The following is a 144,179-nucleotide window of genomic DNA, read 5'->3' as shown; positions in this document are numbered from 1 at the left end:
AAATAAAATTAACTTGACAAATAGATGCTTTTTATGATTTTAAATTTCTTCCCAGCATATACCCACTGTGCAGGGGTGATATTTTTAAATTAAAATATATGCACAAATATTTTTATTTAGGAAGACGATTAATTACCACCATCTTTAGTAAAACTCTGTGTAATAAATAAAACAAAAAAAGGAGAAAACTAATTAATTAAATTTTGCGAACTATCTTTCACTGCAAACGCAGCTTATGAATTTGTTTAATACGACTTAGTATTTGATTGAAATTAATTCGGTATTTTAAGATTAAAAAAAAACTAACAAAAGATTTAATACATGCCATACATAAGCATGAAACGAAAAACAGTGTATAAAAAAACAAAAAACAATTAATGGTAATCAATTATTGATTTAAAAAGTATCACCAATAAACACAGCAGCAAATGTGTTCAAATAGGTTTTGTACCAGAACCACCATAGCAATAACCTTTCTGGATAATTCAAAAGAAATCATAGAGCGCCGCAACGATGAATCCAATGCACCTCACTAACGATGTCAAGCACAACCAGCCAAAGCAGTTAGTGTTAATTAGGAAAGACTCAAATCAAATCCCACTTCCATCATCAACCTGCTGCTGCTACTAGTGCTGTCGCCGCTGCTACCGTAGCAAATAAAAGAAATAACCCCGAACCGTATCAATCAAAGAACGACCAAACAAACAGACGACCAGGATTCCTGCTAGACGGAGCATCGGTGTCGACCCGGTGCATCCTTACGTGACCCACGGTGGTGTACAGTTTGGTGGAAAAATATAATTGGAGCTCGACCAACCGCACACAACGCGACCGGAGGAGAGGCGCCTACGGAAGTCGCCGGACAAAACAAAGACAACATCGAGGCGGGTAAAACAATACCGAAAAAAGGAGAAAAAGAAACCATCGACTGATACCGAAAAGACAGCGGGCGGAATAATTGTTTGAAAAACTAATACGGTGGAAAATATTGTTTATCGACGTATTTACTGTTGCGTTCGTGACGAGATTGAAATTGAGAGCGACACCATCCGCCTGGGGGAGCGGCACTCGAGATGGCGCTCCACAAAAACATGCCAACACTACCACCAGCACGATCGGTACCACGAAACTGCCACCAGTAGTCGATCGGTTGCAGTTTGCAATTGCAGTGTTTGTGTTAGGATGTTTCATTTGACCAAGCGTTCTCGCGCTTCGACCGCTTCCCGCTTCATCCCTGTGTGCGTCGCGATGGTAACACCATCGATGATGGGTTATGTGACGAGAGATTGTGTCGAGGAATCAATTGATTGAATTGAACAGTGGAAATTGCGCATTTGCACTCGCGGTGACAAAAAGAAAACAAACTCTACACTCCATGAACTCGTAACGGGAGCTGACTAACCGGGGACTCGCTAGTTGCATCCGGCAAATACTCAGAGAAACGAAAAGCGCTTCGACAAAGGATTTGCAACTGGTGTGCTTGGATGGTAACAAAAAACTACCCGCAGGATACAAACCATCATTGATACTGTGTTGTTTAGCATGAAGCTATTCATGCGTGGGATTTTCTGACCTTTTTCGTTGTTGGTTCTTTTTTGCATTTTTTTTATTTCTATACAATTTGTCACGTATGCTGAAGATACGCTTGTAAATATAATTAAAATCAGTTTCAATCAGCGCCCCATTCCATTCAGAATGTAGTGTCGACGCATTTCTCTGATTAATTAGATCGAAAGCTACTTCGAGCGAAAGATTGATTTTTATTCAAAACCGATGCTCCGTGTATGTGCCGGAGGTTCTGATTGATGAATAGAATTTGCACGTAGAAATGTTAAATTAATTTGATGCGATGGTGAGCTTCGCTATATTACAACTCACAATTTATAGCTAGTGCAAAGAAAAAATTCCTTTCGTTAGCATTGAACATGCCATGGTTTCATAATTTAAATAAAATTAACATTTAAATGTAATAAGCTGTATCTATTTTTGTTGGGTATGGTTTAGTAACATAGATGTTTTTATTTATGATTTGTATTTTGTTCTCTTAATAACCTGTATATAATTTTTTTAACATGTCAAATGACGACTCACTCAACCCATAAAAAAAATATGCCAGAATAACAAATGATATCATATTGATGACAAACGCAGATGTCTCACTGATTCTCCGATTTGTCAGTGATTTGCCGGTGATTTGTCGAAAACATGTTATTTCCCAGGATTCCCGCTTATAAGCTCTCTAAAAAAAATCAAGCAAAACTCTTTCAGTCATGGAAGCGGTAAAACAGGACTCCGAACATAACAGGTAGCGTAACGTAAGCAAGGAAATATTGCAGCTGATGTGACTGACGAGCAACAACAAAAAACATGCAATCTCTGAGAAAAGAGTGCGCCATAAACGCGAAAAGAGAAAGGGACAGAGGGAAACAAACCGAATCGATTCACTCTGCAAGCGACAACACAATTGAGCTATTGTTGTGTTGCTTTCGAAGGTACGAAGACGCTGACGTTCAAGCGAATCCGTTGCCCAACATCATCTGTTGCTACGGTTCAGGCACCGTCACCGACAGTTATGGTGACGTATTGCCCAGAAACGTTTTCTGGTGGCAAGCAATGAGAATACAATGCAATTCGTCGTTTCATTCGCCAATCTTGTCATAATAGTTTTCGTAACCATTACCCGTCTCGGTGGGATTCTCTTCGCTTGCAGCCGTTTGTAAAGGGCTGGGCGTCTCCATTTCGGGCGAGATACCACCTGCGAGCCAAGTCAAGTGAGGCCAATGCTTCACTGTATCTCGCATTTTCTTTGTTACAATGCGACAACCGAACAAATGTCTACATCAATAAGAGGACTTGATTTATGCATGTTTTTTTCTCTTTTGATCCGATGTATCACTGCGATTTCAACCCGTTATTGGAAATGAAATGCAAATCAAACACTTAACTCATTTACTTTCATATGCCCGTATTGATGTAGAAAAACGGTTTCGATAGGACTGTAAGGAGATATTAAGAGATAATAGTTTCATTGACAAATTATTTTTTATTGAGAAAAAAGGGCTGCTTCGAGGAAAGCAAGGAATTTTGTTTTATATAAATGCTGGAAACTTTACAACAGCACAATTTAGTTTGCCCGAAATTGTGCGAAAGAAAAAACCCAAAACCATGTGTTTTTTTATTTGGTATAGCTAAAAAAACTGTCACTGTCTCTGCGATAAAAATAAGAGTCGCTGCAGATCGTTGCTGTTGCCATGATCGGGCATTTCGTGTAATCGAGGATCATCGGATAGATCGGGTTTGACGGCTATGCACACAAGAACATTGCAATAGTGTCGTCTACCGTGATTGATAGAAAACCAAACTAGCTAGCAGAGCGATCATTTATATTTAATTATTAATAGTAAAATTGTAGATATCACTCAAAACCAAAATGTACGTGAAGCCGTTTTAACATGATTAAAAATGACTGCACTTCAATGATTTTTATGCGCATGATCTCATATTAATGTAAAATGTTATTTAAAAATATGAAATTTAAAATTATTACAATAGCTCTTTAATCTTGCACCACAGCGAAACCTTGTTCGTAAATATAGTGTTAATGTTAATATGTTAATAAATATAGTGAACAAAGCTGAACTTTAACACATGGTGTTTTTAAAAAATCATTGCACTGTTTGTAAGGGGAATTTTAGGAATTGTAGCCAGTGCAGAGCCAGAGCGGAAATACCATCAACCTAACAACGCTGTAGATAGCTCAATCTATGTTAAATTGTACAATTTATTGTCATCTCTACCACATCAATTGACTTTCCCATTTCTATTATAATGGAGACAACTATCCATTCGTCCGCTCAAAGAAATTATGCGAGCTTGACGTAACGATTTTCCTTGGTGCTCTTTATAATTTGTAAACAGTCAGCAAAAAGCAGGACACTTTATGGATGCTACGATGAAAAGTGGAACTTGATCGTACCCTTTACGAAATGCTGCTATTTTGGTTGCGTATGCTTACTCTGTTTTTTGTATGGCTCCACTAGAAGCCCGTAACAGTATTCAACGTAACTTTTGAACCTAACAGAAACTACAACACATCCCCACTTCCTTTCCTTCTCATAAAAGCGCTTTTGCACGGTCTTCAATGGAAGGCTTCCTATCATTTGTGTACAACCACCAATGTTGTAAGACTTGCTAAACTTACGTAAATATCGCACCGTTGACTAGAAGCGAAAATAGTACATCAAAAGTGAGAATAAAAGCAAGAAAAGACGGTGTAAAACAGAATGCATCATTGTAAGGAGACTTTCCTGCGGCTACATTCCGGACGATGGCTTCTTCCCCTTTGCTTAGAAAAGTTGCCAAATTCAGCAACGAGAAGCACAAGGAGTTACACGATTTCAAACAAGCAGGTTGAAGATCTACGCTTTTGTAATGCTTCGTTTGTAAGAACGCATCCGACATCGATAGTTGCATTAACTAAAATCGTAATAAGAAACAAATATTTTTGAAATGTGCGCAACCCGTGGCGCTCATTCCCACGGATAGTAATGTGTTACCTACACACAAAAGTCTTAGTGGAGGGTTTCACGGGAATGATTTATGTTTACAAAAAATACCGACAGACGGTGAGTGAGTTTATGATATTTCATATGAGAATATTTTAAACTCAAAAATGTGGTTTGACATGTAGTTTAAATTACCTTGAAGGCCGCAACCACATTCAGCCAGATTAACACTAGAACCGCCGGACTTTTCAACCTTACTAAAACCGCCATATGGGACAATTTTATCCCATTCGTTATGTGTACATATTTCGACATGTTTATTATTTCCTAAGGGTTTGTTGTGGCAAGCTAACGAAACACCTAGATTAATTATTTCAAGCATCTATAACACATCTTTAGGTTTCTTGGCATCAGGACAAAATATTACATTGCTTCATCAGAACCTGGCTCACATGAAACGCATACGTACAAAATTCTTTTAGTACATTTTTTACATACTGGTCTGTTGCATGTGAAGTATTCGTTAGCACTTTTGCCCTCGTGACAAGACATTTCAACCTGACACTAATTTTTTTTAAATTACCATATGAGATAAAAATTGTTTTAAAGGTGCATTCGAAAGATCATTAAAAATAAATAAAAGTCAGAAAATTTCAATGAGTTGCCACGACGGCAAGCGGAATAACACACCGTTCTCGAATGCGATGGGACAAAAAGTCCCATCGGCGGTTCTAGTGTTAAGAGGCGAATATCAGCCATTAGACCCAAAGCCTCTATGAAGCAAAATTTAAACCAATATTCAGGCAGTAAAAAGTACAAAAATTATCATAGTTTTGAAAACTACACACAACCTAGCTATTGTAAATTACATGTAATAAAACTATATGAAATAATTAGACTACATAATAGCCTTGTTTCCTTGGAACGATTTTTCGTTCAATCTTTGCTTGTAATCTTTTGACAGGTGCAAAGAAAATTGTGTGTTTTGGTATTTACCTAATCGCAATGTTTTGCTGGAGATGGTACGAAGGCATTACTGTATCGACAAGTGGCAACAATACTGGAGTTAAGATGATCTTGGTCGCCATTGTCATTCCATATTACCGAACGTTATCCCATGGTTTAGAGGCGTGAACGTTGGACGTTCTTTTATCAGGGCTATGCCAAGACCGATTTCAAATCACTATGGGTTAATCGCTCATCTCCAGCGCATCGGCTTGTCCAAGACAAAAGAGTGTCCGGGTGTTAAAGGACAGCATGCCATTGACCACATATTGTGGTCATGTCAAACGTACGAACCCACTAGGTATCAACTCCTTGCATCTGACATCTCTAAAAATACACCATTTATTTCAGTTCGAGACCTATTAGCTATGTTAGATATTGATTATATTAAAATTATCCACACGTTTATTAAAAATAATATTTTTTTCCATATAATCATTACATTTCGCTATACTTACACTTAATCATAGAGCTCACAACAGACAGGGTTTATTTATCTTCCACAAAATACACTTCCCCGAAAGGGGTTAACACGGCCAGGCCGTAATAAAAAAAGAAATAAACAAACTAACAGACAGGATAAAAGTTTAATCTTACTGCAAATCGATTTCAAGAGATTTGTTCCACAAGATGTAAATAAGATTAGATGATGTACCGTACTGCTTCAAATTACGGGCACTTAAGGAATTTTTGGCATGTAATAATTCCTCACTAATTCATATTTAATTCGTCATACCCCAGCATAACCCATTTTACTGAAGCAAACATTCTACAATTGAGAATTTTTTTTAATAATTTCAAAACACTGCAAAAACTCATGAAACTGCAACGATATTTTAATTCATATTACGGACAGTCTCGTGCTCATGTTTTAAATTACGGACGTTTTGTTTCATATCCGCAACAGCCTCAAAATTTCATTTATATTCTGCATATTAACTTACACACTACACCTTTTTTGTTTTTAACTATATTTACGTCCGGATAACAAATTCTCCTGGGTCGACAGGACAACGGTCTTCCTGACAATGGGGTTTGCGTGCGATTTTTCTCTTGCATTCAACCGAAGTACTGCTGCGCGATTCGAAGATCTTTCCAGTAAGGCATTGGACACACCTATCTTCGAATATCGTTGTTTTATTATTATCACTGAATCTTTGTTCGGATGTCCGGAATTAAAATCAAGATAAACAACATTGCTCCGAATTCCAGACAGTATTAAATACGTGTTTTTATGAAATTCAGAGCACAATATGATACAACACTATTGTTTTCGCGCTGACAACTACTTCCACAATGGATTCTGATATATTTCAATGCACGTTGACGCGATTAATAGGAATTATCGAAGAAATAACTCTGGTGTGGATTTGAAGCAAAACTGCTAAGAAGGTGAACTCACCGACAGAAAATATTGATTTACTGTGGCATCATATTTTTAATATATTCTAGCACATCATGGCAATTATATAAAATTAAAAAGTGGTGTGGCCAGGGACTAGATGTGAAGCAATTCAATAAAATCATGCCGAACATCCGGAATATGAAGCTGTCCGTAATTTGAAGCATAACGGTATATGCGTGTGATATAAACTTTTTGTTACGATAAGTGTATTGTTTTGTTGGATTCGTCCAAAAAGAATGTCTAATAAAATTGTTCTATGCCAGTTTCATTTTTCGAATCATTAATCTAACCCCCAGAATCTAGCAATGACAGTATTTTAGAATTATTTTTTTTTTCATTTACAGGCAAAACCAAACACAAACAAAACACATAAAATTCATATCCCACTTTGTATGCTGATGAAGAACAACAACATCAAAGTTCAATCAAATCTCAACCATCTGCAACCATCGTGGCAAATCCACTTCCAAGCGTCCGCTACAGCTTAGTTTAATTTTTTGTTCGCTAGCTCTCACAGCTTTCCAAACACGATGTACTGTAAAAGAATTTCCGCTCAATGTGTGCCCTAGTGACGATGGTAACGTCACGTAAGGGACGAGCAATGTCCAATCACGTGCACCGAGCGCTCTTGCATTTCACCTGCATATCCTCCATCGCCGTAGCGTTCCGGATCCATAGCGGATGGTGCGATAGCAAACATACACACTATAGCTGAGTGTGGCCCTTCGTTCAAAGGCCCTTTGCCAGCGACCACTAGCCCGTCAATGGATCGACACCGAATACCGGGATTCGATTGGAAAACAGGAAATGAAGATACGCGACAGAAAGGAAAGCGTAAATTTTCACTACTCATCTTGCTGTCCTAACCAGTGGCGGATTTAGGGTGTTGGGGGCCCTAAGCGTTAAAAGCAGTGGAGGCCCCACGGTTGGTGTCGAGCGGGGGGGGGGGGGTGCATATTGCTGCATTAAGTTTTGAATCAAACACACTTTAATGGTTTGCTGGCGGGGGGGGGGGGGGGGGTGCTCAGAATCCCTGTACTGGGTCCCTATAGTTTATGAGTCCCTTCATCCATGGGGCCCCTATCTAGCACAGAAGTGCTCTCAGTGAGATTACTGTACACACTCTTCTATATGCTGGAATTACCATACACGGGGCCCCTACATTGACGGGGCCCCCCGCGGCCGCTCAGTCCGCGCACCGTTAAATCCGCCACTGGTCCTAACCCTCCCCTATTTCTCACTCATACAACCCCGGATGTATACCGGCCGTCCTGCAACTATCGCGATTGCCAATGCACCAAGGCCATGGTGACAACAATGACTATAAAGCTGGCGATCCCGGCGGAAAGGCTAAGTTAAAACGTGTTTCCCTCACAACACATGGCCAATGGCAAACCAGGACATGGGGTTTGGAGGACCAGTTCGGCAGAGCACCACACAGAGATGAGACCATCATCCGGGACCAATGAAGTGGATCCAGAATCAGACTGAGCGGTAGTGAGCAAGCGGAGTTTATCTGTGTGTGTTTCAAGTGTGTATGTATGCGATTTGTCGACCACTGCGGCTCACGTTGCACCGGCTGGACAGTTGCAATGTGGCTACCCATCCCCTGTGCACTAACCTCACCTATCCGGTTGGCAAATAGCAGCATGTGACAATTTTATTCAACGCTAACGGGAGACCAGATGAGTTGGAGCGAGGCAGAAATGGGAGGGAATTTATTGATGTGGTCAATTACGTTGTACTTTATTGACAATTATTTGAAATATTATTTCAAATCGAAAGGATCTCGTACTGCAAAGCGGTAAAAGTGCCGGTCTGGCGTCGGCAACAGTCATGGCCAGTATTCCTTCAGTTGAACGGTCTAAAAGATTTGTAGGCTAGACAACCAGCTTCCTGATATCACTAATAAGTGATCATCAGTCTTATTTTCTGCACTGAACTATCACTGAATAACAAAACTATTTTATTAATTACACAGCTTGTAAAATATTTTCATAGGCTCTTATATTGAGCATAGACTTGAAAGAATTGGCTTTGATATATCAGTGATAAATGAGATGCCTAAATTAATTGCGGGGTAAAAGTAATATAAAAGATCTTCCCTCTAACTCATAAGGAAATTTGTTAGTTTATATAAACACATGTACCTGATCCTTAAAGATACATCTGCAAGGTGAGTTAAACTAAGAATTACAATATTAGTTTTCAACTACCCAACAAGTATAATTAGGCTCACACTCCTAATTACAAATTTTAATGAGTAAATCACCCAATAAAACGGTTCTAGCCTTAAATTGGATCTCTACCGTTTTGTTATGATTCAATTTTGTGCAATAATTCCTCTATATAAGCCTGCAAAATATTCTAAAATTAAACCCAAGAAACTCCAAAACCAAAAAATAGATGTTATTAAACACGTTATTAAATATTTTTACTTTATCAAAGTCATGTTTGGCTCTTTTTGGGATTTATCAGCAGGGGATGATAGAATATTCCTGATCCAACGTTCGATTAAATATATTTCTGTTTCAAACATGCTACAATCCAATTTCTTGAGATCTCCAAAACCATCCAGAATGTGGTGAAAAGTCTAATTGCTATGTGAAGAAATTGCCAGATGCCCATTGATCAGATCAGTGCACATCGCTACCGTAATACGGCTAATACTCGTCATCTTTTTTTTTCAGAAGTCCAGCAACGAAGAAAGGAAAAAGCGGCACCATGATCGGTAATTCCTTATTGTTCCTCACATAAAAACAAATCAAAATTTATCTCATTAAAAACAGATTATGACTCGAACATCCTCTCGACGGGATCAGCACCATCTTCATCGTCGTCATCATCACCGTCGCCTAGCAGCTGTGTACTGCATCTTGTGCCAGCCTGGTGCAAGAGATAAACAGGATGCAACCCAAAACAGCGCGCACCACCGGCGCCGGAGATGGCTCAATAAAATGCTCTATAAAATAAAATAGAATTTCAAGTGCAATCAGACTTTTCCTTTGCACCATTTCCACGCGCACTGCCATACGGACGTTTGACAGCGCCCGTGGATGGTGGCAGGTTAAAGGCTTCGTCACAGGTTCGAAGATTAGCCCGGTGGAGAAAGGCGCTTGTCTCACCGATTGACGAAGGACAGCTTCCGCAAATCACAGACACCGGCCCGTGCATACGATGTCGCTCACTCCGTTTATATCAATTTTATTTCTTCTGCTAGCGAAAATAGATAAACCTGCATCAGGAATATCGGAAATTGATTTTCGATGTTCGTCACTTTAGATTGCAGTGACGAAAAACGGTCCCTTTGTCCATGGTCCCATGCTTTCAAAACCCTCGCATCGTAACACACCACCTGTCAAAGTGGTTCCGGCTTTTGGGGTGACCTTCTTTCTGTGGCCTTAGAACGGGCAGGGAATGGACAGGGGGAGTTTTCAGTTTGCACTTTACAGCGAATCTCGTTGAGCCAACGTACATCGTACAATGTAATACACCTGGACAAAATCTAAAACTTATAGTTTTCTTCTAATTGTAGATTACTCTTCTGATGTTTCAACTGTTCGTGGTGTCCCATTTTTATAAGGAAACTGTAATTGGTGTGGTACATGTCAGTCAGCTTAGTTAGGCTATTTTCAAACAACACAGCATGTAAGGAAAGTTTTGGACGAAAAGTTGTGGTTTATGCATTAACATTGATTGGCAAGTTAGCAAATAATTCACCAAGCATTCTTTTTTTCTTCTTCTTTTTCTTTTCGAACCTGTTTTAGGTAATTAATGTTTTAGTGCGTTCGGAATTCAATAGAAATAATGTTCTTATTTCAGTTTCTATACAGCGATGCCGGTTGTGGGTTCAAGCCTAGAATCGACCGTCCCGTCGTAGCAAGGACTGACTATACGGCTGCGTGGTACTGGCTAAGTCTAGAAAGGCTATATTTGTTGGCATGTTTTAATTATTTATTTGTATGAAGATGTTATTCACTTATTATATTATGTTTGTAAGGGGTCATTCAGATTTTATAAAATATTTCTATGTGTCCAATAATCAGTCGAGCTCTGATCTCTATGCTTAGTGAATTTCTGGTCTTCTATTATGTTTACTCCAAAGGAACATTTTAAATCTTATCATACTTTGAACGATGTTGTAACGCCTACTTCATTTAATCTTTCTTTTTCATTGGAATGTCTTATATGACATAATAAGACTATAATAAAACTCACTTAAGACTGAAAAAGCTCATTTACAGAACTCTGTAAAGACTACTAGTTAAAACAATTTCTTAGCCTTCAAGTTGTGAAGCGTAAATAAAATATCAGAATTACAGAATTACATTGCTATGGATTTTTTTTTTGTGGGGCAGTAATGAATTCATGATAATAAAGTCATAATACTGTTTGAGATTGATTGCTAAATGTTGACTGGATATTTTTCTGCTGAATTCGCTTGCGTATGAGCAAATATCTATGCCAAGAAAATTTCACCGTTGAAATACTTCATTATAATTTGAAATGTTTCTTGGGCTGGCAGAGTTATTAATTGTGGAGGATATTATTTGTAAATACATAAAAGGCAAACTTCTTTCTCTTATTTGGCTCAACAACCGTAGTCGGTCAAGGCCTGCCTATCACTTGTGGGCTTGGCTTTCAGTGACTGACGTAGGACTGACTATCCTGCTTTGGGGGGAAATCAATACCCCCCATAGCAGGATAGTCAGTCCTACGTATGGCAGCACGGCCTATTCCGGGCTTGAACCGATGACACATTGACAAAAGACATTGATAAAAGGCAAACACATTGACATAAAAATGCAAACGTACACATTTACAGGAATTTTAAGCAATTAAATCATCTGTAATGTTCGATACCGGTTCAATCAATTTGGTGCACAAGGCATTTTTATAATTATTTTCTTAATTGCTATATATTTTTTTTCAAAATTCCATAGCAATCAAGCTAATTATTCAAGAGAGTTAATGGTGTTTTTCAGTATGTATGACATTCAAACTTTAGATATATGAAAGACCCTGGTGAGACCTTATTCGAAAAAATATTTGACAATCCCAATCACTTTAAAAGTCACTTTAAATCACTTTATAAAAGCATTATTTTTATGGCTTTTGTTAAAGGTTTATACAATTTTAATTCATTAAAATCTTTTAAATTCATATTTTAGTGTAAATTCTGATTTTTTAACGTAGATAAGGTTCTAAATTTGTATTATTTTATAGTTTAACGCTAAACCCAGTACCTTCCATTATACTACCAGAAAATAACGACTATAAGTTCTTATAAAAAGTATTGTTTTAGGCTGAAAGCTGTACAATCCCAAAATGTTACGTTTGACAAATAAAGGCTTTTACAGTCCAATAAACAATCATCAAGATGTTTAAAACAATGCCTGATTTGAAAAACATAATTGTCTGCCACTAGTGAATACGTCAATTCACATTTTGTACACTGTCCACATGATTTAAATAATTGTCGACTATTTTCGAATTATGTTTTTCAAATCAAGCATTGTTTTAAGCATCTTGACGATTGTTTATTGGACTGTAAAACCCTGTAACTAGAAACTCAATTTTTTAGGCTTTTATCCCTTATTGACTCATTTCGTATTAACCGGATTGAAGATGGTGTTTTTGTTTGAACTTCATTGTAAATATGTTTTACATGATATAATTCAAACCTAAAAGTCAATGCAATACAGTATTGTACTGTAATGAGCGTTCCTTATGAGAATCGTTCCACGTCTGACCATGTGGGAATATGGAAGTTTTTTTTAGAAGAAACGGTTCAGGGTCAAATAATTTTATTTGACTACAAAATCAACAGATTAAACCATACATCGTAGATAAGTTAATACTGAAATATTTCCAAACACCCGAACGGTGTTTGTAATGGGAAATATGGAGAAAAAGTTTCAAAAAAATTTTATCACACTATACTAACGTTAGAGAAAAAGCCTTGAGCATAAAATGTTTAACTTGTAATCTATTGATTGATCGTTGAATTCTCCCAAAACATCGGTTTCGTGTTTACATACACGCTATCAAAGAGTCATGCATCAGTTGAATTCTGTGAAATTCACAAAACTGCCCTCAAATGAGACATTTTACGACAAATTTCACCAATACTTCGATAATATACAACAAGATATCCACCAAAGTTAGTTGGCAACTCGTTTACCAAAACCAAAATTCCAAGCATTTCACAATCCGACAAACAACAAAATCAATCTCCCAAACGCTAGTGATCAGTTGTCCGCACACTTCCATCGCCTTGGGAGTGTAATGAAGCATACATACACACATATGCACGCATACACAAACACAAACAAAGCTGCAACAAAGTTTCACTCCACGGCTTCCCATGTGCCTGTGATACATTTACTGCACGTAAACATTTTCCAATCAATCAAAATTGATTGACACGCTAAAGGAGCCGCGGGACCAACACATTTGACGAAGGACAAACAGCTTTTCTTCGCGTTCTAAAGTTGCAAACGTTAGCACAAAGAGAAGTTGCTCTGGGACAGTCGGAACCGATCGGCACTATTTCAGCAAAGGGTAAAATAGTTTATCAAAGCTACTTCTGCAGCGAGTTGGCAGGTGGACGGAGTGATGAACAGGGGTATCGAAAGGTAAAGTTAAGTACCATGTTTCGTCTTTTATCCTTCCAGTTTCGGTGACATCTTTGGTGTACTAATTCTACAAGCAACCCGAAAGGTTAGCCTCAGCCTAGCAACGATGCTATCTGCTACAGTCGCATCGACCGACTCGCTACGCTTGACTTGGTGGAAAACAATTTTCCACGCGATTGAACTGTGTCACAATAATTATGTAAAGAAATTCGGAACAACCAGATGTACGAGTGTGTTTTCTAGAATTGATAGGAAAAAAGACACGTACAAAAACATATCCAACACTACACCAGCCGAAAAAGGGTTATCAGTGGGCGCTGTGGAACGGTGAGAGAGCAATGAAAAATGCGACAAAAAATAATCACATGCAGCGAAACCATACAACCGATTCCGATTGCTGATTACCGATAACATATAATTGTTCCATCTGGCATCGAATGGATGGAAGGGACCGGGATTGTCAGTGCGGTTCACCAATCAGGGACAACAAGTATTCGTTATCTGTATGTATGTGTGTGGTTGAGTCAAAAATTGGATACTGAACCAAACGCCTTGCTTCACAGCGCAGTTGAAGGATTTCGTCTGCCATTTTTAAATATAAGGCTTGACCAACGATCAAAACCGATCAATTGCTGTACAAAATTCATTCTATGCCCCGAACTAAGCGAAACTCTTTGTGTGCGTTAGTATAATGAATCGGAAATGAAATGAAATATAACATCATTAATTAAGGCTGGGCTGGTAGCGCAGAAACCGATCCAACTGATGCTCGAATTGAGAGAAAGAAAGGAAGTGAGCTTGGTGAGGATGGAAAAATACCAACATTGGTACATTCTTGTGCCAGAACATCTTCTACTTAGACACATATTTTATTTCAAAAATGGTATTTTACATCCAATCAATTTAACAATCCGTAAGCTGTACAAATCAACTGAACGTATTACCATTTCTTGTCTTCGTAAACTTTTTGTGGTCAAACTCCACCCAAAGTAATGCTGTATTCAAAGTTTCAAATATCCTACCGATTACCATAGTTGACTATTAGCTAAATTATCAATTATTTTACTCAATCAAAATCAAATTAAATAAAATTAATATTCAGTATTGTACATTCAATTCAGTTTGTTTCAGATCACTTTCATTATATTTAAACAGCCGCGCAAGTTTATTCATGTTCATGACAGTATTTCATGGTGATGATGATGACATTTAAAACATTTTAATGATTCACATTTTAATAACAGATCAACTTAGAAATTTTTATTTTATTTTTTTCAATTTGAACATTAAAAACATTTAAGCAATACGGCCGAAGCCGTTCTTTCTGAATAAAAAAAACACATTAAAAACATTCATACAAGAATGTTGACCTGCTTCATGAAATGTGCAAACAACTATCACTACACATTTACTAGCAACTTAGTTGTTTGTCAAACTTATATAATTTTTTGAACTTTATCTTTAACATTCATTTCATCAGAGAAAACAGCGCATTGTCCAAAACAGTGTACAATTATTGCAAATATTCTATAGTTTACGTGAATGATGATTTTGCAAATATTCGATAATTTACGTTAATGATAATGAACAATGATACTAGAAAAATTAAAAATGTATTCGTATTTTTGATGTATTCATTGGTGTTATCGTAAGATCTTCCAAAAATCGACCCTTTCGAAAGCATAACATAAAATGTCCTACCGAAGGGGTACACAAATCCTAAAATCTTTTTCCATTCCCAACATACTGCGGAAACGCCATAGCGATATGATAGAAACAAACAATTATCGAATCATTCAAATGCGGCTCTTGAGGATATGATTATACACATAGCTACTCACAAGTTTGCTCCGACCTCTTGAGCCTCTTGATGTATGTACTGTTCATCGCGTCGGTCCCCACACTCGCACAAAATACTATAAACTTTTGCAAAACCACTACAACACTGTTTAGTACTTAACACTAACACCTCACCCATGCGGTTCGTATATTCGCTTCACTAATGCTTCGTTTTTAATTCATTCCGCTACGAAGCAGGAACAAAATACACTACAACGCTGGCACACAAACTCCATCCGATTGACGTGCTCAAACATTACGAAAACAGAACCGTTCAGATAGCGACGGTTGATGCAGAGTGGCAAAAAGCCCGTGCATCCACTCCTAGGTAAGCCAGGCTAAGCATAGAGCACTGGCATCGCGCGGTCGGACCACTTTATATGCCACTTTGCTAACCCAGCTGGCGTCTAATGAAGCGTTTCCATGCACCTCGCAATTATTCTGCGTGGTTCAAGTGTTTTCTCATTACAAAACCGTACCTGCACTACCACCGCCACTCATCGAGGGACCTGATTTGGGAGGTTGGCTTTTTGAGCTTTACTGCTCATTAAAATTGTGTCCGGAAAACATGCTCGCCGGCTTCTAGAGCGTTGCTTCTAGGGCCAGCAAAGCTCACCCCCTGCCAAGGCGCTACGCAGTGCCCGGGTATGTGCCTTCGGTCAGCCGTTCGGGTGGTTTCAAGGAACTCAAAAAATAGAACCCTACTGTTTTGGCTTCTTCGAGATCAATTCTACCGTCCATCGAGTCGTCCTTCGGAGGAAGAGGATTGGTGTCGTTATAAAAAAATAACATCATTTTCTCTACCTCGCTCACACAATTAGAAACGAAGAAATTGACCAAAACAAAAAGCATCAACATCAAATGTTCTACGAATTCGGACGCTTCTTATATAGGGGCAACAAAATACTCCAAGTGCGCAACAGACCCGTGAGTAACAGCCATGCGTAAGAAAAAGGAAAGAGATTCCTTGCGGAACGGAACGTTAGGATGTGTAGTAGGTAGCGTGCACATGTCCAATTATCTCTGTTTTTATTGGATGGCATCAGCTTAAATGATAAAACAAATGGATACAGGTTTCCTAATCGTGCCACTCAAAGGAACAGACAAAGGCAACGGAATATAGTAGAAACTTTTCGCCAAATTCGGGTGAATTCTGTGCTCAAAGGTAAATTTAATGACAGTAAACACGACCCATCCGTACAGTGCGTAGATGGGGACCGTGGAATGTGTTTGAATTAATTTGTTTAATTTTCCGTTCCATGTTCCACCGCACGGACCATCCCAATGGTGCGACGCATAGCAACTGTTAGCATAAGTATAACCACGGAACTGCTGATTTATAACCATAAAAATACACTTATATTATAAACTAATTTTACATTGTTAAGTCACACTTCCGATTGTGCCAATTATCAGTGGTAATATGTTGTATGAAAACAATATCAACTACATTTATTCAACTGTTGGCACTAAAATACATTGCAGTAGCATCCCACAAACGAGACTAATTAAACTACATCTTTTCCTACCCAAAGTGCTAGAGTTCAATTCGATAGTTGGCTGGACTACTGGAACCATACCAATCCTAACGTATGTGTGTACACACTAGCACACGTGCGTACACAAACAGGGCAGTCACCTTTGACAAGCTTCTGCTCACCTGGCGCATCCAACATACTCGGCAACATTATGTGGCTTCGGAAAGGAAATCTCACTTTCAGCACCGGGAGCGACCGTGGTCGATTATGAACGGACACTTTGCGGGGTAGGAAACATCATCACCAACAACTGGGAGCTGTCTTCAGTCCGGAACCGGAGACCGAAAATGCACACTGCTGCTGGTAGGTCCCCTGCCTGCCTGTTGCATCAAACAACTTTCAGAATAAATATCACTTTCCGAACTTTGGGAACTAAAAATAAACAGCAAAAGTACATAAATATGATTCCATATTTGCATATCAACTGGGTAGGGAGTATTATGGCCTCCCGTGTGTAACGTCACCCGTGCAGCTACGAATAGGGACCGGAAGCAAGAACGCCGAACTACAAAACGAACAAACGAACGAACATACGAACGATTCACCGGTACATCTATTGGAGTTTGTGGGCGTACGAAATGGCTTATCCTTTCAGACATCGTCCGTCTAGATGAGCTTTTGGACCCGAAACTCTTCAAATTACTTTCCGTGTTTAACTTCATTCTTTCGCTCTTGACGCAGGGCCTAGGAAGCATATATAGGGGTTGCTTGTTATTTTCGATACATGCCCCGCACAACAACACTACTCCACAAACAAACACATAAAGTTTCAAGCATTTATATGTACTACTCTCGAGTGGCTATGAGGCTGTATTATTACTGTAAATGTGAATTTTAATCACATTAATTACTTACTTTACTAATCACATTAGGTGATAACTGTGAAACTGAACTTTTGTGAATGTGAAACTCAAATAAAATGTTTCCGTACAAAGTGGCTTTACCTTTCGGCTGGTCAAACCGTGACAATATGAGTGTATTGTGCGGCTTAGGGCTATACAACATTATGTTGGCTGCCAATTTTGATTGCAGCTTTAACGAACATAGAGTTGATTATCTGCTGATTATACGATGGTACTGTAGCGTTGTCATCCTTATTTGGTTTTTATTCCATGTTAGCTGTACACTTTGCTCACACGTTTTTAACATAGCTGGAGTTGTTTCAGTAATTTTCTTCTTTAAGTTTGATTTATAAATAGAAAAATAATTCCAGTAAAATGCAATGTTCAGTCATTTGCGTAGATCGATACGTATCGAAATATCGCATGAACATTTCCTCCCAAAAATTTATCGAAACTAAATTATTTCTAATGTTTTTGGCTAGAAAGTAGCTTTCATTTTAAAACCTTGTGCGTTTTTGTAAAGATGTATTGATAAAAGGGCCAGTTCTTAATAACTTGGAAATTGAACTGATCTCTAAATGATTCTTTTTTTATGAACGCCAATCGAATACCTATACAAAGTTGATTATAGGTAACAACATTTTACGTCCACAACATTTTTGACGAGAATCGGTAATGATAAAGTGCATCGTTCTCCTTCCCGAGGCTTCGCGCCTACTTCTTCTTTTGGCTCAATAACCGTTGTCTATCAAGGCCAGCACCTGTACCCACATAGCAGGATAGTCCGTCAAACGTAGGGCGGCACACTCTAATTGGGGCCTCAACTCATGACGGGCATGTTGTTATGACGTACGACTTGACGACTGTATCACGAAACCAGCTTCGCGCCTTCTAGGTATAATGAAATTATAAACCATAAGCGATAAACCATAAACATGATCTCTTTCTATTCATGGGCTATTGAGCAAATGAACACTATTTAAAGTATTCTTATCAACAATCACCAAATAATAAACAACGATATTAAACATATTTAAACATACCAATAAGAGACCTGTATATTTTTGTTGAGCTCTGACGAATTGTATGTTTTTGAAACACGATCTAACGAAATATGGAAAGCTATGTTGCTTTTCATCGAGTTTTATGAGCAACTGTCCATCATGATTCACTAAAGCAAGTGGGAATGGATATTTTTGTTTTACCATTGATCACAATGACGCGCGTTTGCATTCATTTTTCACTCGCATGATGTACGGTTTCACTTTACTTTATTGTAATATTTATTCAGAACTCTCTTGTAAATATGATCAAATTACCTTTCTCTGTTTGATGATGCTACACAAAATACGAAAATCGTATAACATAAATCACACAATTGAACATTCGATTATTTGTACGATCAAATAGAAAAAAACAGCATGAAGTATTTTATCCCGAAAGCTAAAAAAACGACTCAAAACATGTAAAAATGCTTTTTAAAGTGCTTTTTTAATGTTTTTTTTTTTACAAAACTAAATATTACCTGATAACGTACAAACATCAATGAAAGATAACAATAAACAGTTTAAATTCCAGAAACCTAATATATATCCTGCATCATCTAAATCTGTTTAAGCCAGAAATCAGACATTTTCAGCTTTTCAGTGGAACAGTATTCATCATCCGGGTTGTATTCATGTGACTGTTACGGTGATTTCTATACCATACGTGATTTCAACAATTTTGTACGAACAAAGATGCAATATTGGTTTTGTTTTCTTTTCCCTGTTTGTAATAATTTATAGCACTTTTATGAAACTGAAAAACAATTATCCAACGAATGTTTGACCTTTCTTAACACAATATTTATCCACAATATTAAAAAAAAAAACAATCCTTCATCAACTTACCTGATTGTACTTGTCGGCGTTTATTTATATATTTTTCAGAACGAAATATTCTAGACTGCAAATCTGTGGCTAGTTTTGTGTGTGGTTTTGTATGAAGTGTTGACATGATTTCAGCCACCAAGTGTCAAACTCCATATAAATCAACTTCGCTGCCCATATTTTGATAATATTTCCGGTAATCTATCCTTTTCATTACCATTACGGTTGTAAAAATGTTTGCCGTTCGATATATCTTCGAGCTCGAGTTTTCTTCTCTAAGCCCTTTTAATTAAAGCAGCATTCGAACATCTCTACATCCCCTTGCCAGCCCAGACATCAAACAGTGCACAGTGTTTTCTCCAATACAAAAGCGCATAATTTGATCAGAGATAGTACTCACGCAAATTACTATAATTTAGTGTCATCAATAACGTTGTTTGTAAGTGTGGTTTACGAAACACCGCTTTAAAGTATCTCTTATCACGGTTCATCTCACAAATAAAGGGAGGAAAGAGAAACACGATTCTTAGCACCAAAAAAACACCCCTCGCCCTCGAAACGATAGTTACAGTGGGACTGTTTGGGTGCTAAAGGTGCCGTGGGCAGAAGGTGGTAGCAAGATGTGTCGTTTGTATCGTTTGTGAATTTTCACCACAAGTTTCCGGTCACCCCCGGGGAGCTACAATTTTTCGGAGCAGCAACGTGCACATTAGGAAAAGCCATTGTCGAAGATAATAGCGATGATTATGATCTGTTGATGGAAACTAGTCACACATGCTGTCTCTGGGCGCTGTTCCTGCTGCAGCAGGACGACTTCTTCAAGCAAAATATGTTGCTTTCGAAGCAATGGTTACGGGACTAAGAGAAAACTGCCCCCGCAGCACCCGTGGTGAGCGGGCTTGACAGCAAACAAGCGATGGTCTGCTGCTAGGATGGAATCCTACATAACAACCGACGACGCACTGGGTGAGGAACGTTGCTAGTTTGCCGGCTCGTTACGGTCGCCTAGTCTAGTTTCTCTATAATTTTCCTCAAACGACTCCTTTTCTTAAGCTACACCATCACGCGGCAAACGGGGACCAATTTGGTCCGAGGCCATCCCGGTGCCAAGTCGATGTAAAAGTGGCTGCAAAGGTTGTTGTTTGCCCGTTTTTCGTCGAACTGCCTGCGACAGTTCGGTTGCGTTGGCGGTGAATCAAGAGCAAAACGGAAAACACTTCGAAAACGTGCTCGCCGAAAACGAAGTAGAAAGAGTCGGTAAAAGTAGCGGTAGTGGCACTAGTGGCTCCACTGACGCTTGATGGTAACATATCGGCAAAAGGGTCACTAATAACAACCGAGCGCAACAAGTCCTGATCGTTCCGTTCCAATTCTGGAAAATTCAGCTCAATACTTTGGACCTTTACGTCATGCTAATGGGCAAACGTGTTTTAGCAAAACAGGGCAAAACGTCGTAATCAAATCTCAAGGATCTTGTCTAAATTATTATGTTAATATGTATGATATAAGGCATACCAAGTGTCTTGATAATGCCATACATGGTGTAGGTTATTTTTACAAAATTATTTGAATAACATGCCATCAAACATTCCAATCATCCAATTTCCAATCATACTTATAACAAATACCTCTGAAATGTAATTCTTAAATGACAACAACGTGTTTGATCGTTTAGCAACAGATCATTCTACAAGAGTGAGATCTTGTGCTGTTATTTGTCTCTAATTTAGAGTACAGTCTTCAAAACAACAGTGTAACCATTATGGCTATGTAGCGAATAGCGTGGCTTTAGTGAGTCTACAGATTTCATCACTGCAGATGACAATACATGATAATACATTGATGAAGATCCTAAAAGGTTTGATGGAATTAAAATAAAAAATAAGGTAATGTTGACACACAACACAAATTTAAAGTTTAATTAAACAACTCACCACGATTCCTTTTCCACCCTACGGGATATTCCTGTACATATCTGCCGTGTAATGGGAGGTGAACCCACACTACATCAATTAAACTACATTACTTTTAAGTTCTACATAGTTATTATTACAACTGTCACCAACTATCATTACCGGCTACCATCATCAAAAACATCATCAAATCAAAAGCTAATAAGAGTTAATTTTAGTTTCAAATTACGACACGCTGGGAGGATATTTTTTCAATTTAATTAGATAAATAAATATAGCCCCACAGGCGCATGTGATGCCCTACGAAAATCTCCTACCCCTCGCCACTCATTTTCAGCCCCCTGGTATGAAAAGTCCGTGGACCGAATTTTACGCACAACATTTCCCATCCAATGGCCGAACACGTCGAGGGTGCTGATTACCTACGAAAACAAACAAGCTCCGTCCGCTGCAGTGCCGTACGGAATCGATACCAGCGGGAGAGAGCATTCGCGGAAGAAACTAGACTCCAGTGAATACCCGCGGGCTAATAATCCGTACCGTACCGTATCGGTGCGTACGAGCCCAACCAAGCTCAGCCCCGTCATCGTCTGCCTCCGGTTTCGGTGTCCTCATTCGCTACGGTTGACTTCTTAAACCTTTGCAATCAGTGATGCGACGCTGAGCGATTGCTCGATCCCGGCGACTTCTTCAGTAATTGTCCACTTTATCACTCAACCAAAATAATCTCTGGAACCGGTGTGTGCGAAGTGTCCTTTCTGCAGTAGCTAAGGATTGGCTACCCGTCCCTTTCCTGGTCATTTTTATCACGATGCGTTTTATTTTTTACTCTCACCGCGGGCGAACCTAATCTGCTCCTTTTCATTTTACCTGCACACAAAGGAAAATAACTTCTCCGAAAGAAAGGAAAACAACACACAAACACACAAGAAGCAAGAATGAGCAACGACAACACGGCAATCGGACAAATTGCACCCAACACAAAACAAGCAAGCGCACGGGTGGGATCAATCTACCCAGTCCTGGTGAAGGCGAAAAACAAAATTTCCATGCAATTAGTGGTTGCCAAGGTGCGTCTTGCTCAGCTCGGGTCAACATGCTTCTAGATAGATCGCCGAGCAGGGCATCCACTTACTACTGCCCTTCCCTATCGAGCACAGCGAAAGAAAGCGCCATATCCTAATTCCGGCATCTTAGCCCATCCCTCTTGGAACCGCGCGGAAACGTCCTCTTCGAGTCCTGCCTGCAACCGAACAAGCTCGTAGCGCGCCGGATCGAAGATAGCTCACAGGAGGAAAATAACAAATAATTATACCTCCCAGCTATTAGATGCAGCCCGCGCCGTTCCAGTCCGTGCACTGGTCGCGCTAATTCCTTTCGGTCGTATTTTTAATTCACCGTCCGGTCGAATCATCCTGCCCTCGCTCCCGATTTGCTCCCGGTGCGGATTGCGCCTGCTAGCAACACGCTAGCGCATAATCAGCAGGAGATCCTCCGAGATCCGGGTTTGCGTCGTCCTGCATTAAAATAATTAACTACTTTCTCGAACGGATGTCGGTGGTCGCCTCGGGGTTGGTAACTGGATAAACGAGCGAAGCATCGTTAAAAAAAACCAACAACAAACCCAACGATGCAATAAGTGTTTGACAATTGTTTTTGAATTAGTTGTTTTTTTTTCTACATACATTCCACTCTTTGCTATACCATTTTTAAGGCGCCGGTCATTATGGAACTGTAAACAGTGACGACTACATATCAGGGCTCAGATTCTCGGATCCTATTGACGGTTGTTTGTGTGCAATGATTACGCTTACCAAGCGTATCCATTATGAAACGGAACATTATTCTCTGCTAATGATGTGTTATGGAATGCAGAAAAACACTTAGTGTTCATAATTATGTGAACATAACATTATGTGAACATTATGTGAATAAATAATCCAAATCTACGTAGGCGTGATGTACAGATAGGTGAACGCACTTTTGAAGTCGTCCCAGAATTCACCTATCTTGGGTCAAAGGTCAGCAACGACAACAGTATGGAAGTTGAGTTGCGCGCAAGGATGCTGGCTGCCAACCGGTCATTCTACAGCCTGAAAAAGCAGTTCACCTCAAAGAACCTGTCGCGACGGACGAAGCTGGGACTATATAGTACCTATATAGTACCAGTACTCACATACGCCTCTGAGACATGGACACTGTCCAAATCTGACGAAGCCCTCTTAGCCGCGTTCGAGAGGAAGATGCTCAGAAGGATACTTGGCCCCGTATGTGTGGAAGGACAATGGAGGAGCCGCTATAATGACGAGCTATACGAGATGTACGGCGACCTCACTGTCGTACAGCGTATTAAGCTCGCCAGGCTCCGGTGGGCTGGCCATGTTGTACGCATGGAAACGGACGACCCAGCCCGTAAAGTCTTTTTAGGCCGTCCACAAGGACAGAGGAGGCGTGGTAGGCCCAAATTGAGGTGGCAAGATGGCGTGGAGGCGTCCGCCATTAAGGCCGGGATAACGGACTGGCAGACGAAGGCGCGAGACCGTGAGCGGTTTCGGACACTCCTGAGGCAGGCCAAGACCGCAAAGCGGTTGTAGCGCCGGATAAGTAAGTAAGTAAGTAACATAATATGTGAAAAACAAAAAATACATCAGCAGACACATAAGTCTTTCAGTATAGCTTGCTACTTGTTCAATAATAAACACACATAAAAGAGCAATCAAAAGACCATCTGAACAAATAATACATATAAGACGTAAAACCGATCAAGTATAACATAAATAAGTCTCGAAAATTATTGTTTGAGAAACATGGATTAGAGTTAAACAGCTAAAAGATCTATTTTGTTTTTGTCATCAAAATTTGAGCCATATTCCCAACCATTGTCTATTTAGTCATCTAGTGACAAATGAGATACATAGTGCGATAATGAAATAAGATACAGTGGAGCGCCGTTTATCCGGGTACCTTTTATCCGGCTTTCCGTTTATCCGTCCTGTTGAGAAATGACAGTTCAATAGAAAGGTGACATTGCGTTATGAGGAGGATATTTAAAAAAGCAGTTGTAAGAGCACATTATCATAACAAAAAAACACTATAATTCATGGCAATTTTCAAATATTCTCATTAGAAAAACTGAAGTTAATAAAAACTGAGTTATTTTTATCAAAAAATAGGATTTTTTTAAAGAACTAATCAGAAATTTGCTGAAAAATATATCATTTGTCTCATTATCCGTGTTATTCGCTTATCCCGTCGAGGTCAAGTACCGAGAAGCCCGGATAAACGGCGCTCCACTGTATTACATTTAAGTTCGTTAAATCAATCAAAGATTATTAAAAATCGTTACATTTTATATTAATATAGTGTGTCCCCTTCTGTTTACAACAAGATAGTAGGATTTGGGATATTTAAAACATTCTGCAATGCTTCTACAGTGACTGCTAGAATCGCCAGAAAACGTACTAAAAATATGTACATTATATTTTTTAATATGGTTTGTGCATAACTACAGAAAGTTTATTTTAAATGAATAAGTTAGAAGCACTAAGCTTTATAAACAACTCTAACCAAAACCATATTTGTAACAGACAATAAATCAACGGATAGCTTTAAGTAAACCAAGTATACTCTGTATAAGGTAACTGCAAGCCACAAATGGCTTGCAAAGAAGAATGTTAGATTTTATAGAATTTATAGATTTTATAGAAGTATAGAATTAATTAACCGATTGTAAGAGTCGAACGAGGCCAATTGGCTCAAAGTCTCTGTAAAAATAAAGAAAAAAAATTAGAATCGTGAATAATGAAAAAAACAACACAAATGAAAGTTGACAAGATGTTCTACAATGCTTAAATCTATGTAATTCAATATTTCTATCAATCAAAATCATACATTTCTGAAGATTAAATTACGCTTACATTCAATGTTATGACAATACTCCATTCATATCAAATATTCATATCAAATGGTCAAACAGTCAACGCTAAGCTATATTCCTTTATATTTACGTTATTTTTTATATTGTTTATTCTTTGCGGATACCACTACCTATAAGGACACAGTTTCAGTCAATTGTCAACTAGACTTAAACATATTTTATAAAAAAAGCTTTGAAAGAAGCCAACAAAAGATATTTATTTATTTATTTTTTTATTTTTATTTTCTTATTTATTTATTAATTAATTTAAAAACATATGTGTCTCGCACTCTTGAGGCTGTGGCAAACTAAGTACTTAAATCCTATCCTACACCTAAACTCTAAATTATTCCCTTAACATCTCCCTTGATCCAGTGTCGCCAAAATTGAAAATTAATAAAATGTTCTCTTTAAATGCGTTGGTCGTTAAATTAAAATCAAAGCGATGGGACCATGTATTGCACTCAATATACTGTATGTTGACCACGGCGAATGCATTTACAAAGCTAGGTAGTGCGTGATCCTTAAAAGGTAGGAGAGCACCGAACTAAAGGAACCAAACCAAAATAATGTGTACATCGGAGCTGCCAGAAAATACTATGTTTCCGTTAATGAGGAGTTTTACAATACTAGGCAGTTTTTTTTTTTAATATGGTGTTTGTCAATTGGTGGCTAGTGCCATTTACACTCAGTGCAAAGTCGATTTGTCAGCTCACGAAGGAAAGAATTGTTTTAGTTAAAGAATAAATATTGTATCAAGAAAGGCTAACAATTGTTTGGATTGTTTTTTTTTAGTTTAATAATAGTACTTTAAAAGCAATACGGCCTTTTTGGACCGTTCCTCCTAAATAAAAAAATAAAAGCACTTTAACTCATTTCAAACAGAAAAAAGAAAGCAAAACGATTTGAAAATGTTTCTTTGATTGTACACAACTGGTGAGATCCAATATGGAGGAATATAATTGTCAAATGGATACAACCTGGATGATGAGTACTGCTCCACCTACTGGCTGAAATTTCAGCTTGTTGGCTAAAAATAGAAAACTGGAACGATTAAAAGATTTTCATTCGGAATATGATGTCATATGTAAACATTCTCCTTATTAACACATACATTCCATGAAAAAATATCTGTTCCACAACAAATAACTACACTACAGTGGTGCGACTACACTATTGGCAACTGTTTCTCGCAACCGAAAAAAACAACAGCAACATACTTTAATTTCCAACTCATATTTGAGACAGAATTAATAAAATTGCAGTTAAATTTGTTTTTCATCGTTTCGTTTAGCAAAAATGAAATCTCTTTGAAGTAATTCTTTAAATAATTATTATTATTCCTTTTATTAATCAACTAGTTTTCAACCTCACACTTACCAAGCAACCCCTCACAATTGAATAGCAACTGTACGCAACATAATTGTCACTGTTGACGGCGAAATCTCTTCACCCTGTTACACAGTCCGTTAATGGACGAACAAATATGTAAACCCAGTTGCTTCTACGCGTCATAGCTCTATTATACGTTTTCGCACCGATTAAGCTGTACGAAAAAGCTGTTCCATAAAAATGGGTTTTTACACGAGTGAGTATAAAACAACGGCATTCCCAAGTAAATGTTACAGCAACGCTTAACACACACTCACAGGAAAAAAAATCTGCATCCGGAAGGTTCCTTTGGGAGAAAGCGTCTGCGTGCCCTGGGAGCAATCAGTAGCAGCAGCAGCAACAGCAACAGCAGTAGCAACAGGCAAATATGGGCAATGCAAAAACGCTCGCACCAGACCAAGCGCAACAGTTTTCCATTATCATAATCATGTGACATGGTTAAATTAATTTTATGCCACTTGTTTTCCAAGTTTTCCAGCGGTCACACTTCATTTAACAATTGTCAAATTACATTAACATTTTCATGCAACCGTAGTTCCCCGCGCCACGCGTTTGCGCGCCACTTCATTCCGGTGTCCTCTTTTCCTCGTAGCAAACCAGCCGCTATAGCTAGGAGTCACCGGAAGTATATGAAATGGAAACGATTCACTGACCCGGGGCGGGTGAGGGAATAAGGTTGAGGTTGAGAGAAGCGCATCGAACATCGATAGTTTGGTTTGGTGGCCTGGCGCGATGCTTCGTGGTACAGATGCTGAGAGGCTTGGCAGAGAGAAGAAGGTGTGTGTGTGTGTGTGTGTGTCGCGTTGTCAGGGCGGTGAAGGGTCACCAGTGACAAACAGTCACAACCTCAACCTCCCGCCTAACGCATCCTCCCACCTCCAACAACGGCCCAAACCAGGCAAGCGATGACAATGACGATGTGGCATTGCGCGAGACGTGAGCCTGATTTGCATAAGCAAATAACGCGGGCGCGCGGCAGCAAGTGCCAATAGAGTAGTGTGGCCGCATGTTTATCCCGGTCGTAAGGGTGGCCGACCCGCACTGCAAAGATAAGCCATCCGGGGTGGCGGTGGGGCAGGAGTCCGCAAGAGGGACGGTGGTAGGGGGAGCCCTCATCAGCAGGCAAAAGTCGACGCGTTCATCATACGGCACATTGTTCAGTTCACTCATTTATTTGCCATCCATAATCATGCTGCCACCGCATCAGGGGTGGGTTCCGAGTTTTCCTCCATTTTCTTCGGATGTTTCAGTTCGGACAGCTGCTCGCCCGTCTCCCATACCCTTCCACCCACACACACACACACACACCATGATAGCAGCACGTCATAAATAACAACAGCAGCCCGAAAGCGTACGACAACACCTCGGCGTGGAATAACACTTGACAGCTTTCCTCGAGCAGAGAAAATCGAACCACCAGCAGTATTGGAAGCTGTCCAACGGTGGTGGAAGAAAGGGGAGGCGGAAAAACACGTGCGGAAAAGTGTGTGGGAGGCATGGATGCCTGGAATGGGGAGTTGTTTTTCTACTAACGCATCCAGAAGTGAGGAACGTAAAAAAAGAGCATCGTCCACACACACTCACACACACCAACGTGTCTCAATGTCCACGGGCCGTTGGCTGGATTTTGGGGTGCTGATAAATATGAAAATAATTGTCTCCACAATATCGAACGCTTCATGGTAAATGGCAGCACATTCAGTCCAATGGATTCTTGTCTCGGCCGACCAAACGGCCCTTCTGCGCGGCACCGTCCACTCGTTGATTAAGTTGGCGTGAACCTGATTGACACATCGAATTTCACTGTGACGAAAGAAAAAAAATCCCAGCTACACAAACATTATGTTGGTTCGGAAAACCACAAAGAAATGAAGCGTTTTAAGCGAAAGCTTAAAATATTTATCATCACCTAGACAGTAAAAAGATTGAAGCATGAGGTATTCTTTTCTATGATTTTTTGCTCGATTGTTTGTACTGATTGTGATGCTGAATACTGAATACTAGATGTTTTCAATATTTCATCAACAACAGAAATCAATCGGTCTGTCATGTATGAGTTTTTGCAGATTAAAATAGAATATATACCAGGAAATGTTGATTATAGACGACGATAATAACAGACGAAAAATGTTCATAACACTTCAAGTGCTACAATAATATTATAAATCATCAAGGTCTTTCGCATTGTTCATCGTCAGATTGCTCATGTATGTATTGAAATAGTAAAAAAAATAAGTATTATGTAAGTTACGGAAGTTTTAAGGAATAAAAAATAATTGCTCAATTCTACCTGTTTTTTATTTGAGTTTCCTTGAATTTAATATTATTATCATTTGACACCAGATAGCCAATGTAATTAAATTCATCGAGACAGTTAATGTCCTTGGTGGTATATTAAAGCCTAGCATCAATCAATTTCAGAGTGCAGCATGGTGTCAACTACCAAAATGGGATAAACAAAATATTTTGAGGAAGAAATCTCAGCATGAATACATGAAGCAATAATCATGTTTTTGTTTAAACTAGGAGATAAATTGTGTTTCTAGAAGATCATTTTGCTAGAAAAGTTGTTGAATGTGGAATTACTTATTTATAGTATTATACAGTCTGTTCCCGAATTACACGGTTCTCGACTTACGCGGATTCGGAGATACACGGTTTTCTAAATTTGACAGATTAAATGTCAAATCAGTACAATTTGCTTCAAGTTCGGTATAAATTTCATTTTTTAACAAATTGAAACCGCTTAAAAGCCAGAAATATTAGAATTTTCTGCACAAATCATATCAAATAAATGATAAAGTGTATAAAAGTATTAAATTAAATTAAAAAAAAACACCGAGTAATCAATAGTATTTTAGACAAAAAACGTGAAATTCGGATTCGTCGGAAATCCAGAAACCGCGTAACTCGGGAACAGACTGTACTACTGTTTAAATAAATTAAGTACATTAAATCTATTGAGCAAAATTGGCCCGTTTATTTAATAAGTGATTTAGATATTTTAATGCAATTTGGTAGATAAAAATATTAAAAAAAAAACAATATAAACCAATCTACGCATATAGACATGCCAGCCATTTTTTGTTTACTTATTTATTGCAATGTTTAATTATCAACAAGTGCAAAGTATTCGATTAGGTTGTATAAAACTGAATGTATACAATTTCCCTCACATATAATAGTACTATCAAATGGCTTTCTAAGAATGTTATGTATTCTACTTGCACTTATGAGAACTACGTGTTGATGAATCATTCATCCAAGCTATTTTACTAGATTCAACAGTGTACCTACCCCTATACAATTTCAGATAATTCCGCTCAAAGTGCGAGTTTGTTCTATTTGCTGGTAGGTTACCTTCTAATATTAAATGCTCTGCAGGGCTTACAAAACTTTATCATTCACATTGGAAACATTTCCCATTTATTAAATATGTCCACTTGTCAGTATACGAGTGTTTATTTGCATAAATGAAACATGGTTGTAAACAATTTCGCAAATGTATGTAAATTTAATGTGCACCAAGCGGTTGAAATTAAGAGGAAAATGATTACATCACACGGGTAGAAAGTGTACAAAAGTTCATATTTGTTTTGAAAATTATTTATTTCAGGTATCATATTCAAGTCAAACGGCAACATATTTGCTGAAAGAGCGGTATCAATGTGTAAATTCAGGTTTGGTTAGATACGTTATAAGAGAGCTTTGTTATACGAGTGATGTTTTAGACAATGATTATCTGATTATACGTATAAAAAACGAGTATTTAGAAATTCAAATTCATTAGACATATTTATACAAAATTGAAATAGATTTCGAACTAGTTTTAAATTAAAATTATTGTCATATTTAACGTAACGCAACAAACTAACTTACTAGTCATTCGAAAAAAATGACGATTGCAATACAAAGCTGGTTGGGTATCAGTAAAGTCAGCAACTTAGAGATTTTGTTAAACCATACCATACCATACCATCAAATGACTATTATACAAACAGTAATAAGAAATATCCAAATCAACAACCATTCATATGTACAACCAATCAATTGGGATAATTTTTTGTAAAATAATGTTAATAAAAAAGCGTATATTTTGATCCTTTTTACACGAGTGAAAAAATTGTATGTGAAAAGTAAAGTTGTGCAATATTTTCAATAGGATGAGTTTTTAAATATCATTATAAATTGTGGGCTAAATTTGAAACGAATCCAATCCAACCTAAAGAATCTTTGAATTAATTCGATTCACTTACATTTCCATTTTCGCTACACATTGATTGAATAAACTCAATTTTCTCATCAACAAAAATCTGCCTCTTGCATCAAATTTCCTTGCTACATGCATGCTACAGCGAAACTGTTTTTAACACATCTTTCCCCAAACAAAAGAAACAATCTAAATGCTATAACCCCTTTTATTTTTCCCAAACAGTTGCCTGAAACAAAACCAAAAAATAATAACTGGAATGCTGTCCCATCGGTGTGCCACCCCTTTACGCTTAACACCAAACGACGTGCGAAACCCCCTACGAAAACCAAAACCCAATTCTCAAATGGAAACCCGACACTTCTATGCAAATTTGAATACACGTAGGAAAAATCTTTCACCAAGCGTTTGGCCGCTGGTGCTCTACTGCTGCTACTGTTCGTACTCGGTGCACCACAGCACGATTTGATCTGATTGACCAACTTGACTTGTGGAACGAACGCTACCCGAGCGAGAATCGACCGAGGGTTTTGTAATCTAAAACCCGTTCCGGTTCATTAGCTGTCTTAGGAATGTGTGATGATCGGGGTTTGAATTCGAACCATCGTACAGTACACTGTCCGTAACCAATGCCCGCACCCTGAGTATAACCACGCATGGGGTGTACCCAGATTTCGGTTGAGATGGTGATTTGCGAAGGCTTGCACCGCTTCTTCGCTTTGGGTTCTGCTAGCGTCGTAATCATCGGCACCTCGATCCGCTCGCACTGACCTCAAACTGTCCAATCCACTCTAAATTTCAAATCGATTTCCCCGGAGGAATATCTCGTCATTGCCAGCTCGTCCGTCCGTGGTCGGACAGGTTGACGAACGTGGAAACTTGGTCGATGCGATATCAGTCCCCCCATTCGGGGTTTCCTTCCTACATTCCTTCCTTTGCACGTCTGAGTGTACGGCTCCGGTCAAGACGGCGGTACCCGCCGAGTGTGATGAACCGCTCGGTACTACCGATTTTCCACTCGCCAGCTCTGCGGCCTGAAGATGAAATTGATACGTTAGCACCAGGTTCCGGTGGCGACCGGTGGCGCAATTTATTGGATGTCATTTCCATCTCTTCCCATACTTCGATTGCTACTGTTGCTGCTGCTGTGTTTGTATCAAGCGCTCCGACTAGCGCACACCAGACCGATTCTCTTTCGTTTCTGCTCTCGCTTCCCTGCTTTGGTTTTGCTTGCTTAGACCGATGTACTCATCTCGTAATACGCTGTTGCTCAATTTCGTTATTTTTGTATTCATTTTACTTTACATACAAACTCCCTACAAGCATTTCCTACTGCTTTCTTACTAGCTTTTTTGTTCGTTGTTTCTTACTTAACCTTCCTGAACATCCGGCAAAAACAGCTACCAACCTTTCTCGCCACGGGAAGCAGCAGATTCGTATGGATTGGGTTTTGCAAGCTAATGCTTCGTGCTACGGGAGGAGATAAAGCGGTGGGAGGAAGAGACCATGTTTGCACTGCTCCACCGTCAACCGTTGGCAATATGTCAAAAGCATAAGCATAATTATCGATATGTTTTGCAGCCGATGACAGCCAATGAAACTGATCACTTGACATGGGTGCAGCACCGTACGCAACCGGGCTGCCCTGCCTGCCGTCAGCCGACACGGGAAGAAGGGATTTTAGGTTTTAAACTTTTGCGTAACAGTACCAGCAGCAGGCTGGAGTACGGTTCAACGCCACAGCAGTACCTGCCATGTGATAAAGACATGAATTTAACGCTATTAAAATTTCACGATACGAGGATTTGACACGTTGATGGTCTGCTAAATTTGCAACAACACGCACATGAGCAGGTAGTAAGCAGTAGAACCATTGCAGAGGGAATAAAAGAATACATAACGAAGGGATTTTATGCGATTTCGGTTACAATGCAAGTGTGACTATAATATGCACGCTAATGTGGAGTAGTATGTCAATTTATGCCTTCGTCTTGAAGACATTTTCTGTGAAGGGAATACTTTCTTTTGAATCCCATTTGCTATGCATTACGAATATCGAATGAAGTAACAATTGAAAGGGTGGAACAGTACTTCACGCAAAGCTGAATAGTTAGTCATGATTATTTGGAAGGGTTAAAGTAAAACAAACCTTTATTGTGAGACAAACATTTTTTATTTATTATGCTAGCGATAGAGAAATGGCCGTTTTTAATTATTCAATTGTTTGCCCTAGTGGATAACGTCTTAATGATAACACATATTCTGGAAATGTTTCTTCTTATGGTGGATATGTGACTCAAATCTACATTAAAATTATACCACGGAAGAAGAGCCACATTATACGTGGCGCATAGCGTTCTGGTACAATTCTGGTGTTCGCAAGCTTAAGTATGTTTACTTTTAATATTTTGACCCCGAGAAGACTCCAGCTATAAAGCTCATGGAAGTTCAGTTTAGAGGAAATTCTTAGATTTAAAGTGGTGTTAAGAAAGAAATTTACAAGCTACTCTTTGAGATGTTTTACTCACGACATACTATCAAAGGTTTTGAATCGGTTAATTAATTCACTTTCATAACGCTGTTTTATGCACAAATCCCCGTTTTGCACTCTTTGGTGACGAGCCGTTCCATTCAAAGACTAACTGTAATCCATTCCCGTTTCTGAAGAGTCTTTTCAATTGCAATGTTGCAAGTAGTTCCTTCCAGTGTTGCAAGTAGTAGGCTCAGTAATCAGTGATAGATATTAATCTGATATAGATAGCACAATTTGACCAAAGACTATTAAATATTCAAATAATGAAACAATTCTACAATCGTTCTTGCAACCCCAATTGCAATAACCATGCAACCTGTTTTCCTAAATTCAGCTTCAAACAAGAATTCCAACACTCTTTTTAAGACCGACAACATAACATGACCGACAACGGTTGTTGTGCCAAAGAAAAGAATAGAGAACTTGCAAAAATAAATCTGCGACCATGCGAGCTACGTGTCATCAGCTATGCGGAATTTTCGCCTTGGCGGACAAAAACATCCGTGTACGCAGGTTTTAAAATCTACCTTCGATTTGTATCAGTTCCTCCAATGTTGGAACAAATCGCGGTCTAGAGTGTCATATCGAAATTCAGGCGCAACTCGTTTAAGTTGCCGCATTGAGTTTTGGCGTTATTGCTTGCCACTACAAAGTCATTGGACACGATTTCTGCTTACTGATTTTTTTTACTGTTGCCCGGTTGCATCGACCTACCGGCCAAGCGAGTGCAGCGATGTTTCCCTCAGTCTTCATTTTCAGCAATGTTTCGAGCTGCAGCAATATTAGGAGCTCAGAGTCAATCGGACCTGGGCTATTTAGCGATGCTTTGATTGTTGTCTAATAGTTCCAAGATGTCGTAGATGCCGAGACAGGCTTATACGACGTCTACAAACTGCAGCACGGGATCCGTTTTAGACGCTACAGGGTGCAGTTCTTTGATCGTCCACGCTTCAGCACAAAGTTGCTTCACTTTTTTGGCCATCATGGTTAGAGTTCGGATGATAGAGGTGTCAAATTTTTGGTTAATGTTTCGTAAGGGTGGGTTAAGATCGGTTTTTTTACTTTTTTTTATTTTTCATGCAAACGTTACATGGACTTTGTATGAATTTGACGTACAATAAAGCATTCTGCAGAGAGACTCTCGAGTGTATTTTTGCCTATTATTACATATTATATACTATAATTTCTAATTCTTCTTCTTTTTCTTATTATTATTATTATTATTATTATTATTATTATTATTATTATTATTATTATTATTATTATTATTATTATTATTATTATTATTATTATTATTATTATTATTATTCATCTCGCTTTGACTCAACAACCGTAATAAGTCAAGGCCTGCCTGTACCACTTGTGGGGTTTGTTTTTAGTGACTTTTGGATTACCCTCCTTAGCAGGATAGTCAGTCCTGCGTATGGCGGCACAGCCTATTTGGGGGTTGAACCCATGATGGGCATGTTGTTAAGTCGTACGAGTTGAAGACTGTACCATGAGACCGGCTTTAATTTCAGATGCTTATGATATGATAATATGATAATTTACCTATCATATTTTACTCTTGCGCAGATCGTTCAGAAGTTGCAAGAGCGCCAGATCTCTACGCACCACGATTTAAAGCTGGGCTACAGCATCACAAATCAGACAGAACTAGCACAATGTTTCCACACAAAAATGCAAATGTTCAAGCTCAGACACTAAACACCACTTATACAATGTTGGTAATATATTCAATAACGGACACAGCAATCTGTTCACCTTGACTTTTCATACATTAATCAATTAGTAATGGATTAGAAAAGTAGTTTTAATTGGGTTAAGAGTTTAAAGCATAAACCTACATGTCATAAACTAAATTCTATATATTTTCTTTCCAATTGTACTCATGAATTGATACACTAATTCTTATAATTATTTCGTAATTTTTATTATTCTTTTAGCATATTTCTTACTTTTACATTTAAAACATCAATATATTGGCTTGTGATGAATGATTTTATGAAGTTGTCGTCAGAAGTTTGATCAATCAAAATAATTAAATAACTACGCTTGTATCAAACAATTTCCCCTAGTCAATTGAATCATATGCTTCAAACAAAGAAATACAAATAAACTCCCTACACAGGTTTAATATTATGGTACAGATCTGCTAACCCACAGCAACATATGCAAAAAGTGAACGCACTGCAAAATGAATATCTGTACTTCGTTCACCGGTAGTTCCGGTACTTTCTTTTGAGTTTTTTTTTCCTTCTTCGAACTTTTTCAAACCTCCTCTACAAACCAAACTCGTTTCCATTCACTTACTACTGCGTGTTATTTTTTTTAGATCTTTTATGCCTCAGTTACACCAGCAGCACTGGACAGTGGACAATAAAAGAATGAACAAAAAACTACTTCCATCAACCACAACCACCACGCGAAGAAACAAAGAGACCGTCATCCGAACTAATAAAACATCCCTTTCCCTGCCCTCCAGGTCAGTGTCCCGCGCACGGCAAGTAGTGTCCGGAAGCAGGACTTTACTACCCCTTTGCCGTACTGCCCACTCGGTACTGTTCTCCCTTTTCCAGTGCCGCTTGCGGCAAGCCCTTCCTCGAAGCGTAACGATTTCCTTCATAATTGAAATGCCAAGGCGGAAATCGTGTGCTGTAGGTGTGAAACTATTGTAACTTTTCCTTCCGGGAAATGAACCATACTTCGAAGCCACCTTACGTTTCGTTGTTCCGCTTCTCCCCTTTGCTGGCCATCCGATCACAGTGCCCATTCTTCGCCGCCGTGCATCCGCTGAGCATCCGGAGCCGATCGGGGCGCAAAACGGCTCCCAGGGGCCCGCCTGCCTTATGGATTGTGTAGTGTATTTGTGTATGTGTATGTGTGTATGTAAGACGATGCAGCTCGAGTTGCCGTTTGATTCTTCGCCGGGTGCCGTTAAGTTGCCACCGTATTCTGTGCTTTGGCGTGGGGAATCGTGCTGCAATCGTAATTGTCTCAAGACGCTGACGACAAAGTTAGTAATTTCCTATTTTGCTAGTTTCATAAACAATCATAATTAAAATTAATACCGGGTGCGGGCTGCAAGGCGCACAAGATGGATGGACAAAGGGAGGGACAATCATTGGCAACCAGTGAAAAAGAGAGAAATTGAGCAATCGGTAGTTGGTGATCGTGCGAAAGCACACAAAGCATCAAAGGAAGTTAACACAGAGACATTTTCCTCAATGATGGTAAGTTTCATCGTTAACTAAGGGGAAAGGAAATATCGAACAATGTATTGCAGGTAGATAATCAAAAAGAACTCCTAGACGTTTGCTAGATGTTTTGAGACTGTTTATTACTTTAAAAGAAGACTAAGTTTTACCATTTTTACGTGAAGACCTTAACTTCTATGTTTTAGAGCCTCTCAGTACTTGTCTGTAGTACAGTACTATGCTATCCTATACTATCCTATATTAATAAGTCTAACCTATTACTGAACTAAAAAACACTGAAAGCTTCATCACAAATGATAGATAAATTTATAGAGGATCTTAAACGGAGACGGAAAACTAACATGGATATGAGGACATCAAAACGGTTACATGAGGAGTTTAACGAAGACAGTGCACAACGGATCGTTTGGACCACATGCAGAACGAAGTCTTGGAAATAGTAAGGAAGGGCGAATGCAGAGCGATCGGTTGGGCACATAAATAGCAATAGAGCTGAGTAAAGTTGGCGCATCTGTTTGATTATGATTTCATTTCATTTCATTTCATTTATTAATTTCAATATGTCTGCCTCTGGGGTTGAACATATAATTGCTTAAAACCTAGTTAGCCCTATTGGTACTAAACTAACTGTAACTTAACTAAACTAAGGGGAAATAGAAAAGGATGTAACAGAATGGAAATCCATAGTGAAAGGAAAATAAACAGCGGATAAGAAGAAAATATTTAAAACAAAAAAGAAATTAAGAATAACAGAGACATAATTAGAAAGAATAACAAAGAGCCGGAACATAAAATTAGAAATTAAAATCGCAGTAATGTTCATTGAATTGACGCAAACAAATTAGCCACGGGTCGTTAATGCCAAACGCTGTATTGCGGAAAGGTATTTCAAGAGCAGTCCGATTTCTTAAACACCTGGAAGGAACATACCAACAAAGTTGGGAAAGCAAGTCTGGAGCATCTATATTCCCTCGTAACAAATTGCTAATAAATGACACACATGCTTTAGTTCGTCTAGATTCGAGGGTGTCGAGATTGAAGCATATGCAACGATCACTGTATGACGGTAATGCGGTGGTGGAATTTCCAAAGAGGCGACGATATAAGCACCTAGTGAAGCGCTTTTGCACGCCTTCGAGTTTGTTATTCCAACCTGCCCTGTTAGTACAGAAGACAACAGAAGCATACTCAACAACAGGGCGCACTAGGGAACAATACAATGCCTTAAGGCACCTCAAATCGGTGAAGCCCGACGTCATGCGAAAAATAAGGCCAAGGTTTGAATAAGCTTTACCGATGACCAATTCAAGGTGACTATCGAATGATAGCCTTTCGTCTAACATAACACCTAAATCGCGAACACATGACACCCTGTTGATAACAGTGTTATTAAGAACATAATCGTGAATAAGAGGGGAATGACGACGACAAAAAGAGATCACGCTACATTTACTAGGACAGAGCTCTAAGAAGTTTGACGCACACCATGAAGAGAGGGAGTTAAGAAGAGATTGGAGTGCGCTGCAATCATCCTCTTGCATCACTGGAACAAATACTTTAATGTCATCTGCATATAGAAGGAGGTTAGGAGATGGGAGAATAAAACTAATGTCATTTATGAATAACAGAAACAAGAGGGGACTTAGTACACTTCCTTGAGGGACACCAGAAGAATTGGAAAACGGTAAAGAAAAGGACGATCCGTAGCTTACATGAAGATTTCTATTAGAGAGGTAAGACCCAATCCAGTGAACGAAAGACGTAGATAAGCCTAATTTAGAGAGCTTCATCAACAATAGTTTATGAGATACTCTATCAAAAGCAGATTTAATATCAGTATACACTGTATCAACTTGGTAACCTGTATCTAAGTACGGGAACAATTTGGATATGAACGACATAAGGCTAGAGATAGTGGAACGTTTTGGCATAAAACCATGCTGATTAAACGTTATATACTGCTTCGATAAAAACAAAAGCTCAGAATGAACGATGATTTCCAATACCTTGCCACTAGCGGGAAGTAGGGAAATACCACGATAGTTGCTTACTTCAGATTTACTGCCTTTTTTAAAAATAGGACGGAGCCAACCTGTTTTCCATAAATCAGGGAAACATTCATGTTGAAAGGAGAGATTGAAAATGAATGTCATTATGGGAGCAATAGCGTTGGTGCACTTTTTAAGGATGATTGCAGGTATACCATCTGGGCCAGGAGAATAAGAAGGTTTTAAGGACACTATAGCTGTAGCAACATTTTCGACGGTACAATTTAGGGAACGGGAACACAAAACATCGCGAGGTGTATTAGAAAGTCCACCATCTAACAATTCCTCATCATTAATGTAATCAGAGTAGGCGTTGGAGAAGTGATCGGCGAAAAGTGCACATATCTCTTGTTCGGAACATGCTGTTGACGAACCATAAGACATGGTACAGGGCAGACGATGATTGTTACGAAGGGAATAGATATAGCTCCAGAACTGTGTTGGGTGAAAAGTAAATCGGTATTGCAAGAAAGCTATGTAGGACTTATAACGCGGATTATATAGAAGAAGGGAAATAAAAGGAGTGGGCATATTTGCGGCGGATTTCCAGGAAGTCCAGACCCAGCAACCGATACCTAGATTTATAATCGGGCAAGGATGCATAACTCCCACCAAATAATCTGCTGGCATCAAATCTGGTGAATGCCTTCTGGACCCGCTCAAAACTCTTAACTTGTGACACTCGTGATTATACAAAATCGCTGTCTTACCTCAATAACCACCATTAAAAGGGAAAAGCAGAGGAGAACACAGTGAGCTTGACGACTCGATTAGGTGAAGCAAAACCTGTCGAAGATAGACACCCGATCATGGCTGGGAGGCTGCTGAGAGCGATCGAGTGTCCTGAAGAGTTATTGTTGACGAGGCCATTCCACGACACCGTCCTCTTTTGTGAGCAGACCAACAAGTGTGAGCGAAAGAGAAAAAAACGGTTTTGAATGGAAAACTTAGTAGAATAATAGGCTACATGTTTAATAAAATAAAAATTAAGCCAGCGACGACTGAGAATAGATGGAAAGCAATTAGCAGGAAGAATCTCGGTCACTAGGTTGACTACTTTGTCCATAACCACTTCAGTTATCGCTTACGACCCTGTGACTCTTTCATTCGGATAATACTTTGCGTTGCCTACCGAAAAAGCAGATAAGCTAAAAATGTTTTTTTAATCATGATGATGATGATGGTCCCACCCATGACCATGGAAAACTATGAAGTCCCACTAAAACTAATCATCTCCTATACATTGGCCCATGTTCATAGTCCATGTTTAAGCGCGAGAGACATGAAGACTCTCATTATTATGTTTTATATTAATTCTAGCTAAAATCTTTTTTCAAAGTTATTAAGTTTAAAAAGAAAAATATAAAATAAACACCATCAATTGTAATTTTGCAACATATTTAGCTCCATCGTTCTGATAAAGCAAATCATCTTATTTGTATACCATGAAACGGGTTAACGTATTTTTTTTTTAATTTAAATTTGGTATTAGCGACATCTACAGGATACGCACGAAAACCATTTTCAGCCATCCAGTATGATACGCCTGACAGTATGTAATATTTAACGTCATTCAGCACCTGCATGCAATTTGCGGTACAATTTCCGCCACAAAGTATGCAATATGTACGACACAAGTTGACACAATCCGCCCCTTGGCTAAAGTTCTTCCCGTATGAACCGTTTCCATGCGCATGCTCGGTGGATGTTGCCGTTATGGACTTGTTATTAATTTATGTTTAAATATTTATTTTACAGGAATACATCATACAGAAGTACATTTCCAGAACCAGCTGAGGTTACATTTAATTTCCCAATTGCCATCTAGACATAACCGAACATTCAAAACATATTAGAAAACTGTCAACCCGGTAGATCCCGGCGCGCTCCCAGCGTGTTTTTTCGCCCTACCTTTCTATCTCTCTCACACCCGGTTCGCCCGATTCGCCCGCTTACTGGGGTGGAACGATTTTCCGGCAGCAGGAAAATTGTAAACAGCTAAATTTTCCTCCGTACCTGCACGCATGCGAACCCCCATCACGGGCGTGTAGTTTGTCTTCATTTCGATTCTTTCCCATTTGTTCCTTTCTCGGTGTGTCTCGCGTTTTCGTGTTTCGTGATTGCCTGCTGTACGTGTTGGGCATGGCGTGAACAATTAGAATCAATACAAGCTGGCACTTGGAAAGTGGTCAAACGCTTTTCCACCTACCGACCTCTTGGTTCGTTTATGCGAAGCAACGACATCGCTTTTGCTGTAGGCAGCGCAGCATACCGGTATTGTGTGAAGCAAAATAGTGTCGCGAGTGGTGAATGGAAAGTGAAAAAATAAACACGCGCCCAGGACAAAGCAAGCAGCAAGCGAAAGTTTGTGCGTTTTTAGTGCATTCGAAGCTGCCAACAGGATACCCCTTCGCCCCGGTTCGGATTCTTAAGACGTGCAGCATGATTGGCAAAGAGTAAGACAGCGTACAGCAGGGAGCGATCGCTGTGTCCTGTTTCCTTCCACTGGCGTTCGAAGGAATTTATCGATCCGAGTCGCGCAGGTATGTGAATGTAGCCGAAAATGTAGTATTCTTTGCTTCCCGAGCCATTCCTCTGGGCAAACTCGCATTTGTTTATGCAATGCAATAGTGTACGGGGATGTTTTCAATTAGGGAAATATTTAAAAAAAAATCAATGCATTGTTTAGGTAACGCAAGTAACAAAATCATGTTTCCCAAAATATTTCAATTTAATGTTTTTTTGTATGTTTGTTGAAAACAACTTCCTCCACACAGCTTAAAGAAACTCGTAGTATCGGTTTTACTGCTCCTTACTAAAAATACTCAAAATAAACCATAAAAACACACCATAATACACTTGCGATAGCACCATTTCCGCTCCCGGGAGCGTCTCACGGCAAACGCTGCTTTACGGCACCGGAAACCACACGTACCTCGCACGGAATCGAAAAACGCGTTTGTTCTGCTTCGGGGAGTTGTTTTTTGCACACTCTGTACACCCGAAGATTTCTTTACCACAGGCTGCTGCTGGCAGCTCATAAAACATCCTTTTTATGACAAAATTATGAAACGCGCACGCACCGGGACAACACAAAACCGCAACCAGTACCAGCTTCTTCGCACCGGCTGCAAGAAGTTTAGGTCGGTTAATTACTACATTTTCCCAGCACGTGACAACCGGGGCTTTTGTCGTGCCCGGTCGTGCTTAGTAGGCTGGCGAGCAGCATCATCCCCGCGGTGACGAGTCGATCGAAAGCGAAAGCGGCAACGGAAGCTAAGCACCGCGCTCTGGTGGCACGGATAAAGCGAGCTCATCGATGTGTGCCATCCAAGCAATCGAGACTAGTTGTTTCCTAGTGCGGCAGTAAGGCAGTGAACCGGTGAACCAGTTTTGTTTTCCCTCCCGCTGTTCCACTGTTTTTACTGGCGATTGTTTTTACTTAGGCGCACTATCAGCTCGGCTCGACCACCCGATGGGAAGGGCCAAATTAAACTCCATCTCATCTCACAAAGCTCATTACACCTTAATTGCTGTGTGCGGTTGCATCTAATCAACTACCACCGCAGCAACTGGTGGTGCATTGATAGGTCATCAATTGGTTTGATTAAAATCTTACAAGACACTCCAGTGCTCCCCTCTGTTTTCTTTCTCCCTCTTTACCACCCATGGCTTTGGATGGAATGCAAATGGAACCTCCAACAGCGTTTGTCACACTGGCCGCTGGTAAGACGTTGCTAGTTTTTCCGATGCATTTTTGTTTTCTACACAAACGCGCATTCACGCACGCACCGTCCCGCGTGGCCAGCACTTCGTGAAGCCAGCACGTGAAAGACATTACGAAGTGCGTATATTTTAATGTTCTAACGGGGGTTTTCACACAGCCGCCGTCGTCGCCGCAGCATTGGCACGTGCCTCCCCCGTTCGTGGGGGAGTGGTACGATAGATGAACGTTCCATTTTTTACACACACTCATTTTGCTTCCACCTCCGTCTGCTAAAGCTCCGTTACGTTTTTGAGCTAGTAAGATTTTGTTTCTTTCCTTCCTTTTCTCGTTGTTTCACCATCTAATCGATCGGATGTTTACTCGCGACCCTAACCATGAAAAATGGAGGATGTTTATTTTGTGTTTCGTTGGTCGTTTGCGCTGTTGGCACACGTCCGTCTGTTCGATTGCAGTTGTTCGCTGAGTTTTACACACGAGTAGTAGTAGTAATGTGACGGGCAGCAAGTACTATAGCTGTATTGAGATTTAATCAACATGGTTGTAAAGAGAGTTTGGCCGGATAATGAAACACATGCACCTTTATTGCCGTATGGAAACATTTGAACGGGTGGAGTGGGTTTTTTGTACTGAATTAAGCTTTTTTTTTCTTTCTTTTTTGGCACCACAATCGTTGCTGCCATTAGACTGCTCGAGCCAAGGGTTTAATAGCAATATTGTTTTGAACTTAAGCACTTATTGTTCAAACTACCGTGCCTTATTGTTTTGACCCAGAAAAGTATTGCCAGACTTATGAGGGGATAAATTTCCAATATGGAAACAACAAGGGAAAATGTACATCGAATTATAAGAATTCAACGAGATTTAGTTGAGAAAATATACTACAAGGTCCATTTGTAGAAGATAATAACTTATATAATGTACATTTAAGTGGATTTTTTGTAAGGGGTTTTTGACAATTTCATTAAACTTTTAGATTAATATCTTTTTAAGCATAATACTGACTTAAACATAGCCTTGTTCTGGTCTGTTTAATTTAATTCTGCATATTAACTAAGTGCTTATTCCAATCTTGTCTAGACTATCCTATTTAAGAAGCATATATTTTTTTCTGATTTATCTGTTTCTTGATCTCGGGACCAAAGGAATAATTTGGACTGAAATCGTGTTGAAATTTTTTTCTGAAAACTACATGCATTTACTTCATTTTGTCATGTAGTTCCAATAACAAAAAAAAAAAACTATTTTCTGTTGCTATTAGTCTTGTTCATCTAATGATTTTATACTCTTGTAATATTGTCCCAAAATAGTTCGATAAATGATATTTACTAGAGGCATTGCTAACTCACAAACAGACTTAGAGCATTGGATGAAAAACTTGATGAACACTGTAAAAAAATCGGTCGCTTTAGACACAAGTCAACTAAGTTTGTATTGAATAGGGTAGCTTGAACTCCCGATTGAATTGCTTTGTATGATTTCCGTAAAAAATTAACTGGATCAGTGCAGTTTTTTGCATTTTTTTAAATAATTGTAACAGCTTACCGTTTTTTTTAAATTATATTACAATAACTTTATTTCCGCGATATTTACAATAAATGTAAAATAATTTGCCATGCACATAGGTAGATAATGAGCCGTTAAGAAGAGGTCATTCGCTTCTTCGTCATTTCCTTATATAAGCATCGTCCTGTTTCACCCTCTCTTCTTACATTTATTCGAGTCCTGTACGACTATCCCGTTAACATCGTTATCGTTATTTTCAACGTTCTCTTAGCCTAGCTAATATTTCTCTCATAACTGTGGGAATATTTATAAAACTGTGGTTTTTGAAATTCGTTTATCAAGCTTTTTTCTTTTTCCATCCAACGAGCTGAAAATTCAGGCTGTCATTGGAACAGTTATTATCATGCGAGTTCTATCCATGTGACAGTTACGGTCCGCCATATTATTTTGATTTCATTTTTTCTGTTTGAAATTAATTGTAATACTTTTATTAAATTATTGTTTTATTAAGTTATTGTTCAATTATTTATTGTGTGTAGTTTTGACATGATTTCAACCGCCAAGTGTCAAACTACATATAAAACAGCTGGCTAATATCGTAAAAAAAAACCCCTTTATCAGATTCTGTGTGCCACGGGGTTTGTCTATTTATAATAAGAACAAATGCACTCACAATTCCACTGTTCAAACACAAAACATTCTTCATTGAACATACGGCAACGAATATAAACTATCCTTAAACTCCAACGGCTCAAGTCAAAATAATTCTTCATTGAACGCTCCCATTTAGGTCCATATTTTGCAACCGTTTTGTGCTGATGCAAATATTTACAGCTTCTAGAATAAACCACACCATGCTTGTCTCCTAATTGTAAGCTAACACCACTGCATCGGAATCGGCGGACGAAGATCTGCTTTAAATTGGCTTAATTCAATGCATTTCCCGTCCCGAACCACTGGAAACCGTTAGCTCCGTTGTTCCGCATTCACTATCACCCGCATCTAATCGCATTTTCCAACGGCACAGATCTGAAATGGGCACAACACACCCCCTTACGCTGTGCCCATTCATCAACTCCCGCCTGATGCTGGTGGACAAGCAAACGAATTTTGCATAGGCCTTGGTATGGTTTGTCCATTGGAATGCACTCGCGCTGGACCTGCGATGCCCGCAGTAGCACTATGCGACGAGAAAGACACCAAGCCATCGCGGCCGTTGCAGATTTAACTGCCCATAAAACATATCAAACGTACAAACAAACGATGCTCATGTCTGCCATCAAGTCTCGTACTGGCAATGCTGCCGGTAGTCCTCCACGGGAAGGCAAAGGGATCCCGCAGGAAGGAGTACCAAACCGAATGACGTGCAGTTTTATTAGGTGAGAGTTGGTCTACTTCGACTCGACTGCCAACTCCATCTAGGGTCCCAGGCCGTACGAACCCGAAAGCAGCAATAGAGACATTTCGATACTTCGGACACAGCAGGAAGTCCGAAGCACCACCGAAACTAACAGCTGTATTTTTTCCAAACTGTGATGCACTCCATTTTTCCTGAACCTGCTCGGGCCTTGGTTCAACAGCGGCTTTGCTGTGATGTCAGTATATCACGTTCCCGCTCCCGCGGTGAGGTTTTAGAACTCCACGCCCGAATGACCTACATAAAATTTCCAATGCTTTTCAAACGTGTGAAGTGATCGACCTGCCGATCGGTTGTCGTCACCAGTGCATTTAGGCAACATGAGCCGAAGAAACCTCATAAAGTCGTCTTTTTCCCCAGATGCGTATAACTACGATAGGATGTTTGTGCTGCGAAGTTATTTTAGGGAGCTAAATTTAACAAAATATCGCAGGAAATCTTCTCTTTTGCGCAACGTTATTTCAAGCAATTGACTCCGTTTCGTAATTTTTGCCGCGAAAACGATGCACTGTGTTTATCATTTCCAGAAGAGATCTTTGTAGATCTACCCATTATTCTGATAAAATTACACTTATGCACAAGATCAAACACTCACTGTTTATACTTCGTTAGCGTGTGCAACCCTTTCGGTTGTGCAAACACAATACGCTCCGAGCGGCACACAATGTGAAGTAAGTTATCCTTCTTGCTAGACCCGGAAGTACAAGCGGCACAGCACACGGCACGTAACGTCATTCCGATGCCGGGCGTACGGATGCACCTGCACCCCGAGGTTGGGATAATTCCTTCCTGTTTACTTTCCAGAACGCAACGCTAATGCTGGCAATAACTGGTATACCACAAGGAGGGTTGGCTTTACTTCTGGGACGGTTTGGTGTGCGGCACCTTACGACGCCGGTAGCACAGGACCAAACGGTAACGGTTATGATGCTTCCATAACGTACGCCCAGTTGTTATGGAATTGCACCCCCAACACAGTGCCAGTTGCGCAGAGACCCCCGCCTCCGCCTCTCGGAAAGGTGATGCTAATGGGAAGTTGTTTACGATTGTTCGACTGCCGCCGGTACGGCGGTAACTGAACAGCAGTCAAATCTGAGATGCATATGCAAATGTTACGCGAGAGAGCACTAACCGTACCGTAATATTAACACATTTGCTTTTATGAGATCGGAAAGCAAGGGCGGTTCTGGGACAATGTTCCTGGGAATAGTGGAATTGTTGATTTTTGATTGTCAAGTACGTGCCTTGCACAGCTTCCCCGGATCGGTACGCCACAACTGGCAAAATTGAAGCTCAAACTATACTGTCTGCTGGCAAATCGATTGTTTCGAAATTCAGCTTTGGTTGAGCCTGAAGGCGGAGCCCTCTTTACATTAGTGGCCCATAAATCGATCATAAATAGTGCATCTTTGCCATCCTAACGGAAGCCCGTACCCGTGTCAACGCTTGTTGAGATGAAATAATTCCGAAAAAAACCTAACATCACATATCCACTGGGTGCAGCTCAACCAGCTGTTGAGGTTCCTTGTACGGTAAGTACTCATAAATTAGCACACTACTAGAAATTAACTCCTGTTAATTTTCCACTGCAGTGCCATAAATCCTCAAACAGCAGCCCATTCAAGAAGAGGGTGAGAGCGACCCAGCCCCAAAACACCCGATGGCACTTTACCGCTGCAGAAAACTGATACGTCTCGGTATGAGGTCGGTTGGATGTACAAAAAAAAGCCTAACAATGCTTTACGTTTTCCTCTAGCATCGTTTGCTGAATTGCGCACTTCGGTGCCGGGTTCGTGTCAATGCTGGTTCTATTTCCTCCTGCTCTTGCCATGCCGTTTCAGTATGTCACCGGTTGCCAGTTGTCGATCGGTATTGGTACTGGAAATTGTGCAATTAAATTGATACCGACGAAGGGCGAAGAAGCGATCGGATATAGTTTTTCTATCTTTTCGAGAAGGATCGCGTCCTATCGCACCGGTGGTAATTTGATACATTTATGGTGATTTTATTACGTGTTTTTGCTGTTGCTTTTCGTTGGCTGTTCACATTCACATAGATCTTTTCATCTTTTATCTTTTTAGTTGTATTTCATTTAATGTTACAAAAGGTTCACATACTCCGTTTAAGAAACAATATATTTTACAAAAACAAAGGAGTGTTATTACATGTTACATGCGTTATTAAAAGAAAAATAACAACGGCTTAAAAAAGGAAAAAGATTTAATTTATCGCCAAACGCCACGGACCGTCCTTCTGACAGTTTGATCTTCGAAACGACAAATATTATCCTTTCATATTTCTTTCCCACTTTTACTCTCCACTGAAGCCATTCGTCTCAAGAGCACTTCTGTCGGTCGGTGCTACTGCTACTGAGCGTTCGTTTCATCCAAAGGCAACTAGCACACCGGTCCCAAAGATACCTTTTACTGATTCCTTTCCCGATGACAGAAGCTCTAAGCGCATCACCACTCGACCACGACCCCGCATGTATACTGGCTGAGAGGTGGTGAAGAGTAAAAAAAGCAGCATGAAATAAACGTTTTACAGTAAAGAGAAGGAAACATAAAAAAACAATCCAACCACGCTGAGGTAAACTTGTCCTGTGCAAATGGCGCTTCCTGGAGCGTCTAGAAAGCGCAGCGCAGGACACACCGCCTAAACGGACAGGTACGGCCGACCCAAGCAGAGCAAATAACGGATCCGTTCCAAAATGATACCTTCTACAGCGCACCAAAAAAAGGTGCATGTTTGAGGGTTTTTGATTCTCTCTTACCTGGGATTCACCGGAATCGATTCACAGCACAACCAACAACGGTGCGTCCCTAGCACCGGTGGTGCGGCTAATCGAGAAATTCAGCTGAAAAAAACAGGAACCCAGGATGAACGGGGATGAATTTTCGAATCGTTTCTCTGTTTCCTTTGAACGGCTATCTGTCTCTGTGCGCATGTGTGTGTGTGTGTGTATTTCTGTGTGTTCCAGCCAGGAGCACCCGAAAACGGAGAGCCATCACATCATCACAAACATTCGACAAACAACCGTTTGTATACGAACCAGATCAAAAAAGCCTTGCAGGACACCAAAGCATTCAGCAAAGAAAGAAGAAAAAAATACGGCTCCGGGGGGTGATAAGCGCACATTGTTTGTATTTGCTATCTATTTACGGTTTCTCCTAGTCAAAGGTTAACGACAGGTTGACCAGGCTGAAAGGTACCGACATCCGGTAGGTCCGAGTCCGAAAGCAACCCCCCCTACCCGGAAGTTCCGTTCCATCGCAAAAGGACTAGCAAAGTTTGCTGTATGTATGCAGGACAGCGAGGATGTCGGATCGATCATTTTGCATGAATGAACGTATGGGCAAGCAGGTTGAGGTAGGATAAATGAACCTACAGCGGTGTAAGCAGTGACCGAAATGGTTTGTATCGAATGTGAAGTATAAACCCGGACAATATTTCCAAATTTTAACATTTGATGTTTTAAAATCCCATTGATGTTTCAAAACGTACCCTGTTCAACATTGTTGAAGGTTTCTATATGTATAATTTTAATCTATTAAACCATCTAACGTAACAGAGTGCTCTAAGACTTTTACTTTAAACCATGATTCGGCTTCAATTCGATTCAGCTTGAGATTCAAGATTTGGCACTAGATTTAGTAAAAAAAATTATGTAACATAATTATTTTTATTGTTAATTGTTATTTTATGCACGGAGAACTGTTTTAGAGATATCTTAAGCTTACAGGGTTTATTACTTGATACCGTGCTTGTGATATCCTATGCGAAAGTTGTCTTAAGCATGATGACGTTCAGAATACTACTTGTCAGCTTGTCCTGTCAGTTGCTGCAGTTGCGTTCAACGTTGCTCCTCATGCGAAATGAAGTAAAAAACCCTGTAAGTCTAGATACGAATGTACCACATTGTACGATTGTATACGTTAGTACCCTCGTACCAGCTTTGTAATATCAAGTGATACAATTGTGCTATCATCTGCGACGGTTGTCATATACATGAAAATTTTGTCTTTTCATCTAAAGCGGTTGTGCTATAATCTGCAACGCTTGTCATAATAGTTGATACTTTTGTGCTATCAAATGAAAAACCCTGTACGTGGTTCGTGTCAATGGTCGCTTAAACCCATTGATTATAATATAAATTACATAATCCGAGCAATTAGCCTACATTTAATTTTATATTTAAACCTCTACATTAAGGTGTACGTAGAGTAAGGATAATAAGTTCTTTTTTCTAATTTACCGTAACAAAGATGTTTAGTGCACTTTAACCATTTTTGATACGTTTGTTCAGCATATAATTGGCTATTTTTGTTTCTTTTTCTCATTTGTCTACAATCGGCTGAACCATTGTGCCATGGATAAGGGTGTTAAATATCTTTTCATGCTTTTTTATATGATGCTAGAATATCTCCCAGTAAAGGCATGATTTATACATTTTTGCAACACTTTGTGGGTCGTTTTTCACAATCGTCTAATTTATCAGACCGTAAATAAAATTACCCTTCGATTCACACTCTTAGATTAAGCCATTGCTCACTCACTCTCACCACCGATAGAAGAACCACTAGCGCGCTGCCACACAAGCGCATTACTTGCACCGAGGCACGGTTCTGTATGGAAGCAAAGGGAGCTAAATCAGCTGCCAAGAGTCACCATTTATTAGTCCCTTCACCGGCGCACCACACACCACTACGCGTTTATTTTTTACCCTCACATCCGTAGTCTCATCTCCCGTCGAAGATCGATCGACCCGCATAAGCGGTCGTTTTTATCGCTTTTAACCGGCCCTGGCTAGGCCATGCATTCCTTATCAACCGTCTGCATCTCGACCGATCGTGGCGCAGCGTGTATACGATGCGTTCTGTGCTCGGTCGTGGAAAGTATTCGGCTGGTGGAGTGAAGCGGAGTTAAATCACTTCTTAACATTTCCATTTGCCGGGGTCAGAAATTTTAATATCCGGCAAATAGATGACGGTACCAACCGCCGATTGGTTGCACATTAATTTTCATCTTTTTTGTCATTCGGTTTTAAACACTTTCTTCTTGGTCGTTGGACATTTGTCTGCACAACACGAGAAGGTAAACCATGGGTTTTTTGTACCTACTTTGTTCAGATTGAACTTTTTTCTTGTAGGCAATGGGTAAACATTTAACGCTTCCACGTTAGCGTCCAACTAACCGTGGCAGTGCATCTTATCGATACCTTTCTAAATCTCCCAGCACGTGCATATTTATTGCGCAGCTTGATGCCTGTCAAGAATTCACCAATCTCCCACCTCTCGCCAAGATGCAGCCAAGTCACGATCCGGTCCACCGGCTAACGAATACTTACGCAATAAGTCAGCTGTCCGGGCGCAAAGGAAGCCGCCGAATCGTACGCTGACGCAACCGTGTGCCACCTAACCGGGCTAACCGGGAGAGGTGTTTATTTTGGAAATGAATATGTACGCTTGTTTGATTATTTGTTCGTCGATTTGGGGTGGTTTTTACTCCCGCTCTCTCTCTCTTCTCCTATTCAATACCTTCATTGCATCACTGCCACGCAACGTTCTCGCGTGATCTTACGTGTTTCGTTCACGAGTGTTTAAAACAAATATGTCGATATTGAATCGACAGGCATCAAACGAGTACCGGCTTATAAAATCTTCACCCCGGAGTAAAATTCTGGTCTCTGAAGAGGAGAGCGTAGAACGGGGGAGTTAGATAACTAGACTCGTTGCCCAATATTATTTCCACCTTATACGTTCATGTACGGGAAGTTTATTTCATGAACACGAACAGGGTAGAAGCAACTGAAAATCGCTACGACGATTTGGTTCGATTTCGTCACTAACCTACAATGCAGGAAGCGATCAATCGACACTTCCACATGCATGGTTTGATTTTCTTGACTTTTTCATTCTTGCTCAACTGAATCGTTGTTTGGTGGTTGTTAGATTGGATGCAGACAACGAACGGCTGACATTTTCTTCCGGAGCTTCCTGTCACTGGATATGATACTGGATATGGTACTGGAGCAGTTGAAACAAACTCACAACGATTCTGGGATTTCTATATCGGTCTCGTTCAACGAAAGTACCCCTGTTAGTTTTAGAACCACATTTTTGGAAAAATTGCTTCAGGATATACATTTTTTTCCTCTTGTGGAAGTTTTCTGGTGTGTTGCAATTAACAAGGGTGAATGCATGAGAAAGATTTGGAAAAAAATGTAACACCGCTTTTTCTCTCCATGACCTTGAGGCATCACCCTTCAGTGCAAACCTTCAGCAAAGGGGTTTCGCTTTGTTGCTAACAATCCGTTAAAAGGCTTATTTTATCGTCATTAATAAACCTTTTCGTAGGTATGATACAGTATGATAAATGCGCTCGTATTGTAAGGGGTAATATTGTTCAAAATCAGAGCTGGATTATTGTTTCTTGATTTGATTTTATTTATTTCACTTCTAAATATCTCATATTTATCCAATTAGCTTTCAATGTGCAGTCTTTGTTGATCGTAAATCATTTACAGAGCCATCTCCTCAATGATTCAAATTCTATCTCGCATTTCTCACAGCTTGATTGTGGTTTCTATCTGTGGATCTATACTCTGCTGCACGGTTCATCGTACATTCAATTAAATGTACTCTTGATGCTTGTACTGCCAACAGCAAATATGTACGAAACTTAACCACAAGCTCCATTCTCTTTGATTTAAAACTTCAAACGTATATTTGCAAACGAGTATCCAATCACTAGCACCCGGAAGGCTTTCCATCATCCCATTTCTATCGGAACCGTTAGGAAGGCGAGTTCATTCCACAAATATCCTCACTCTCGTTGCACAGCACCACCATCAACAACATCAACCACATCGTGTACTGTACGCTCTGTAGGATACTCATCGTGCCAACGAAGGGCGCATAAAGGCTGGGAATTTGGCAAAGTATTAGATACGCTTCGTCGCCCGGCAGTTCGACGGTCTATTGATGCTCGGCTGGTTTGTACTTATTGTGGGCAGCAAAATGAGCACGATTTCAGTTTGGTGTCCATGGTTGCGATTGATTGTAGAAGTTGGCTTGTAAACACATTCACAAGCCAGCGTCTAGCTAGAGCGGAGCAGTTATCTCTTCCTATTCTTCTAATTTGCAGCACAACAATGAGAAAATCTAAATATTTACGATACCTATCGGCCTGTTCTGAGATGCAGCGGCAACATCTGCCACATGCGCACGCTGCTGGAGGTTTGGTTGGCGTGTTGAGTTTGAGGACAGTGTGCATCAACCGATGTCGATCGATGTACAGCAACCAAGGGAATGGTTGTCCCGTAAATGACCTCACGCTGACTGATGCATCCATCTTTGCCACTGTGGGGGAAAATGTAGTCACAACAAGACTGGAACGAACAAATAAGGGGAGTAGATTTGCATTTTATAGTACACAGCTCCAGCCCGCCCCACTCTGATGATGGTGTGATGTTATTTACTAGCTTTGTCAGATCATTTCTACCATCATACTCATGATGTGCATGCGCGGGGAAAACAACAGCTCTCATGTTAGAGATGCTTGGAAAAAATCTCTCCTCACGCGATTCCATCACACGCCATAGTGCAGCGTATTGGTTTGATGCAGGGCCGCGGCGAATGCGTACCATAAACGCGGAGGGAGCGAACCATGGCCCACAACAACAAGCATCCAGCGTGTCCCTGCGGGAAAGCGTACATACAAAGAGTTGACGATGGAAAAATTGGCTACATTGCTGACTGTAAGCTGCTTAGCAGGCCTGATCTGCTTAACAAGGAAGCAACCGAGAGTCGACCGAGCCTCGGGTCGACTTTATTTCGGTTGCCTCAGTACGGGATGGTCATTATCGTTTTCAATGCATACACTGGTGTGGTGGTGTATCGTCGTTGCTGGCCACACTCATTCGCAACGAATAACACGTGCTTCGGTATGTGGATAGTATCCTGCTTTAAGGCTCACCACCAATGACAAACAATCAACCAGAGTCCGCTTACAAATTCTTGTTATTTTTTCAAATAAAACTCCATCAACACATCGTCAGCCATGAAGGGGCCCAGTTGGCTCGTTCTATCGCGATGCGTTGATATGTTTTTCGATTTTCATATCATCGTGTATTACGTTTTTTTTTTTGTTACACCACATACGACGATGACACTCTTGTATTCTAAGCTCATTTGCAAAGGAGCTTTGCGCCTTCAATGGCATCATTAGTCGACGAGTCGAGGTGGGTTATTTCGTGTGGTTTGGGGTCATCATTGAAAAGGTGATACGAGGGTTTTTGTTCGTAACTGATGCTCTTGGATCGATTTTTCATGTCAGACCCATTTTACTCTCATTATGGTGGGCTTATTGAGCATATATTTTTATGGCGGGATCAATGGTGTAATTAACTGACAGGCTTTTATGTAGGATATGTGTGTAAAGAAGAAATTATAACAGAATGAATGAGGTTGAAAGCTATTACTCTAAATGTCACATCGATTGTTACGTTCAGTGTACTTTACTTTCATGTAAAAGTTATTATTACGATTGATTTCAACATCACTTATAGTGGTACAGAACTCGTTCTAAATTGATAAAACAGTAAAATTTTTATTTCTATTTTTTATACCATTTAAACAACACTACATAAGCTCAAAAAAACTCCCATATATCCTTCACAGTCTTGGTTCCATTTCAGTTCTTTTTCTTTTGCACAGCCTTGCCTGCCATTTTCCCATTAGCTGCCGCTTTGCCTGTATTGATAGTATTCTTCAACTTTCGCTCGTGTGTCTTTCGTAATATGATCTGAATCAACGTCGCAAACAGTCCCACCGGTATCATGGTGATTAGCACCAGTATGGTGGCAACATCCACGACGTGCCGGGGCCAAAAGGACAGATACAGTGCACCACTGCGCAAATAATTAACGCCACTATCCTGCTTTAACACGTAGTCAACGTAGTAGAGGACTTTGTCCATGGGTTTAAGCGGTTGTTCTCGGAACTGTCGGGAAGCTTTTAAAGCTGCATAACGATATCTGTGCAAAACAAAAAACAAACAAAAGAATTGATTATGCTTATTTGCCCCCAAAAGAAGGTTGATTTTTTTCACACTTACGTAGAGTTATTAAGCATCTCGTTGATCGTATGCAGCACCTGCTCCTCCGTTATGTTTTGATAGTCGAGCTTCAGACCAAAGCCAGCCTCTATCGCACGGTTTACCAGTATCTCCTGATCTCCAGCCAGCGGTAATCCAACGATCGGTTTACCATAGTGCACCGTTTCCATCATGCTGAGCAGTCCACCGTGCGTGATGTGTAACCGCACGTTCGGATGGGCCAGTAGCTGCTGCTGCGGCATCCACGGACCAATGATCACATTGCCCGATTGATTGGGCAGGGTGGCATTTTCCCACTTCCAAATGATCAGCACCTGGCTCAGCTTGCTGAACGCGCCCACGAACGCTTCCCGCAAGCTGTCGGGGAAGTCGGCCGAGCGAATGTTCGTGCCCATGCTGAAGTAGATCACTCCATTCTTTGCCTTCTCTACCCAATTGATCACGTCCTGCGAGAAGCCCGTATCTTCCAGCTGGCGGATGTGTGCACCGCCAATCTCAATCATGTTCGGCACGAACGGACGCGCGAAGTTAATTACCGGATGGCTGTTTACCAGCACCAGGCTAACGTTGTGAATGAGATCAAGCAGCGGGGGCAGATCGCGCCGCGCAAAGTAGCGCTGGTAGACGGCTTCCTGCGACGGCAGGTACAGGTACTTGTAGTTAAACTGCTCACATATCGACACGAACGTGTTCCACACGCGCTGCACCAGATGCATTCGGTCGGAGTAGCCGAGCGACGGGATCGGATTGTAGGCCGGGTTGTGCGGGTTGCCCACCATCTCGTTCGTGTACTTGTTGGGGGCATCGGCGCTGTACACAACCGCCGGCACCCCGTAATGATAAGCCAACCTGTGAAATGTGGACGGCATGGCGCGATAAGATTGTGCGCGGGAGCGATTGTTCGCCGCCCGTATCGATGGGGCGTCTTGGGAATGAGGGAGGGAAAAGGGTCCTTTTGCCCTTCTTTTGCTTACCCGAGTAAACTTTCACACAGCACCTGATCCAGGATTAGCAGGTCGAAGGTTTCGGTCGGGTTCTTTAGCAGCTCCTGTAGCGCTGGATGGCCGAGCGTATAGTCGGCCAGTGCGGCCGTGCCATAGATGACATTGGTATTGCCATAGAAGCTCGATTTGTCACGCTTGGTAAACACGTTCGCGTGGAGTCCATAATCTGTCCAGAAGCAAACGTTTTATAGCACCGAGTTTTTGATAAGACGCCACTCCAAATGCGTTTTGCCCACTGACGTACCTTCTATGTGGCTAAACAGTCCAGTTATCCTCAGCTGTCGAATGTTCTCGTACGCATACTGCACCTCGAACGGGCTTACGATGGTTACCTGCACAGATGTACCACCAGACAAACAAACATCGTCAGTAACTATGAGTCTGTGTTTGATGCGTTCTTACTCACATTATGACCTCTGGCTGCGAGTGCCTCAAACAGCACCTGTCCAAAGAGATAGTTCGTCTTGCTGATGCTCGGAAACACGGCCAGTATCTTAGCGGCGCTGGACGTTCTGCACGTGCCGGCTAGTATGACAGCCGCCAATGCAATACAGCCCAGCAGAGACCTACTTCCGACGACCATATCTACCGTCGGTTAGCGTGGAGTGCACGAGGGTATTACTCACGAGTGCGCACACTTACCGGTGTGAACGTCTGACAGACAAACAATCGTTGTCGAAGCGTTTAGCCATACTGACGTAGTCCACTCTGTTCACCCGATAATGCGGCACGAAGAGACGCGCGCGCACGCCTTCCACTGATAGCAGCGTCTTCGATAAGGCGACCGAAAAACATCGAATTCTAACGCTCCACGTAGCTTACCAATGGTTTCCTCACTTTGGAGCAATCTGGACCGGGTTTCATTAGCCCGCATTGTCGTGTGTGTTTCCCCTCGTCTGAGACAGTACTCGCCCGGGACCTGGTTCATTCAGTACGGCAAATTAGCCATACCGGATGCTGAGGGTGCAATTTTCATCGAATTTCCTCCCACTCGTAAATGGGGGAATGAAAGCAAAAAAAACATGTGCACCTTTTGGCCGACCTTGAAAAACGGATGTTTAGTGTCCCTAGGCAAAAATCGTTCCCTCGGGCAACACCGAAAACGAAAGAACTGTTTCGGAAGCAATAGAGAGGAAAGAGAGGAGAGACAAAAATCGATATTTTTCGTACATTATGGTGAGATCGGAGTGTCGCCACCCTGGTCCTGGTGTTGATTGTAGGCAGAGTTTCCAAAACCCGAGGCCAACGTTTAAACAATCACGTTTCATCGCTCCTGCTGCCGTGCAGAGCATGCACAAGCCGCTGTCTGTTGTCATGGTAACTTGGGGTGTATCCTGCATCACTCGACATCATGTCTGTCTGGCTAGCTCTGTGTGTTCTGGCGCGCTGTTCACCGAGTCCGACGCACCAGTAAGCAAACAGTAACACGCTCTTACACATATACACGCTACCCACCCTCCTCGTTCTAAATGTAATAAAGAGGAGAAACCATTTTGCAATCGTGCCGGGACAGACAGGGTGGACGTGGCGTAGTTTTGATGCCTCTTTCGCTCTCTCGGAAAGTGGCAATTTTACTGCCCCGCTATCCTGCCGGTGAATTCTCCCGACCAAAGGAATCGCATTTTGTCGCAATCATCAGCGAACAACATGAGACGGAAAACGTGGAAACTGTGCTTTTCAACAACCCGTAACTTTGTGGGATGGAAATTTGGCGTGTAGTACCGGAGGCACGTTTAGCTCAAAACCGTACGCGAACGTTTAAACATGTTGTTTTTATTGCCCCTCGCACGTTGTTTATCGAATGGTGGAAATAATATTAAAACAGATGAAAATGAAATTCATGCTCCCATGGGGTGGGGTTGGGCCTTTCCGGCGAACTGATAGAAAATTTACATTTACATCATAGCCTTTATGATGGTCTACACTTTAGAAGGCTGTTCTATTGATCCGTTTCGTAATCTCTTACATTCTATTAGTCTTTACGTTTACTTTATGATGTTTGCAGTTGATTTTAAAGAATTTTGCATAAATAATTTGTGCTCAGTTCTATATTGCTGTTGTACTTGATTTCCTTTCGCTTAAAGACTGTTGGGCAACGTTTTCCAATGCAACAAAAATGCACAAATGCTTATTTTTCATAATTTGTAGCAGTTATATGTCTTTCAAAAGACTTATTTTATCTATAAATTTAATCTTATAATCGATCTAGAACTATGATTTCCTTTATGCTCCTTTTTCGTTTTAGTTACTTTCTAGGTACAAGCTTTCAACAATAATAAAGTATCATTATGTCACCATATACACAGATAACATCTTACTTACTTACTTACTTATCCGGCGCTACAACCGCTTTGCGGTCTTGGCCTGCCAAAGATAACATCTTACTCTTAATATAAATGGACAATTGTTTCATGCATAGTTTTGCAGCATGCGTCAAAACAAAGTTTCTCCCGTCCATAGAATAAGCTCTCCAAATTCGCTTGAGTATCGTGTTGCAACAAAACCATACCCTTGAATCCCAGGTGTAACCGCCCGGCCGAGAACAAACCATTGCCGTATAGTTCACAAACACTCGTCAGATGCCTTATTTGCACGACACAGCCTTTCCAAAATCCCTACGGTTTTTATTTAACCAACTTTAAGCCACCAGTGCCGGTGCAACGTCCGCTGCTGCAGTCCTGCCTAGCAAAACCCAATAATGCATCAGCTGTTGCATCCCGACTCTCATTTTACGGACTTTGAAAGCCATCTGCCATCCTACGCATTCGTCCATTCATACCACGCATTGTTCCTGTGCTTGCTCGTGCGTTTTACACGGTCGGCCTCTAACCTTCGGTCCGTTCTGTGCCCACCTGGTCAGTAAATTCGCTCTGTGGCCACCATAACAATTACAACTGCGGACAAACTTTGTCCATTCGTCAGAGGGTGTACTTGTGTCCCTAAAAACGTTGCATCCCAACGTTTGCCATGTACGTATTGCAGGATCCTTTAGTTCCTTCTGTCGTCCTCTCGACTTCTTCGGGGTGATAATTGCACAAACAATGTGAGGTTAGGGTCGCCGCACGTCTAGTTTGCTGATAAACGTTCTTAATAGCGTTTCACGCCTTATTAAGCGCTTCATTATTGAACCGTAATAAATATTGGTGTTTTTTTCGTCTTAGTTCAGGATTTATTTTTTTTTAATTTTGGCAAACTTATTCCTCCATGCAGTGTGATTTTAATTAGATTCTTCCGGCAATACAGGTTTGCCACAAATATTTCATCACAATGCTTGCTGTCAGTAAAAGTTTTTACCATTTCAGGCATAAGTTTGCCTTCTTGTTGAGCCCGATTGTACTCGCTCACTTGAAGCAAAGTCATTCCCGGTGGACACAATTGGCCTTTCGGGAAGCAGGAAAGCAAGTCACTACTCTGGCCAACTAAGCCCTATGTGCCCGATTAGTGTTGAACCATAACCTAAACACGGCTCGATCCAAAAACTTTCTCTATCTTACATCAACCACACACACACACACTGTTAGTCCGAGAACTTCTCTTTCGGCTTCAACGAAAATAAGCCCAACTTTCCTAAGCTGCTTTTGTTCTACACGATGTTCTCCAGCGGCAGCATATTCGCATCTTCATCGGACGTTGGCTGTCGTCGTGTGTGAAGAAATAAATCTTTTATCCATCAACCAACCCCATGCAGCTTGAAAGAAGTTTGACTGAACGTTATCCCAGGGGATCACTTCATATGTTTTTATTTTGCCTCGCTTGTCTGCCCTGAGCTGCCCGTTAATATCTCGAGTTTGAGAGTTTAACTTTGCGTTTTTAGCATAATATTGATTTTTTGTGTGTATGGTACATCACTTCATTGATTTTTGTATATTCGCAACATACGGCAATTGACAAAAATCTATCATACATTACCACGACGGAACCTCATTCAAACGCATTGTTCTGGGCTTTATATTTATATTTTGAATCAATTCTACATATTGCACAAACGTTGCATGTTGTGATGCACTAAACCAAGTTCGCACTTAAAATCAATGGTTTCTGCGGCATGTGTAGTCATAAACGGTCTTGTTCTGTATACTTTGTACAAACGTACCAGTCCGAACCAGCCCGTGCACTTTTGCGCTGATTGATTTCATTCTATTTATCCTTAGGGACATACAGTTCATTCCGAACAACACAACAGGAACATGGTCTGCCTCGGTGCTGGAGCAAACTTTAGTATCGTAGCATAGTAAATCCGAAACATAATAAATCTCCTGCCAGCAATTCAACATGACAGAAAATGGGATTTATTATGTACATACACAAACCGTACAAGGTGCTTCTTGATGGGGCACAAGACCTTACCAAAACCGTCCAGAGGCAAGAGGCGGCCCCCGTGCTGTTATTCTCATTACAAACCTTGGCCAGCGTTCCACGCGACAGCGCTGTTGCTGCCGCAGCGAGCAGTTTATGTGAAAATGTGAAAAATTATATCGGAAAACAACCGCTTCCAGCCGTACGGTGGGTTATTCTTGTACAAGAAGGAAAACAGAGGAGAAAAAAAACAGAGGTTGTAGCAAGTTGCTACAGTGAGCATCGTTTTTGGATGCTAAACTGTTGGTGTACTACCACCGAAGGGAATTTATAGAAGCACAAACGTTTATTGAGGCATTAAAGTAATGGACTTGTCATTTTTATTGTTGCACCCTTTTCACAGAACAGGTAGCTCAAATCATCCGCTAAAACAGCTGCTTTGGACATGTTTGGTTGATATGAGATTTGATCCCTTTCCAAACCAAAAACTCTTCCAGGTTCAGTAGCTCTCTATCTCTATGTCTTTGTGTAACACTCCATTAAAACAAACTGTTGCCATATGATAAAACATGCTCCTCTTCTAGTTACCACAATCGACTTATCACGCATAGAACTAAGCACATTGCAGGATCTGGCAATAACCTTCCTACAGAAATATAATGCCCAAAGTTTGTCCCTAAAATTTGTTCAAGCATCCCTCTCCTGCAAGACCCTACCAACTATCACCGCACTCTCATTATGAAAAGAAACATTAGAAATCATGTGACAAACGCAGATGCTCCCTATGAATGCAATGTCTTTTTAGTTTGTTTGTTTCCCACCATATCATGCTTAAAAGTGTTTATTATGCTCATGCACAGTCCCCGCTACAGATGCTATTAATGTTCATTTTATTGGTGGTCCTAATGTTCTTAACCATACACGTCTACCATACTGGAGCCTTCGAAGACCGAGAGCGGTTTCAAATCGTGCAGGACCCGTTTTAACCATTTTCTACGACGTACCAGGACCTCCAGCGCCCAGCAAGCACCCGTACCGGAAAAGTGGGCTATAAAATTTCCACTTTCTCAATTTTCCTTACCGTTTTTCTTGCATGTGCACCAACGGCGGCGTAACTGTGGCACTTTGCAACCCGACGGCATCAATGGCCCAGCTACCGAGAAGTGCATTGTGTGGCTGCTAGCGTGCACGCGGAGGGCAATGGTCGACCGAAAAGATTTACGATGTTTTTCAATCACCCAAAAGCCACATACCGAAATCTATACCGGCTAACGTGGTAACAAGCTCTGTTTGTCGGGGATTTGTGGATGGGTTTACGGGTTTCGACAATTTTCGATGGACGAAAAGTGCAATTTGTCACGGACTTGTTGCCGGCCCGGTTTTACCATTCTGGCAGGAGTGGGCTCTGGCTGCAAGGTTTTTGTTTTTTCTTTCTCTTTTCAAATCCGTGGAAAATCACAACTCCACACAATCTATGTCGACCGATCGTGTGATAAGCTAATTGGAAGAAGCGAAACTAGACGATACCCTGGTACTTCATCCATCAATTTGGACTATGTCCAAACAGGCTGTGCAGCATGATTGATGAAACTGCAGGGCGACACCATAAATTGCTTACACTTTTTGGCTAACGTACAACAATGTTGGATATTAATATTTAAAGCAATTTTGATAGAATTTTCATTTTATAAAATACAACAACTTCGCTTTTTCTCTCAAATCCAATGCTGACTTGGCCCCTGATCGGTTGCCGGCCTTTGTCAGTAGGCCTTTCTGTCACTTTCACTATTAATTGAAGTGGTTGCCACGAGGAAATGCACCATACGCGACTCATCTCGCATCTATCATCACGTGCAGCCGCTTCTGTGTGTGGCAACGTAGAGCGTTACTGTTTATTTACTTACCCAACTGTCACTGTATGATTTATTAATAGAGTGTGCAGCAATTTCCTGGTTCGACTGCGCTTTTCATTATCGCCCGTCTGCCATCCATGGCATTAGTGTCGATGACTAAAATACTGCTCGCATCCACCATTGTCTCAAGTGTGTTATTCCACGCAAGTGTCCGACATTGAGCTCTTATTTCCTGTAGCAAACACTTCTCCGCTGCTTATTGTTAATACTAGTTCTTAAAAACAACGCAGGAAATAATCAGAAATGAATGTATAATGCACATTCTATTCCTAATGATGCCATTTCCCTGCCAAAACATACGGGAAAAGAAGCAATATAAAGATATGACACAAGCTACATCCCATAAAGTGTAGTCATGCATATACAAAGTAATTCGTATACGAAGATATACGAAGTCATAGAAAAGTTATTTTATACCAAAACAACAGCCTTGCTTATTGAACATAACTCGAGCTAGATTGGCACGAATACTGCAGTACGCTTGAGCGTTCTCTTCCTCGGTTTTTCTGCTTTTCTAATCGCCATAATTAATTACGATTAAACATAAAGTCACTTCATTAGAGTGATAAACGGTAATGATAAGGATGAAAGTTATAATTGAATTAACTGGAATGATAGAGGATTCTACTTTCCTGTCGGTGAAAATGCGGTGTATTCAGTATTATTAGCACTGTATGTATAGTTTCACAAATTATGCAATTTGAATACAATAATTCACAAATTGCTTCTACTATATTGGAATTTATACATAGAAAATGAAGTTTCATATAGATCAAAACATACTCATAATACATCACATGAAAAATAAAATACATTTATATCACTGATTTTTTTAGCTAAACAGCGTGTCTCCCAATATTTTCTAGTAATTAAACCAATAAAAGAATCATTACGTTTAGTAAAATATCGCTTAAAACGTAAAAAGCAAGCTAGAGTTTACATTCTTCACATAGCATACATTTCTATGAAAAAAAGTTTTCCCACATTTTTAAACATATTCCTAACCTCTTAATTAAACATTAATGTATTCAGTCCAAATATGCAAAGACTCATTTAACAGCTATTTTTCATCCCGCGCTTGAATGTAGTACATTGAAATTCGGAGATAATGATCGTGGTGTTGCTTGTCCAACGAATCCCTTCTACACAGCCGAATACCTAATTACAGTAGCCAACCACCAATCCGTTCTTGTCAGTGATCGCGGCCCAACACATGCACACGAGAGGGGGGGAGGTGATAGAGTTAGACAAATGCAGGTCAATAGCATTTGCTGAGGACGTAGCTTGTCTCAGATGCATCTTGGTGGAGGCAAACAAACGATCGAATTGTTGCTTCTGGCCAGATACAAACTGTTCTTTTTCTGACAATTCCCAGCTCCATGCCTCGTGCAGCACTACTCGCAGCACCAAAAGTACGTGCGCCTCGCTCAAGGGTACATATTTAAATTGGAGAAAGAACCCACGCTCAGTGTAAATTCAAACAGTGCCCCCTATTTGTTGACAGTGCTGCTGCCGCATGTTTGAAGAAGTATCTTTGCAGTGACCCACAGATCCGACCGAAGATTACGATCGTTCCCTGTCACATGTGCGTTTGCATTACCTTCGACTTGCGGGTACGACCAGACATCCTAGCGTCATTGAGATGTCGGTATGCCGACTGAGGGGCCATATCAAAGAAAGAATCTACCGAACTGGTAAACGATCTTCATCTTAATGGTTTGGCTAAACTAAAATGCTACTTTGTGGCAGGTCTAGAAACTGTAAAATATGTTAAATATTTTTTGTACTACGGCCAAAAAAACTCAAACCAATGTAGCGATCAAAAGGCATAAGCCACATCGAATTTTTGGCATGTTTCCGAACGAGTGTCCGAACACGATCACTACAGGATTTTTCTAAACATCATTCCAAATATTCATCGTTTATAGCACGCATCTTGACATTCCATGCATCTTTAATCTTTAATCACAGTGTTTTCGGCAAGTATTATCGCTCATCTCTTTACTGGTTCATCGCGGTGCCATACTTTCTCCATTTACAACGATGACTCATCTAAAAAAATCCCATATTTCCGCGAAGGGAATAGCCGAAACCTTTGATGTCAAATGCACAACTCTGCTTTCGATGAATGATGTTGTTAAGGGGGGGGGATAGTTTAAGTATTCTTTTTGCAGGATCTATTTATACATTTTCCCAGCGGAGGGACACAATCTCCAATGCTCTTGGGGTTGTGTTTTTCTGGTAAGCATAGAACAGACTAACTGTTGGCGACAGAGTGACAGCGCTACTTGGAATGGTCCGCCGGACGTGAGCGGTCTATTGGGGATCGGCTATGTCGTGTAATGTTTTCTGTAGCATCTACAACGACGCCTTGATGTATAAACATTAGGGCAAGGAACTGGTTGCAGTAAAACCGATTGCATCATTGGTCATAAGCTTAATAATAGATTTTATGTTGCATAAAACGCAGTAAATAATATCATGGAGGCATTTTTCGTTATACTTCGTACACGAACGGCTGACGTCAAATGCAAAGCATTACCGCATCAAAATGTAACAAACTTTGAGAGGGGAATTTTTCGTGGGGAGTACCAGACAAACTCCACCGAAATGTAGTATAATGGCACACGCATTAACCCAGCTGATTGTGGCTACTGTTTTGTACTCATTTTTACATTAGGAATTACTAAACTCTACCAGCGTGTGACCCGACCATACAACCCATCGGTACCGAATGGATCGACCAATAAAATTCGAATCAAACAATTAACCACGACCGAAGAAGTTCGTAGGGTCACAATGGTAGAAACCATAGCGGGACAAACAGTAGGTCATTCCGGTTGTTGATCTTTTGTCAAGATGGATTCCAACCAAAGATAGGCTCCAATTGACAATAGATTGCATTGACCCTTTCCGCTTGAAAAAAAAAACGAAAGTCACAGTAATACCTTCTTCGATATTTTGCTTTTGTACTTTGCCGACTTTGCTGCAGTGACGCGTCATCAATTATACCGTTCAACGCGCTCAATCGTGCTTACTGTTGTTGGTTAGCTAAAAGCCTTTTTTATAGTCCTTCCAACACATGAATTGATTTAACTTCATGAGTTTTGAGAGGGACAAAGACGAATTAAAGTAAACTCGGTGAATTTTCGACGAAACAAATCATTTTTTTAGACATACGTTTGTTTAGTTCGAGACATAAACTATAATCCCTACTAGCTACATACCTGTACTCAAGAAGCGTCTGTAAAGCAAATAGGGCAACATCGGAACGAAGAGGTCCAAACCAATAAGCTGAGATTATCTGTAGGATTTTCAGCTCTTCAGAATTACAATAGCTCAAGACGCCAGGTAAAGACTTTTTTCTCTATTTCGAGAAGAATTAGCTTCAAACGGTAGCTTCAAGCTACGGATTCTCATATGACAAAGTGTCCTTAAGGTCCTGGTAATCTTTGTCATGCCAATCGCGGGTTTGCGGTATAGGGAAGAGAATGCAAGTGTCGGGTTGAATAGTACAATTTGAGAAATGCTTATATAGTTGTTCTTGAGAGTGAAGTGTGAACATGCATCAACTTTTCAACAACTGACGTTAAGAAAATTCTTGGTATGGATAAGCATCTTTCAGTTCTTTATCGTAAGCTTTACCTTGCTTGGGATTATGTCAAGTTACATTAGCTATTTTGTTTTTTGGTTTTAAAGGGCTTTTCATTGAATATCACAATATTGTTAGATTGAAATTGATTATAACTCATACCCACATAAAATTATATTTTTTTATAAACAATGTAAGATGTAATTATTTTAAAACTACTGATTATTCTCGGAAACCGAATTGGTTTTCGTTCTTTCTACTTGAAACAATCATTAACAGTTATCTCCTACGAAAATTTCATTCCAGCTTTTGCTTATTTTTAGCTATCAGTATACTGCAACAAACGAAACATAGTCCAGGAGGTGTCGGCTGCTCAAACACGAGCAGTACGGGAACAATAATTGTCAAATATTGCTCAATCCATAAAGGTAAGTACTAAGTACTCGCATGGCATTCTCAAGGTAACCAATTTAATTGTCGACTGATTTGGGCTTCAATTAAAAATGGATTCCAACACCTTCAGAACGGCGCGAGAAACGGCAATTGTCCATTAAAATCATGCCTCGTATTCTTTTACGGCAGCCGCTGCATCATGCTGGCTCGATTTTGCGCGTGCTGCCTTAAGTATGCCTATTTTCAGTGTACAGTGGGTCACTTTAAATTCTACACCTACCGCAATCATCACGTTTGATGATCGTCTGCAAGACGATGCCTCTTTTTTTACATACACAGTACACACTTTTAAGGGCTTTTCTAAAACTGCACATTCCTAGACGATATTTTTTAACGATTTTACCAACAATTGACACACGCTTGATACGTCTGCTTTATGATCGTACGCTTTTGGGTGGAAGCAAACTTCTTTCACAGTGCTGCTGAGTAATGGCACGCATTCGAAGTTGGTTCTTCAAAAGAATGCGGCACTCATTAGTAATGCAGACGCCATAATTCGGTGATGGGTGAATTAGGGAGGCTAAAAAGATGATTTTTTTTCTTGAAATATCTATATCTAGTATCTGTTTCTTTTTTACTAGGTTGGTAGTTGCCAATATAAAATATAATATATTAAACAATAAATTGGTTAAGTAAGTGAATGGTTTTGGCTGCCATAAATACAACTTAAAATGAATAATTCGGTTGCCTTTGTATCGAATTATTTTGTTAAACTCTTTAATTTAGCATCGCAAAGTGCAGGCCAAAGGTATCTTGGCGGTTTTAATTTAATTAATCTAGTGAATTGAGCATTTCATAAAAAAATGCCTCTACTTTAGCTCTAGCTAGAAAAGGTTACGCAAAACAATCAACTTTCGACAATGCAAAAGTAAATATACTACACCACCAATATAACAAAGTCAACATATTTGACAGGGTTGACATGCTCTGTAAAAGTCTATACAGAACTCTTTTTCTCTCTATCTCTGGTTTGCATCTGCATGTCAGCAAGTATAAAACATTTTGCCGAGAGGAAAATGGCAAGTAAAAATATAACAGAATCCTGTACCACGAATTCGTACAAATCATAGTAAGAATGAAATGAAATGTCTGTGTAAAATACGTCCATAGCTAACGGGCAGTGGTTGTTAGGCGTGTTTTTGTTTGACCAAGTTAAGCGCTGGCCGGAAATTAATTTTACCCTTTCTGTGCGAGCCGGTGTGCGTATTCATAATTTTGATCGTTTTCATTCAGCAGGAGGTATGCAGGACGACAACGGTGGCGAACGTGTGGAAGCAATTCATGAATGCATATTTTATGGTTGCCGATTACTTACCCGTACGCTCCGTTATGAGTAGGTCCGTCCCGGTATGTAACGCCGTATGTCTCTCTCTCACACACACATACGGTAGGCGACATCTTGCCGACATTACATCGCCACACGCCTTACCCAGGTGCCTACACTGTGACTGTGCGCCCAAACAAAACCCTCGGCTCAAATACAAACCAAATTCAACCACCATGACAATTCCCGATTGTTTTCGTACGAGTATTTTTTATGATTTTTTCTTCTTCTTGCTTTTCCACTGTCGGGTTGCGCACCAGAACGACCACACCTAACCAAGCGTTAAATTATATTAACAAATTTATACACAGCATAATCGCTTCCAAAGGTGCATTGTTGTGAGCGATGAAATGCAGCGCCTCGTTATGTTGTATGGGACTTTTTTTTCTAAACTCAACCATAGTCACTGCCGATTGGAATCGAGGTCTTGGACAGATTTCAAAGTTGACAGTCATCGTCAAGCCGCCCCGACCAACGACTCGATTCCGGCAGATGACGCCATGGGCTAAATGTGATATTTTGGGGATTTTTTGGTGAGCTGTATTTGCCGTATTTGATGAATTCACTTAAACACGATGCATGTCCAAAACATAGCTACCGATCTTTTGGTGACTCTTTCACCACTCTTTCGGCTTGGGTTATGCTTCTTTCGGCGCCCGAATCGGTGGGGCAATGTGAACGAAACGAAATTAATATTCCACTGCCTGCAAGCAGCCGGCGGCATGTGTTGGGCACGCCATTGCACATGTTTGCCATTTATGTGCGAGTATTCGGTTAGCTCTCATGCAGAGGGAAAATAATACAGATCATGTGTGACACTGGCTGTCATCTTTGTGATGTATTTGTTGGGTCGCGTCTGGGGACGATGGAAAACGTGCGGATAATGTTTATTCCTCTGCTTCTAAGCATAATATGTATCGGGGCAGCACGTGAAATCAAATGAACTGTGACAATACGTTGTTATGTTTATATGTACGAATTTTATACAAATATAAAACAATTGCAGCGTAAGATGACATTAACCCCAATCTGTTCAACATTCCATCATGGAATCATGAAACTGTTCTTCCACATAGTCAACATGGTAAGAATAAAATGGAAACACCTCACATACTAATCGTTGCTATTAATAAGTTTGCGCTGTTTCACCAGCTACTACAACACAATAAGCACAATAAGAAAGTCACTGCCGGGGCAGAAGACACTTACGCAAAGCCGCGTTTAAGCCGCCGTGACGTGACCGGAAGTGCATGCTCTTTCTCTCGTGCAGCACAACCGCGGTGAGCGGATGCGCGATGAGTAAAAACCCGATTAGTAATTCCCCACCGGCCCCGGGTGCCCTTGGACACACGACCCAATGCGACTTGCCGTGTTGCCGCGGTGTTGATGATGCGATCATATTTATTTGCGCAATCACGCGCATGGCACCGTTTCACGGGAAAAGCAAAACCCCGCGTGAGCCATTGAGTTCTGTCCGAGCCAGTCAGCGCCATTCACCGACTACACTCGCAACAAACCCTTTTTCGCAATATTTAAACGTGTGTTTTATAAGCTCCACGGGTTATGTTTATAATTCGTTGGCGTTCCCCCTCCCCCCTGCCACACTTCTGTTTTTACAAACATTAATCAACCAGAACCAACCCGGTTGAAGGTGGTGGTCACTCGCTACCTCCCACGCAAGCCAACTCGGGATGCCGACCGTTATTAGCCGGGCAGGAAATCGCATCCGGACGTCCGATAGTGGATGTGGAAAATTAACGGGAAAAGATTAATGGTGGCGTGCTCGTGCGTGCTGAAGGATTCGCGAATCTGTGCACCCACGCGCCCAAATGTTTGCGTTTGCATTGCTGTGTGTTTGCATAGGTAGGTGGCGTCCCCGGGGCCGATCATAAAACAATCATCAAGCTTACAATTTTGGAGCTTCGCTCGAGCGTCAACAGTTCTTCAACTTCAAATTCAATCTACTGTTCCTAGAAATGGAAGGTTGATTCGTGCTTGCACTGGACTGTTCGGCTTAAAACGACTCCTCTTCTTCACACACAAGACTGGACATTCAATAAATTGCTCGTCAACAACAGCCCATCGCCAGCAAACACTGTTTTAAAAGCCATACCTCACCGGTGAGGGGAACGCTTAAGCGGCTCCTCTTTAGCGTTGGATTACTACGGGCTGAAGTGTAGCTGGCAAGCTATTGCAATTACTTTAGAACCGTCCAACACTCTATCGCTGGTTTACCTCACACACCGCACCACAGAGGGGCAAAAAGGGCTTATGCAGGCTCATGGTAAATGATGCAAGCGAAGCGGAATGGAAATGCCTTTTGCCGTTTGCATTCTGAGCCACATGCAATGGAGCTAAGAAGCTTAAAGGCAGCTCACTGTGTGCGAGTTAGCCAGGTTTTTTTTTTTTTTTTTTTTGGAGGCACGGCTTGCCTTTGGAAATCAGCTTGTAAAACCACGAAATAACGAACGAATCGATCGGCCAGTCGCGATGCCACGGGTGTGCAGACAAATAAACCGAGTGAGAAAAACGGCAACCGGTAGTAAAAATGCAATCCATCCGTGGCCAACGCCGGTGGAGTCCGGTTAAGCCCGCAGCAAGAAAAAGAAAAAAACAGAATTTCTCTACCTTCCGATAGCGAGTGTAATCCTTTCGAACGAAGCGTCGAAACTCTTCACTGTATTAGAGGCACAGATTTTCTTTCATTTCGGTTTCAGCTGAAGCGGGCGTAGAATTTCCTGAACGTAAGAAAAAAGTGTTAGCTTTGTGTTTGTGGAGACTAAAAAAACAAAATTGATAGTCGATTGCCTTCTCGGTAAGGACTTTTAACTTTTTCTGATTTTTTGGTGCTTCTCTTAGATTTCATAGAAATGACTTCAAAATTCGATATATTGGCCAGCTGAAATTTCCGACAGCATCTTACTGAAAGGGCATGCTATAGGCAACAAAAAGCTGATAAGAATGTAGGAACATCTGCAATTTCGATGTACTTTAATATGTTTCACAAACGATGATGATATTAAGAAAGGGTGGTTTTAAAAATTACGATATAGATTCACCATAAACATTGGTAATCTATCTGTGTAGCTCAAATAAACGTCCTCCTTCTTTGTTGGTATAACGATTTGGGTGGCTTTGCCGATCTTTATAAACGCCAAATTGTCTAACCACATTACATATCGCTTAACTACCATCTTCTTCAAATTTATTTCTATTAATTTCAAGAAAATTCTTCCCAATAGTTCATTCATAGCACTAGCACCTCATACTAGGAATTTGGTCATCAAGAATACTTAGCCAGTAGTATTCTATTCCTTGATAAACCCATAACCATACCTAGAAATGAGAGACTCCCTAATTTCAATTCATTCAAACGCTCTTCCTTCAAAAGAAGCACAGGAAATTATTCGCTTTTTCAAAGGGATACAGGTGAAATAACATTCAGTAAAAAATAAACTAGCAAACCAACACAACGGTACGCTCACGAATAACATAGCATCAACCTCCAGCAGATACCAGGTCCAGCAGCGGCCAGCAGAACTGTTCCATTAAATATTTATGAGCAAAGTTGAAGTACATAAATTAAGCGCCAATGTAAGATAGCACTCGAGCACAAGGATGCTTCATTTTACATGCTACTACTTTCGTTTTGTTTACCTAGCCTGGTAGCACTCGTTGGACTTTTCGATGATTTCTGGCCGGTTGCTGCAAACCATTAGGAGCGCATTAAAAGCCAAGTATGGAACAAAAAAGTGTTGCCTCAAGTCGAGCAATCAAAACAGCGGTCCTTTTGAAAAGAATGATCCTACGTTTGAATTTTTGACGGAACGGACCAGTGCACGAAGGAAGCAGAAGATAATATTGCTCCACTTTTCAATTTCGCTTCACTGGACGCAGGTCCCAGTAATGCGTTCCGTTTAATGGACCATGTTTCCGAAACAAGGCAAAATATCGTAAAAATCCATCTGTTTACACTTCTCGCATCGGCAATGCACTTTGCGTTTTCGTTTTGCATCTCTGCGACGGTCACATTGCGGCCTCGAGCGAAATGATAAACGCACGTACCTATCCCGGTCAGTGGGTTAAGGATAACAGGTTCTGTCTGTTAAAGGGTTTTTATTTGTTTGTATTCTGTCATGTAATATCACACCCAAGCTGCGTCGTCCGATAGGAGGTAATTATTTTTCCATCCGTTTCTTTTGACTCGTTTTTGGTACAAATCCATCCAACGAAATATGGCTCTCGTGTGAATTTCCTCTACAGTAGTTCATGCTGGGGTTTCATCCGACGGTTACGTTGGCTCAGCTGTTAAATTAGTTCATTCTGTTTAGATATGAAAATGCTTCCCCCGAGGGTGAGTGGTTGTTCGCAAAACTTTCGTTTTCTTTTGGTAAAATAATTTGTGAAGCCTTTGGCTGAATGATTTATGAGGCTGGTAGAGGGTTATGTCAAAAAAGTTGCTTACCCCCGACAGACGGTGCCGCTACTGTGTAGCACACGGTGGAAAGGATGAGCGATTACCTGAAGCGCCGAACTTTGAAGTTCAGGGCTTCCCGTCGGACGACGATATGTTTTGCAGCCCTTGCAGAACGGAAGGCATAATTATGCTGTCCACGCAAAATGCCGACTATGCTTCATTCCTTCAGCATAGTATACCACATTAATCTGTTGCAGGAACTGTCATGGCAAAATTGGAATAATAACTTTTGGTAATATGATTGTTTCATAATAAAACAATCCGTTCGCTCATTTCATGCATTGGAAGGCGATTTCATTTGCATATAAGCCCTCAGGCTTTTAAATACCTTAAATCGGTACAGTTAACGCGATTAATACCTATTTTTCATTGCCAGTTACAGAGGTGAATGCTCAAAATTATAAAGGCTGGCTCAGCATTTACAATCACCAAGCTGCATAAAGGTGAATAATGCACTTTTAAACGCTTTGCAGTGAGTGGGGGATTTCGATTTAATCCTCCGTCCCATTCCCAGTGGATCCTAGTCGCACTCACTGTACACTGCCCATTTCACACCAACCGACGACGTGGCCCTGTTGAACCGGTCAGGCTGCTGCTAAACGAAACTGCATCCACCGGCCACCGGCCATGGGGATGAGTAATACCACCAAAGATCGCGATCACGATCACGATCGCTGCGGACGGCACCAACACGAAGAAGCCCCACGCGAGACCGGCCACTTGCACACAGGGCGCGCTATGTGTGAGAGGTTACTGCACTTTTATGCTTTGGATGCCGTTTCGCTACGTCTCCCGATCGGGGCGACTCTACGCTGCTCCGGGAGTCTTTGGGCCGAACGATGAAGCGAGTCTTTTAACGAACCGACTACGGGTACCGGTCGATTCGTTCCCATTATTCGATGCCTTCGAAAGCAATGCTAATGATTGCGTTTACTGGTGAAAAAATAACAACCCCACTATCCCCGACGATCGCAGCACATCGGATCATTGCGCGGGAATCGGGTAGAATGATGAATTTGCATTTTCCTATCCGGGTCGGGTCGCGCCCGGTACGGTTGATTTTATCGTTTAAATGCTAGATTTCTGGAACAGACAGTTATCGTTCTTATATTGATAGAAGCGTCGGAAGAATTTGTACAACTTATTACCTTTTTAAAAGTCATAAAGCAATATTTTTTGTTAACATAAAACTCAATGATTGCACATTACAATTGAATGAAATGTATAAACTTTATTTGCATCACCAACACGTTTCTAACGAGACTGTGTCGCTCTGTAGCCCCATTTCCTGCTGCTCTTTTCACTTCTTGTATCAATATTGAATATCAAGCTACCTTTGCCTGATGTTTCGATTGTGCAGACGCTGTTTCCGCGACACGGTTAGCATAAGTAAATCAGCTTCCTCGGCTAACACATCCACCCGGGCACCAACAACCAAACAAAACCAAAGTGTATCTAAGCAAGAGTCTACTCGCACCCTGCATAGCGATGAACAATTGCATATCCATGTGTTTCAATGACCTCTGCGCTGCTGGCAAACAGCGAAGCATAAAATGCTATTTTAACCGCATAAAGAAATTCCACACAGCAACAGCAACAACGTCCAGACGGGCTCAACTCGTACGAATCCTAAGGCTGTGGTCTTGTGGTGTGCATCTTTCCTGCAGCAACATATTAGAACGAAAGCGAACTCGACTCACGCTCGATCGAAGCGTTTCACGCTCCTAATCCGCTAGATAATTTTTGTTTTGTTTTTTGCTGTGCGTCCCATGTTTCTCTCTCGCTTGCCGCGATCCGTTTCTTTTTCTTGCTCGCTTCGAAAGAAGACCAACGCTGGCCGGCTGAGAATGACTCGTTTTATTTCCTGAATTGCTGTGGCGGCACAAGTTAGCCATTAGAGGCGATTGAAAAGAATCGAAACCATTCAAACGCCCAAGTGTACGAACGGGATGCAGATGGAAGCAGCCTTTGCTACTTTGGAATTAAACAAAAAAAAAGCACACGCGCAAGAGTCTGCCGAAAACAGGCAAGCAACGAGCATAGGAAAAAGAATTCGAAATCAAAAGAGTATGTTGCACCCGATCGAAAAAGAAAGATCAAAATATAGTAGGGAACGCAAAGGCCTGAACGAGAGAGCGAGAGGGAGAGAACGAGAGCATGAAAGAGCGAGAGAGTGAAGAACAAGGTGCAAAAGGTTGGCCAACAACGTAATGGGGTGATGGGTGGAGATGGGTTCGTACAAAAACACACGCATACTTTCATTCATCCCGATGCTGCGCCCGTACGCTCACCCTTAGAATTATGCTCATTCTCTCTTTCTCTCTCTGTGCTCTCTTGGAACTGCGAACCGGCGAAACACATTATCATCACACCTCTATTCCATCGCGCGAGTGTGTTCGATTTCAGGCCCAAGAGCAGCTCGGGAGAGATGAGAAAACGGCGTTGCTGTTCTATGCTCGCGGATGAGAATGTATAAGGATGTACTCTACTTTGTTAGACTGTTTGGAAGCATTATAAACATATTATGTGGAATCTACAATTATATGCTGGAATTCTTTCAAATATTAGTACGAGAAATGTAATGATCCTGACAGTGTGTCCATCGTACACAAATTCAGTCTCATGAATGCATCTTCATAAAATATTGTTATCAACAGAAAACCCAAGGATGTAATCAAGAACAATTTAAAATTTTAAAAGCACAATTGGGGATAATTTAAACAATGTTACCTAGGATTTACCGAATGAGATACTTTTTTTTATTCAAATGGAACGGCTTCGGACGTTCAAACATTTAAAAAATATGTTCCAGATTACATATTTTGTATATCTTCACTTCAACATGATAATATTTTCTAGCAAATTCTCCTGCTACGAAAAAATGCTACTTAAAAGGGAGTTATTCAAAAATTTATAAAATAAGTTCTAGATTACATATTTTATATATATTCACTCCAATATGATAATATTTTCTAACGCATTCTACACATAAAACTGGCTACACTTAATGGCCAGTAGCAAGCAAGTGTTGACCACAAAATTAATCCACTAAAGCCATAGAGGTTAGATACATGGCCGTTTTCCAATCAAAACCATCTCCATTTCTCAAAACCTATACATCTATTTGTTGATAGCTTCAAGATATAAGACAGCGCCACAACTAAACACTATGAAATGTTATTATTGTCACTTGCGAGCCACATTTGCTAATAATCTGCATGGCTACTACAAAAAATTGAGACAAGGGAGAGCTATCGTTGCCCGGGCCTTGTCACGATGGCATGCTCTAGCATGAGTACCCCAACATGAATGAAATACTATAATTTTATAGCAAACTCGTCGATGTCCTCTTTACATCACATTAATATTTTTTAAATAGATTGTTCATCTAAACGTGCTTAAAATGTTAGTTATTGTTGTTGTTTTTTTCTTTAAATTAAATCATCTTTTTCTTTATTTTAATATGTTTTATTAGAAATACGCTCTGTTTTAACTACCAATTTAAACCTTTTATGTAACTTTTATACCAATATTACTATTGTTTTCGTTTCAAAAAAGTAAAACAAAACTCCGTATTTAGATTTAAAAATGAAATATTTACTTAAATGCTTCGTGTTAGAATGTTTGGCAAAATTGCAATATATATCGATGATTGTGTTCCTGTATAAATTTTACTTTAACAATTTCAAATTTACAAAAATTGTGTTTTAAATTACTATCACCAGTAAAACTAATGCATCGATTATACATGCAGTAAAACATTCATACCCAACAACATGAACCGAGTAGAATACGGCCTAACTCTCGCGAGACATCGCTTGGCCAGGTTGCCGCGTGAGAGCGCCGGCTGGTAGCGCACTCAGTTTCAACCAAATCCTTACGCAGTTCGGTTCGTCGGAGGGTACGTTCGTTCGCGGCATTACCATTTCGAGCCTCCATTTCGCGCTGCACAGAAGCGTACAAAACGCTCAAAACGCACCGGCCCGGTCGTTGCCGGTTGCACTTATTATTCATTTTGCGAGCCGTGCCAAAGGTTTCCGTCTCACTGGCCCTTGCATACACATACGCCGAAACAACGCTCGCCGATTGGGTGGCGTCCGTGCGATTACTTACCGTGGGTTGTGGACGCGCTTCCGGTCAGAGTCAGGTATGGTTTGACGGATGCATGCGTATACGCAACGAGAATCACCTCAACGAATTCACTATCGCGTGTTGCGGCCCTACACGAGTGAGTGTACCTGTGTGCGTGTGTGCTGTGCTGTGATGTGATTCAATGTTCTGTTTACCACCGTTTACCGTGGCAGTGAAGGCAAGAAAGCATCGGAGAGCACTTCGCCCAGTGTCCGTTCTAGCGCGCCGGCAATGATAATTGTACATTTAGTTCATTAGGGAAGCATTCAACCGATCCGCACCAATATTATCCGCGAGACCACCGTGAATCGCGAGGTAGCACCGAAGAAGCGTCTCCGATGCTACACCGGAAGGCGGAACGCGGCCCCCACTACATTCGTCTCGGGCCGGATTGTTGAATCGAGAAATTCGAAACCCAAGCCCTGAAAGGGTCGTAAAGCTGTGCCTGTGTGTGCGTGTGTCTGTGTGTGTGTATGTGTGTGTGTGCATGTGTATGTGTGAACGTGTGTGCTACCTGCGTGGAAGGCTCACCTGCCTCTCGCGTACGAATAATTACCACACGCCGGTAGAGTGCGTCTCCCCGATTCGTTTCAATCCGCGCTGCCTTCGTTTTTGTGTGGCTGGCTTGCGAGAAATCTTGGAAGTTTTGTGAAGGCGGCATTCGGCAGTTAGATACATCCCACCCTATGTGGCATTCTCGCGAGTAAGACAACTGTTCGTTTCAAAGCAAAGCAAAGAAAGTGCTGCCATGCAGTGTGAAGCTCTAGACCGCCACATAGATCATACTCGTTAAGATAACAACAGCAACCACCGGCAAACCGGGCTCAACGGTGCAACTAGGCCCTCTTGTCCCGGATGCTGCGCGGTTGGTTCGGTTATTTCCGCACAGTTTCAACCACAGTGTACCGTGACAGTCTGTGTCTGTTTGTGTGGGGTTTGAAAGTTTAACGAAGAATATTTCATCTCTAGTCCAGTGACAGTGTTTGTGTTTTACCCCTTTTCTGTTGTTTCATGTTTCTTTTTTTCTCTCCACCCACGTTATTCCAGCAAAGGCACGCATCGAGCGCGTGGTGACGCAGACAAACCCGCTCGTGTGGTTACCATCTTAAGTGATAGTGAAAAACATACTCATCCGGTTTGGCCCGGCGCCACAGGCGGAAAAAGTGTTCGGCACAGTCGTGTAAAACAATCTTGTCCTCCGCTGCCAACATTCAGTGAAAAGCAGTTGCGCGTCGTGATTTCCTCGTGACCAGCTTCCCAACGGGTAGGTGTTTAAGTTAAGCGCCATCGTGCGAGCTGCTTTCTTGCAAGTCCGTTCCGGTTCCATATTGGACCCGTTCTGGGGGTTCCCATGTGCGAAGCTCATTAATTCTGCAAAACGCATTGCTGCGCCGGCTGAAACAGACGGAGAACCGTACGGTGACGCACCGTACGCCATGCAAAGATGGCAAATCCGAGGCCGCGTGTAGGCAGTGGTGCCAGTTTCGTAGAATGTGTCATGTGTCCTACGCCACCATCCCCGCTCTTCACCCACCATCTCTCACACTAACCCTTACTGCTTAAGAGTCATCACATTGCATCGCAATTGCGTAGCATCATCCTCAGGGCACAAATAAATGGAACTGGCATGTTCCGAATACTGATGCCAAAGTTTTTAACCCCACAATTCTCCTACGCCAGAACACACGCACAGACAAAGGGACAAAGTTGTTCAAGGGCTATGCGGGGAGCTGGGGGACCACTAAGTATGAAACTTTAAACAGCTGCAGATTAAATTTGGTCCCAAGTCTGCCAATGTTTGTTTGGTTTTCTTGCTCGGAAACCATTGCCACGTAAATACAGATTCCAAGTTTGTTTCTGCTGTACAGTCCCTCCCGTACCAACATAAACGAGCGACAAACACTGAGTCTGCCCGCTCCCGGTACCTGTTGTGCTGTTGTGGCTCGAAAAATCATCTCTCCTCAGGTGATGGATAAGTGGGCACGAAAACGGGTCACGAAGTACCATCAAGAGTGTCTGTGTCTGTGTGGAGACTCGTGAAAATTGTATTTTGTAATTTATACAGCGCTTGAAGGACGTTTTGGACAGTGACCGACCATCCTTGGAGCCACCTCCAGCATGAACGTTAATGAAGGCCCAGATAAACTATCGGTTCACTTTCAGCCGACTCAGTCCGCCCAGATCGCTCAGTGCGAGTTGCTACGTCTGCAAATTTCGTACTCCCATAACTTGAGATACTTTATCGCCCTTTTTATCGCAGTTTGGAAGTATAACCGTTGCCACCAAGTGGACGGGAAGCTGCCTGACCGCTCTGCCCTACCTGCCTATTGAAATCAAACTCGAGGGACGCAGTTTTACTTTTCGCGTTTTTGTTTGCGTACGTCGGCCCTCGATACGCCAGACGACGACGACGACGACAGTTATCGTTGCAATTTTTGGCCCGGCACCAGATTTGTAAGGCTCCAGACAAAACATTTCAATTAAAACCCGTTCGTCCGTCTGGCCTTTTCGGGGCGGACTTGAGCAGATTTCAATTAAGCTCCAGTGATACGCGTGTGTGTTTTCTTTTTTCATATCAACCCCTCCGTATACTGTCAGTGCTCGATGGTTCCCAAATCCCCACTGCCTTCTCGAATGGTGCTCCTGTCAGTAACGCTTCCTCGTCACAAATGTCTCCTCTCGCGTACCGCGCAACCCTTAATGCTCAGCCCCATCGAGTTGTTTCGTGAATGGACTTGATTTGCATGCAGCTTGCCTCGATCCTGGTCCTCGAGTGGGGCAGTGGTTGCGATTCGCGAACGCAATAGGCTTCACCCTTGGAACATTGGTTCCAGTTTTGCAAACCCTTTCGCCGTGCAACCCTGGAAAATAAAAGTGGTGGTGGCCCTTATGTTGCGCACACTGCTGTGTTCACTCGACAGTCCGACTGCATCCTCTACACGACGCAATTTTCGGTCTGGATTGATTTATTTTTTCCCTCTGCCCCCTCTGGAGACCAGAATACAGTGGAGTCTCGGCAAAGTAAGCCGATTTGCTTCTGCCCACTTCAAACATGGCAGTCCGGAGGGGACAACGGCAGAGCCTGGTGAGAGCTGTATCGTAGTAAAAATACTTCAACTTTTTCTCTTGCGCCAGAAAGGATACAACCACCAACGGGAGGTATGCAGCCAAGTGCCGAGTGGCTGAGAAAATGACTCCCCGCCCGGTACCGTACTCATGGTTCGATCGTGAGCGGATTAACCAGATGACATCCGCTCCATATGTGCGCAAGTAATTGCGCTTGCCTACGGGGACACGGTGTACGGCAATGCATGTTCTGTAAGAGCGGACAGCATCGGAAAGCAGAGGGGGATGAAGAAAAAAAAATTAACCATAATCCTAACAGTCGATCCAGTTGTCGGAGAAATACCGAGGCTAACGCTCTCCAACGCAGGCCCGAATCAAAACGCACCATTGTCCTGTCACCGCGTCCCTCGACAGAGTTGTTTTTGATCTGCGGGAAGTTTGTCTGTAAAATTTAAAGACATCGCGATAGCACCACTTGATCGAAAGGGAACGACATCGTGCCAGAGTGCAGCATCAAGTGGCTTACGTACGGGCGGATGTGGACGTATATGGACGAGTTTTTTGTTGTTGATGTTGTACTGCTGTCTGTTCCTTCTGCTCAGCTTCATCCTGGCTCTTTGCTGCGTTCGTAAAGTTCGACAAACGGAGCGATAACTTGCGCAGCACATTTTGGTCGGTCTCTGGTGTCTCTCTTTCTGACTTTTGAGTGGGATTTTAGTTGCTTTTTTAAAACTGAAATGGAATAATTTTTCGACCTTTGGGGCTGACTTTTCCTTCCAGGCAAGGGCACTTTATCGTTCCAAAAAGATCATTGAACTGAAGCGAGCACATGTGTGTGTCGGATCTTACGTGAAGATTTATCGAACAGCGAAGAACAAAAAACAATCCCCCAATTGTAATTTTACAAATTGGGCTTGGCAGCTTAAGTTGAACAATTTATTAATTATTTGTCTTCGCTCTTCCATAGCGTTTCTAATAAAGCACAAATAAATTAAAAGGGTGTATCGAACGCCGCGAGTCACAAACGCACGAGTGGGGAGGGAGGGAGGTTGAATACCAGCTGCAATAAATGCTAATAAAAATCCGTACCCACAACTCCCCACGCCGTCCAACATGCAGCGGAGTTGCTCGTACAACAGCTGCTTTCGATTGGTTCCATTTGCCGAAACCATCGCGCAGACACACACACACACACACACACACACACGCACACATCCACACACCCTTCTGTTCTAGTGGTCGCGCGGGGAGTCCAACCCCGACCAACGGCACTAACTGTACGTGTGGACATTAATTAAAATGCGCGCGTACCAATACCGCACATGACACGCTCGCTGCGCGTTGCGCATTAGTTGCGTTGCGCGCCCTGGCCGCGCCCGCCTCGTCGGAGTGAATGTCCTCCCGCGTGAGGCGCTTTTTGTACACCGATCACGGTCTAGTGCGGACACGATCACACCACACCCTTCTGCCGTCCCTTCTCCCACTCACCGGCATTGCGTGGCCAGGCCTGTTGGGTCGCCTGTTGTTTCGCCCCAGCAAAGCACTCTCTGCCTTTTGCATCGTTCCCGGCAGCTGCGGAGTCCTGCAGGGAAGGCTTCAGCAGCTCCAACCAGATCTATTGTGTACGGGCCGAGTCCGATAGGATAAACTTACCCAAGAGTTCACGCAGGGTCTGCCCGTCTCATCTTGCGCTGCTTTTCTGCGCCGCCCCTTCCGCGCACATAACCGCATGCAATTTATTTTTAGGTCCCGCGATGAGCAAAAACCGGCCGGCTTTTTTTTTTGTTGCTTTCCACACCATCTTCCTAGCATTTCGGCGCTTGCTGTCCTCACTGTGGCGGTTTCAAAGCCATGGCGGTGGACACGCCATTTAAGCGGGCGCACAGTTTGCGCAGTTTACTTCCCGCATCGTGTACCAATGGTGGTCGCCGAACGGGGGACGGTTGGGCATAAATCATGGTTCGGTGGACGCGGGTGACATTATGGGGTGTTTTTGCGGGTGTGTGTGAGTGCGCGAGGGCAAATGTGACTCACCAGCATGCGCGGCGTACCGAGTTTAGTGGCCGATCGGGTTTTGGAGGGTCGTAATGTTTGCAGCGTTAAAGTTTCTAAAAAAACCTTTCAGCATAATTCTCGGAAAGTTTATGCTGTTCCTGTGACCGTTTTTTTTACGATTGGTTTATTTTAATAACTTCGAAGGGAATGTCCCCCGCCCGTTGGTATGGTTTGAGTTATCATTCAACCGTGACCACCTAGACCTCGCATACTTGCAGCACACCCAACCAAAAGGCCAGCCTGTTTTTAGGTCCACTTTCAATGAAAGTTCATTCCCTGCAAGAGAACCTTCATTCCTTTCACTCTCTGTACTCAAACTTTCCGTGCTGAAGCAGTATCAACATTGCTCGACTTTTTTTGAGTCACGAGATTGATAACGGCGCGCGTCCGTTATCAGCACAGTGGAAGGGATGTCATGCAAAGATAAGGCACACGGTCCAATCGAAGTGACACAATATCGTATCAAACTGACTAGTTGACGGAGAAAGGCAGATCGTATCATGTGCGCTCTGACTGTGTGAGAGTAACTTCTTCCTATCGGTGTTACTCACTTGTCACTCTGGAACGGCGTCACCATCTAGTGCTGTGCGGTGACATTTTTTTCTTCTTAGTATAGCCTGATAAAACGAAAACGAACAGAACGAGGACAGCAAATGGTCTTGCCCGGTGCTTGCTTAATTTCCGGCGGTGTTGGCAAAGGAAATTTAATACACAAATGCGCAACAAACAAACAAACCACGCCAAAGGCCATACGGTCGTTGTTGTGGCGCGACGCTCTTGACCAGGTCAGCAGGTTCATGTAGCAAATTTGAGACAATCGAAACCACAGCTCCACAGCTCCCTGTCAGCATAAACGGCAGTTTTGCTTACCGCCGATGTTGTTAGTTGGTATGAGTGCGCGTGTCTGTATTTTTCCACCACGCCGTCTTGACAGACCTGACTGTAACCTTTAACCGGCTGTCAACAGCTTCAAGGCGCACTAGCAGAGGCATTCTCAGCCACGTTGCCCCGTGTCAGCAGTTATCTGTTTTCAACCACGTGTTGGAGCGACCGTGGAGCAAACTATTTGCGTAAAATTTGCGTATATGATCGCAATTCTAGTTTGGGGTTTTATGTATTTCTTTCTTGCGAAACTGTGTACTTCTTTCGGGGACCGATTTCCAGACAAGTAATGTCAGCTTACTGCACTCCTCTTGTTCTTTCTTGTAAGTTCAAAAGATCAACGCCCTTTTACACACGAAGCTATGGACAGCAGGGAAAAGCCGCACTCATGTTCGCTTCCTCCCACATCGTGGTGACGACACTGTTTTCGATTATGAATATTTCCACTTTGCGGGGAGCACAACTCACACATAAAACTAGCCCCGCAGCAGTGGTCGTAAAGTGTGTTTTCTCTCACGAAATGGTCCCACTCGCTTCCCACTCTGGTTGCGACATCCTCGCGCGACCATGTTCGGAAGCATAAAAATAAGCAATTTTTGATGCATGATTATGTGATTCTTTCACGCTCGTGCTTCGTTCGCTGTTTGGGGGAAAATTTGAGCGCGCTAGGGATGCAGGATGACCGGGGAAAGTTTTCGGAAAAAATGTGATTCATGTCCTCCCTTCTTATGCTTCGGTCCAACACGAGCCAAAGTGGATGGAGTGGCCCTATGGCGAAGGGGGAGAACGAGGGCCACGACCCACTGGAGAGCTCTTGTTCGCTAGCAAATCACTTTTCCGAAGAATAGAAGAAAAAACAACAATCCCCTAATGCCACCGCGAGTTCAAACGTACGCTGCCCTCTGCTTCCACAGAGCGGTGATGTGGAAATGAAACATCCATCCACATCCACACAAGCGATGTGTGACGTACTCCAAACACACAGCGACTGCAATTATGTATGTTTATGCGGGGGCCTGATGCATCGATCGATGACCGATGTTGTCATCGTCATCATCGTCAGCACAGGGCGAGCGTATGTGTGCGGCTGTGGCGGATCACTTATAAAGCCTCGCTGTGTGCCTACAAAGTGTGCTCAAGAATAGAGCATCATCTTCAAGCCGCTGACTGTTACACGCTCCGAAGAAGGAACGCACTATATTCACGTTTTCAGTTTTCGGTCAGATGTTTCGTGTCATTGGTTTGTAGGTTAAGTTTTTCGGAACACTCTGTGTGGTTTCGTTCTGTTTGCGTGTTTCACCCGCCGGAGCAGTAGGGCGTTAGATCGGTTACAAGATGGATCGAACACCCGTGCCGCAGCTGCTCGATACGATGAATATCAATCAACATGCTCAAGAGCCCGGGGCAAAGTCATTCGATCGACCTCCGGGCACCCACTTCAAACTTTTTATGGATTGAGAGGATGGAGCAGAGAGGAAATGTATGTGCCGAAACTAACCGCAAGAGGAATGTGTGCAAGAGGAACAGCAATTCAAACTTCCCAAAAGTGCGCTGTGTTAGGCTGAGGTAGGCAATACATCATAATTGGCATTGGTAAGGGTTCACACTTAATCCTTCCGGAAGCGGCGTCGAATAAAAAGTGGGCAATTTCGGAAAAAACTTTGTTGTATAAGGATATTTATCAACTATTTACTTCGATTCAATCATTTCCGACCCAGTTACTTTTATCTTTAATATAATAATTCAATGAATAAAGCTCATTTACTACACGTTAAGTCAAAAGGAATATTCTCAAACAAAACTGTCCAAAACATTAGGGAAACATGAAAGCCTTCCAGCGAACCATACTCCGGGAATATCTCATGAAGCAAAGAAACGAGCTCAATCTTAAAATCACAACCACTACCAAACAGAAAAAAAAAACAATATAATCAAGCTACACATCCACTCCAAATCACACAACCACCAACAAAAAAATAGGGACTCAACTTTGTGTGTGGAAGAGTCGTCCTCACAAACGACGATAAGGACATACGAAAGGCCGGAAGAAGCCATTCAACTACTGTGTGCGACGAGTCCCCACATCCTCCGCTGCCCTCAATTAGAGGCGATGTGGCGGCAAAAATGTGTTCCTCCTTCGCAAACTTCCTCAACCGTGATGCGTAACGGATTGAAACGACGCCGATATGTAGCGCGAACGAAACGAGAAACCATTGCTTTATGTTTTTGGCAGCGGAGCCCTCTGCTTCCGAGAATGAGTTATGCTCTTGTCTCGCACCCAAAATGCCTTGTTTGTTGTTGGGTGGAAAAGTGTGGCGGAAAAAAATAAGCCACTCACCAAACAACGTCTTCTAATCGTCCAGATTAAGGAGAGTGCGGATCATCCGCACCGACAGCCACTCTGTCGACACGGGCGACACGGCAAAGGACGAACGATAATCATCAAGGACCAATCTCACCGGAGAGCCAAATTAGCTTCCAAACTGGACGGGAAATGGGGGTGCTGTACGTTATTTTTCAGCCGTGGAGGCGTGCTGGGTGAAATTGAAAATATAAATCTACGGGTACGAACGCTCCTAACCTTCTACCAAGAAAAAGGCTAAAAGCATATAATAAAGGCATCGGTTGGACGTAAAATCAAAGAAAATTCTCCCGAAAAGACGCACCAAACGACCCGTAGATGATGATCAATCTTCATAGGTCGACTTTGAGTCGTGAAATGCCGTGCAAGTGATCCCTCAAGTGGGACAGTTGCGCTTTTTTTGGAAAAGGATTCGTGCGGCGTTGTACGCACACGCATACCATGGCCACGGGACATCTACGGCACACCAAGTCCGCACGAGGCTGGTGTGTGATTTAATGAAGGCATACTCCCTAAAGGCTGCTCCGAAAAATGGCTGCGACGGGTGTTTTTTTCTTGTTCTTCTTCTCTAGATTGATTCCTATGAAGAGCACTCACACGAACGTAGCACGGAATAATAAAACATGAAGGAGTGAAACACAAACCAACATGGGCTCTATTCGTTACGGGACGCACCTTCCAGCTCCTTGGAGATAGAGCGAAAAAGAGAGAGAGAGAGAGAGAGAGAAAGAGAGAGAGAACAAGAAAGAGCATTATAAATGGATTGTTGATCAGCACGAGCCGGGTGAAAATTGATGAAGCCATCCTTCATGTCCATTGTCCTTGGTGGTTCATCTCATCATGCGTCTTGTGAGAACGATGCACCACTCGGCACGCATTATACATGGCGTGATTGATGCGGTCAGGACCACCACCACCGCAAAGTGAAACATTCAATTAAACCCCACAGCACACTACCTCTCCTTGACAACAAAACCCCTGACCCTAACATCCATCGAACGCTGTCGAGAAGATGTCGACTCATCGACGTACTCCTTAATGGTAATATTCAAATGAGCGGCTGCGCTGGGGAAGATCTTCCCCATCCGTTCTAAATTAGTGTCCTCCGGTGGTGATTGAAATGTGTGTAAGATTGAAAAGGGATTTTTATACGTATTCCAACACAACAACAACAAAACATCTAGACGGAAACGTATTAGAACCGATAGAAGTGGTTCCAATTTCTTCTCAGAATTGCAGAAGAATGGAAGGCACAAAATAGAGATGGAAAAATCTTTCAAGTTCTAAACCTCATCGAAACTGACTCGCCAGGCGGGTAGGCATAGGAAGGTGTGTGCATGCCGTGTGCACCTTGTAATATGCGGCCTCATGACCGGAAATTGATGGCGGTGATTAGACCGGGAATGACACCATTAGATGCCGCCTCCGCGAGGTCAGAATGGTGTTGGTTACACTGGCTGAATTGATCGTGCCTGTGCGGTCCCGTGTGCAGCGGGTAATGCACCCGTAGGCCACCTCAAACCGGGTGGCCCGTGTGATGTAAATAAACATACCACTGGTGTACTGGGAAGCAAGAAAAAGAAGAAGTATCGGGTACTATGGGACGGAGTGATTGAGCGAGGGGTGAGGACAGCATCCGCTGTGGAGTTTTCCCCTCTCATAGACGCACGAGCATCTTCGGGGAGGGTGGCGCGTGCGTGTGTTCAAGACAGTTAAACCATTTTCTGTAATATATTAGCTGATATTTTGTAGAACTAATTGGGTTTGGGCCATTTTCATTTCTTATCAGCAAACGGAATGCACCGCAACCATAATGTAAGCATTTGGGCTGTTTGTCTATCGCTGACATTATTTCTTCCCCTGCGAAGCCAACTTCCCATTGTTTGTAGCGTTTAACGTATTCTTTCCAATAATGATTATTAGACTCAGTTCTCTTTATTTCGATTTTCGAAACATGGAGCATTCTTTGGACACAAAAGCAAAAAAAAAGATCTCAGCCAAGATCTTTTCTAGCCCTACATTTGTTCCGTGCATCCAATACGTCCCGTGCATTGGTAAACTCGATGGAATTGGTTTAAAGCAACTACCATCAAACTCCTCCATATCTTTGTTTTCAATTTCTTTTATGAGCCCATCGTGCGCAGAAGCGTCCAATGAAATCGAGACTGTTATTCTTCACATTACATACCACACACTTCACGTCCGCGGTCGATTTCTCCTTCGTGTCTGCCTTTGCTTTTGTTATGCTCTTCTTCCGCGAGTCTGCAAGCAGCGCAACAAGAAATTCGTCGCTCAGCTTGTAGGATGAAAACAAAGTAAATAAATAACATTTGTGACAGGGCATACTTTGAATAGCTGCATGCTGTGTATGCAGTTATATCGAGCGCAATGATCATGACAAGTTGAGAGGGGGAGATTATTACAACTTTTTCGAGGTGCAACTAACTAAACATTTTTATTTCAAGAATTACACATCTCAGATATATTGGAGTGGGTAGTTTAAAGAAGAGTTATGCATGTTTTTATCTTCAATACAAGAAAGCATTTATCCCATAACGATACACTGTTTCCTCTTCAATTACTCTGCGAAAAGTGTTTCTCAATTCAATGAAAGCGTATTGTTACTCCATTAGCAAATCAATATCACTTAAAGTCTTCCGAAAAAGGGAACATATTGTTTACTACTCTAGGGGGAGTTCTCGATTGCTACTTTCCCGCTTCTAGTGCTTCTTAAATGATGTCATTAGAGTTTGCCATTCTTCTTCCTCCACAAAAACATGCTCAAAGAACGAACAAACCATAGTCTATCCCCATTTAGCTTCCCAAATCTATAGGCAATTTCGACCCGCCACTAGATCGCAAAGCCCCAATGGAGCATTGAGCAATCCACGATTAACGACGTCAAAGTAGCGGCTCGACAAGCACTATTCAAATGAAATCGTTTGTCGACCGGGTGTGTAGCCGAACGTACAGACCCGATTGATTTCAAGCAGAACGAATAGGTAAAAGCGCACTATTGCGCATACAAATTGATTTGTCATCGGTTTGGCTGATGGTGGACGGAGGCTTGATGTCGTCGAAGCAGCGGCGGGCGAGGGTATGTTTGCATGAGTTATTCGAGTTCAAATTGAATATTCATGTCGCCGGGAGCCATTCACCCGTAAAAAATAAACCTCCCCCGCTGGGCGGTGGGTGGCAACATAAGCGACGGCACACTATCGATTATGCACTCCAGCTCCGGCTTCCGTGAGCGAGTTTCCTATCGTACTATTAACTCGATGACATAGGAAATGGAGCGCGAACAAGGAAATGGTATGTTGCCGCCTACCCGTACAAGGATCAAAGGGTCCTTGTGAGCATGATCTGTGCCGGGACAGGAAGGTGGAAAGGTGATGATTAATTAAGCGCAGGTTGATTGGTTTCTCCTGAGCCACAAATGTGAGTGTCAACTCGTCACCCTCAAACCGCTGTCCGGAGGAGCGATCATGAGCGGTTTAATCTTTGTAAAGCAATCGCACCACCAACAGCCCCAAAAGGTGGATCTCGCTCGCTGTGAACTGCGGTCGATAAAGTTCGTAAGCCGTTTAGCTAATGGACCATAAATCAGGAACATTCCTTCACATTCAGCATTCATTTAGTCGAATCCAAACGAACGAATCGACCATTTAAACGTGCATTCGTAGCACAGTCTGACTGCTAGACGAGCAAGATGGTATTCACAAGTAAAGTCCTACAGAAAGAGCTCACCCTTTTCGCTACCTCTCGCTCTAAACATTATACCCTTATGTATCTCTCTCTCTCTCTATCTCTCTCTCTCTTTCTTTCTCTTTCCCTCTGTCTGATTTCAATCGTAAAATCGAGATGGAAAGAATTGAAACCTTCCGGTAATGTTTATGATTTTATGCTCCCAACAACAATGGACCGATTCACGGGTGTAATTCGTTCGACCGCGGGTCCCGTTCAATATGGCCGCGAGGGTGTTGGCGGCTTGTTGAATGCTGTTAAAATTCCACCAAGATTACTTGGGGCCCAGGCTAATTTCTTCATTAGGAGATCCTTTGAAACAAATCGACTGGGCAACGTCGGTCTGTCCACGCTAGGTTCTTTTTTTCTTCCTTTCACTCATCTTTGCCCTCTTCAGTTCGATCATCCCAAGCCTCAACCCCGCTGTCCTTCAACAAGCCACCACGCGCCTGGCATCATTCCCGACATGGCCGACTTATGATATGAAAGGAAAGCATTATTTTTATTGCGATTTTCAGCGATAATATTTCTTCTTTTACGACGGCAGATGCTCTGATCTCGCACCACCATTCATGATCCTCCCCCCGGGGGGAAGTAGATTCACGCGCGTGTAGCCGATGTGTTCGACCGCGGGGCTACAACATAAACACCGCAGCATCGATCGTACGGTTCCGCTATGTACGGCAAAGGCACGGCACAGCACTGTGTGCAAGTGTGGGGTGTGCAGCCCTTGAAGGGAGTTTAATTAAATTTTTACTACACTCCACGCACAAATGGCGATGGTTCTTTGTGGGACGAGTTTTCCGAAGCGCGATATCTTCGACTCTCCATCGAGCGCTGGCCTAGAAAGGGAAGAAAAAATGTAAGATTACGAGTTTCTTTCTCTCTTTTTTTAAGAACATCAACCTCATCTTTGTTACTTGCAATGAAGTACAGCGAAACCTTCAATTGGCGTTGTTTGTATGTTTTTATTTTTTGCCAACACCTTTGAGCGAGTTTTGATGTTAGAAGTGGCTCCAATGAAAGCTCCAACGGATGTTAAGAAAATTGCATTAAAGTGTATTTTTATTCTACACTTTTAATTTCCCTTCTTAGGCAACATTGTAAACAGCTAGTACAGTTCGTTAGATTACTAATTCTTCATCTTACTCCGTTTTAAAAGGTTAACCTTCTCCTGGATTGGATCAACATTTTTTAAACAAAAAACAAAACCATTCTTATCGATGACTTCCACCGTGTTTCATGCCTCACTTCTACTATTGATTAATAGCTCCATCGACCATAACCGTCTGACGATACCATAATCGTAACCCTAACGCCTCGTTGCCAAAGAAAAAAAAGGTCAAGTTGCGCCCTGGTCAAGTGATTACTAGCGCTCTCTCGGCAGTTCTTGCATCCACAGCACGTCCATACCGTGCTGTAAAACATAGTGAAGAAAAATATGCTCATAATTTATCAAAATTTATATGATGATTGAAATGACGGTAGGGATCGACCTTATCTTGCAGAAATAAGGTTCAAAACTAATCCATCCCTTCGTAAAAAACAGGGAGAAAAACAAGGTTACCGGAATGATCCGGAAGATTGTTGTTCCTATACTTTTTCTGCCTTCAGTTTCACTTCTGTTTGATGGGTTCAAAATTGTATTACAGCACGCCCTGATGGCTTCGTGTACTAGTTGTGCTCCCGACAGTAAACATCAAACGCAATGCGATTGTATTACAACGTTTCTACTTTCTCTGTCTCGTTTTAGGTGAGTTCGTGTTCGCGAAACGGCAGGTGGCGGCACAAATCTACTGGATGAATTAAATTTCCTCCTAACACAGGCCAACGATCAAACCAGATTGTGTGTGTGGATTAAATTTCAAACAGCCTGGCGCAGGTATCTACTTCCGAGCACAATCGGGCCAATCCTCCTTCCCTGCAACCACTAGGTTTGGTAGTACAAAAGAGCTACGATAGTTTTCTACATTATAATTTAATTCGTTCTACGAGCAGACGAGCGCACCTTTGCGTCTACGCCCTTTCCGAAAGGCTTAAACCACCGGGGCTGAAGATGGATTTAATGACAATCGTCCCGAGCGGGATACTGTGCTCTGCCAGCCGCTTCATGGCCCTACCCCGGACCAACAGCTGACGGTGGAAGATTAATTGGAGCGTAAAGAGCATAAACACCAACCAACCTTCCACTTTTCAAATATCCCTCCGAGCGCTCCGAGCGAGTTCGTTCCGGGGTGCTTCCTTCGCATCATGTCTCCCGGGGAGCTTTGCTGTTCGGATTGAGCAATAAATTTTCCACCAGTAAGGTTGGAAAAATGATGACATCACAATGGTGATTGTCACCGGTTGTAGAATCGGGCGTAGCGAGTACTTAAAGGCGAGTTCCACACTTCCTTAACGACCAGCTCACTCCAAGAGAGAGAGAGAGAGGGAGGTGCTCCCAAGATACGGAACGCCGTCCGACATGACCATAAAGAAACTGTTGATGGCTTCGCGGTCTAGTTTAAAATGCAATCAATATTGTTCAACTTCTTGCCTTTTCCACTCGTGAACCATCTGTACGAGCGTTGAGGCAGCGCTGAGTAATTTTCATCCCAGCACGTGATGGGAGTGTAATTTCTAGTTTACGAGCTATTTTACAACAGCAATGTAAAATTCCCGCTCGTGACATTTGATTTAAAAAGTATTACATTATGCTATCGCATTATGTCAGACAAATACACACACACACACACACACACTCGAACACAGATGCACATTGTAGCGGAAATCGCTTTGGCCCGCGTTTATTGGTGTCCAGTGACCTCATCAGAATGGTTTGAACTCAGCCGAACGTCCCAAAGGTTCAATGCGCACAGCAACTGCTCGTCAGACACGGCCCGAAACGTCCCACACGGGAGGACGTTAATAAGGCAAGCATCTGGATTTCATAACTGCCGCGGTTTTCCATTCACCACGCAATCTTCTAGTTGCAAAAGTATCCAATTTTAGATTGGTGGGATCACTAAAACCAGCAGCAACAAAAAAAAAACACACTGACGCTCCAACCCGAAGGGATCGAAAGATTCGGGCTGACCTACATATGTCGGAAAACATGTGGATCAACTGCATTTTCTGGGCGGAAGCAGACGTTTTAAGCTGTCGGATGCGGTTGTCTTACATTTGGATTGATCTTCCTTCGGGAGTTGCAGATAAAAGTTGGCAAAGGAGGTCATCCGTTTGGATTTGGTTTAAGTAATACAACCTGTTGATAGAAAACTTTGTGAGTGTAAACCCACACTGCTGTTTAAATGTAGTGTTAAGTATATTCCAAACAAAAAGAAACAACATCCAAGCAAGGTTTTAATTTAGATTGCATCGGAAATACTATTTACGTGTTACTGCATTCAGGGTTTTTTTTACTACAGCTGTGATCACATTACAAACCGTGAAACCGATGCTCTCCACCAACGAAGCATTGGGAGTAGAAGCGTACTAATGCATAGCAACACGCCTTTATACCTGTGAGTGAAAACAAATCACACGCACACATCGCTCACGTCTCCGATATTCGATCGTACCGGTGTGATGGAAAATGAGCGTCGATTAAATTTAGAACATCAACCGAAATGTTCCGCACCCGGCACAAAACCGAGGACAGTTCGGATTCGGGCGTGGGCAAACTGGCTTGACCAAAGCGTACACGCAAAACGCGAGAGCGCCACAACAACACAGCCGACTGGGAGGTTTGTTAGACGCGCAACGTTTGCCAGTGCATTGATTTATTTTCGAATGCAAAGATTAATGCGCCCGAGCGCTGGGCCGCCGCATTGGCCACGGTTGCTTTCGATGTCGTCTTCACATCGCAGCGTTGCCATTACCCGATGGTGCTACATTCCGGGTGGCATTTGGGTGTGAGTTGTCGGGTGCATCTGCCACGGATTGCTGATTGCTGCCGGGGCGCCGTCACTGGTGAGCGTTGCTAAACGAAAGCTGCTGCTGCTGATGCTGCTACTGCTTGCAACTGGGTATGAAGTGAACGATATTTTTAGACTGCAGTTGCGATCGCAATGCATCTCGCCGCCCGGCGCATTGCACAGAGCATGTTATGGGTTTGTGCGTGCGCGAAGTGCAATGTACGCTTAAGGAGTTGTCGCTTCTTTGTGCGGAAAATTGATTCAACTGGACTCACGAGCTAAATGGGACGGGAAAACGATGCTGAGATGCGATGGCAGTAGGCAGAAGGCACAGAACTCGGCTGGCTTTAGTAAGGAAGTGCACGCAGTTGCAGCTCGCTGCAAGAGATTATACTTTCGCAACAGTTTATTTAATTAATCTAAATGGAGTGACGACACTCGGGCAGGAGTCGAACGTGTTGCATCGCTACTTGGACGAGTGTTGACCTTTTGAAGACAAGCTATATTTCCGTAGACTATGGCACGTCTGATGAGAATGTGTGACATCAGTCTAATGAAGTTTCACTGTTAAGTTTAAAAGTACAAAATATTATTGCACGGCAACCGGCTGTCCGTTAATCTTTCAAGCATCTTCAACAAAACTTTATTTGACGAATCCTGAATGTATGACCCGAGAACGTATCCAACACATCGACTCCTTTCGCAAACAGTTTGCGGACGTGTCCAGGTTTGCTTAAAATCTAGCACAACACTTGATAACTTCCACGTGCTAGCTGCCTATCCGTCTCACCCAGTCGTGGCGTGTAAATGAAATTATCTTTCCAATGAACCTTCTCAAGCATCCTTCAGCACGAAGTGCCTACCGGAGCAGCGAAGTCCTTGGCACGCTATACGCCCCAGAGAGCAGTACGAGCCTCGGGAATAACAACATCAATGTTTGTGCTCTCGCTCGAACGTATCCACATGTGAGACGTGTCCTGTGCATTAGCGATGATGGGTTTTTATGAGCCGTAGAATTGATTGAATGTGTGGCGCCTGTTGTCTTAGCGAAGCCACACTCATCCGTCTCAACGTCACTGTTCGATGACTCACAGCTGGAAATAACTGACACCGACTGTCCCTGGCGCCCCATAAACAGTGGCCCACTTTCGAGCAGGAGAGTTGGACCGATAAGCAATAGGCGACAGACAGGATGCCTCAAGTTACTCTCTAGCTAGTCGAACTTTATCACTGCGGCAGCATTTTCCCCCTTTTTCTAGGAAGGAACTATTGCGCTCTGCTATGCAACGAAGTCATCATCAGGGATCCAAACAACAGTGGTTCGCTTTGGAATTTCCTATTCTCCAATATTCCCCTAGCCAAAGGGAATGCCACATCAATGTAATTGAATCCGCTTTCGGTGATGTATGAGATCATCAGAAATAGAGCCATCGTCAGAAAGGGAACCTTACCGACCGATGAGATGACGCGCGCGCGCCCGCTCCCGAAACAAACGACAAATGGAGCCACATAAATCATTCCACACTCGTCGCCGGCCGAGCCAGGGGCGCTCTCGCGATCGTAGGGCGTTGCACATGAAATTTTAATTAGGGCAACAATATTTATGGTAGTTCTGCTCGCACCAAACACGATGCATCCCGCGCGATGCGATGCCTTAAATGAATGCAATTGATAGTGGCATTTCGGTTTCGGTCACCCGCATGTATGCACCGCTGGCCACAAAATTAACTCGCAGCTCGGCCCAACAACTCGGGGCGCTTTTGCTGCTAGTCCCACAAAGGCTGCCTGGCTGTTCGGTCTGATAAAGCTATTAAAATCGTGGAAAGTTAACGTTGCACGACCTGGCTTTTGGTGATGATTAACGCCCGCCTTCTCGAGGCCCACCAGGCCACGGGTTGACCTTTTTGGGAAGGATGGCATGGAATGTCTTTTGGGGTGGCGTGTTAATTTGGGAAAATGTTGCGCTACTGTTCGCGCACTGATGAGCTCTCACACTTGGATGCTAATTTGCCCGCAACAACTAGACTGTCGTTTAAAGCGGCTCACAAGCCCTAAGAAAGACAATGATTTAAAACGGGGTCCACCGTCTCCGTGTGTGTGGTCTGGTAAGGTTTGCTCATCGATGAGACTCGAGCAACAATGCTAGAGCAAATCATTTCCCTTCATTGAACAGTCACAATCTAACGGCATGAAAATCTTGAATCGCAGAAGATTCTAACTCACACACACACACACGCGCGCGCTCGCGTCTTACCGAACGCAATGAAATTCTTGCGCCATGACGAACACACGCAGCTATTTTTACATAAATTACACTCGTTCGCCTAACTTCCTCAGGCGACGGCATTATCATCGACCTTCAAACCGGCACCAACCGGTGGCCACGGCACGAGATGATTTCGGCTAATCTGTGCCAGCCCGTTCAGGGCACGCACCGCCATCGGATGAACGGATGCGTCAAAAAATATAGTTCGTACAGTTGTCTGGTTTGTTGTTTTTTTTTTGCGTTTCGCATTTGTCGTATTCTTACTTCTTGCCTTCCAAACTGTCTCGTAAACAATGGTAAATCCAAGCAACCTCCGGTGACTTCCGAAGTGTAAACCCCTTCAAACCACGGGTACCTCCCATCATGGGGGTCTTGATTTCTAAACCAGAGTTTGTTCATCGACCAGACAACGTTATCACCCGATCGTTAGTGTGCGCGTTGAAGCGTTCGTCGTGTTGGAAGTTTGTACAGTTTTTAAGCAGCATTCTAAAACCTGCTGCCGAAACTAATTGCTTTTTTGCGTGTGGTATTGCCCTATACGTTAGCATTTTATGGCGGTTCTTCAGTTTATGTCTCTGTTTTAAAACTCCTTTCAATTAGTCCGCGCTGCTTGATTGTTTCTTTTTCTCAATTAATTTAATTAGTTAATTGTGTGGACTTTCCTTCACCGCGGATTAAACTTTATTATATGAACGTAGACTGCATTCCAAGCTATTTTGCACTGGTTTTCATATCATTCGTCAAGGCATATTTAAGACACGTTGAAGTTTTTTTTACTTTGTCAAACCTTTTTACCGGAAAAATTCACTATTTGCTCAGGACTCGGTAGAACGCCGGGTAATCAAATTTATACCCTTCAAATGCCAATATTTCTTTTATTTTTCAATCTACCATAATCCACACGAAGAAACAAGACCCGAACTGAACAAATTTGTGTTCATCTTCAGCACATTTTCCAATAATCAAAGACCGTCCCCATGTGGAGATACACACACATACGCCCTGCTGTGCTGTGTAGGTGGCTGTGGAGAGAATGCCTAACATATATACGTCGGAATGTAGCCCTAAAACATACTCCCAGACGCTGTCATTCGCCCTTGGGCATGGCGCTTTTTTATTACATCGATGAAGCAGATCGCTTCGCTTTGCAGTCCGATTGCGTCCACTTGTTTCACACCAAGTGCCAAGTGCGAGGGAACGCACCCGAAACCGGAGGGACATTAGGGAACCCAAAACCCTTTTTTATTAGCTTCAAATAACCATCCTTCTGCAGTATCCCTTGCGCCCTCCACAAAAAAGGACCATGGTTCGTACATACACAGGGATAGAGAGAGAGAGAGAGATACCAAGAGAAAGATAGAGAGAAATCAAAGGTTTGAAATGTTTGGCTTGATAAATGAAACCCAATCGGGGCACACTTTTTGCTACGTCCCACACGAGACAGTCGAAGAATTTCAATCCTGGACAGAGTGCCGCTGGTCAGGGAAAGGGATTTGAAATACCATGCTCCCCCCGTTTTTCGATGAGACCTCCTGTAATATGTACTGTGCAAAAACGCAAACGAGTGTTTGCCGAGTTGTGATGAAAACACGCAGCACAAATACCATCCAACCTTGGTCCGTGAACTTCTCCTGGTGAGGCCTTTTCAGTGGGTTTGTTCGTTCGTACCAGGAACTCGGAACTCAGGCTCCCTGGGCTACGTTTTATTTTTCATTACGCAAACATCTCACGGGATCGCTTGCCCGAGAACCCTGCATAAGCGAAAGGCCTGCAAGTACGGCCGTTCCATCTCCCAGTGCCTTTTGCAGCACAATCGCTTCCCGTGTTAATCAGCAAAGATTAATCTAGCAGATTAACCTGACAAATAGGATTAAGCAAAGCCTGACTCACTGTTGTACTGTTGCTGTACCCGCCGAAGGCTCATTTCTCGAGCACAGCAGCGAGAAATAGATGAACGTGTAAGCTGTTGCGATACCGTATTTTGTTAGCAACGCGCTGATGTGTTTTCCTACCCTTGCTAGGACTACCTACCGGTGTAAAGTTTTTTATAACGCACCTATCTGCCTATATATCATCTCTCGTGCACGTCACGTTTCAATTGTGTAGTTACGGAAAACCATTCCACATCTCTATCCACGCACGCAGATACATGGTGGATGGGTCAAAAATTATTACCCCTGCATTATACAGAAAACTATCATCCACGTTTTATGGGTGCATTTAATGCATTTCTGATCGATTGGTCCCACCGGACAGCTCGCACAGGACCATAGACGACTAACCTAACCACCATTTATGAGATTGGTTTATGAAATACCACCCAGCGTTTTGTTGATAAGAAAGATGGCGTGAAGCGTTTTGTTTTTCACTTCGTTTGGTTATGTTTATTACCCCCAACATGCGTCAGGGGGAAATTGTTTATGTGTTTATGTTCATAATTCAATTCATTCCGAATAGTTTTTTTTTTGGGCTCAAATTCTCCCGGGTGGGACGTGCAGAGATTATGCATTCGATCAGATAAAACCATGGATTTGAGGTGGTGCCTGAAATGGCATACGTGTTAGTGGTGGTGATTGGTGAATATTAAACACTCTCCATGTGCTAACGTGCATCATAAATAATTCCACCTACTTCGCTCAGTGTAGGTAAAAATACAAAACCACTGAAAAGTAAACCATCATCACGATAATGCAGAAGCAGATTCCAAGGGCCGCATCACGTCCCCGGCGTTAGTGCATAGACATTTTGTAATGATCACTTTAAGTGGCGTCCAAATTGATTTGTTCGACGTGTCATGCGCATTCGAAATTTCGGTTGCCTATCGTCATGATTCCAATCGAAGCGTAAAAAGCTGATAATTCCGATGTAATGCTAATTGAATGTTAATTAACTTTTTATCCTCAGAATTCGTCGAGGTTGTGCTATGATATCTCTATTTTAATGGCTAATCAAATTGCGCTTCAAACTGCTTTGTTTGTGTGTGTATGTTCCCAATGATTTAATGCAATTTACTTGTGGTTGTGTCGAATAGATTTACGCACAAATAAAAGAGTTCATTTACATTAGCAGCATTACCCCGGAGACTCGAAGACTGTTCCTACATTAATTCATAATGCTACTTTGTTGTGCAGCACGATCCAACGGGCCTAACCCTGAAGCAAACATGAAATCACATTCCATAGGGCACGATTTCGATGTTCCACCTTGAAACGGCGCAAAACAAACATTACAAAACTCGCCCTGTATGTGTGTGTGTGTCGGTCTGTGTGCTTGGACCGTGCAGTCGCGGTCTTCTCTCCAGCAGCACAAAGAGCACGTCCAGCAGGCACACCAACACAGCGATTGAGAATGAGCCGTACCATCGAATGAGGTCCATCCTTCATGCTTCTGGCAGCAGCCCTCTAACAGCCATCCAATCCGTTCGATGCCGTTCGAGAGCATAAATTTCGTTCCTTTCGGTCTGCACCCCTACATCCGCCCCCGTTTGCCCAGCGACGCCGGCAGCCTTATCGGAGTGTACAGGCACCAGTTGACAACCGTGGCCGTGTCGCTTGCCCTTTCTCCCTCGCTTGCCGTTATACCAGAGACAATCGAATGTACACATGAAATAATTAATCCTCCCTTTTTCCGATGCCGACACCAGTAATTCATATTGCGCTCTCGAGCCGCATATCTTCGGGGCACGATCTCCGCGTTACCGTGAACTCTTCTGGGGCCGTTTTTCATTTTCGAGTGGCTCTCTCGTGAAACATGGCCAATGTTTCGATCGGCCACAGTGTAAGCTCTGTTTTGTGTTGTATTTCCTTTTTTTTTTTGGTTTTAAGGTCTGCGATCTTGTTTTATCCACATCATATTTTCCTCACCCGCGTGCTCTGGCGTCTGGTTGGGCAGGGTACATTTGGACTATGAAATCGAACAAGCGGACAGTGCAGATAAAGACTATCCAATCAACCGTGCAAAGCTTGATGATGTATTTGTTCAGTTTTATCTAGTGAAGGGTTGCATGAAGCACGAAATGTCCTGCTACATTGGTATGTGGAAAAGAATGAATGATAGTAATTGGTCTGAGTAAAAGCGGAGCGCAAAAAGCGTTATAAAGTGTGTTGAATCATTGCGGCGATTCCTTTTTGGTACAGCGATGGTAGATGATAATGTTGTAAAATTGAATTTTGAAAAAAAATGATGGTTTTCGTTCAAATATCTATTTGATATTACCCTATTTTGCTAGTCTGTAGTCATTCTACTACTTTTATTTTGAATAGATGATTTTCGTGCTTAAATAAACTGTAGTAGGTAAAACTACATACTTAATTATTTTGTTACATTTTGGTTTCGGTAAAGCTTTCTAGCTATATTGCCTGCAAAGATAACACTTTTTAAAGACTCTCACAAATTTATATCCACATGTTGATCACTTTATTCCTCTTTGATTAATCAAGAGCAATGTATTTCGTTATCTATTCCTGTTTTGAGTGGATAGTGGATGAAAAAAGCCGCACCGAATTTGTTTGTGCATAGCTTTGAATAGCTACCTTGTTTGGTTTATTTTCTTGTTTATTTATTTTTTATTTTATTTCCCACTCCGAATCGTGCGTACATTAAAGAATAAATTTAATGATACTATTTACAACCAAAGGTCTTCCCCGATCTTTTCCATATACTCACCTACGCATATTCATAAATTTTAAATTTTATGACGCTAGAACATCTTTCAATCGTCTTTCTACGTTTTACAACCGGTCACTAGAAAGCCGTGGAGACCCATATACGCCTACAACTTTGACGACTAATTTCACCTTCGGTCAACGAAGTCAACCCCTTTCGAAGAAATGAATCACAAACCGGCTTTCCGACAAAACTGGACGTTTTTCCAGACACTGTCGAAATGATTGTGACAGAAAAGGGGAAAAAACTCCTTCGATCAGCAGGGAAAGAAAGAAAACAAACCAGAATGAGTCCGTCGAGGCGATCGATTGCGCTTGCCAGACATCCCGCAATGAGTAAGCATCGAGATATGGGCCCGTCTCCCGTCCGAACGGTCTGCATGCGGCAACGGCTGCGTACATGTGGATAGGTGCGTGTCGGCGATACTCTATCGCCCCACGAAATGCATTACAGATGCAAGAGACGACGAAGCCGTTGAGAGATGCTCCGAGCTGCATCGCTTCGTAGGAAACGCGTTTGCGTTCGACATCAATCATTCTTTATTATTAGCCACCCAGACGGCCGCAGACGTTCCGCCCCGGTGTGGCATATATCCAGCTCATGCATGCGGCCGATCTAGTGGCTGAAAGAAGAATATTATGCCAGACAAAGGATCGTTCATGCGAAGGAAATAAGAAGTGTACAAATGCCTTTCTCAGGCGTTGCGGTTTGGTAAAGGTTTTGCTCTGTTTGCTTCCCTAGTGACAGTGCATGGTCGGGAGAGTCGAACAGTATCATCGTGTCCGGCGTCTTCGTGGGCGTCAAAATGGAACCAAAGCCGAAGATGACCACCCGTTATGATGATCAGCGTTGGGATTGATGGGTAACAGGTAACCTCAAACCCTGAACCTGAAACCCTGGACGGTAGACAGTGGCCAAGAGTTCACAAAGCTCTATTTACACGAGAATCGTAATTATATGCTAAACGTAAAGCCTCGACTCAAGGGGAAGTAAAACGAAACTCTTGCAAAAGAGACATAGAGAAGATAGCTGGCACGAAGAGGATCTTCAACCGTGGTCAGTGCTATTACGTCAGCGTTCAAATCGTGAAGTGCGGCAGGCATGAGGTGGAATTCGCGCCTCAAACCCTAGGTAGCGGTAGGCGTTTCCATCCCAATGTTGCTGTTGGCAGCTAAACCTGAACTTTGAATGTGCAAGTGGAGGCCAGATCGTGACGATCGTGGTTGAAGCGCCTAATGAAGCAATGAAGTGTTTATTATTCATAATTCCCAAACGAGATCCGGATGATAGTTTACGGAAACGATGAAGCAAAGGTTAAGGGACTCTCATGTAATGCTTAACCATTGGTGAGATCGTCTACAGCCCATTGAGCATTGTGTGAAGGCTTAACTTGATCCCATATCAGCGGTGTGGTTGCTGAAAATCGTATTATATAACAATAACTTTTACTAGAGATTATACATTATTTATCAGCTGTTTTGGGGAGCTTTCCGTAAGACGCCACTGAGCTGCGTGATAGGAGGTCTCTTGGATGACCAGAAACTCCAAACCCCGTCGGATATCCGTTCCACCGGGTGGTCCAGCAGGCGCCCTACAACACAACACACAGCGTTACATGTGTTCCGGGTGTGGCCATAAATCATTCTCGTTAAATTACGGTAATCTGTTATTATGTAGACCCTACCCACCCAAGTTTTCACTAGGGTGGTGCAGCATCTACGAACAATAGACGGTGGGCTAATTTTGAGGTCGGCTCGGTTTGGTTACGTTCCCTTGTCTGCCCTACTGTAGCGATTCGATGATCCTCAATCAACGTTTGATTTCAGTGCAGGTGCAGCACGTCGTAAGGAGTCTCTAGTTCATTACTACCCTAATATCCGTCACCTTACCTTACCTTACAGTTTTGGAATAAATTTCATGTAACATCTCCTTCCTCTAGCAAACATGTTTATCGTGTCTGGTGTAATAGATCGGCTTTAGTGGTTGATATTCCCTGGTAGATCAATCATGTGGCTCAAAACCAGGCTGAAATTACAATCGTCACGCAACATGTAGGCTTGCTGGAGGCAAGCTCATTCGCACAATTTCAACGCTTCGGCTATGTCAACGGTGCGGATTAATCTACGCCTGTTCCGGGATTCATGATACCACTGGTGACAGCGTTTTGTTCTATTATGCTTCGCGTGCTGCCATGCAAGATTAATACGCGCTCACGCTCTCGCCTCAATTGGTTTGTTGTGACTCGTCACCATCAGCATAATGTGTCAACATGAAGCATGATGATGGTGTCCCGCGAGTGCCGGCACGCAGCACAGCGGCGAACATCGTCCTTTGGGTGCGGTGTTTCTTGTCGGTATTTGCATACCCACAATGGACCGCTGGAACGTGCCGTACCATACGGATGATTGAAATTAATTGTACATATTGTACCGATGCACATTCTTCTGTAGACTTCGTAGAAGTCCGCAGCAAACAACCCGATTGCCCATCGGACCATACGACCATAAAATATGATCAACTTGTATCAAACATTCAAATCATTCCCTCCGTATTGTTTGCTCTTTTTTTAAAGAAACTACTCTCGTCTTTCTACCATAAATAAATCAAAACAATCTCTTAAGGTATATTTCATCACACTTACAGCTTTCCTCTTTTTTTAATGCACTCACAAACGGTGGTATCAGCTGGTACGCACTGAATAAACATAATCTTATCAAAACTTTCCATCACATAATATTAAATTTCGCCCTGGCACTGTTCGCACCAGCAGAAGAATAGCACTTTGCCAAGTATTTACCTCTTTCAAGCGCTCGGAGACGATCGTTTCCATCCAATTTTTCCGCACATCCCGCTTCCACCACAGACCGCGTTGGAATAACTTTCCACTTTGCCACTCGCGGCAAAGCGGACGTGCCGTTTGTGGAAAACTTTAAACTCAATTCATAAACTTACTCCTTTCACCGCCTGCAAACAACTAGAAGCCACTCTTCTCTTCCTTACTGGTGGCCACTTGATCTAATCACACTTTATGATGGATTCTCGGTGGCCCCGCCGTATCGTCACAGACCCCGTTTCATTCACCAGAAAGAAAACAAAGCAAAGCAAAGCCCGCTTTTGGATGTAAATCACGCAAAAAAGGGACAATATGGCTGGAAAATGCGGTTGCTTGCTAGCAGAACTTGGACCGGTGTAGCGTTGATTGCTCGCAGTTGTGGGCAGCATATTACGCGTTTCCCACCATTCCCTCTGTCCAATGTGCGACCATTAAAACAATCATTCTTCTACCAAAACAAAATCTATCGCCTACCGCTCGGACACGCATTTGCGTGTGCTTAAGTGGCATAATAACAGTTTTACAAATTAAACGATTTATACCACTCATCATGTACTATTACTACTGCACGCGTTCGTCTATCCGTTTGGCGTTCCACACAGTGCAGCGTTCCACGAACACGAGTGGATTTGTGAAGTGGGCACTCTATTACTCAATTACGAGCTGTGGGAAAATCAATACAGAAGCACACTCCAAGCTCTAGGCTTTGTAGAATCTAAGCGGCAGTTTTACCATTATAAACAGCAGCTAATGAGATGTACAGCACGTAGAAAGATTGTAACAATTACACAATCTAAGAGTATCAATTTATTAAGATAAGCGCTTAAAGTCTCGGTTGCTTCCACATTTTCGAATTACGTACCAAGACTCGACGTAATTCGGTAATAAATTACGACTTCCTAGAATGTGACAATCTCGCTGATCGTGCCTTTGCTCTGTTGTCTTGCCACGGCACCGTTGACATTCTCAAACGCCAGCTCCATCACAGGCTCATCGTCGTCGCTCGCCGTGTTTAAAGATGCGTACTCATAGCAGCCGGTATGCAGCCCGCGATGGCAGCTAAAAGAGGAACCGTCACTTGAATTAATTGCACGCAGTGTATGTGTCGCTGCATGTTCTAGCACTCGTTGACAAATAGTGTCTACTGTGGGAGACACATCCCCCTCTAACCACCCAGCATGCATTGCACACTACCGACACTAGGGGATTCAACAAATAACGCTCCAAAACGATTCAAATGCAGCTCTTCCGATTACCTTACGCTTGCCGAAAACTTCAACGACACGAACCGCCAGCACTTAGTGGTGCTTACTTGTCAGCCACCGCGCACTCCCAGAAAACACTGGGAAGACACTGCCACATATCCAGTGTCAAATCGGATGCACCGGGAGCGGCCCCCATCGGATGACGAGCGGAACATACGGGCAGCGGCTACCTTTTAGCGCTCATGTCACGCTCTGTCGCCGAGCCCGGTAGCTTTGAATTTGCATTCGCTGCATAATGATGTAGCGGCGGGCCGATTCTTGGCGCTGCTCAACCGTCAGCGAGGCCTAAACTATCGTCACAGAACTTTACCCGAGTTGTACTTTTGGTTTTGTTTTGATGGTTTATGCCGTACCGTTGGTGAAGATGGCATCAATGACAGCCTGTCGTAGAAGTTCACCCCGGGTTCTGGCGCTAGATACGAGCTGCCCGAAGGACATACACGCTCTCGATGGCGTCAAGCACGCGTCAAGGCTCGACGGATGAGTCATCGCAGTGTGGAGGAGGTGGAGTGAAACGCGAGCATTTACGTGAACAACCACGTGTGTGTGTGTGGAAGCAAACGCATCAACATAAACAATCTTTGTGGGCGCCCGTTGCTCTCGGTGGCGTGCAAGCCGCCGCCGAGACTTCCAACCCACAATAACACCTCGTAGCCGGGGATAACGATGTAACATTTACACCGACCGGCACGAAATTGCAGCTGACGACGGTCGGGACGACGGTGTATGCTGACGATCATCGCCTTTTGCCATAAGCCTTGGCTGCTGCTGGCCCTCAGCTGCTTCCGTTTCGGGAATGCAAATGTGCTCTCTTTGTGTCCGCAAACACAAATAGCTGCTCATATTTCACGATGCGCGCCGCACGCATATCCTCTCACTTCGAGCTTCGAGTCATAAAAATCCCAACCGTCGTTAGAAACCTGGGCAGGGGAATTGGGAACAGCACCGAAGAAAAAAAAGGGGTGCATTGGGGCAAGGTGGGCGGTGTTGTTTACGAATATTAACAAAACCAACTAAACCAACCCCCAACCGACCTATCAGCCAAGTCGATCGGCTGCTGCTGCTGCTGCAGTTGCATCTTGCATTTGTTTGAGGGTTTTTTATGTTTGTCGCTCCCTCTCCTCGCCAAGCCGTGCTCACATATATTTATGTGGGTTCGGTGCATGCAGCAGCACCTTCTGTCAATATGGGCTCGTGCCGGATCCGTATGGTGATGGGCATGATATAAGTGAACAAAAAAAAACACACACACACATAAGCAAAACTAAGATTTCCATCATAAAAGAAAACATTAGACAATCTCGGTGAATGAGGGACGCCACCTCGCCATCGCCAGCCAAGAGGGAGTTGTTTTTTTCAGTATTGTTTTCTCAAGAAATATGACCGCGCAACAAAGAAAGGCTTTCCCTCGAGCGTACATAGACCCCAAACTCTATGAAATCGCAACCAGCGTGAGAAGCGTGAAGGTTTTTTTCTGAATCTTCAAGAATCGACGAAAGAATTCAATTAAACATTTAAATTCTCTTGCACATCATCATAGTCCCACCAAACACCACGATAATGAGAAATGCACATGCATTTAAATGACGCTCATTTAATCACGCCCCGCTAGGCCGAGCGGCGATTTATAATGACATGGCTGTCAACATACTCATTTTTCTTGGAATGTACTTTTTTCTTGCATTCTTCTTGTTTGCTCTCAATTTGGCATCTCGTTTGTCGATATGCTTCCACGAAATTCCATCACACTCAGCACCATGATTAACTGCACGATGCAGATGGGGCGGGAAGCAAAGAAACACATTAAAAATCCTTTTCAGACCATTTATCTTCACGATTAATAATTTCCCTAATGGGGAGGAATGGAAGCAGGGAGCACAAATGGTACTCGCAATGGGGTGAGTTGGTGAGATGAAATGTGTCGCAAGCAAATTACACTCCCGGATTGTAAGACGCTTCCGAAAGCCATTTCCATGCCAAATGCAAGACGCACGTGCTATCCAGCAGTTTTACTTTTAGATTTGCAGCGAGTGAAGGAAAGGTTGTTGGACACGTTACTAGCAAATCTGCCTGCGAAGAAATGGACGCCTGCCATTTGACGGAGTGAGTGGGGAGAAAGCATCTCGCTTCATGCTTCAAATAAGCATACAAACAAATAGACAAACAAACCAATCGATCCGTGAGAGCGCGCTAAACGAGGGACGACTGTCTGGTGGCAATAAAACTAGAAGAAAGCTCCATAAATCTTCTCCATTGTGTGCACCTCCAACAACTGGCACATATTTTACCCGCCATGCGCCCCAGGACACGCTGCCAAGCTCTGCTGCCCGACAAGACACGGCCTTACTCCCGCGCGTGTAAGATGGCAACAGTCACTCACCAAGCAGCCGGCGCTTGAATCTTGCATGAATGGAATTTGTTCACGCGATGTCTTACCGTAAAGACGCTGCTGCTATCGGCAAGACATTGTCAAGCGGAAGTTGTTGATGATGATTTTTTTTTCTTTTTTGCTTTCATTTCGTTTTGTACCGTTGAAAGAGAGCACACAAATTGTTTCCATACGTTCGTCCAGTGTCCTAACGCGCGGAGCACAGTAGCGGAAAAGCAATGCAAAGGCAGGGAGTGGAAGTTCCATCCAGCATTATCCTTCCGATAGCTTACGAAACGGACACAATGCACAGCCGTGATCTAAAGGCAATACGTCAAAGATTTCAATCTTCCCGCGCGATCATCATCATTCAGCCAGACCCAATGTTCAATTGATTGATCGGGCGTGGATGAAAGAAATTTGCGAAGGCAGAGTCGAAACAAATGATTGTTTGTTTTGTATGTGCGTGTGTGTGTGTTTTTTTTTGTGTTCCACAACTGCCCAACGGAAGGGCGAAATCGATTCCAAAGCATAATCCGGCACCGGGGATGAACCGGGGGTAGCTTATCGCGTTTCGGTTGTCGGTAATTTTAGCACCGTTGGTGACAGATTGCACGTCGCACAGACCCCTCCCACCACCCTACCAACGCATCTGACCAGGGAGGGCTTTGCAACTGAAGTTGCCGGCAGATTGAAATGTTGATTGTGTCGAAAAGGACCACACAAATGTATGTGTATGGAGGCGTTATGGAGAATGTTGTTTGGAATTCGACGCATCGATTCGATTTTAGGGAAATCGGGGGATGTGTTTGTTAGAAGTGATTCATTGTTCTTTACACGCATTGTACGCTGTAGTTTTATATTCCATTCAATATTTTATGGTGATGAAAAATGTAACTGCACATTTATTTTATTCATCGATAACACGTTGTATTGTTGATCCACTGCTGAAGAAATACTTTTGTATTGAGTGAAATATTTGCTTGAGAATAATTTTGTTTGATTTTTTTTGCATTTTTATAAATTGTTAAGTTATATTAAGGAAATTTAATAGAGTTGTTTAAAATTATTCTAATGTTAAAAAATTTAATCTAGAAATGTATAGTTTCTGTGGAAGCATCTCTGTATTGGAATCTTGGCTGTTCATCGAAATATAATAGTTTTCTCTCATTTGTTCAATTTTACTTTATAGTAAACTATACTAATTCAATGCCGGTCTCGTGGTACTTTCGTCAGCCTGTATGACTTAACTACATGCCCCGAATGGGTTCAAGTCCCGAATGGACCGTTCTCATATTCGTAGGACTAACTATCCTGCTATGGTAATAAAAAGTCACTGAAAGCCGAGCCCACTAGTGGTTATAGGAAGGCCTTGACCGGCAACGGTTGTTGAGCCCAAAGAAGAAAATACGATGAATTCCATCAATTATGGATCAGGTGATCCTTTAACAGCCATGAGTAGATCGTTCAATGAGGTTTACACACTGTACGACTTTAACATATCGGAACAATCTTTCAAAGGCAGGTTGCTCAGTAGGCGACTTCAAACATAATATAATCCTGTATATTCCAGTTTCTGCTCTTCGCGATGTATCATTTATATATAAGGACCAAGATTCACCAAGACGTTTATGTCAAGTGGATAAATGAATAAATAAAATAAATAAAATACATCTCTAAAGCCTTGTAGAGCGCCAAAACGTCATTTTATTTTTAAAGATTATTTATTTGATTTTGTGAGGAAATAATTTAAATAAATTTAAAGAGCATAATTCTAATTTTTTAAAAGAACATCGCACAAACGTTCCAAACGCTCCATTTGCCTCAGCATAAAACTCAGCATAAAATTGGAATTTATCATTAGTTCATTAGTTCATTACATTTCACAATGTACAATGTAAATATCATCAGTATTTTGTGACACATAATCACATCACGAGCGATGTTTCTCTGTACTGTAACTCTGTAAGTTTTGTTACTATATTTACGTCACATTTTTGTGAAAAATAATTCTTAGCAATCTGATGGAATAAGTTGCTTCGGAATAAGTTGCTAATCGGATCATGGAGTAAAACAAAAACCAGTCGCACAGAATTTGACTTGTTTTTTTTTCTACACAACCCTTGCGAAACGTTTTCCCGGCCAAGGCACAATGGGCAGTTTAGAACAAATTGCGGGATAAAATTATTTTTGCAGAAATGGTTTGTTTTTATCGTTTGTAGTAAAGTATTATGATAGTAAATAACATTTTATTTGTAGTTCGCATCCATACCACCAGGTGGCGCTACATAAAATAGTGTTTTAAGGGATCTTTGTTTAGTGTTATTAAATTTGTGTGTTTTTTTTCTTGTATTATTTGTTGCTAATAGTATAAACCATTTTAAAATATACTGTAATGTTCCATAATGAAGATTAAATAAATAATAATAATAATAATATATAAACAAAACATAATAATTTTGAATAAGATAATTTTTTCTGCATTGTATAGGACAATTGTAGCTAATTCTCGTCACTTTTACTCAAAGGTAGTACAAATATTAAAAATTTACACACACAACTTAGGTAGATGCTATTACAAGCTCCTGACGTCTAGTTCACTTTTCTAAAGACATGAATAAAGGCATTTAAATAATTGGATAGAGCAGGTGCATTGAAATAAAGTACTTCCCATATTCGTAATGAAAAGCAGCACATATTGTTTGTCTTTGAATATTGATCCAATACCTTTCCAAGTGCTGTACTGCCTTCAGAAGGGGTAATAAAACTACAAATTTCTTCTTGGTTTTACAACTATCTGAAAAAATCAAAATTGTACGATAGCTACAAACTAAGTATTTACTTCATTTGTAAAGTTAAACCCTGTCTTTGTTTTAGTGCGTGTAGCTACTGATATTGAACTGGTTAACGAATCAGAGGAATACAGCTCATTATACAAAATGTCCTTCTGGATGCATTTTCTTTCTTGCAAAATATTCTTTGTAGCATCTCCCCTCTATCCTTATATTTAGTTTGTCATGAGTTTTGGGAGTTTCTTCTCCCAAAACGCCAATAGATGCTACTGCATTCATAACGTTTTCCTGTTATGCGTATAATTTAAGAATTATTTTCCTTATCTTCTTCTTCTTCTTTGGCTCAACAACCGTTGTCGGTCAAGGCCTGCCTTTACCTCTTGTGGGTTTGGCTTTCAGTGACTAATTATTGATTTCCCACCATAGCAGGATAGTCAATCCTACGTATGGCGGCACGGTCTATTTGGGGCTTGAACCCATGATGGGCATGTTGTTAAGTCGTACGAGTTGCGAGTATTTTCCTTATATCCTTATATATAATCTGCAGTAGGACCAAAAGGTATTTGGTTCTGATTTGCTTCATTATATTTAATGATAAAGTTAGGTTAGAATAGAAATTTACATATTAGATAAGTACATGAGCTGAAACTAAGATACACAGGTTCGTAATTGAAATGAAAGTTGATCAAAAGCACGTAGAATATATTTTTGTAGAATACACGAAATACGCTACACTAGGCACCTATGGAGCCGCCTAGTTACGCATGTGTCTGTTTTTAGAAAAAGTTGATGTGAAAAAACTTCAATAAAATTCGCGTTCGCAAACTTTCGCAGAATATTTCTTCACAGATTGATAGTATATATATTACACTATGATGTGACATATATGAGACAACGCCACTCTACGCCACTTTTATAATGGCATCAAGTCAAAAGTTAAAATGATGAAAATTTTCAGGAGGTTTCTTCAGTTATTATCGTATATTTTTGCATAAAATTAACTTAGCTCAAAATTGTTTCATGTGTTTATAAAGCTGACTAAATATCCTTTATAAAATGTCTAAACTTATCAAAATCGGTTCATATTTGAAAAAGTTACAAAGGTTCAAAGTTTTCCAAAAAAGTGAAAATTTTTCTGCGTTTTTTTTAACAAATCTCGACTTTGAGATGTGTTTTCTAGAGAACCAGAACAGATAAAGAGCTCATATTTGGTATTTTTCTTAGTTTAACCCTTAGTATTAAAACCTATTATTTGGAATTGCGCTATTACAAAGTTGATTTTTTTAATTTCATCCCGGCAAATGCCCATTGTGCAAGGGGAGGTTTTCGCTTAGACCTCCTGCCGTGATTTGACTTTGAACGTAGATTGTTTGCGTGCGTTTAACACACATCTGCAAACTTTCCCATGCCAATTGCACGCGTCTCGGCGTGGCGATTCTTTGCGCTACCAACGCTTTCTTTGCTCTAGTTTTTTTTTGTTTTTGGTAATATCTTCCACAAACCTTTTACGCTTTTCATTCGTTTACGTTCGTTCCCTCGAATTCCCGGTGCCAGTTACGATTGGTGTTTCTGTTTCAACTCAACCCATGATCTCTACCGTGTAATAAAACCAACCATTTCGACTGACTCTTGATTTATTTGTCCTTTGCTGAAATCCAATTGAAGGCGAGTGGCTTCCTAGCGACGTCCGATTTAACCAGCCGCACTCTGAGCCGGTTCAATGCAGGAAACGGTGGCTTCCACTAGTGCCCCAGGTTCTGTCTGCGTTAGCCTAATGGCATTTTGCGCGGCCCAAGTGACGCACACTTAACAGGATGTGTCACCGATGCGGGTTCGTTGAAACAAATGGTGGTTTTGGTAGAGATTTTGCTAAAAATATCCACCCACTTCTCGGCTCCAGCGTGCCGACGATGGTTTCGTAAAGTTTGTGGTTATTGGATTCATCCGAGCCTGGTGCCAAACCCTTTTAGCGACCGGAAGTGGAAGTGAAAGACAACACCGACCCATCGTCATCGATGCTTTTTTAGCACCGGGGGTTGATCGGGATAGACGATCCGGTACGGGGTGTGATTCGAAACCATCATCCGGTTGTTAGAGGCTTTTTTTAGCTGCTCCAGTTTGAATAGACAGATTGCTTCTTTAGATTTGTAGGTATATTATAGTAATGCATGTCGTGTTAGTGGCTTTAACATCTTTTTTCAATACAATCGAATGTGTAATCTCTAACTATATTATTCATTTCTGTTCTCTCCTTTTAGATTATTTATATTTTTCTTATATTGACGTTTAAATGTTTTTTTTTTAATTTCAAATGGAATAAAGTTTCAATTACATCTTCGTTAAAATGGTAGTGTAGAATAATGTGGTATTTGTATCACATTTATAATATTCTCATTTTCTTAATTTAGCTCTAAAATGCATCTTGTTTTAATTGGACCTGAGAATAAAGATAGCTCGTACGATGCCTTTAATCAACGTAATTATTTCGATAAAGGAATTGTTCCTACAATGAAAAAACAACTCAAGGACAATTAAAACCGAAATTCTTTCGCACATTCTTTCACGCATTTGTGGTTTGCGTTGGAATTCCAAAATAAATCAAATGATAAATATTTCCCACGCGATGCGTTTTACTTGTTTCTCCTTTCGCGCTTTATGTTATCCCGAAACGGGCATAACGCTCCCACCAGTAAATGGCGTGCAAAAACTCGCCTCAAATCATAATTAATATAAGAAAGTGCGCACTGCAAACTCTACACCACCACCACAGCTTGATTGTAAAGCTACTGTGACAAAGAGGAAAATGCAAACAGCAAACGCAGGAGACACCGCACAATGCTTACAGCCGCAACCAGCTGGATGCTAACAATTTAGGCCCACTCTTGCCCGGGCTGCTCAATTGAATGGAATGCAAGCATCAATTTTCCATACAGCAACTCACCCCCAGCATCGCCTCGGATGGGTGTTACTGCGTGCAGTTGTTCATTTGAAATGTGGCGTAAAAAAACCTCCAAGGCGCAAAGTCAACTGCAAACTCCTCTTTGAGCGCTTGGTAGATGTGTAGGATGAAGCGAAACAAACTAACGAAAGCGGCGCGCTCGTTGCGGCTCAGTTGAGCGCTTCCTCTGATCCTGCCCCATGCGACAAACGATCACGATCAACTCTGCGTGTGAAAAACACGTGAATGCAAACCGCCTGCAGAGCGCTTTTGCGTTTACAAAGTATACCACAAAGTATGATACCAAGAGAGCAGCAACGCTCACTCGATGGATTATGCTCCATGGGGACTTAGTCAACGGGCACAAAACATAACCAACGCTCATGGAAAACGCACACACAGAACAGTGTGTAGTGCATCTTGCAAATAAAAACTTTCCACGGGCAAGAACAAACCATCTGCCCCCGGGACCGCACCGAACCAGACCCCGACACCGTATCGTAACAACACATGTCGTAAGCGGAGCGCACATAAATGCTGCGCTTCTGGTTCGGGAAATTGGAGGGGGGGGGGGGCAGCCAGTGCCTGGGAGATTTTTATGGATGTATCAACATCACTCCGGATCATCATTATCATCGTTCCGAAACAAACGGCAGTTGTGGGAGCAGAAGCATTCGGGTGGAGCAGAACCGAACATTGGACATAGCTGCAACTGGGATGCTGGGAGTGCAGTTTGGGGTAGCAGCAGCCGCAGCATGCCACATTTATCATTTGGTTCAGCTTGTTCACACCACACACTTTAGGGGGATTTTTTTTCCCTCTGCCGGTATCAATCAGCGGTGAGGAAAAGTGCGAGGAAAAACAACCATTTGCTTTAAAGCTACAATTGTACCTAGAACTCGGAACATAACTTGTGCGCCGTGGTCTGCTGCATTCAACCATGCACTCTGTCCATGGCGTGTCAATGCTACAAGCATGCTTTTTCAGCAACAAGTTTTAATCATCGAACCCACTTAACTTATTAATGAGGGCGTGTGTATGTTGTTTGGCCTCGGTGCCAGACGCGGCATAGGGCTGTTCGTTTCGTTCGTTCATTCGTTCGTTCCAGAAGTTCGAGCACTTCTGCGATGACAAATTTGTGTTGATATGGGTTTTGTCTTGACAGCGCTACCACTATAAGCATCATTCAATTGAACCAAGCCGATGAGTAAGTGGCAAGCCTTCAAAGAATTACTCTCATATGCGCAAGCGTTTTTAATTAGAAAGCAAAATATTTCCATTCCCAGAATCGGATCGGAAAACATTGTAACCCCAAGCGACTGTCTGTGCTTATTTCTGTCGAAGCTTATCGCGCCTCGAAGAACTCCATTGGCCACATCGATTTTAATGGCTCACTGACACGATCGTAAATTGCACTACCCATCATCAACGCGGCAATCCGGCAATCGGAAAAGAACTTATTGATGATCCTAGATGGGTCTTTCACAACAGTGAAGCACTGGCCAGATCCCTTGGTCCACTTTGCCGTTACGGTGTGCCGCCGTACACTCTCGTGAATCAGTTGGCCCCAAACGATTGCTTGCCATCAATTATCATCTATCAATTTACGAGCTCATCAATATGCGGTTCATCAGCGTTCGTCGACGTCTTTGGGAGGGGAAAGGAGGAGCCGGAACTACCACGTCTGCCGGATCTACCTTTACCGTCTAAGGGTGCTTCTTACCCTAAGAGAGTATCTCGCCAACGCAGACGTACTCTTGGCCATATACGCAAGCATTTCACAGGACGGCACACTTTTCGTACTTTCGTTCATCTTCCGCCGTTGATTATCGACGCTCGTGACTCGCGTTATTATGCGGAGTGTAGAGCAATCGAGCTGGGCAGAACAAAATACACCGATACAGGGTGTGCCCGGTGGACGGTGGTGCCAGACCGGTCGATTCGCGGCCGGGGTCGCATATCGCGCAGTGCAAGAGCAAATCAATTAAAGTGTCCTCAGCTCGCTCGCTCTCTCTCTCTCCCTGCATCACTGATGATGCTAACGAGTAGCAGCACCACCATCTTGCGTACATCGATTGAAGGACGAAGGACGATGCTGTCTAGCGTGGCGACCGCCGCTCTTCAGTCTTGGCCATTCTGATCTTAATGACCATAAATTAAACAACACACTGTGCAGTGGAATCTGTGCTACGATCGAACCGCGCCTGTAATGATGCGGAAGGACCAGTCAATTGCAGTTTAAACGTCGTCGTTATTATTGCAATGACGATGCACGGGTGGTGCGTTTTAATGCGAAAATTGCTACGATGGTCACAGTATTATTAAGATGTACTTCTTGCAATTAAAGTTATTGCATATGCAATTAAACACCCCGATCAAATTGTACTAAATAAATGGATGTTTAGCGATCAATTTTACGTCGGAACCGTGGTTATAACATGAAAATTTTAAAACTAATAATTAACTATCGTGATTGTTCTAATCATCTTGGCACATTCGAGCATTTCATACTCTTCATTCACCCTGCAGTCCTACCGTTTTCATACGTACAAAAGTAAGCTGTTCGCAATAATCAAGTGCGCTGTTCACTGATTTCGATTTACTAGAATCAGACAAAGCATACTGACTTATGCCACATCGTTGAGTTTGCACTACCACCCAATGTGTTCCATGAAAGGACGGCTGTGTCTCTAGTGGATGCAACAAGAAACCAGTGACCCATTCGGTGGCTTTGCCCCATGTGTTTACAGTGTTTCAATTTGATTATTTTCTTTCGTTTGTCATGGTCGGTTGTTCCCATTTAGAGCGTTTTCGTTTTTGCACTGCCAACTCTCTTACGTTTTGAGCATCCTTCAATATTCTCCCCACATTAACGCCTCTGCACTAGACTGCGACGACCAGCCCGGTGTGACAAACTGGGGCATAAATAAAGGAAGTAAAATAATTAATGGTATTTCCCATGGCCCCATTCTCTCGGCGGTGGGGCTCCAGCATACAGCAACTTTGCTCAGTTTATTTGTCCTGTTCCATTCTGCCCGCCGTACACCGGCTGAGCGAACACTCACTTACTTAATTTGCAAATGCATTCCATGCAGGGACCACCGTTTGTGTTTGCTGGCAATTTGCTAATGGCTTTTAATTATTAAAAACCCATCTCGCAACCTACATACAAACGAGGCTGAGCGGTTGGACTGGTGTAAACTGTTACAAAAAAGTAAAAATAAAGTTTTCCAATTCAAACATTTCTATTAAACTATCATTTATGTTTCATTTATTGCTACACCAGCAAAATCTGCGTTCTGCTGAGGGTTCACATCTATTAAATCAATAATTTTATAGAATTCCTTTGACTTCAAACGCAAATCTGCATCTCTTACTGACAATTACTGGTAGTGACTTCCCGTTTTGATGTGCTGTTTCAACAACTTGTCAATTAAGATTAGCAAATAAAAAGTGTAAATCGATCCCGCTGCGTAATCTTACACCGTATCAATTGTTTTCCGAATGCCGGGGGCGAAAGGTGAGCGACAACAATCGCCACCCGAAGAGAAGTGAAAACAAAAAAAACGAAACGATTGGAAGTTGTTGTAAATGGAATTGATGGACATGTTCGCGTCACTTAGCGCCACGGTCAACGCACAGAGGTGTCATTTCGCGGCTGCAGACAAATGGTTGACAGGCGCTGGTGATAAATGTGATAAAAATAGAGGGAGCATGTATCTGTAGACATTGGAGTCGGAGAGGTGTTTCCATTCATTCAGCTCTCTTCAATTCTCCTCCTGTATTTGACCGTGGCGTGGCGCAAGAGTTTAGTTTGTCTATTTAATTTGAAAGCAGGGCGTAAATAGATATTCGTCAACTACGTACCTTGAGCGCGATAACACACACACACACACGTGCGCACAAAGTACGGGAACGTGTTGGGAGTGATTATTCAATGTGGGGCTGTGTCATAATCGCGGAAGTATTATGCGGTGGTGAACTATGTTCGATGCTCACATTGATAGCTAAATGACGCCAGACAGTAACGAAACAAAGTTCTCGGGAATGGGTGGAACAGCAAACTGCCGTTGTGCAGAAGGGGTTTGTTTACCAAACATACAACTAGCAACTAGCGATAATGTGTAGCTGTGTTGTTAGGGTTAAGTACAACAAATCACTATAAAAATCGACGAAACGCCGGTGAAAGTTTATTTCAGGCGTATTATCTCATGCTTCGGCCTAGTCATCCACGGAAGGCAGTGCGCTAGTCGTAGTAGAGAGTTCTCCTTAATCACTAACGCACGGGCCAGTTCACTGTGATGACGCCAGTTTGACATTGGAATGAACTACCCCATCAGTTTGTAATGACCAGCGGTGGGGAGTGGGGGTTTACCTACTGCCTAATGAGTTTGTTGCCATTTAAACACGCTCACTCTCGCGATAAGGACCTCTGGATGGAGAGCACTCCCGTGACCGTACCATTGTTCATGAAAACATACTGAGCTATTGCACTTGAAAAAAATGCTTCAGGAAGCAAAATTGTGTTGTGAAAGCTCTAAAACCAAAACAATAACATTTTTTCCTAATACACTGTGATCCAATAAGAGATATGTTTTTTTAAACAAATGCTGTTATAGAGATGTGTTTAAAAAATTCTTACACTAAACATCGACTGGCACAACTATTAAAAGTTGAGTTGTAGATATTGTGCATATATTAAGTTCTTATTTCTGCTTTTATATACATCAATCAATCCAAAATGCAATTCTGCCTCTACTTTAACTTCTCGGATTTTGTTTCAAAATGCTCTCCACCCATTTAACCTACAATCTATGAATGAAGCGACCCTTTCCTCAGCCTCTATGGCTACATTAAACACATTTATGCCTATAATGACAGTCATCAACATCATCCATCTTTCGATCACGACTCAAAATCTATCGTACACATAATGACTAATGTTTTAATACTTTCTCTTAATCTCTCTTTCCAGATATTCACCACGAACGTCTTCGTCTTCCGGATGAAAAACATCTAGTGTTGTTTACTCCAGGTCGAGAACTTCCAAAGACAAATCAACATATCACGTCGAGAACAACAAGTAGCACTGCGCGAAAGAACTGATAGGATCCCGTAACATATAAGCGAACGCTTATTAACCAACCGCGCATGTGATCTACCAAACGAACATCGTGTCATCCACCTCAACTACCAGTCAAACGATACGGAGCCGACGGACTCGATCCTAAAAGGGGTAGCACGCCCTTACCCATGCAGGCGAGATCAATGAATCACTGTTGGATGGATTGACGAGAGCGGTCCGTCGCCGTACCCAGAAGGTGATAGATTAGCATCAGGAGAGCGGTTGTGACTTCGCTGTCAACAACCGTGGATCGAGCTCTGGTTTGGTAGAACTAGTAAAAGTGCACATTTTGGTAGTTGTGTGCGTGTGAGCTTCCGGTTCAACTGCCCATTATCAACAACGAAAACAATACAACGAACGTGGCACAAATCGCAGAGTGCAGAAGCTAGTTAGCTCACTGTCTTAACTAATGCCCACGAGCGCTTTCTAAGCGGGAGGACCTATACCGAAACACCACCAAACAGCACAAAACGACGGACAACTCAAACCCGCTACTACAATGAATTTACGATATCAGGAAACGTTTTGTATCATATTTTTACTATGCACCAGTATTACACTCGCAGAAGACTTTGACTTCGTGCCGGAGCAGAACGATGATGTTGAGGTGAGTTGTCTTTGGTTCCTCTTTCTGGTCACTAACAGCTTAAGGCAAGGCAGTAAGGCAGCTTAAGAGCACAATTCAACTCTTCCCAAAAAGGTCCTCCAACATATTCGGCGAAGTTTTGATGGTTCCAGAAATCAATTTACCGCTTGCTCGGACACAAGCGTGTGGGCATGCCTTGCTTTCAAACATAATTTTCTTCGCCTACAGTGAGGATTGTTTTACCTTGAGGAATGAACCTCTGGTAAAAGTTTTGCTACCTTCCAGTCAATCCTTTTTGCCGTCTTTTCCGGGTCCCGGTTACAATCAGTTTACAGTACTGGCTCTGCCATTTCTTTACCTTGGCTTCCATATTTTTTTTTTATTTTGCAGAAATGATAAAGTTTTTCTCCACCAATCTCTTCCTTCCTCTACCAATTTTCACTCATTATCTCCCGAACTCCTTCTTTCGTTCGCGCTCCCGCACTGTTAACTTCCAATCGTCCCAACCGGTCGGCCTACAACAGCTTTCCGAAGAAAAGAGGCACACACAAAACTTTATTATCAAAATGCCAATCAAATGCGCCAAGGTGCCGGCTCCCTGCTGCTACTCCCTCTCTCCCATCCACGGCATCGCATTCCGGAAGCTTATCAAACTCTAAAAACACGAGAACGAGAATGCTAACGCAAGCATTCGCTGCCATTCTTCCACGACCACGAGGAAACACAAACATAGACCACCAGAAAACAATTTGTAAATCAATTAAACTCGCTTGACTTGGCGCAACGGGCAGCGTTGGCTCGGCTATCGAACGGCGCACCGGAACGGACGCTTGGGCTCGCCAAAGACGCGAGAGGTACACGACGAAATGCGTGACTTCCGGGGGCGTGTGCACGCGCTCAGATGAGCTTAGGGAGGGAACGGTGGTGGTTGGTGGCCCACTGATAAATGAGGGAAAATTTGATTTGCATAGCGATTTTGGACCCGGAATGCCGGAATCTTCGTGCCCTCTTGGTTGCTCAGATTTTTCTACTTTTTTTCTATGGAAAAGACTCTGCTCACGTACCGTTGGGAGATTTCTTTTCCGCTTTCTTTTGCGTTGCGGTCTTCGGACGCAATATGCATATGGTTCGGAATGGTTTATCATCTATTTTTCCTGCTGATTCGAGCTTGTTTTTTATTGTAGGATCTCAAAGCAGCAACCAAAAACGTAACTGGCAAGTGAGATCGCGAGATGGATATGAATGGAAAAATTATTCAAATCTATGCACGGTTTCGGGTCGGAATAGGCGAACTGCTTCTGGCGCCTTCTAACAGTTCGAATCAAATTAATTCTTCCCCATCGTGTTGATCGCTATCTAAATGGAGAAATGATTTTACACCTTGTAATAAAACGAACACACACACACACATGTGGCACGGCATCGCGCTTCGATGTTGTTAACCGAGCTAATCATTTACCGAACAGTGTTCTTCTTCCGTGACTGCTGCTGACTGTCCGTATCGTATAATTAATGATTTAATTTGTTTTTATTTTCCATGTCTGTTTTTGTTATCATCTTTATCGCAATCATAAACGCGACCGGGTGTAGCCGATAGCCGCGGAACCTCCAAAAGTAGATAGCCAACCGAAATTATCCAAGGTAAGTGGTTAAATTTATTCCATAAACTTATGGTAGCGTCTTGGTTGGATACAACCAGGAATGAAACATGATAGATATAGTTATGTGTTAGTTGATAAAAAATATTTGCGTGGTTGTATGAAACAATTTGTTCTTCATTTTCTCAACATACTATGTAAATTATTTGAAACTTATTTCTCAAAAATCATTCAAATAAATGAAATATTAGATTCATTTTTTTCTTCCCACACAATAACATAATTATACGGCGCCGTTTTGTAAAGCAGTTCGATGCAACTTAATATAGTTTTAATAGTCGCTGTCACCTACATTCAACACAGCCCACAAACACAAACAGGACACAAGCCATCACTCACCGTCCTACAGTCATTTTCCGCGTTTGCCCATCATGCCCCTGCCCGTGTCAGCCATCGATCGTTCGGCGCCCCCGCGGGACAATGGTTCTACCCGCAAGACATGGCTCACGGCGCTCGAGATTGATCGATGGCCTGGCAGGGGATTTAATTTCGTCTGCTACACACGCAACGTGTCCAAAAGCCACGGCTTTATTTCTCACTCACCGAAGAGCCAAGTTCATCAATTAACTCGGTGTTTCAGCGCATTTCTAAACGTTCCTCTTTTTTTTCGTTCGTTACAGGCCGGTGTTCGCTGTCTGCCAACGGAAAGCACGATCCAACTTTCTCTGATACTCCGGGCCAAGAGCTGGAAACACGTCCAGACAAGCCTGAAGCAACGCACAATCAGTAAGCTGGCCGAATATTTCTTAGTCCCCGAGGTAAGTTGCTGGATTTCGATGGAATTTCAAACAGAACAGGGGCTGCCACTAGAGTACCTGTCCCCCCTCGCTGGAAAATCGATAGCGTGGGAAAATGTTAAGAATTAAAGTTTTCTTTCTTGTAGCGGATAATGCTGTGTCTCAAATTTAAATCACTTTAAAGCACACACACACAACTTGCCTGTTCGGTCGTTAACGCACCCGTAGTAGCTTAGACTTCATTATCACCGACGTAATGGAAATTGTTCATTTATCGAGATGCTTAATCGTATTATTAGCTCACTCTTGCTTGACTGATCTGGCAGTGCTTTGCTCGCTTCTTCGAATGGACGTATGATCCATTAACATTCTTCAAAGTCGTTCAATTTAGCTCCAAACTGAACGGTGTTTCTCGATTCCTTGGAATCAATCCAACCGAAATGTTGTATCGGTTGCCCAAAGCAACGGGTAAAGCAGAACGCTCTGGCACCCGTTCCCACTGGTGCACAATCTGCCTATCAATCTAGCTAACGGCTCAGTTAGTTAGATGTGATAGGGCCATTACTTCCAAATGATGTCGTTACTGTCATCCGTCGAAACTGTACCACAACGGAAATCCCGAATCGCCGGACACTCTGCTCTGCAAATAGGAGACCGTACGAAAGCTCTATGACGTGCCTTCCAAAAGATGCAATTTAAACCATTAGAGCAGGTCAACAGCACTACCACAGTCTACCTGCCTGCCAATGGATCGTAAATTACAAATTGCCGCATTCGGTGCATTTGGTGCGGTTTTTGACATGCTTGCACCTGCACCAGATGGTAAACTACTGTGACATGTCGCTGCAGAATACGGCTTTGGGCATCAGGATGTCCGAAGGCTATTGGAGTGTAGCACCGGACGTTTGATGAAGGCCCTTTGATCCCTTTTGATGGTAATTAAATTGGATCTAGTTTTTTGAGTGTTTGCGTAATTGATTGTTGAATTTGGAGATGTTTGAAGCAGCGTTTGTAGAAACTGGAGTTGATGATTTTGACAGAGTGGTTTTATCTATGAGCTCTCTAATATGATAGTAAGAATTTGCACAATAACCAAAACAGATCAGAGTTTAACTCTTTCTTTTTTAATACTTAGTCTAAATATAAACAACTGCCACAATTTGAACACATAACACAGTGAGTAAGCAGATATTCATTCACCTCACCAACAATGTGCAAAATATAAACCGTCCATTTACTTGCAATAAAGCGTGCTGGACATTATCAGAGCACATCTCGTATCTCGTACGAACATTAATTCCACGCTATGTAATACGCTTAATTACTAGCAATAATGTGTTCACACCATCGCGTTAAGCAAACGCCAACGACGTTCCTTTCTCTCGGTGACACAAATGATTTCGAGCTTCATAAAATCAACCAATAACAGAGTCAGCAAAAGCGATAGCTGCTGTTCAGCAGCAGCACTTTCTTTATTCTAGCCCCGCCGGAAACGAGTCAACAGAGGGTGGGGTTGACCCCCACCCGACAGACGGTCGGGCACGATGCTTCTTTTATGCTTGAACGATTAAACACCGAAACGATCTCATTTGATACGGATCCGGTGTCGTACGCTGTCCCATGTCTGTCTTCTGCTTGGCTGAGCGCACTCGCGTTGTCTCGCTGCTGGCCCAGATATCGTCCCCCGGAATAGCAATCTTGCATAGTTGCATGTAAAGCAGCCAAACCCAAATGGCCGTGATGCTACAAGAAAGGGAAGACGATGGCTGGAATGCAAATCAGTTTTCTTTTCCTAAACCCTCACCCACTTTGAACTATGCTGCCACACCCTTTCTTTGTAACTTTGTTCAATATGAGGTTGAATTATTGGCGTACTTGTCGTTCGTTCACTTCATTCTCTTCTACCCGCTGTCGATGCCTTCGCCTGATCGTTGTTTCCACTGCTAACGATGTGCAGTACCACGGTCGCTAGCGGATGGGTCGTTAAAATGCACGCGCATTATGTTATTGCATCGATTGTTCGTCAGAACACACGTACTCTTCCTAGCTTCGAACGAGCACAAAGCCAAGCCGCTTCGTCTTATCTAGCAACAATTTTCCTAATGCTTTCCGGGATCTCTCCCGTCCGCAGGAATCGATCATTGTTCGAGATGCAACGAGTAACGACCTGCACAAGATGGTGGAAAAGGCCCTCCAGCACGGCAAGAAACCTTCGCGGACGGTTGGAAAATCGCTGGGTTGGATTGGATTTCCGGTAAGCGGGCGCTGCATTCTGGCATGCTTTTGCCTTCTCCTTTTGGTTTTGGTATTTAACTTACGCGCTAACTTCCCCATACTCTGTACAGGTTGGATGCGGCGAGAAGATGTCATCGAGTGCCAAGGAAACGGTGCGCAACGTGAACACGCAGCTGGCCGAACTACGTGACCTTACCGGTATGGATTTTGGCTGCTGGGTCATCTGGAAGGAGCAGACCGGTGGTGCGGCTGCAAGTGATAAGAGAATCAAGCGTGAGGTGGATCCAGACGATGACTACTACGACTACGACGACGATGAAGCTGCAGAAGATGACGATGAAGGGTAAGTGCAGTTTCGGTTTTACGAGTGAATGAATGAATCTCTAATACAAATACTCTTTTGATTTAATTTAACTAATTAAAAAAAAACAATAATCACATGGCTTGAAATGTGTCTACGAAAAATATGAATCGGCCCTATTTTCGTACTGTGATTACATATAATATTGTTGAATTATTACTGTGAAATACATAGATCGACTGTAGTAGGTCAAGTAGCTAGTCTGTTATATATTCAGCATATATTCTCGTGTTGATATATTGTTAGCAAACTGGATGAGGACTCTAATATTTAGTCTCCAATAAGCGAGCACAGCTCCACATCATGAAAAAATACAATAATAATACTTGATAACACTACAAACACAATTAAAACAGCCCCTTACCAATAATATTAATCCTTGAAAATTTTAAATTCAAATATCATTATTCTTATTACAATTATGTTTCTATTCTTCATAAGGTTTATCCTTATTATCATAATGGATGAACCATTCACAACAAATATTTGGTAGAAATCGATCAATCGATCATTTGTCGATCAATTGCAATGTCGCGTTTTTCGGTCAACTTTTTTGTTTGGTATTTTTTTCCTCTTTTCTCATTATTCGTGCGTGATTTTTGTTTCAATCTTCAGCGAAACGACGGAAGTTCCTCATGCCCACCGACACCATCACGGTTCCAGTGAGGTAAGTTTGCACGATAACCATCCTATTGCCCTTAGCATATACCATAGCAGTAATAACCTCGCACTAATGACGATGATACCCATTCCGATAATATCTAACACTCGTTTACAATGCTTCACCGTACCGCGTTATTCCCCGTTTTGTTCCGGTCCGCTCTAACAAACAACAACAACAACTACCACCACCGTCGTTCCCTGCTCGGAAATGGTATCCTCCCTTTTCCCCCCTACTAAAGGCTCCAGCACGGAGAGGTGCCGTAAAGTAATCGTTTCTCGCCACTGCTCCATCTCCCCCAAATAGTCCATGCACTGTGAGGTCGAACATGTAAAAGAAACATATACACCTAAATGATGATCAAAATTCACCGCCCGACACCACATTTCCTGTGGTGGGTTTAGCAAACTTGTTTCTCCCTTCATCAACCCACCACCACACCCCACCAGAAATGGATCCAACTTTCATTCCAACGTGTACTTCGGACACCTCAAATGCAATTCCGTGCCGATCACGTCCAGTGCAAATAAATTGATAAATTTTCTCGTTCGCTCCAATCTCCTTTTACCACCACCACCACCATCCTCTAAACTCTGCCTCCTCACACACACTCGCACAGGCTCACCATCTAGTAGAACATAACATTCCGACACCGATTTCCTTCTTTCCGCGGGAATTAGTTGTGAAACATTTTCCCGGACCGTGCTTCCCATTCACCCTCCTATGGGGCGCTCCATCATGATGGTGGGTGGCCTCGCAATTACGCTTCTAATTGAGTCCATTACCGCGCGTTGCTAAACCACCATATTCAATTCAGGCGAGCGCGATTATATCCTTTTCCAACCGTTTCGGCCATTACCATTGCCCAACCCTGTACAGAGTGCACCGTACCGTTTGGACCATTTTCCCTTTTGCGCGTACTTTATGTACATCTCTCGATAGGGCTCTTCCTCCCACTAACCCTTATCTATCGATTAGCGTTTGTTTTGATGTAAAGTTTGTTCGCGTTTTGCCGTGTTTGCTAGATATCGTTGCCACACTTTTAGCGCTTGTTTGAATGGCAGTTGGGGGCTAATATTTAACAACGCCAAATATCAGTAAACTAACAACCAGACTGGGTCCCTGTTTATCCGTACACTAATTTGCAAATCGGAAATGCGTGTGTGAATATTACATTAAGTCCAACTATTCAACATTAGTGCCTGATATTACCTATACATAGCTGTTCACATAAACAAGTACACTCGTAGCCGAAGAGTACCGTTGCTACTACACCAAAATTCCACAAAACGATACATTAGAGGTCTGCAAACAAAGTTTTTGGGATGGTTTTCTTCTAGTGCACCCGTTTCTTTACTGTTTGTGTTGTGATTAGTTGTTCTGTTTGGTTTTGTTACATCATAATCTGCTTACACCAATAGTGTTTATATTGATTTTCAACTCATCAGGTTTTGTTTAAGTGTGTTTCTCGTTTTGAGCTGTTGATTCGTTTTCTAGCAATTAGCGTTCATTATTGTATCTTCCTTTTTATTTGTCCTTTCTTTCATTAGTATATTTTTCAATAACTTTAAACATTTATTATACTAAATGACATCGGTTTTCCTAGATTTTTTCAAAAAAAAAACAATGAAAGAAAAGATACAAACAAAAGGAATTCGTGATTCATGTTCCTTTACGTTTATCACAACCGTTTTTTCTTCTTTACCGTTCCATTGCAATTTTTACATTTTTCCGTTTCGTTGTTGTTATGGTTGCGTGTTACGTAGAACAAGTTTCTGCTCCTTCCTTGAGCTTTTCAAAACCTTTTTCTTTCTCTTTGTTTGATTTCTCTGCCACTCGATCATCTCGACCTACCCGCCACGCGAACCACCTTACTTTGTCCCATCCGCTCAGCCGTTTTTAAATGGTTTCTCCCCATATCGTTTCCACACTGGCCATGCCGATTGCACAACGGAATAGAAGGCAAACCGAACAATCAACCACTTGCTAACTTTTTTTTATTTTTTTGCTGCTCGATTAACGACAAACGGTCAATGTGACCAGGCTATGCGGTGCGTCCTTTCGTCCCGAACCCATTCGGTTGGCATTTACGGAGCGCGATCGTTGTCGCTTTCTTTGCCATTTTGTTATTTATCATGGCGACGACGCAACCTGCTGAACGGGGCCGTTTTGCAGTGGATATTTTCTTGTTTTTTTACCGCAAAAATGTCAAGAATTACACGCATACTAGCGCGGCCATGGGTCTTCAATTTATCAGAGTGCCGCTGTTGGAAAAGACAATGTTTCTATGATGAATTGTGCCATTTTCAAAACATGGGGATTTCACAAAGAGCATATTTTATTGTCTGCTCTTGTGCCGTAATGATTATGAAGCCTTGTTGGCCATCAGCATCGTCAAAAGGTTTGGCTTTTCTTCGGTGAACATATTTTTATTGCGGCATTCATATGAAATGGTCCGAAAGATGCCCTTTTAAAAGAAATAAATAGGTGAATATAAAAAGCTCCTTTCGATATTTTTTGCTTGAAGTTATATGCAAATGTTATAAGCCATTTTTGCACCATTGTTAACTCTGAAAAACTCCGGGATGCTTTATAAAAGCTCAAATAAAGTAATCTGGATTTCTTCATTTCCATTTCTCTTACTTAATCGTTTTAATATGGAAACCATCCACAAAAATGATATCATCTGACGAAGCACCAACCTGTGCGGAAATATATTTCCGCCCAAAGTAAATCGATACACCCAACCGAACATTGCGCCGGTTGAAACGCAAACGGCAAAAGCTCACCAAACTCGATCCCGAGCGTAATGTAACTCTTTTTTTTTGCTCCGCTCTGTTGTTATTGTACGCCATACTTTTAGCGATGACATTTCCTTCATTTTAGGGACGGAAATACGAAGCGGATATAATCGTTTCGAACGGCACTAACTATCGAGCGCACTAATTGTGTAATTCAAGGACGGAAAGTAACGCCACGGTTTAGATAGAGTGTGAAAGAGAGAAATAGAGACACAAACAACACACAGACTTTGGTTTTTTTGCGTTGCATTGCATTGTGTGCGTGAGAGCGCGTAAAAGGATGAAATTAATTACATCCTTCCGAAGAATCGGGCGCAAGGGATGGAGGCGCCCAGCACCGTTCGCGTCTTGGTGTTTGTCGTTCGAGTGGCGGGATCCGCTGACAGGGCGCCATTATCGCTAATGGTAAATCAACTATTGGCCCAGCTATGCGTGACGATAGCAACATAAAGGCTTTGTTCGCCAGTTGAACTGCCGTTAATCCCTGGCCGTTTTCCCTGGAACTCCATTGCCAATCAATAAACGAGCACCACTAACGCAATCGTAATCGAAACCGTAGTACTCCGGTTTGTCGGACAGAAGGCATGTTGGAACACGATACATCCTCTCCATCCACGTTCAGTATTTTTTTGTTATGTTACAGCTTCTCTAGCAACAAGCTGCCAGCGTATGCTGCCCTCCAACAAAATCCTTTTGTTTGCGTTTATTTTTTATTTTTTTACTTTCCAATTCCCAACAATCCTGAAAAGCGTGCACGTCCTGATAGTATTCACTTGCTATTTGAATTAATTTCCATACAAACTAGCAATCTCTTACTCTCTCCTCCCGTTCTCTGTCCATTCTTCTCTACAGCTCTGCCCTGTTTTCTTTTATATCTTTCCATCTCGCTCTCTCCCAGTCCACCTCTCGCACTGCCTTTCTCTATCGCTCTCTCTCTCTCTCTCTCTTTCTCTGTCTTTCCGTATCGCACAGCACAGCAGTGTTGCCTTGAGTCAAGTCTTCGCCCTCGGGATCACACCATTTTCCGTGCTCTGTTTGTCTGTCTGTGTTCGCCCGTGAAAAAACCCCCCTCAATTGTGCCCCTTTCACTTGTGCAAAATTGCGCAAGTTTCACCAAACAAATGCCGGCCGTGCTTATCACATAAAATACACCCACACTCACTCACACCCACTCATTGGTTTCTGCGTAAAAACAAAAAACTCACAATCAAAACGTCGTGTTGTGTTCTGCCGATAGCACAAACTGTTCAAGTGTGCGCTTTTGAAGCTTTTCTTGTATGCCAGAATGTGTGTTTGTGCGTGCGTTTGTGTGTGGTTGTGTGTATGTGTTCGTGTGTCTGAGTATTGTTTTGCGTTGGTGGTTTGCAAGGAAACATCTTTCACCTTAACTGGAAGCTACTTGTGAGTGCGTTCGCTTGTGTTTTGCAGCAGATTCTTCTCTAACGGGTACAACACTGTGAAGTTCATCCTTACCATTTCCTGTACTCTCTCTCTCTCTCTCTCTCTCTACATAACATTTCTTTCCTTACATTATCTCTCTCTTTCTGTTTCTTCTCTGTATTCCCATTTCTATCTTTGTGCTCTCACCCATCACTTTCTTCGTCTGCTGTACAATGTCGTATCCCTTCTCGATGTTTTGTGTCCCTTCGGAAATCGATATTGCTCCCGACGCTTCGCACAAACCAAACCATTTCAAATCCGATCAAATTTTGGCAATTTCATGTCGATGCTTCGCACACAGCAGTATAGCACCAAGGCTGAGCACCACAGCTCGCCAACACACGCCACTAACAAGCATACTACTAACAATCCCGACCATACGGTGGAAACGCACCATCATCAACAACATCACCATCACCATCAGCAACAACATCGCCATCATGCGAACGCCGAGAAGCAGGCGGAACCATGGCCGCGTGGTGGTGCAGCGACCGGGGAGCACCGGAAGTCCCCGGTAATGGTATCGCTAACAGCGCCATCCATCACTGCCGCCACCACGCAACCATCGCAACCCAAGCGCAAGCACAACCACGGCCTGTACGATCAGGTGAAGGAACGGTCGGCAAAAAAGCAGGCCGCAGCACTGCTCGCCCACACGCACCAGTCGGATCGGGCCTTCCAGCCGGCGACCGAACCGTCGCACGTGGCCGTCCACCCCTTCACGCCGCCCGATTTGCGCGAGAGCGTGTCCCAGCTCGAGTCGACCATCAGCAAAACGATCGCCAACAACGAGCAGCTCAAAAAGGACGAAGAAACGCTGCTCGCCCGCAAGGCGAAGCACAAGCGCATCGATATCGAGCGTATCGTCGAGACGGAGCTGCTGCTGCCGGAAATCGAGCGGCTGCAGGATGAGGTGTTCCGGGACGATTACGTGATCGAAGATGTCGTGCGGGGGCCCAAGTTTTACGATTTCAGCACCCAGCCGCAGCTGGACAGGTTCGTACCGCTGGAGCCAGAGCCGGAGAAGCGACAACCGGCGACCAGCCCCACAACCACACTTCCGGCGAGTGTGAACAGATCGCCGACCACCGTAAAGCCACAGTACGTGACAGTTGAGAAGACCACCACACCCCCGATGCCCACTACCTCAAAGCAAGTTCCGGCTACCACGCCGAACAGTAAGCTCAGGACGAGCCCAACCCAAGCCGTCTCCACCTTAACCGTGCCGAGGCGACATACGGACGAATCTTTGTTCACCACAAAGCTTCCACATCCGGCTATCACACCGGTGGTCAGCTCGATTGACGCAGACGAGGATGCACCGTCCCGATCGGACACTACAACAACGATCGGCACAATCAACCCAACCGCCCAATCCCGTCTCGTTCCACCGACCAAACTTGACCCGACGACAACGACAACGACGACGACGTTGTCTTCCACTCCAGCAAGAAGTGCAGCAAAGACGACAACAATGACAACGACCACGGCAACCGCAACGTCCACAAGAGCTAAAACGATTCCTACGGAGTTGATAGAGCTGCAAACTTCTCCGGCAACTATGCCACTGACCACCACCACCACCACGGCCTCTACCACCAGTACCACCGTTTCCGAGGAGCCAACAAATCCCACAGCAACCACCACCACCACCACCACCACGCCGGCATCTTCCGCTTCCGCTACTAACACTCGCTCTACTAACCTTTTCGCTTCCGTTCCATTGGTGAAGGTAAGCTAACACTGCCATCAACACATCAACCTTATGGACAACCCCTGTGTCTAGGCTGGTGTGGGGACGAACCGCTCGAAAATATGCGGGAGGGGAGGGAAATAAGGGCAACACTCCAACGGGTTTTTCTAGACGTGAATGGCTGAATCTTCTGTCAAAGGGTTTTGTGTTACATACTTTTCCGTTCTGTTTTTCCTCTTCGGTTTGACACATACAGAAACTACGACACAACTTACGTTTCCCTCGAATGAAATGGCTTCAGCAGGCTGCATTAGCTGCATTTTTTTGTTTTTAAAACTAAACCGTTAATAATTTATTGCAACTTATTTTTACCACTACCACGGCTCACCCGGGTTGCCTCTAGCACTGGCTCTAGTGTGGCTCGCTCGCACGTACCAAATCGATAAGTCAAACGTTCGATCCTTTTGGGACGAGCATCGATTTGGCGAAGGGATGAGGTACAAAAACTTTCTGCTTCTGCTGCTTGTCCAGTTCTACCGAAAACCTCCCTCCCATTTCTGCAAAAGTGCCATTCGCAGAAGAAACAGGTCATCAAAAATTTAAAACACGTTTCGGTCAAAGTAAGAAGACCGGTGAAGGATCGTAGGATCTTCCCTTAGCCTCTTTAGCGGTCGTCTCCTCTTGTGTGGCTATGGCTAATGGAAAACTCGTACCCCCCCTGTTGTTCCGTGCTTGGTCCTTTGCTTTGCGTTTCCCAGGAACGAAAGCCCGTAACGATACAAAAGTTTACCATTGAGGTGGAAACTTTCATTCCAACTTTTGCCGTTGGTAGAGTTGGAAAGTTCTTCAAGCTCCACCACCACCGACATGAGCAACATGAGATCCACTGTTTTCTTGGGATTTTAAAACTTTGCGTGCTGCGTGTTGCGTTGCGCCCCACCGGTAGCCATTCGGTAAGATAAATTGTGCCATTGCATTGGCCATTGCTGATGAACTCTCCCGCCTGTGGGAGCGTATTCGAGTGTTTCGGTGAATGTGCTGGAGTGTAATTTCATCGTAGCTGTAAGATTTCGGTTCATTACAATTAATTTACCATTGCGTTTTGTACGTTTTGCTTGGCGTTATGCAGAGAAGGTAGAGAATTTTCCCTTTTTCTTGGTATTCTATTCCATTAAAATGTTTATTTCCCTCTTCATCCACCTTAAAAGTAAACTCATTTTATCTAGTCTTTTATTCCGTGAACAAAGTCAAATGCAGTGCAGTTCCATTTATTGCAGCTCTGCTGCAGATTTTGTGCCTGCATTTTACGCTCTCCTCATCACAAACTGATTGTAAACGTTTATCCATTTATGGTGGTACTGCAGAAGCTTAATTGTGTAGAAGTAATGGAAGGTGATAGACGGTGCTTAAGAAAACAAGATAACGAGATAGCTTGAGTAATTACATTAAAAATGACACAACATACTGCTTACACTACCGTCGTCATGACTTTTTATGATAACAGTGATTCAGAAAGCAATAAAAAATAGATCCATGTGATTATTATAATATCACTTACACTTATCACAGTGTAACTTTCCTGCTGCGAAATTATATAAAAGTGAAAATTGATCTCAAATTTCATGATATTGTGTATTTAGAATTATCCATTAGTAATTATACCAATGTGTGCGTGTGTGCTTCTGTTTGCGTCTATGCGTGCGTCCTCATGTGTGTGCGCGTGATTTTGTGTGTGTGTGTGTGTGTGTGTGTCTGTCTATTTAGTGCGTTCGTATAATGTAATTATACTATCTCTTATATATTAAACATTAGTCCAGTATAAACGCTTGTGAGTGTTTGTGTGTGTGTGTGTGTGCATTTCTCTTTGCTTCCAAATAGCTTCATATAGAAATTAGGCCCTTTTTTACCCTTTTTTGCATCAAGCATACGTGGACAACTCATTATAACTTTTCCACTGCGATTAAGCAGCGCTCAAATAACCTTTATCAACGTTTTGCTCGCTCATTTACCCCCGTATAAGCTGTCCCTCGCATTATGTGCGCTCTCTCTACCGCTGTCGTAATAATTAAGGCTCGTTCACAAATTTGATTACATTACGCCGTTGCACAAATTGAAATTTCTCCACCAAAAACCGCGCAAAAAGCTCTTTTGCAAACGTCAATAAGCAAAATTAAAACCATCAAACATCAAACAAGTCGCGCAGCATCATAGCAGCACCCTCCCAGCATCATACGCACTTAACTCATTTACATTTAAATTAAAAATGTGTTCGAATGCATGTTGATGGTGTACATACGCGGTGGTAAATATGGTGGAAAAGTGGTGGAGCAGTATGGGGCAATATTGAGGGTTTTGCGGTTATGATTAATCCTTGCCATGAGGATCAACGAATGACCAATTTCCGATTAAAGAGTGTAAGAGTGGGGCCTTTACTCGGCAAAACGGGGCGGAAAATTGGAGGAAATGATACGAGCAAATTAAATACAAACACACATACGGAAAATTTTGCATTTTTTGTTTCGTATTCATCCAATGTAAATTCCATTCGATTCGAATTCTGTGCCAATGCAGTTAAACCATGTTTGAACTGTGCAGCAAAATTTCCATGGCTGCGTTTATTTGTGTTATTTTTTTGGCACGTTATTTATTTACTCTTTACCATCCTGTACCGGAAGTAAATAAAATGTGTTGAATTTCGAACGATCGGTTGCAAAGAAGCGCCTTTTAAATTAAATTAAACTCTATTCAAACACAGCACAGTGCACCGGACGCGGGACTGCAGCAGAAAAGCAACAGCAAAAAATGTGAACATTACCTTCACAATACTCCAAACAATTCATGGCCGCTGCCCCTTGTTCCATGCACCGATAGAGTAACTGCTTTTAAATTAGTACAATCGAAAACAAAATAATAGATCAATACATTCCGATGAAAAATGCACGCCTCGTAACAGAATAATGTGCAGGTTTTTTTCCCGATTGCAGCGAATGCAAAAATGCATCCCCCTCTCTTCATGTATTGCCGTAACCGGATGGACGAAATGCAAACCAAACAAAAATCGCCAAATTGCTGCACACCGTTTGGCATTCGAGGTGGGGTGAAAAAACAACAATTGCTTTTCAGTGCGTGCTTACATACGCAATGGGTGTCGAAGCGCGACAAGTACGAGACAAAATCCCGTACACACGTTTGTACGGGCTGCTTCCCGGCTGACTTCCACCGTGTGTCATTGTGTTTGCTTACAACAAATGCAGTTTTTGTTCGGCCATCGCTTGATGTTCAGCCCGGCATATGTGGGATGCGGATGTATGGGTAGACATTCATCGCTTGTCTTTGAACCAACACAGCCGCACGTGTGTCTGGTCTATTGTCATCCACCAGTCACACAGGTTCGATGGCCGTAGTCGTTTGTTGGACGCTTGGTAAAACTTGCTTTTTTGTGCACATGCACAAGGAAATGGAAGGAAATGTTGACTCGCGAAACTCATCTTGCCAAGCCATGCTGGTGCAGACAGAAATAAACTGTACATGTTTGTTTAACGAGATCGTGTTTTTGCTTGTGTTTTACTTTTTTTCATGAAGCAATATGCAAGATGTATGTGTATGCAGTGCTGCAAAATGTCATCAGCATCACGAGATATTCACCAACGAAAACAATGAACATATCCGTGGTAGCTTGATGCTCATTGCTGATACTCAATGAAAGTGCGTCATGACATGCGGAACAGGATATGCGAGTGATTGAGTCAAACGTGATACTCTGACTCACAGGCTAAGCTTAATACCGGCGCAAGCATAATTATGACTTTTTCTGACTGTGAACAGTGCTTCCAAATGCCACTGTTTCAGTCACCATGACCATTCAGTCATGACTGAAACACTTGGTGGACCAATCACATGCTTTGTGATATTTTGTGTTGCACCCAACTCTTGGTCACTCACTTGGTCACGGAATTTTCTGTCGGTGATAATCACGACATTCTTAGAACTTACTTCACGTGTGGTTCCAAGCTACAAAATGAGCATGCTTTCTCATTTCGATCATTTTACTTCTTGGAACCACTCGCACGCACCGCATATCTCCCATGACTATCATGATGATCACCGACAGAAAATGTCACTACTAAGTGACTGACCAAGCGTTTTTTTTGCACACAATGCCACCAAGCATGTCGCAACAACTGTTTGAGTCTCACCTCTGATCATCACAGTAGAGTTTGTGACGCTGACATGATTTTGTTCTAGCCGAAATTTGTCATGACTATGTCAGTGACATTTTCCAGAACTGATCACAGTAAAAAAAAGTCATGACATGGCTGACCAAGCGTTGGTAGCAAAAATGTCACGAATCATGCATTGATCACACCAATTGTTTTGAGTATCATCTCTGATTATCACAATTGAGTACGTGACGCTGACATGGATTTTGTTTCAGTCAGATTTTTCATGACATTGACAGTGCCATTTTTCTGCGCTGTGAGTAGCTCTTTGAACATCATTTGACATTCGTTTTTTAATAAATAAATAATTTAAATAGCTCGATGAACTGATTAACTACAGTTAAACCAAAGGAAAAAGAACTCAAGGAACATTTTTCAGGCACTTTATAGACTTATGTCTTAGTTTCGTTCTAAAATTATTGCTTTCTTTTACTTGGTTTAGTCAGTAAAAGATACAAATTGATTATCACGTGTAATATGAGTCATAAATTACTTCATGTTTTTATTTATATTAAATAATCAATAAAATTCCGAACAAAATGAATTCTGATTCTACTTTGGAATCGATACATTGAATGTACAATTTTTGTCATTGCAATTGTGCACATATTTAATATTTTGTAAAATATTTTCCAAACTAAAGCGTAATGATCAGATCATACAGAACAAAACAGTAAACCACATTTATCCCAAATTCAAACAATATACAACTTTTTAGTACCTTCTATTAATAACGACGATTGTTTTAAAGTCTTTCTACAATCGCTAATTCAAACCCCCGAGAGCGGTATAGCGTTGGTCTTTAAAACAAACCACCATCCTCCCAGGGCACCATAACCAAGTCTCGCCACTGTTCTACCATCAATCAAACAACGATTAATGCGGACAAAGCTTAAATGTGACACAAAAGGGAAGCACAGCCAAGCAACAAAAAAACAAAGGAAACAAAACCCCAACATAATCGTGTCAGCTCAAAAGATTCACCACCGGCGCAAATGGAGACGCCTGGTGATGGCTTGCCACCAGAGCAGACAACGGTGCCCAGCGTCAATCAGTGCGTGCCCGGCTTGTTACCGGGCAATGAATATTAATTGGCAACTTGCCACCATTGTGCGCTAGTAGCAGCACGGTCAAGCCAGCAAGCCCGGGACATCACCGTAAGGCAGACCACCGTACAATCGTGCTGCTGCTGCTGCTGCTGCTGGTGGTGCTGCTAATTTTCACACTCACGCTATGACGCGACCGGACCCCAATTGCGACCCAATAACCGTGTCACACCTGTCACAAAGTCTTCCGGCTAGAGCAGGAAAAACTAGCAATAAAAAAATCGATGTTAATGGTCAAATTCATGCACAAAAAATGGCTTCAAGCGGTAAATAGAGCCATGAGGGCGACTGGGTATCAAACTTTTTCCCTTTATCTAACCACCTCCAGCGTGTTTTTTCGCTTCATGTTCGCTTTCTGTGTGCTTTTGTACCGTGTATGCTTTCGTGTATGTGTGAATCTGTGTGTATGACAATGACTGTATGTGTGAATGTGTCTATTTCACGTTCGCTTTTGTTGTTTTTTGTATTTTAAAAAGTTTATTTTGTCTTACCGTGGTGCCCTTTCTTTCAGCCAGCGAAAGTTCGGTCCCTCAAGCTAGCTTTTACTGTTGGCGGCTAGCAATTTTCACCACTGCAAACAAGCGCCTCAGCACCTCTTTTCCCCACTGCTACCGTTTTAAACCGTGTTTTTTTCGTTTGCCCGCTCTTGCACCATATCCTTGTTGTTCGCTAGTCGGTTAGAAGAAAGCGCCGTTGTTCGCCTTTTTTGAATTTCCCTTTGTGTTTTTCATTGCCTTCTTTTCGCTCTGCTTGTTTGTTTGGTGGTGTGTGCTGCTGCGTGGTTGAGTGTTTGACGTACACTTTTCCTCTTCATTATTGTTTCTGCCTGTCCCTTCACGCACCCCCCGTCCCAGCATTTGCACGGTTTTCTTGCTACCAGGCGCGCGACCCCCTCCCCAAACGCCCTTCATTCGCTGTACGAGATAAGAGACAACCAAGCCCCGGAAAGCACACTCTCGAAAAACACTCCAAACGTTTAATCAATCTCAAGTTGTTAAGCTCCAACGAGCGGCTGGGCCCGGGCCGGGATCATCCTTACATCCTCACATTTTAATCCAGCCCGGGATTTTTGAAGCGCGAGCTTTCCCGATGAAGCTTAACTGGTCCTGCACACTGCTGGCTGGGAGCGACATTACGGTAAACATGGTGGCCACTTTAAACGCCCACGAGGCAGCAAAGCAGCACCTCCAGCAGCACGAGGGAATGCGTTTCAAATGCTTTGTTTGTTTGTTGCTGATGTGTTGTTTGAAACGGGAGCAAGGATTCCCACTTCATTCCACAAAGCACAAGGTTGGTAATGAATGTATGACACTCAGCGAAAGCGAAACAGGATTAAAAAAATGAAGATCCGGGATGTAATACAGGGTTTTCCAAAGCATCTCACACACACATACAGTGCCCTGTTGGCACCGTTGACTCCGCACGACACACTCTTAACATCCTTGTGCTTGTTTTCGACTTGTAAAGTGGGTGCTTTTTGCGACCATTTTTATTTACGCTCGCTCGTTCGTCGTGCGCTTGCCCGCTTAATGGGTTGCAAGTAATGTGAGGTGGTAAACACTTCATCAGGATTTAATGTGCCACTACTGCGACACGACACGGTTTGCAGAAGACTCCTTCCGACACACATTGGGGAGCGTTGAATGGAAAAGTACCATTTTTGCTCATTTTTGTGTTTGTTGCCGTTGGAGATGCGAGAGGTTTGTTGTGTAATTTCTACGTGTGGCTGAAGAAAGTGTGTTCTACAGAGAAAAACTCACACGTCCTTAACCACTTCATGTGAAGTCGTTATGTTCCCGTTGATAGGAAAACATTATAATTGGCTTCAATGTGGGACGAAAAAAGGATTACAGAAACAGGACATTATTCGTCTTTGAAACAATGCCATACACAACCACACATACAGGATTTTGCTCTTTCACGTTTTGGCCACTTTCACTCTCTCGCTACCTATCTTTCTCTCTCTATATCTCTCTTGCTCTGTTTCTCTCATCTGCCCCCCATTCGTACCCCTTTTGCTGGCTATTTCTATGTCTGTTTAGCTTTTTTTGTTTTTCTATTCTTTTTTTATCCACTGCTCTCCACCAGCCGCTCCAACGCACTTTTCTTTTGGGTTCCCATGCTGCAACCGCCCACAACACCATACCCCACTTCACCCCCCTTGGCCTTAGCTTTCTCTTTCCCCTGCTCACTGCTGTTGCTGATGCTGATATGCTATCGTGTTATCATACTGCACTTTTTACACGTCTGTGTTTCCTTCCTGCTATCTTTTTTCCTTCCTCGTCCGTTTCTGTTTTTTTTCTCTACCGTTGTTTTTTTACCAAAAAACATCGCCTTTCTCCCCTTCCAATCACAATGTTCGCTTTTTCAAGCACAATTTTGGGCCCCGTATGCGCTTTTTATTTTTATTTATTTATTTTTTTATTTGCTTCGTGTTGTTCACAACTGCTTTTTTATAATGTGCGCTTTTATGTCCCTGCTAAATGAAAGAATTATACGCTTTTTGTGTTCAGCAACCGGATGAGGATGTTTTGGTGTTTCGCTACATGTATTTTTAGCTTGCTTGTCGTTTTTGCTTTGCTTTCTGTCGTTGTGCTCTCTTTTTTATTGTTATATGATTTAGATATTGTTATCATAGTTATAATTTTTGCCATAGCTATCCGCCTTTGTTTTCATTTGAATATTAAAAATGAAACAAAAGAACCTTTTTTATTCCTATTTAAGATAAAACTATTTTATTTACATAAAATCTATTAGACCTTTAATTGATAGCTGAAACTGAGTTTATACATCATATCAGCTACAAGAAAAGCAAAACTTTCCTCGAACCATTGCTAATTATTAACGGTTCGTGCTAATCGTATAAACTTCCTATAAATTATCAAAAACAGAATCTCTCGAAATGAATATTGTTTCCATTATGAATTATTATTATATTTATTTTGCATGAACTGTTGTTGTTGCACGTTAAAGCTTTAGTGCCTGGTACGACGCACACGTCAAACGCAATAGTTGCAAGATGGTTTATAACCTGCGTGCAAAATTCGTGCCGCTTTAGACCATTGAGAAAAAGCACGTAGTACTGCTGGCTAAGTAGTGTCGTAAATCAGCAAGCGAATGACTGTATGAATAATCGTATCAAATACAACACAATACCACTCTATACTACCGTACAACTATATAGCATATATGCAAACAGTACATACTTATACCAACCAAGCTGTTTTAATGCCGTGAAAGCGAACAAAACAGCACAACCTTATAGCGAGTGTGTGTGTGTGTTTTTTTTTTTTTCGAAAGTCGGCCAGTAATTATTACCAATAACTACCATTACTTTTATCCATCTACAACCTTTACTCTTTCGCGACCAACCATCAACACCACCATCACCATCACACAACTCACGATTGGACGCGCGATTGTATGTTGTTGGACAAAAACAAACAAAAATTCCCCCCCTCCAAATTCGCATCCACTGCAGAGCGATGATGAACCTGCGGCATCAAGTTCCAGCACCATCAAAACGATCGTACCAGAAGCGACCACCGAGAAGAGCTCAACGATATCTTCCTTCTCTTCTGCCGTCGAGTATTCGACGCCCTCGTCCACAACGACCGCGACGGCGACGACGACGATCGCAGCACTTCCATCAATAACTTCCACGCCGGCCAGTTCGTGGCATCTGGGCATGGATGAGGACGAGGAAGCGAGCTACGAGTCGAAGGAATTTTTCGATGAAATAGATTCGAAACCTTCAACATTTGCTAATTCTGAAGCGGTATCCATTTCCTCCTCCACCACTACCACCACGCACGGTAGTGAGGATCAAGGCACGAGTGACTACACTACCACCACGGTCAGTTACGTGCCACTTACTACTACTCCGACGACGCAGGAAGAGTTGAGTCGTTACGCGACGAACCTAGATCGCTCCCCGTTCGGTAGAAAGATAAATGACGAAGACATCAGCGCCGACCAGGAGGAGGAAGACCAAGAAGAAGGCGAAGACATCGACGAGGAGGAGGAGGAAGAGGACTACTTCTCGCAAGGGGTCCGTATAACGGTTCTACCGCCCAACAATCTACCACCCCTGATTCCCCGTGCCGAGGAGGCGGAAGTAACTGTGCCGACCTCCACACTAACTCCCGACGGTGTCGACAGTGACCGCGTACCTAACCCGACGGAGCAAACTGGCGACCTGCGCTTGCCCGGAATGGCTTCTCCCGCTACCACAACCAACGCTATGCCTACGGAGGACAGCACTGCAATAACGATGACGTCCTCCCAATACCAAAACACACGCACCACTACACAGCCAACTACTAATAGTGCCTACTACAACATTCCGACAACAACAACAACTACAGTAATCGCATCTGCAACACCATCCATTGCTACTACCAATATTAGTACTTCCTTCGCTGCTACTACTACTACTACCGCTGCTAGTGCTGCGTCCGCCAGCTATCCCAGTACTACCCTGGCACCCGAACCCGATACCGTTGCTACTAGTACTGCCCTAGAGCTCCAGGTAGCAACTACAACTACTACCAGCCCTTTACTCTAATGCCCACCACACCAGTTTTAGTACTACGTAATCTCAGTAATCTCTTAGAGAATTGCATTGCCGTTTTTGTTGTGTCGCCTGGAACGTTCCTAGCGCGAATGTTCACACGCAATTTGTTTGATTTTGATTTTCAACTTTTCAACACTCTTTTTTACTAAATTTAATGAAATATTTTAAAACTGAAAATTCTACCAAAAAAAAAAGCAAGAATATGAAAAGATCAGTGATGAACCAGGGGGAAGGAAAAGGGAAAACAACCTAAGTGGTAGAGCTTTCATATAAAAAGAATACAGTGAAGCTTTCAACAAGCACGCAAGCTACCAGTGTATATGCACCCAAGTGTACTCGATTCGTAGCGTTCGGTAGACTCTGCAGCTTCAATACACCTGTTTTTATGTTCTGTTTTGTTCGTTTGAGTAGAAATTATCGGCCAACTTGCTCACATTTTTTCCAACTCTGGTGTCTGCTCTGGTACACACAACGTTTTGAGGGGGTCGTATCAAAAGCAACCCAAAACTGTACCAAGCTTATACTCAGACGCAGCAAAACCGTGCCACAAAATGCCGTTGAGACAGCAAAACAAACCAATGTGTGTTACCAAGCACCAATACGTTGTGTTTGTATGTGTGTGTGGAATTAGCGAAAATGTTCTTCTTTTTTCGTTTACTTTTTTCATTCTGTTTGTGTCTTTATTGACACTGTTTATTGCACTGAAGCATTTTTTTTTTACTTACACGAACGTGTCGAGTTGGTTTCTTTTCTCGCTTTAGTTTTGTTTCTTTCTTTTTTCTTGCAATCGATGCAAAATTTACTTTTGCAATTGCATACAAAACAATATTATGCACGCCGCTAAGCTCTGACAAGCGTCACACACCTGCACACTTATACATATCGACACAGTTTATTAAAACGGTTTACTTTCTGTTTTTTTTTTTGTGTTTTTGTTTGAAGCTTTTAATTTAATGACATCAAAAACCGACCTGTAAAAATGTACATTGTTTAATTGTATATTTTTGTACCATTTACCACCACCGTACGACATTTCATTAGCCATTTACCGTTAAATAACTTTCTTTATAATTATTGTGGGAAAGCAAATGGGACAGTGATTTGTAACATAAAACATTGTATAGTTTAACTTGTACAAATTATTCATTTTAAATTTGGTGTGTTTTCGATCACAGTTTTTTTCGGTTGCTCACAAAACTACATCAACGATCATTGCCATTACTCCTTACTTTCCTTTTACTTCTGTCATGTGCCATCACATTCCTTGCGTTTCTTTGGTTGGTTACAAACATCAACTACACAGCAAATTAAAAACCTAAAAAACCTACCCATGCACAATGCTTCTTTCGGTACGCTTATTAACAAACTAGAGACACTTTAACTTACTTTCACTTTACGAACACACGATAGATTTCTTTTTTAAATACATTTTCTCAATACCTTTCAACTCTCTCGCTCTCTCTCTCTCACACACTTTTTGGTATCTATTTTTTTAACGTTATAATTATTTTAGCAATTTAAAAGTGTTTGTGTAAAATTGCATTCGTATACTAATCGTACCTTACTTTCGTTCCCCCGTGCGCGTACTTCTGCATCGTTCGTCGTCTGCAGCCTACATCGACGCAACGTTCTGTGTCGACCTTCACCACCCCGAAACAGGACAACGAGGAGGAGGACAAGGAACTGGAGTACGAAAACTATGACGATGAGTACGATGACGAGGAGGAGGGAGCGATCGAACTGACCACGCAGCCCGATCCGCGTGTACTGTCATCGACCACAACCACCGAGCGACCAATGCCATCGTCGACAGAGGTAAGAATTCAAAGTGTTACAGCGCAACCCGGGATAAGATTGAGCGCAAGTGATCTGTACACGAAATATCGAGGCTTCTCGCTTATGTCAGGCCGTAATTACGAGAATTATGATCACGCTATAACAGCATTGATTTCAAGATGGTGGCTCTTAAGCGTTTATATATTTCATAGATCTTTTACACAATTTTTGCTCTTGCTACATCTATTTGGCTCTTCACGTGGGACTCTACGAACATTTTTGTAGAATTTGGCTTTTTTGGTCTAAAAGTTTGCCGACCCCTGCTCTAGACGAACCAAACTCAGTCAGAGATAAGATATTAACGACCTCCAATTTCTCCTAGAAATTTCACATCCTTCAATATTTTAACGATCACTTAAAGTCGATCCTTGCAAAGAAAGATATAGCATTAGGCTCCTAAATGTTTTATGAATAATAACTGAAAAAAACTCAAACAAATGTTAGTTTCAACAGTAGATGAAGATGAATACTAACAGTTAGTTTATAGTATGAATGTTCAGGAATTCGATTGGTCATCTCCATCATTCCACATCATTACAGATCTTTGATTCGCAATTTAGAACAGCATCAAGCTTTTTAGTACAAATTATTTCTGACACAATATTCCGAGTGACTACTTAAAAAAAGATTGATCTGAATTGTTTGCCTTGAGATGTTTGTAGTGTCCTTCGTGTGGGAATTGGCTGAATTCCAGAACTGAGCTAATCGACTTCTAGAATATGCTATTTTATTCTACTCTAATATAAAGAGATCGTTACTGGATCATAATCTGGATCAATCTCTTCTTGTCCATGATCAGTAGGATTTGATCGGTATTGGATACTGGGCAAACACGGTTACAAGTTCAGTTGTGAATAGATTTCGATTAGGAATGCCTTCCCATACCTTAATACTTATGCTGAATTGGGTAAAAAACATAAATCAATCCATTCTTTTTATATAAAAAGACTTCTTGGCCAGGGAAAACTCAATGATCTCTCTGTGCTTTTTACCACAGCCGAACGGATACGAAAGAATGAAGAAACACTTATTCGAAAAACTGAAAAAATGAGCTCAGAAGATTGTACTTACAAGATAATTTTCTCTATTATTCTTACTGCAGCCAAGCACTACCCCAACAACGGTAACGATGCCCACCACAACGCCTTCCACGACCACCACCACCACCACGGAAGCACCGACGACGACAACGACTACCACAACCTCGACCACTACCACCACCACCACGACCACAACCGAGGCATCAACTACGACCTCAACGATGCTTACCACGGAACTGGACGAACCGACCAACCTTCCACCGATCATTCGGAACCGCATTCCAAAGCAAGCCATCCCGGCCGGTAAAGTGTTCCGCTACCAAGTCCCGCTGGAAACATTCCACGACAACGAGGACGGTAACAATCTAAGCCTGGAGCTGCTGGATGCCCGTGATCAACCGCTCAAACCGAGCTCGTGGATCCAGTTCAACGAAGACACGAAAGAGATCTATGGCCTGTAAGTCCCACGCACACACAGTGAAGTCTCTAGTACAGCTTAGCTTAATATACCGTTTTGTTTTGCCATCCTACAGACCGCTCGAAAAGGACGTATCCCGTTGGCCTTACAAGCTGCGCGCTACCGACTCCGGCAATCTTACCGTCACGGAAAAGGTGGACATACAGGTGCAGCAGCACAAATCGCACCGCAGCCTCAACCACGAGATCAGCCTGGCGCTGCGCCTGAACCGCAAGTTTGCCAGCAACGTCGACTGGCACATCGAGACGGCACGCGGCATCTCGGTCGTGCTCGGTGACGTGACGCTGTCGAACATTATCGTGCGCGACATCCGCAACAGCATACAGGATCCCAGCCTGGCCACGTTTGTGTACACGAACGAGACGCTGCCGAAGGATCGCTGCCCGGAAGAGAAGCTGGACGAGCTGGTGGCGCTGCTCACCGAAGAAGCGCTCAACGATGCGCTCAATCCGGACATTACGGTAAAGTCGGTGCAGGGCCAACAGATTGCACAGTGTACCAAGGTCACGCCGCCAAAGGTGAAACCGACGCAGAGCATTCAGCGCAACTATGCGCCGCAAACGCGCAACCAGGTCGATCAAGTGAACGCAACCGTGGGCCATCTGCTCGTCTTCAAGGTGCCGGTGGTAAGTGGGGTTGGAGGATTCGGATTCACGTTGGAACGAATTGTGGCAACACAGATACATTGTCGTGCATTTGCCTTTCTAGGACACATTCTACGATCCAGAAGATGGTAACGAGCTGAAGATGAAGCTGCTGACAACCGATCGCAACACGCTCGATCCCAACCACTGGCTACAGTTTGACTCGAAGAACCAGGAGTTTTACGGTGTGCCGCGAACGAATGACATCGGACGCAAAGAATATCTTTTGGTGGGTGGTGATCATTTTCGCACGCTTTGCATGCCAGAAATTGGTAATCGTAATTCTTACGCATTTTCTCTTCCCACTTCACAGATGGCGGAAGATCGCGAAGGTCTCACAGCAACGGACGCACTGGTGGTGGTAGTCAACCCGCACCACAAGCGCGACTACAGCGTCCTGTTCGAGCTGACGCTCGACATTAGCCACGAGCAGTTTAACACGGCCCAGGTACAGCGACGCTTTATCGAACGGCTTGCGCAGGTGTTTGGCGACGCCTCGACGCACTACATCAAGATCCACCACATTCGACCGATCCACCATACCGGGCAGGTGCAGGTGTCCTTCTTCAACACGACGCTGAGCCGCCAGCACCAGCGCTGCCCGCAGGAGGAGATCGAGACGCTGCGCAACATTCTGCTCCACCAGGACAGCACGATCCGGGCGAAGGTGCGCGAAATATTGGGCCAAGAGTTTAGCCTGCAGAACGTGAGCCTGGTGCCGCTGGACAACTGCCACGGGTTCGATACGCCGCATCACGCCACGAGCGAGCCGGAGAAGGCCGCCCCGAAACCGATCTCGAAGGACGACTACCTGCTCACGTTCGTGCTGCCGTCGGTGATCATCATCGTGATGCTGCTGATCGCCGCCATCATTGCGTGCATTCTGTACAAGCGCCGGCTGACCGGCAAGATGGAGCTCGGTAAGTACGATCCGCCCCAGCCCGCCAAACCCCGCTACGGCACTAACACAAGCGCACCGACACCACCGGAAGAACTAATATTGATGAGTAATGAAAGAATATATCAATTTCAAACCTATCGCCTCCTCCTCCTCGTCCAATCCCCAAGGTACTGACGAAGAGCGCAAGTCGTTCCGTTCGAAGGGCATCCCGGTGATCTTCCAGGACGAGCTGGACGAGAAGCCGGAGATCGGCAACAAGTCGCCGGTGATACTGAAGGACGAGAAGCCCCCGCTATTGCCACCGTCCTACAGCAGTACCAACCACGATGGTAAGTGTTTACACTGCTGATCACCGCGCAAAAGCAGCACCACCAACAACACGTTCCATTTCAAAATTGATCGATTTCTACAGGCGATAACGAGGACGTCGATGAGTACGTGCCACCGCAGCCGGTGATCGTTGGTGGGCGCGAATCGCGCGGCAAATCGCCCGTCACACCATCCTACCGGCGGCCGCCACCGTACGTGTCACCATAGGCCCGGCGTCCACCACCGCCCCACCAAGGAGACAGCAGCATTCACTAACTATTTGTTCGCAAAACAAGGGGGCGCGGGATTGCGTATGGTGCGCGCGAGCATCGCCATTTCACTATTTGTTCCGTTTAGTTGTACTGACTCTTCTCGATTTTTTGTGACAAACAATCTACGTTTATGTGTGTGTTTTTGTTCTTTTTGTCATCTAATTTTTGCACTCGATTTACCAATTACCACCAAACACCAAAAAACGGAAAAGAAAACATTAGAGAGAGAGAGAGAGAGAAGAAGGAAAACACAAACAGTAATTAAAAGGCGCGATCGTGTAGCGCTTTAACAAGAGAAGCAGATCGTTACAACCGGTTATGATAAGGTAGGGTTTCTGTGTGTTCTAAGAATTCGTTCAGGAAGGGTTAAAAGAAGATATCTTTGATGATAGTACGTGATATGCGAGCAACAATACAAAAAATACGTTTTTTTCTAATTTAACAAAAGAGTGCGAGACGTAGTTCAGCGGCGAAATTGAATTGTTTGGAAAATTATACAAATTATGGCGTTATTACAATGCTAAAGTAGTAGTTGCAGCGC

At 42.5% G+C, this 144,179-nt stretch overlaps 2 protein-coding genes across 9 annotated transcripts; one reads left to right on the top strand and one right to left on the bottom strand.

The window, feature by feature from the left end:
* Positions 1 to 40,862: 40,862 nt before the first annotated feature.
* LOC1274848 (uncharacterized) lies at positions 40,863 to 143,854 on the top strand. Of its 8 annotated transcripts, none has more exons than XM_061645552.1 (17): positions 40,863 to 41,416; positions 65,749 to 65,870; positions 115,935 to 116,691; positions 118,261 to 118,311; positions 118,949 to 119,086; positions 121,197 to 121,319; positions 121,411 to 121,643; positions 122,277 to 122,328; positions 126,865 to 128,295; positions 137,064 to 137,633; positions 139,770 to 139,973; positions 141,097 to 141,491; positions 141,568 to 142,138; positions 142,221 to 142,385; positions 142,470 to 143,076; positions 143,174 to 143,386; positions 143,470 to 143,854. In XM_061645552.1, the coding sequence occupies exons 3-17, from the start codon at positions 116,584 to 116,586 to the stop codon at positions 143,592 to 143,594; spliced, it is 4,986 nt and encodes a 1,661-aa protein (XP_061501536.1). In that variant the 5' UTR covers positions 40,863 to 41,416; positions 65,749 to 65,870; positions 115,935 to 116,583; the 3' UTR covers positions 143,595 to 143,854. The 8 variants fall into 8 exon arrangements, with proteins under 8 accessions (XP_061501536.1, XP_061501537.1, XP_061501533.1 ...); XM_061645553.1 differs by lacking the exons at positions 40,863 to 41,416; positions 65,749 to 65,870 and adding exons at positions 75,548 to 75,843; positions 76,875 to 77,091 and having other exon boundaries at positions 126,868 to 128,295; XM_061645549.1 differs by lacking the exons at positions 40,863 to 41,416; positions 65,749 to 65,870 and adding exons at positions 75,548 to 75,843; positions 76,875 to 77,091.
* LOC1274850 (UDP-glycosyltransferase UGT5) lies at positions 54,111 to 56,343 on the bottom strand. Its single transcript, XM_314059.5, has 5 exons — positions 56,048 to 56,343; positions 55,886 to 55,973; positions 55,612 to 55,807; positions 54,638 to 55,486; positions 54,111 to 54,557 (listed from the first exon to the last, which is right to left on the bottom strand). Exons 1-5 carry the CDS (start codon positions 56,222 to 56,224, stop codon positions 54,215 to 54,217), a joined length of 1,653 nt encoding a protein of 550 aa, XP_314059.4. The 5' UTR covers positions 56,225 to 56,343; the 3' UTR covers positions 54,111 to 54,214.
* Positions 143,855 to 144,179: the final 325 nt, after the last annotated feature.

The sequence above is a fragment of the Anopheles gambiae genome, chromosome 2 (genome assembly GCF_943734735.2).
Source record: "Anopheles gambiae chromosome 2, idAnoGambNW_F1_1, whole genome shotgun sequence".
NCBI lineage: Eukaryota > Metazoa > Arthropoda > Insecta > Diptera > Culicidae > Anopheles > Anopheles gambiae.
Note: the sequence above shows the minus strand (reverse complement) of the source record. Positions and strands in the feature narration are given on the sequence as shown.

Excerpts from the sequence above, each read along its gene's own strand:
- LOC1274850 (XM_314059.5), bottom strand. The coding sequence starts at position 56,224 with ATGGTCGTCGGAAGTAGGTCTCTGCTGGGCTGTATTGCATTGGCGGCT. Across the intron at positions 55,808-55,885 it reads ACTGTTTAGCCACATAGAAG|ATTATGGACTCCACGCGAAC; the intron begins GTACGTCAGTGG and ends GCTTCTGGACAG. Across the intron at positions 54,558-54,637 it reads GAGATGCTTAATAACTCTAC|ATATCGTTATGCAGCTTTAA; the intron begins GTAAGTGTGAAA and ends TGTTTTGCACAG.
- LOC1274848 (XM_061645552.1), top strand. The coding sequence starts at position 116,584 with ATGAATTTACGATATCAGGAAACGTTTTGTATCATATTTTTACTATGC. Across the intron at positions 116,692-118,260 it reads AGCAGAACGATGATGTTGAG|CCGATAGCCGCGGAACCTCC; the intron begins GTGAGTTGTCTT and ends GACCGGGTGTAG. Across the intron at positions 141,492-141,567 it reads ACGAAAGAGATCTATGGCCT|ACCGCTCGAAAAGGACGTAT; the intron begins GTAAGTCCCACG and ends GCCATCCTACAG.